Genomic DNA, 144179 nt, shown 5'->3' with positions numbered 1-144179 from the left:
CGGCCCGCAGCCGACTCCCCCCCTCCCCCCCTTGACGGGAGAGGAAGTCCGCCACGACAATCTGCGCCCCCGGCCTGTGGACCACCTTGAAGTTGAAGGGTTGGAGCGCCAGATACCAACGGGTGATCCGCGCGTTGGCATCCTTCATGCGGTGGAGCCACTGGAGGGGCGTGTGGTCCGAACAGAGGGTGAAAGAGCGCCCCAGCAGGTAGTAACGGAGGGCGAGGACCGCCCACTTGATCGCCAGGCACTCTTTCTTGATTGTGCTGTAGCGCCCCTCACGCACTGACAGCTTTTGGCTGATGTATAAGACTGGCCGATCCTCTCCCTCCACCCGCTGGGACAGAACAGCCCCCAGCCCTCTGTCCGACGCATCCGTCTGCAACAAAAAAGGGAGAGAGAAGTCAGGGGAGTGCAAAAGTGGCCCCCCACACAGTGCAGCCTTTACCTCAGAGAAAGCCCGCTGGCACTGCTCCGTCCACTGGACCGGATCTGGCGCCCCCTTTTTAGTGAGGTCAGTCAGCGGGCTGGTGACGTCCGAATAATTAGGTATAAACCTACGATAATAGCCAGCCAGCCCCAGGAACTGCCTCACCCCCTTTTTGGTCTTGGGCCTAGGGCAGGCCGCAATCGCTGCTGTCTTATTAATTTGGGGATGCACCTGCCCGTTACCCAAGTGGAAGCCCAGATACCGTACTTCCACCCGCCCAATCGCACACTTCTTCGGGTTGGCAGTGAGCCCCGCCCGCCTCAGCGACCTAAGGATGGCCCTCAGGTGTTGCAGGTGCCGCTGCCAGTCATTACTATAAATGATGATGTCATCTAAGTAAGCGGCCGCATAGGTGGCGTGGGGCCGAAGAACCCGGTCCATCAGCCGCTGAAACGTAGCGGGCGCCCCAAACAGCCCAAACGGAAGTGTGATGAACTGGTGTAAGCCGAACGGTGTGGAAAAGGCCGTTTTTTCCCGGGATAATGGAGTCAATGGGATCTGCCAATATCCCTTCGTCAAATCCAGTGTCGAGTAAAAGCGAGCCGTGCCGAGTCGATCGAGCAGCTCATCAATACGAGGCATTGGGTACGCGTCGAATTTAGACACCGCGTTGACTTTTCTATAGTCCACGCAGAACCGGACCGAGCCGTCGGCCTTGGGAACCAAGACCACCGGGCTGCTCCAGTCACTGTGGGACTCCTCGACGATGCCCATTTTGAGCATGGCCTGAAGTTCTTCCCGAACCACCTTTTTTTTGTGTCCAGGTAATCTATAAGGACGGCTACGCACTACCACCCCCGGGGGCGTCTCTATGTGGTATTCTATGAGGTTAGTGCGACCGGGCAGGGGCGAGAACACATCCGAAAACTCGGCCTGCAACTGGGCGACCTCCGTGAGTTGGGTCGGGGAGAGGTGGTCTCCACAGGGGACCGGAGAGGTACGAGATGCCAATGTCCCTTTTTGGACCTACGGCCCCAGCTCCGCCTTCTCCGGAACTACCGACACCAACGCCACGGGGACCTTCTCGTTCCAGAGTTTTAGCAGATTGAGGTGGTAGATCTGTAGCACCCCCTCCCTGTCCATTCGCCTAACCTCATAGTCGACGTCCCCGACTCGCCGTGTGACCTCAAAGGGTCCTTGCCACTTTGCGATTAATTTGGAGCTTGATGTGGGCAACAGGACGAGTACCTTATCTCCCGGAGTGAACACTCTAAGGCGCGTGCCCTTGTTGTACAGGCGGGTTTGCCATTCCTGGGCCTGCCGCAAATTCTCCTGAGTTAGGTGGGTGAGCGTGTGGAGTTTTGCGCGCAGATCCATAACGTACTGAATCTCGTTTTTGCTCTGTGAAGGTCCCTCCTCCCAATTTTCCCGCAGTACATCTAAGATGCCGCGCGGCTTACGCCCATATAATAATTCAAACGGGGAGAACCCCGTGGAGGCTTGGGGGACCTCTCGCACTGCAAACAGCAAGGGTTCGAGCCACTTATCCCAGTTACGTGCGTCCTCACGAATTTTTTTATAATATTCTTGAGGGTGCGATTGAACCGTTCAACTAAACCGTCCGTCTGTGGGTGATAAACGCTGGTGCGGATCAGCTTAATACCCAGTAGCCCATACAGTTCGCTCAGTGTTCGTGACATAAACGAGGTGCCCTGGTCAGTCAGAATGTCTTTTGGGATTCCAACCCGGGAGATGACGTGGAAGAGGGCCTCTGCAATACTGCGTGCTGAGATATTGCGAAGAGGCACCGCTTCTGGGTATCGCGTTGCATAGTCCACCAGAACCAATATAAAGCGGTACCCTCGTGTTGACCGATCTAATGGCCCGACGAGATCCATCCCAATTATTTCGAACGGGGTCTCGATTAATGGTAGGGGGCGCAAGGGCGCTTTTGGAATGGCTGCTGGATTTACTAACTGGCATTCGCGGCACGCCGTACACCACTTACGGACGTCGCCGCGAATCCCCGGCCAATAGAATTGGGCCATTATCCGGGCGAGTGTCTTATCCTGCCCGAGGTGTCCAGCCATGGGATTAAAGTGAGCCGCCTGGAATACCAATTCCCGGCGGCTCTTTGGAATTAACAACTGGGTGACCCACTCTTTTGTCTGAGTGTCCTGCGTCACTCGGTATAATCTATCCTTCAAAATGGAAAAATAGGGGAAGGACGAGGTGGCATTCGGCTGGAGCGTTTGACCATCGATTACTCTCACTTGGTCAAACACGTGTCGCAGAGTCTCGTCTCGCGATTGTTCCAGTGGGAAATCCGCGAGGGATTCCCCAATAGAAAGAGGAGGGGCCGGGGGCTCCTCACTCTGTCACGGAGATGATGTAGACGGCTCTGCGACCGCAGCTCCAGCCAAAGCGACACCGAGACCCTCCCCTATCAACCGGCAGGACCCACTCTTTACTAGGCATGCCATCAAACCCCGAAATCCCAGCCAATCAGTCCCCAAGATCAAAGAGTGGGTAACGCGAGGATTAACCGCGGCCTTCACTATTGATTTTTCCCCTCTGAAATGTATGTGGACCGACACCAACGGGTAGCTGTGAATATCCCCGTGCACACACAACACCTTCACCCCTTGTGCTCCCCCCAATGCCTCGTCTTGCACCAGGCTTTGGCGGATCGAGGTCTGATTGCAGCCTGAATCCACCAACGCCTGATATGTAACCCCTTGTACACTTACCGGTATGCGATACGCTCCGGCCCGATCGAGGGCAGCCTCTGGCGCGTCGGGGATCCGCACCACCGCACCCACCTCCATCGCTGCACACTGTTGCTGTAGGTGGCCCGGTTCCCCGCAGCGCCAGCAAACTGGCCCGGGCCTTCCCTCTGCAGCTGTGTTCTGAGGCTCACTCACCTGAGGGGGGGAGAGACAGACACAGAAGGGAGAAACGGGAGGGCACCACGGGTGCGGCGGGCCAGCTGGGGTGGAGCCGGCCCCCGCCTCCGTGGTGGGGGAGTGGGGCAAGGACGGGACATGGGAGGAGGGGGGGAGAAAGAGAGAGAGAAGAGGAGAGAGAAGACGATATCTTGGGTTGTCCTGCCGCCGGAACAGCCGCCAGATGATCCTCCGCCAGTCCTACGGCCTGATCCAGCGACGCCGGGCGGTGGCACTGGACCCACTCCGTGGTTCCGGCTGGTAAGCGGGCGATGAACTGTTCCAGCACCACCTGGTCGATGATTCCCTCGGCGTCGCAATCTTCGGCCCTCAGCCACCGCCAGCAGGCGTCCCGGAGCTGCTGGCCGAACGCGAACGGGCTGCCGACTTCCTCCATCCGCAGTGTGCGGAAGCACTGGCGCTGCTGCTCCGGCGTGCACCCCACGCGCTGGAGGACAGCCCGGCGAAGGTCGGCGTAGGCCAGCCGACGATCGGCGGGGAGCTGTAGTGCGGCCAGCTGCGCCTCTCCCGTCAGGAGGGGGAGGAGGCGCGCCACGCGCTGCTCCATCGGCCACCCCGAGGCTTCGGCGACCTGCTCGAACAACGTGATGAAAGCCTCGGGGTCGTCCTGCGGGCCCATCTTGGTTAAGGTGAGGGGAGACGGGCCCGCAGCCGGGGCGCTGGTGGACCCCGCCGACGCCGGAACGCCTCTCGATCTTCCTGCTGAGCCAGCACCAGGGCTTCGAAGCGGCGCTCCTGCTCCTTCCGGAGCGTGACGAGTGCCTGGTGCTGGCTCTGCTGAGCCGTGGCGAGGGCATGGACCAAGTCCGCGAACGGGGAGGATTCCATGGGGCTGCAGGACTGATGCTCCACCTTCCCGGGTTTCGGCGCCACTGTAGCGGGAATCGCGTGTGGGTGGAGCACAGAGGACGGCAGGACAGAGATCAAGGTTCACAAAAACTCCTTTTTATTTCCGTCTTTTCAGACTTTAACACACTCTAGCTATTTCAGCGTGCACACACATCAGTCGTCTGGATGGGGAGAAAGCCTCCTTCCTCTGCTCTCTCTCTCCTTATATAGGGCATGGTTTACTGGGGAGAACACACACAAAACACAGGTTAATTACACTCAGGTGTAGCGATTCTGCCACTTACCTTCCCCGACTCCGCCCTCCTGTCACAGACCGGCGCTTGACCACGCCCCCGCTGCCACAATTAGATTAGACAGAACTTTATTGATCCCTTTGGGAGGGTTCCTTCAGGGAAATTAAAATTCCAGCAGCATCATTACAAGATAAACAGAGAATAGAAAGTAGAGAAAACTTCTAGATAAATTAAGTATTAACATACTGTATACAAATATAAAAAGTAAAATATGAAAAAAAAGTCTAGCAGGAGAGGTATTGCACATTATATTGCACATTTATATTACACATTGTCCCGTATTGCTTTTTGTCAGGCTAGGCTACTGCTCTTTCCTGTCCTCTGTCCTCCTGTTCCCCCTCCCCCCCCTCCCCCCCCAGAGAGGAGTTGTACAGCATGATGGCGTGAGGGACAAAGGAGTTTTTAAGTCTGTTAGTCCTGCACTTGGGAAGGAGCATACATTGAGATACATTTTAAAAATAATCTGAGTTATAGATGGAAAATACTAATGCTATTTTTTCACATTTGATTATAATTGAAAATGTAGACTTGCTTTATTCTGACAAATATTGCTAGTCTCAAGAAGCTACAGTCTTTGTGTTTTAAAAACCTGTCAGTTTATTTGGACATGATAGCAGGTTTCCATCTTGTTTTGAATTTTGGTAGTGCAGTGAGCCTTTTTGTTTCAATCTGAATTACATTTTGGGGATGAATGAACTGACTAATTATTATCATGATGTATGTGTAGACAAGTTCCAAATGTGGGTGGAGCACAGAAGTACGGCAGGTGGTTGTGTGCTTTTGAGCTATTTTTTTATTCTTGCTTTTCAGCCCAAACACTCAAGACACACAATCATACACACAGACTACTATTAAGTTCTTGGGCCCTGATCTCCCCTCCTCTCACTCCTTTTATAGGGCGCTGTCACTGTAAGAGACACACAAACACACGTTAATTGACAACAGGTGTAGCGATATGGCCACTCTCCTTCCCTGACTCCGCCCTCAATTCACAGACCGACGCTCGGCCACTCCCCCACTGCCACATGCCCACACCGCCCAACTCAGGCCGGGGAGCCGTCTGGCCTGCAGCGAATTCCCCCCCCCTCCCGACGGGACAGGAAGTCCACCACCACCATCTGCGCCCCTGGCCTGTGGACCACCTCAAATTTGAATGGCTAGAGGGCAAGATACCAATGGGTGATCCGCGCGTTGGCATCCTTCATGCGGTGGAGCCACTGGAAGGGCACGTGGTCCGAACAGAGGGTGAAAGGGCGTCCCAGTAGGTAGTACCGGAGGACGAGGACTGCCCACTTGATGGCTAGGCACTCTTTCTCTATCGTGCTGTACCTGCCTTCACACATTGACAGCATCTGGCTAATGCAGAGCACAGGACGCTCCTCCCCCTCCACCTTCTGGGACAGAACAGCCCCCAGCCCTCTGTCCGATGCGTCTGTCTGTAAAATAAAGGGGAGAGAAAAGTCAGGGGAGTGTAAAAGTGGCCCCCACACAGTGCAGCCTTTACCCTAGAGAAAGCCTGTTGGCATTGCTCTGTCCACTAGACCGGATCTGGTGCTCCCTTTTCCGTGAGATCAGTCAGCGGGCTGGTGACGTCCGAATAATTAGGTATGAACCTACGATAGTAGCCAGCCAGCCCCAGGAACTGTCTCACCCCCTTTCTGGTCTTGGGCCTTGGGCAGGCCACAATTGCTGCCGTCTTATTAATTTGGGGATGCACCTGCCCATGGCCTAAGTGGAAACCCAAATGCCATACTTCCACCCGCCCAATTGCACACTTCTTTGCATTAGCTGTGAGACCTGCACACCTCAGCAACTTCAGGATGGCCCTAAGGTGTTTGAGGTGCTGTGGCCAGTCATTGTTATAGATGATAATATCATCGAGATATGCAGCTGTGTACAGACCCGTTGCAACAAGGTAGGCAGACTTGGCAATTGCCTAGGGCCCCAGCCCTCGAAGGGCCCCCGCTGCCGAATGACTGGTTATGTATTCAATAGCAATGACAACTTTTTGAGCGCGGCAGCGCAGCGCCTAATGACTAGTGTTGCTAGATTGGGTGGTTTCAAGAGCATTTTGGCGGGTTTTGAACATATTTTGGGCTGGAAAACGTCAGCAGTATCTGGCAACACTGCTAATGACACTTGTTGAAATACCCTTGTTCCAAGGGGGGCCCCCCTAATGCACAACAGTGCCTCCCTACATGCTTTGGCCGAAAAGTGCAATGACAGTCTGTTGTCAACCCCTCAATGCACATCTCCATCCAGTCAAGTGATTGCAGAGCTCCGCGGCAAAAAAAAAAAAAAAATCAAATATGAAGCTAAATTACCCCTCAGGGAGCCAGAAGAGAAAGAAGAAAAGGGAAGAGGAAGACAGAAAAAAAACAAGACACTGGTAAGTGAGAATGTACACACTCATTAATACCAAGCAGGTCGACAAGCAAATTTGGTAGCTAGCTTACGTTAATGGTAGTTATCTTGAAGTTGTAGACAGTGTTTATAACAGTGATGTAAACGTTGTCATGCACAACAGGCTTACAAACTTGCAAGGACTGGCTAAAAATTCTAATATGTGCCACACAAATAGGTGAAGGACTGTCAACTTCTCCCAGATTAACTTATTGTGTTTATCAAATGTCATAGTCAGAGTTAGTTTCAGCGAGCTGCATGGCTTTCATCAGAAGTAGCTAGTGTGTCGTGAGCATGAATGGAGTAGGACAGGGGATGGCTCACAAGAAAGCTCTTTTTTACATAAATAGGCTACGTTTGTGACCTTGGTCGGATATTAATGCAGTAATTCATCTAAGAAACCCGAACTTTCTGCAAGGAAGCCCTGCTGCGATCAGCACAGCTAATGGCTACGACATGGCAAGTTTGAGAGAACAGTTTTAGACATTTTGCCCATGATTCTAGTTGTGTATTCTTAATTTTTTTTGTGTTTTTCTATACCTTTTGCACTTTTCTGTGTGTGCTGGTTCTTATTAAGATTCTTATTCATGTTTGTAATCATATATTCACCATTTGAAGTTATTTCTACTTGTGTATATATTGTAAATATTTAGTGTTGCATTATTTGCACATTTTATATTACTTTGTCTTATTTTCATATTTGATTTATATATATATGTGTGTGTGTGTGTGTGTGTGTGTGTATTTTGTCTATTCTTGTGTTTAATTGGGTTTGATAATTTATAATAATGTGAAGAGTTCACTTATTAAGTAAAAATCGTACGTAAGAATGATTACAATATGTGTGATGTTTATTTATTAAGTCTTCAGTGGGTAGGCGGCCATAAGGCCTTTCGTTGAGGGGGGTATAATTATGGGCCCCAGATCCCCCTTTGCCTAGGGCCCCCAAATAGCTTGAAATGGGCCTGGCTGCGTAGGTGGTGTGGGGGTGGAGAACCCTGTCCATGAGCTGCTGGAATGTCACGGGAGTCCCAAATAACCCAAAAGGAAGTGTGACAAATTGGTGTAAACCAAATGTTGTGGAAAAGGCCGTTTTCACTTGGGACAGAGGAGTCAAGGAGATCTGCCAATATCCCTTCGTTAAATCCAGTGTTGAATAAAAATGAGCAGTGCCTAATCGATCGAGCAGCTCGTCAATGCGAGGCATTAGGTACACGTCAAATTTAGACACCACGTTGACTTTTCTATAGTCCACACAGAACTGGACCGACTCATCGGTCTTGGGGACCAGGACCACTGGGCTGCTCCAGTCACTGTGGGACTCCTCAATTATGCCCATTTCGAGCATGGTCTCAAGTTCATCCTGGACCACCTTTTTTTTGTGTTCAGGCAAGCGGTAAGGGCGGCTGCGTGCTACCACCCCCGGGGGCATCTCAATGTAGTGTTCTATGAGGTGGGTGCAGCCAGGCAGGGGCGAAAACACGTTGGAAAATTATTTCTGCAACTGGACTACCTCTGTGAGTTGGGCTGAGGAGAGGTAGTCTCCACAAGGGACTGGAGTGGTTGGCGATGTCAATTTTCTTTTTTGAACCTCCAGCCCCAGCTCCGCCTTCTCCGGGACTACTGACACCAACGCCATGGGGACCTCCTCATTCCAATATTTTAATAGATTGAGGTGGTAAATTTGCAATGCCCCACCCCTGTCCGTTCGCCTCACCTCATAGTCGATGTCCCCGACTCACCGTGTGACCTCGAAGGGCCCTTGCCACTTGGCGATCAATTTGGAGCTCGATGTGGGCAATAATATGAGTACTTTGTCTCCCAGTGTGAACTTTCTAAGGTGTGTGCCCCTGTCGTACAGTTGGATTTGACATTCTTGCGCCTGCCGCAAATTCTCCTGGGTTAAGTGCATGAGTTTGGTGTGTAGGTCGAGAATGTATTGAATTTTGTTCTTACTAGATGAAGGTCCCTCCTCCCAATTTTCCTGTAACACATCCAAAATGCCACGTGGCTTACGCCCATATAATAATTCAAATGGTGAAAAACCTGTGGAGGCTTGCGGGACCTCTCGTACTGCAAATAACGGGCTCAAGCCACTTATCCCAATTACGTGCATCCTCGCTTACGAACTTCCGAATTATGTTTTTTTTTTAACTTATTTTTTATTTGACAACTACATATATACAAACATAAACTTAAACACATGGGAGATGTATATTACACTGAACAAAAATATAAACGCAGCGGTCCATATTTTATGAAATACAAATGTTCAGATAGAAATTCATTTTCATTTTTATTTTCTATGTGCCCAAGCCCAGTCCAGACGAGAATGTCGTCGCCCAGCAGTCAGGTCCAATCCTCGATGAGGTCTACGTGCATGGAGGCCAGCTTCTCTGAGTCGGTTTCTCACAGTTTGACTGCTGACCCTGCGATTGTGTCTCCCCATGGTCTCATCTGCGGTCCGTGTTGCAGTCCGGCACCGATCACGCAGGTGGGTCAGACGGATATGCCGGTCTTGTGCTGGAGTGGTGACACGTGGCCTGCGTGCATGTGGCATGTTGTCTGTGGTGCCATGCTGCTGAAATCGTCGTCGGAGGCGGACTATCGTGGAATAGCACCCCCAATTGACGCCCTACAGCTCTGATGGACATTCCAGCCTGCAGCATGCCAATGGCTCGTTCCCGGTTGATTCTGGTCATCTGTGGCATCTTGACATTTGAACATTTTTGTCATTTTAGGGTGGCCTTTTATTGGCCCCACATAAAGGATGGTCATGACATGCATTACTCAGTGAAATTTTTGTCTGCAATGGTCACACCCGACTGGATCATGGATTATCTCAAGTCTGGGCACTGCTCAGAACTTGAGTAGAGGGACATTTTTTTTTTCAAAAAATGTTTACTGGTATGCTATACTATCATTTGATGTGGGCAGAAAAAAAAATCAGTATGGGATGTACAAAATAAATAAAATCTTTAGGTGCTGCGTTTATATTTTTGTTCAGTGTATATACAGTTACACTTGCTTGTAATTCTAGAAATTAAAAATTTCTCTTCCTTTCCCGCTCCCCTGATGTTGAATATATCTTTGTAAATATCAGTCCATATTTAAAAAATATATTACGTTCATTATGTCTTCTTCTTAAATCAAGATAATTAGTTTTCTTTTGTTTCAGACATGTAAAAGCTTTTTACCTTTACCTGACATGTTTCGACGGTGTAACTTCCGTCTTCATCAGAGGGTCACCCAGATGTTGGTGTGTGACGTACCTTTATAATCAGCTGATGTTACGGAGGTGTGACCTCCCTGTCAATATTGACAGGTCGGTCACACCTCCCGCTGTCAGTATTGCCCCCTCAGGACGGCGCTCCAGGTGTGGGAGAGCATGTATGCCCCCTCATCCCTGTTTATTGTTCTTGGGCTACGCTTTCTGATTTCTATTGACTCCTTGATCCAACGGTGGTATCTGTTGTTCTCTTGTCGTATGATCTGAGCATTGTCCCAGTCCATTATATGATTTTCCCTTCTGCAGTGGTCCGTTATTGCTGATTTCAGGTTCTCTTGTATAGCTTTTTCTTTTATTGCTCTTGTTTGTCTCTGTTCTGTTCCTTTTTCCGTGTACTAAAACTCCTTCCTGTCTCCCCAATGTAGGTTTTATTGCATGACAGGCATGGTATTTCATATATGAGATTACATTTATTGTGTTGGTCGATTTTGTCCTTAGGGTGAACTAGTAGCTGTCGTAGTTTGGTGTGTGGTTTCACGGGTGTTTGTATGTTGTGTTTTTTCATGGCTCTTTGGATTTGTTCTGTAACTCCTCTGACATACGGTAGAGTCACTACTGCTTTACTTTCCTGTTTTTGGGTTGTCTGTTTTCTTCCTTTTTTCTGTGTCTTTTCTTTTGTTTTCACTGGTTGTGCGCCTTTGTGTATGGCCCATGGTGGATATTGACATGTGATCAGAGCTTGCCGTATGTGTTGTTCTTCTGTTGCGCGTTCTGTGGGATCAGTTATGATTGCTGCACGTTTGTAGAGTGTTCTGACAACTGACAGTTTGTGTGCGATGGGGTGTTCAGACGTCCAGAGCAGATATTGATCAGTGTGTGTCAGTTTTCTGTAGATTGTTATTTTGATGTCTCCGTCGTCTGTATGATGAATTTTTATGTCCAAAAATGCTATTGATTTTTCTGTTTCCTCTTCATGCGTGAATTTTATGTTGCCGGTGTCGTCTATAGAGTTGAGGTGATCCGTCAATTGTTGGGTGCGTCCGACTTTCACTTTCTCCAGGATGTCATCTACATACCTCCTCCATAATGTGGGCCTGCATTCTTCTGGGGCAGATGTAATAGCCTCTCTTTCAAGGTGTTCTATGAAGAAGCCGCACATTATGGCGGAGAGTGGGTCCCCCATCGCAAACCCCTCCTTCTGCCTGTATATTGTTCCGCGGAACTGGAAGTATGTGGATGTGGCAATGAAATTGAGCAGTTGACTGATGTCTTCTACTGATAACTGTGTGCGTTTCTTGAGAGTCTTGTCTGTCTTGAGGCACTGTCGTACTATTCTCAGTGTAGCTTCCACCGGTGTTTTTGTGAATAGGGAGACAATGTCGTGTGATATTAATATTTCATCCTTTTCCACTTTTATTTTACTGAGTTGTTCTGCTAGTTGTTTGGAATTCTTGCAATGTTGTTCTGTTTGGCCCAGTAGTGGTTTGATTATCTCCGCAAGCGCTTTAGACAGGTTGTAAGTGACTGATCCGATGCTGTCCACAATCGGACGTAACGGTGCTCCTGGTTTATGTATTTTTGGTGTGTCATCGATCCGGGGGGTTATGCTGGCTGTGGGTATTAAATTGTTGTATGTCTGTTTTTCAATTTTGTTGGCTTCCAATAAAGGCTTCAGTAAATCTTTGTTTTTTCTTCTTGTCCTCTGTGGGGTCTTTCTTGAGGATCTCATATGTGGTGGTGTCTGCCAACATACTGTTCATTTGGTTTTCATATGTGCTGTATCCATTATGACTATTGTTCTGCCTTTGTCTGCGGGTAATATCATGATGTTTTTATTCTTGGCCAAACTTCTTATTGCTCTTTCTTCTTGCTTTGATACGTTGCTTGGTGGTAGTTTTGCGGATTTCAGTATTCCTGCTATTTTATTGCGTAATTCTGCTTTATGTCTCTGGTCCTGTATTCTTTCGCATGCCAGCTCCGTTGCTAGGATGCAATCCTCATGTGGGATCTTGTGCGGTGTGACGGCATAATTAAGTCCTCGCGTCAGGATGCTGCGCTCTGCTTCAGTCAGTTTATGAGTTGATATATTGTGCAGAGGCGCATCTTGTCACCAGTCAAGGCAGGCAGCTGCTTGGGGCCCCTGATCCACTAGGTGGCGAAAGAGAGTCGAGATTTGACACTTGCGTTTTGAAACGTCATTGCGCGTATTAACCTGCAAATAGAAAATTGTGCCTGTCGTACATAAACCAGCTATTCTTCTAATTACGACGTCAAGAAGAAAATGAAGAGGAGCTATCCACCCGGGAATGTAAAAAGAAAAAAGAAAAAAAGAAGAGGAGAGAAGAAAGCAAGACAGTGGTAAGTCAGTCGAAATAATAATGAATGATGTAGTGCTATATAATGGTGCTAGTCTAGTTTCACTCGCGTTAGCATGGCCATACTTTTCTTTTGTTGATTTTAATGACTGTACTACATGGCAATTACCTTGCACTGTCAAATGAACAGAAACTTACAGTAACTTAATATAGAAAACGCTGCTCACAAATTGTTTTTATGAAACATTTATGAAAATGCTGACATCTATTTGTAACTTTTTGTAACTTCACTTTTTGTAGCGTGTGAAATAAAAAAACATTACTGTTCACAATTTGTTGTTGATTTATTGAACTGCATGTGTTCGTAACTTCACAATTTGTAACTTGTGAAATAAAAAAAAACTATATTGCTTAGAATTTGTTGATGTTTTATTAAAATAAAGAGTTTGTCCTAGTGAATTTCTGTTGTGTGGGGTGGGATGGATGGAGGGGGGATTCTGCTTGGGGCCCCACCAGACCCTAGAATCGCCTCTGATATTGTGTATCCATTTCTTATTTGTCGTGATGTTGTTCTGCTCCTGTTGTCTTTTCTTGGTGATTAATCTTTCCAGTTTTCCGATGTGCCGAGTCTTCGTTTTTGTGAATTCTTTTTCGTGTATTTCGTGCAGGTGTTCTTGTATCAGTGTGTCCATTTCTTTGGTGAGTGGGAAAAGTTGTTTCCACTGTTTCAATTGTTGTTCTAACTCCGCGCTGATGTTTTTTATTTTGTTCGTTGTGCATCGACCTTTCTTTGATTAGTATCTTTTTCGCTCTGTCCACGGCCTTCTTTGCGTTTTTGGTTGGAATAGGAGTCTTGATGTTTAAACTTGCCGGCGTGATTCCTTCATCTCGGCATCGCAGGTTGAATTTTAAATGATTTCTTTGGCGTGCCCGTTTCTTCGTCAGTTGTTCTAGGCGGTGAAACTCTTTTATGCACTCTTTTCCATAACTTTCGTTTAATAAATATATTACGTTCATTATGTCTTCTTCTTAAATCAAGATAATTAGTTTTCTTTTGTTTCAGACATGTAAAAGCTTTTTACCTTTACCTGACATGTTTCGACAGTGTAACTTCCGTCTTCATCAGAGGGTCACCCGGATGTTGGTGTGTGACGTGCCTTTATAATCAGCTGATCTTACGGAGGTGTGACCTCCCTGTCAATATTGACAGGTCGGTCACACCTCCCTCTGTCAGTGTTGCCCCCTCAGGACGGAAATCAGCAATAACAGACCACTGCAGAAGGGAAAATCATATAATGGACTGGGACAATGCTCAGATCATACAACAAGAGAACAACAGATACCACCGTTGGATCAAGGAGTCAATAGAAATCAGAAAGCGTAGCCCAAGAACAATAAACAGGGATGAGGGGGCATACATGCTCTCCCACACCTGGAGCGCCGTCCTGAGGGGGCAACACTGACAGCGGGAGGTGTGACTGACCTGTCAATATTGACAGGGAGGCCACACCTCCGTAACATCAGCTGATTATAAAGGCACGTCACACACCAACATCCGGGTGACCCTCTGATGAAGACGGAAGTTACACCGTCGAAACATGTCAGGTAAAGGTAAAAAGCTTTTACATGTCTGAAACAAAAGAAAACTAATTATCTTGATCAGCCCATATTCTTGTACCTGTACATCATATTTCCCCTCGACCAAGTCTTGCCTCTATTCCGTTAGCCTTGATCAACATTCTCTTTAGTATGAGTACTTTTCAAGTAAGAAAGAAAATAATAATAATAATAATAATAAATGAAAATTAAAAAAAACAGTGGAAAAAGAAAAGGAAGAAAAAAAACCTTAATATTAAAAAAAAACTGCACAGAGTATGTGCACTTTACAAGTGAAATCAACAGTACAGAGTACACCCACTCTACACGTGGGAAGAAGAAAAAAGAAAACAGTACAAAGCACATGCACTATACAAGCGAGAAAAACAACAGTACAAAGTACAAATCTTTTACAAGTGAGGAGAAAGACACCGAATTATGTTTTTGAGAGTTCGAATGAAACGTTCCACTAAGCCATCAGTTTGTGAGTGATAGACGCTGGTGTGGATAGGCTTAATCCCCAGTAACCCATACATTTCGCGCAGTGTGCTTGACATAATTGTAGTGCCTTGGTCTGTCAGGATTTCTTTTGGAATCCCGACCTGGGAGATAAAGCGGAAGAGCGCTTCCGCAATACTGCATGCTGAGATATTGCGGAGAGGCACTGCTTCCGGATATCACATTGCATAGTCCACCAGAACTACAACCCTGATTCCAAAAAAGTTGGGACAAAGAACAAATTGTAAATAAAAACGGAATGCAATAATTTCCAAATCTCAAAAATTGATATTGTATTCACAATAGAACATAGACAACATATCAAATGTCGAAAGTGAGACATTTTGAAATTTCATGCCAAATATTGGCTCATTTGAAATTTCATGACAGCAACACATCTCAAAAAAGTTGGGACGGGGCAATAAGAGGCTGGAAAAGTTAAAGGTACAAAAAAGGAACAGCTGGAGGACCAAATTGCAACTCATTAGGTCAATTGGCAATAGGTCATTAACATGACTGGGTATAAAAAGAGCATCTTGGAGTGGCAATATGGTGAAGATGGGAAGAGGATCACTGGCAAATAGTGGAGCAATATCAGAAAGGAGATCGACAGTGTAAAATTGCAAAGAGTTTGAACATATCATCATCTACAGTGCATAATATCATCAAAAGAGTCAGAGAATCTGGAAGAATCTCTGTGTGTAAGGGTCAAGGCCGGAAAACCATACTGGGTGCCCGTGATCTTCGGGCCCTTAGACGGCACTGCATCACATACAGGCATGCTTCTGTATTGGAAATCACAAAATGGGCTCAGGAATATTTCCAGAGAACATTATCTGTGAACACAATTCACCGTGCCATCCGCCGTTGCCAGCTAAAACTCTATAGTTCAAAGAAGAACCCATATCCAAACATGATCCAGAAGCGCAGACGTCTTCTCTGGGCCAAGGCTCATTTAAAATGGACTGTGGCAAAGTGGAAAACTGTTCTGTGGTCAGACGAATCAAAATTTGAAGTTCTTTATGGAAATCAGGGACGCCGTGTCATTCGGACTAAAGAGGAGAAGGACGACCCAAGTTGTTATCAGTGCTCAGTTCAGAAGCCTGCATCTCTGATGGTATGGGGTTGCATTAGTGCGTGTGGCATGGGCAGCTTACACATCTGGAAAGACACCATCAATGCTGAAAGGTATATCCAGGTTCTAGAGCAACATATGCTCCCATCCAGACGACGTCTCTTTCAGGGAAGACCTTGCATTTTCCAACATGACAATGCCAAACCACATACTGCATCAATTACAGCATCATGGCTGCGTAGAAGAAGGGTCCGGGTACTGAACTGGCCAGGCTGCAGATCTTTCACCCATAGAAAACATTTGGCACATCATAAAATGGAAGATACGACAAAAAAGACCTAAGACAGTTGAGCAACTAGAATCCTACATTAGACAAGAATGGGTTAACATCCCTATCCCTAAACTTGAGCAACTTGTCTCCTCAGTCCCCAGACGTTTATAGACTGTTGTAAAGAGAAAAGGGGATGTCTCACAGTGGTAAACATGGCCTTGTCCCAACTTTTTTGAGATGTGTTGTTGTCATGAAATTTAAAATCACCTAATTTTTCTCTTTAAATGATACATTTTCTCAGTTTAAACATTTGATATGTCATCTATGTTCTATTCTGAATAAAATATGGAATTTTGAAACTTCCACATCATTGCATTCCGTTTTTATTTACAATTTGTACTTTGTCCCAACTTTTTTGGAATCAGGGTTGTAAAATAAAGCGATATCCCTGTGCTAATCGATCTAATGGCCCAACAAGATCCATCCTAATTCTTTCAAAAGGGGTCTCGATTAAAGGGAGAGGGCACAAAGGCACTTTTAGAGTGGCCGTGGGATTTACTAATTGACATTCGCGGCACGCCTCACACCACCGATGGACATCCCTGCGAATCCCTGGCCAATAGAACCGGGCCATTATTCGGGCTAGTGTTTTATCCTGCCCTAAATGTCCGGCCATGTGATTAAAGTGAGCCGCCTGGAATATGAGTTCCTGATGGATCTTTGGGATTAATAACTGTGTTATCTTTTCGCCAGTTTGAGTGTCCTGCGTCACTCGGTATAACCTATCCTTAAGAATAGAAAAGTAGGGGAAGGCCGGCGTCACATTTGGCTGGAGAATTTGACCATCAATTACTCTCACTTGGTCAAATGCATGCCACAGAGTCCTGTTTCGTGACTGTTCTAATGGGAAATCCCCAAGAGAATCCCCAAAAGAGGGAGGAGGGGCGGGGTGCTCTTCACTCCACGTATCGCCCTGACGCGGTGCTGACGTCGACAGCTCTGTGACAGCTTCTCCCACCAATGCTAGTCCGGGGCCTTTCCCAGATGGATTACTGCAGGACCCACTCCTTACTATGTGTGTCATTAACTCCTTAAAACCCAGCCAATTAGTCCCCAAAATCAGCGAGTGGGTGAGACGAGGGTTAATCGCTGCCTTTACACTATGCTTTTCACCCCGAAATAGAATGTGGACGGTCACTAAAGGGTAGTTGTGAACATCCCCGTGCACACACAACACCTTCACCACTCGTACTCTCCCCAATGCCTCACCTTGCACCAGGCTTTGGTGGATTGAGGTCTGGTTACAGCTGGAATCCACCAAAGCCTGGTATGTATCCCCTTGGACACTTACCAGTATACAATACGCTCCAGCCTGATCGAGGGTGCTTTCTGGTGCGTCGGGGACCCAGACCACCGCGCCCACCTCCATTGTGGAGCACTGATTTTGGAGATGTCCCAGCTCCCTGCAGCGCCAGCATACCGGCCCAGGCTCTCCCTCTGCACCGGTGTTATGGACATCACTCACCTGGGGGGGAGAAGACACAGACAAGCAAGGGGAAAACGGGAGGACACCACGGGTGCGCCAGGCTGGCTGGGAGGGAGCTGGCCCCCGCCTCCGCGGTGGGGGAATGGGGCAAGGACGGGAAACACAGGGAGAGGGAGAGAGAAAGAGGAGAAGAGGAAACACGTCTTCCTGCTGTCGGAACTGCCACCATGTGGTCCTCTGCCAGCTCGATAGCCTGATCCAGCGACGCCGGGCGATGACACTGGACCCATTCTGCCGTTCCTTCCGGAAGTTGCGCCATGAATTGTTCCAGTGTCACCAGATTGATAATTCCCTTGGCGTTGCGGTCGTTTGCCCTCAGCCACCACCGACAGGCGTCCCGGAGTTGTTGCCCGAATGTGAATGGCTGGCCGACCTCCTCCAAGCGCAGTGAGCGGAAGCGCTGCTGCTGTTGCTCTGGGGAGCGGCCGACACGCTGGAGGATGGCTCTTTGGAGGTCCGCATACATGAGCCGGCTGTCGGCAGAGAGTTGCAGCGTGGCAATCTGCGCCTCGCCCATCAGCAGGGGGAGGAGGCATGCTGCATGCTGTTTGACTGGCCAACCCCACACCTCTGCTGCTTGCTCAAAGAGCGCGAGGAAGGCGTCTGGATCGTCATACGGACCCATCTTTGTTAGGATGAGGTGGGGAGGGTCCACTCCGGTGACGGTCGTGGACCCTGCTGATGTGAGCAGGTGCCGGAATGCCTGGCAGTCTTCTTGTTGGGCCAGCAACAAGGCTTCGAACCGTTGTTCTTGCTCCTTTCGGAGGGCCGTCAGCGCTTGATGCTGGTTCTGCTGTGCTGTGGCGAGGGCATGGATAAGGTCCTTGAATGGCGAGGAGTCCATGGGGCTGTTCCCTTCTGCACTCCTGGGTTTCGGCACCACTGTAGACAAGTTCCGGATGTGGGTGGAGCACAGAAGTATTTTCAGCACAAACACTCAAGACACACACTCATACACACAGACTACTATTGAGTTCTCAGACCTTGATCTCCCCTCCTCTCACTCCTTTTATAGGGCGCCATCACTGTAAGAGACACACAAACGCACGTTAATTGACAACAGGTGTAGTGATACGGCCACTCACCTTCCCTGACTCCGCCCTCCATTCAAAGACCGACGCTCGGCCATGCCCCCGCTGCCACAGTATGTTATAGGATTATGTGCACTCACCCTGTATTACATTATCTTGCTATTTGTTTATTTTCTCCCTTTTTTCCAACTATATTTTATCAATTTTTTTACTATAAATTTGCATACCTGATGCATGAGGGTGGCACGGTGGTGTAGTGGTTAGCGCTGTTGCCTCACAGCAAGAAGGTCCGGGTTCGAGCCCCGTGGCCGACGAGGGCCTTTCTGTGTGGAGTTTGCATGTTCTCCCCGTGTCCGCGTGGGTTCCCTCCGGGTGCTCTGGTTTCCCCCACAGTCCAAAGACATGCAGGTTAGGTTAACTGGTGACTCTAAATTGACCGTAGGTGTGAATGAGAGTGTGAATGGTTGTCTGTGTCTATGTGTCAGCCCTGTGATGACCTGGCGACTTCTCCAGGGTGTACCCCGCCTTTCGCCCGTAGTCAGCTGGAATGGGCTCCAGCTTGCCTGCGACCCTATAGAACAGGATAAAGTAGCTAGAGATAATGAGATGAGATGAGACCTGCTGCATGCAGTAATTGAAAAATAGGTTTTTGCCACTGAATTTGGCATTTTAAATTACATGGATGTCTGATGTATAATTTTCTTTGTGTGTGTCTGCAGAGTAAATGGCTTTGAAGATGGCTACTCCTGTGATCCTAAAGATCATATTGACTGATGGCAGCTCTCAGAGGTTGACTCTCTCCCATGGACTCCCTGAATCCATTGATGACCTTACTGTTGAAGTCAAGAAACAGTGTGAACTTCAGGGCAACTTTAGACTTCAATTTATGAATTTCTTGTTTGGAAACGAGTTCCTTAACCTTACCTCAGTGTCAGAAGTGGAAGACAAAGGTACTCTTAGAGTTATTGATATGTCAAGGCCCACCACTATGCAACATGATGAGAGCTCTACTGTGCTTAATCCAATCCTACACCTCCAAGCATTCAGTCCTTGCTCAGCAACTGACTCTTCATCCCTGTCAGGTGAACTTGTGGATACAGATATACTGTCATCAAGCGAGTCTACAAGCTCATGGTCCTCCTGGCCAGCTGTGTTTCATGTACCAAAGTTCTCCTATGATGCACAGTTAAAACTTCAGGGGGCAGGTTTAGCTTACATTCAAAATGGCACTGTACTTATTCCAGATCCCAAGTTGAAGTCAGCCATCCTTGACAGTTTAGTGCAGGAACTTGTGCAGTATAAAGTCTGTGTCAGTGATAAGGAGATGGAACAGGTAGTTCAGAGTCTCATCAAGAAACATCCATGATTAACTGAGAAGGGGTCCTGCACTGGATGTGATGGATGAAAGACCAGTTTAAAATATAAACTGTCTAACTACCACACACATCTGAGAAAACCGGGCTGCCCAGAAGTAACCGTGAACTCCTTAAAAAACAAACCTGCTGGAAAGCACAGTGCAGCCTTTGGTGTCAAAAAGGCAAAGAGAGCAGAAGTGAATTTTTGCCTGACATACCCATCAGCTGAAACTGAGGAGAGTCTGGAAGCCATGCAGAAATCTTTACTCTTAGATGTAAAGAAGAGGAACAACCAAGAAGTTGTGAAGCTCAGGATGGAAAAGACTTTTGCGTACAGAAGAAGTTGTTCGTGACGCACCAATGGTCAAGGATTTCATGGCGAGATGGCCTGCTCTGTTTGAAGTCAGTGAGGTAAGTCTTATCTCATGCTGGGTTTTTCATCTTGAATTTGCTGTTGATAAAAGGAAAGTTTTGCATGCACTGGCAAATTGCTAATATGCCTGATAGTACATCATCTGTCTGTGCTTCATCTCCCTCCTTGACTGTCCTGGTCTGCTTTGACCTTCTCCTTGAATCCGCTGTTCTTGCTTGTTTTTCAGATCAACGCTGAATTCAAGAGAATCACCACTGTTCCACTTCAGTCCAAGTTCCTGTCTCAGCTGGACCTCCACTCTGACAACCTGATAAGGCTGTTCCAAAGGAAAGGAGGACAGCTAGGGATAAGGCTCAAAAAAATCACTGCACAAATAGCTAATGTAAGTGATGCCGGGGTCCCACAGTCCTAGAAATGTTAAATTTACAGCTTTTTTTTTGCGCATTTACTTCACATCTTTGTCCTTCCACTATTGCATATTTTTGTATCAACTTTAACTGTTCCTCTATTTCCTTATTTATCTTCATATATTTGTCTACCTTCTCTTTCTTTCTGTCTCTTTCCCTTCAGTCTTCCTCCCACATGATTTGGAGTACATGGCAAGGCTTGTACAATCGTAGGAAACCTGAGAAAAGAAATGTGCACCCATATGACAGTTTATACCAGTAGATGTCGTTAAATTAAGGCACATGGACTGAATTAAGATGCTAACCTAGAAAATGTCCTTTCAGTGTGATGTAGATGCTGGATGAGAGTGCATCATTAAGGGAGTCTGTGTCTACATGGGCAAAGATCCAGATAACTTTCTACAGGAATATGTGGTATGTGAATTCAGTGCTTACACTTATCTTCCACTCTTCTCTTGTTCTCATTCTAGATCGCTTGTGCTGAAATTATTCATCAATTAAAAGAATATGTATTACCATTTTTATAATCTATTTTTTTCTGTTTCATAACACAAAATCAATAGTGTTTCTGGCTGCTGGTTAAATTAACTTAAAGGTAGAATAAATGGTTCTCAAGAACAATTGTGCAATACACTTTGTCAAATTCAGTAAATATCTCCTCATGGTCTGCCAGCCATGTGATCTGTGTATGCAATGAAAAAATAATTCAGTGTTCATACACAACCATGGTTCTGTAAATGGGCAACAAAGTGGCTCGGACCGAGTCTCACATTATTTCAGCCAGTCAGCAGGTGCATTCAAGGTGGTTTTTTTTCTCATGGAACAGATAATGCTTCCATTTTATTAAATGTTTATATAATGTTCTGCTGTAGCTACTTGTTCTTGTCTCTAAATTTACCTTCCTTCTAACTTTCATTTTACCTAGATCTATAGTGTCACTATTTTATGTTTATCCTTTTCTTGATAGGGCTTGGTGATGAGGTTTGATTTACCTAACTTTGGTTTACCTGCCTTTTGTCTGTTTTGTACAGAGCATAGATCAAAACACCATCAATAAGACCATTGAAGACACCACTGTTGGGATCTATGTTTTTAAAGAACATGCTTCAAGTGATGAAGCAGAGGACAATGGCATTGTTCTTGAAGACATCAAGGTGTTACAAGATCTTGATAATGTAGCATTAGCTGTTGCTATGCTGTTTGGACTGATGTATGCACTGAACCTCAGCTACCCTGCTGACCTCCACTACACTTTTGGGGTAATCCAAAAGATTTGGATGGAACTGGATGGAGGTAAACTTTCCAACAAAGCACTTGCTCTGAAAAACACTCAGTCAACGGCTCAGACTGATTTCTGTTGTGTATCCACTTTTTCATTTCTCAGTGATGAGTTTATGTAGGGTTGATTACTTTTTGTTTGTAAAGCCACTTTGATTTGTCAAAGTTGTTAGCTATGTAAAATGGTGCAATATATATATATATGGCGGCACGGTGGTGTAGTGGTTAGCGCTGTCGCCTCACAGCAAGAAGGTCCTGGGTTCGAGCCCCGGGGCCGGCGAGGGCCTTTCTGTGTGGAGTTTGCATGTTCTCCCCGTGTCCGCGTGGGTTTCCTCCGGGTGCTCCGGTTTCCCCCACAGTCCAAAGACATGCAGGTTAGGTTAACTGGTGACTCTAAATTGACCGTAGGTGTGAATGTGAGTGTGAATGGTTGTCTGTGTCTATGTGTCAGCCCTGTGATGACCTGGCGACTTGTCCAGGGTGTACCCCGCCTTTCGCCCGTAGTCAGCTGGGATAGGCTCCAGCTTGCCTGCGACCCTGTAGAAGGATAAAGCGGCTAGAGATAATGAGATGAGATGAGATATATATATATATATATATATAAAATTATTAAAAGAAGCACTAGGTCTTATTTGCCTCATTCAGTTTGTGGCATGTTTGGTTTACTTCAGTAAAATGCTGTTATTGTGTATTCACTCTTGAGGACGCACTGTTGCAATATTATGAACTAACAGTTCACAATATTTTTTTGAATGTACTGTGAAATTTATACTGTTTATCTGCTGTGACTGAAGTTTCTATGTGCTTCCACTGGTACACTGAAAACAGTACAAAGTTAGATTCTATGTATCATGAATCCATTGCACTTTATGCAGAATTATTTTATTTATTTTTGTCAGTTTACTGTGAAGTTTTTGTGGTTTGAATCTACTGCTAGTAATGTAGTGGTTACAGTGTCCAGTTTTTATGCTGAATTTACTGTATGGCAACTGCAGAGTCCTTCTGTTCAGGTAAAGTGTGTGATCTCTAAAGTTTTAAGGATCAATACAGTCAAAGTTTAATACAGAACTCTGAATCTTTGTTTTTTTTTGTCAGTGCAATCAGTTTTTTATATTTGATCTTTGTATTTGCACACACTTAAATACAAAACTGATGTCTACAATGTATTTGGCTGGCTTTAACAAATCAAGTTAAATTTAGAGACCTAACATGGGTTGTAAGGACATAATAAAATTGCTTTTAAGTTACATAATGCCTTTAAATAATATTAGCATTAACAAATAAAGTTACATTTAAAAATCTGGTATCCTGAACATGATAAAATCACTTTAACATTATCCAATTAATTGGTATTGCAATAGCTTTAAAAAGAAATGTTAAATCAACTTGATTCTGACATGATTTAATTATTTTGGTTTAACAAGTAATAATTCATTGAGAAAAAGAAGGAAATTATGTTATCCACATTCTGATCATGTGGGACCGATGTACACATTAAAATCAAGTAAATCCAAAGGATTTTTTTTCAGTGTGTACATGTGCATGTTCATACTAGCTATAAAGCTTATTTATTTATTGCATGTGTGAATACACGTATAGACATGCAACGTGCCACAATATTCTGTTATATGGTCTAAGCACAGACTAGTGACAGCTCAAAGCAGTGTGTGAATTTATGGCAGAGTGAAGCACCATACTCAAGAGATTACTGGAGCTTTATTTACATAAGATAGATGGGCTTTATCTCGCACTTATTTTGAATTTGCTTTAAAAAACACAACGTGGGATTATTGATGAACACATTTTACACTCACTCATCAGCAGCTCCACTTTTAGGCAGTGCCCAAATACCATATGCATATATACACTTGACATTGAAAATTTTACAGTAAATCACCACTTTAAAAAAAAAAAGCTATTTTTTTACTTAGATCTAGATTTAACATTCTCTCCAATATATTACATGCGAATTAAAATTAAAATGTTACACCTTTCTTGCATTTCTTCTCATTAATCAGCTTGCATGGCCTGAATCTCTTTTCTGTGGATGGTGTTGGAATATTGTTAGCACAGCAGTGGGTTCGAGTCTAATGCGACCTGCGTAGTCCAAGCGCTCAGCCTATAGATTCCTTTCAAAGCAATCTGGCTCAATGGTCCATGCACCCAACAGAATTTCTACTGAAGGAGAGTGTTTCTCAAGTGTGATCTGTTCTCAAGTTGTGTAGCCACTATTAAGTCATTTACATTGCTTGGTTGTTAGCAATGGAACAGGAAAAAAATGCTTTCCCTTAATATTTTTGTTTGTTTTTGCAACCATAGGCTTTGCATGCCGCCATTTTTTCAACAATGTTTTGTATATCCGGCTACATCGTGGTGTCAGGGGCAGTGAGCCATCAACGACTCTATACCATGCTGACCTTTGACACCACCCACAAAATGACAATACGGCTGCACCCTGTAGTGGAACTTAAGTGAGCGGGAATACAAAAAAAAATTATGTATGGGGACGAATACTTCTGCACTTAACACAGACACACAAACCCCTCATATAATAAATAATGCACAAAATATTCTTACATCCTCATTTCCACAGCAGTAAACCTGGATTCACAGTAGTAAATAGAGTTTATAATAAGGTACCAATGTTGTTTATCTCCCTAATTATTGTCCTTGGTAACTTTAACAAAAGCAAACCACAGCCACGAACTTCCCAAATACAAACAGTTTATTAAATAACTGCTAAGGGAGGAGAATATTTTGGATTACCGTTATACGACAGTCAACAATGCTGATCACGCAGTCCCTCATGCTGCACTGAGCCAGAAGCTGAACCCCTGCAAAGCAGCAGGTCCCGACTCCATTGCTCCATCCTCCCTGAAGCACTGTGCTGATCAGCTGTCTCCAGTGTTCAGACATCTTTAACACCTCACTGGAGACATGCCATGTTCCAGCCTGCTTCATCATTATCCCCATCCCCAAAATAAAACCAAGGATCACAGGACTTAATGACTACACATCCATCACCATGACCTCTAGGCTGATGAAGTCATTTGAGCACCTTGTGCTTTCTCATCTTATATACACATCAGTAACCTGCTCCTGGACCCCTTGCAGTTTGCCTTCAGAGCCATCAGGTCTGTAGACGATGCTGTCAACATGGTTCTGCATTTGATCCTCCAGCACCTGGACTCCCCAGGAACCTATGCTAGGATCTTGTTTGTGGATTTTAGTTCTGCCTTCAACACCATCATCCTGGCTCTTCTGCAGGACAAGCTCTCAGCTGGGCATGCCTGACTCCACCTGCAGGTGGATCACCCACTTCCTGTCTGACAGGAAGCAGCATGTGAAGCTGAGGAAACATGTCTCTGACTCCCAGACCATCAGCACTGAATCCCCCCCCATAGGCCGTAAGGTGAACCCCGTTTTCGTTTCATCTCGCTCCGACGTCCCCGAACTACGAAATATTTATTTTAAAACTAAGAATGAGTACTAGAAAGTGTGGCGAAAAAAAAGTTCTCACCTTATAATCCTGTCAATTCCTCGCACCAAGTGATCGCATGGCGAAGTATTTTCCTCTAAAAATGACGTGTCGGGACATCATGTGACCGGTCTGGACCAATCGCGTTGCTGATTTTTGACCACAGATCAGCTGACAGCTTGCGTAATTACAGTCACGTTAGTAGAAAAAGTCTCCAAAACACCCTCCAAAGTGGGTGAAATGTCTTCTAAGTCCTAAATAGTGCTTTAAATACATCACTAAGACAATATTGCATATATGTGGTATATTGAAGTGTTTATATTATTAGAATAAAAATAATTTTTATCACCATTATTATAGTACAAAATATGGTGTAATGGTCTATAACTAGGACCATTCATGTATTCATTCTCTTAGGTTATTAACTATAAAAGTACTGATCAACCATAAAACAATTTGCTTGAAAAACAGACCTACAATGTTACACAGGCAGTAATGGAATAGAGTATTGACTCGTCATTGTGGGCTATACACACCATGGATTAGCCATAAAATGGCATATATAATATATAGGCAATGCGTGTGATTTCAGATCAAGATTTAAGAAATTGTGCAGGAAGGAGAAGAGTCCATAGGAATAATAATACACAATAATAATAATAATAATAATAATAATAATACAACCTATATATAATATTGCAGTTCTATTGCTCAGTTCAGAGGCACAATGGCAGGGATTCAAGTATTCACTACCTATGCAGCGGCACAGTAGAGGTAGGTAAACGCACTAGGCAGCACTATGCACCTGCAGCAGCGGCAACAAAGATGCAAGACTGAGTCATCATACATCACACAACAGAACTATGTGGCAAATTGCAAACTTTAATAGAAAATGTAAACAACAAAACAGTGATATATACACATTACAAATGCAAATTTATATATACACACACAAAAAAAAAAAAAAAAAAAAATATATATATATATATATAAAAGTCCTGTGGCACGGTGCAAAAAGGCAGGGGTCAGCATCCAGGCAATGACCTAGGTGTCAGTGACAGAGAAAGAGAGAGGGGGGGGAAGACACACACACACACACACACACACAGTGCTGTGACTAATTGTCTTCACATTGAACAGTAGCAAGTAGCATTCTATGGTCATGTATGAGAAGTTAGTACATGGCTTACTTGTCCTTCTCTTGTCTAGCAGGCTCATTCAGAAATCTGGTGTACTGCTGGTAGCAGCTCTTGTGGTACTGCACCTCCAGAGCCACACAGTCTTTGTCCTTAATGTGTACCAGAATACTGTGGTCATCTTTAGTCTCAGCAGCAGTCTGCAACTTGCCTTGCCAGACAGAAAGACATGCTTATTACCACATAGGAATTTAAGTTTGCCAGTAGCATATTCACATAAAGGCACACATATGTTACATGCATACAAACATTGAAACATAACATCCATGCATGCAAACACACTTGCAGAGGGAGATAGCACTGTAGATAGTCATCAGTGATAGTGACCCTTTGTGTGTGTGGGGGCAGGGGGGTTGGTGGGTTGATCAGTGATTGTGACCCTTTGTGTGAGTGTGTGTGTGTGTGTGTGTGTGGGGGGGGGGGATGGGTGGGTTTGCTTACCTGCTGTTAAGGTCTCAGCTTTTGAAAGAGCTTCCCTTTGTCGTTTGCCTCCCTTTAAGACGAATTTGAGGTTTTTTTTTTTACATATAATGCACAGGGCAGGAAGGACGGGACCTGAGCTGGACATAAGCAGTGCTGACCTGGATCTAAGACTCTTAGTGCTGCCCGATGTTGAGGGGCCAGCTTCGGGGGGGGGGCAGCTTCAGGGGGTCTTGCGGCATCTTGAGTTTCATCTCCCCCTTCTTTCTCGTGCACCATACGCTTTCCCGCTCGTTCAATAGCAAGTTTGTCCGTAAACCTGCGGTAACATGCAGGGTGGAAGGCAGCATCCTCGGGTATCTTGTCAAACTCATACTGTCCCGGTATGTATTCCACCGTTTGAAGGTAAATTCCTGGGTCACTCCATGCTTCACAGAAGCTATATGCATATAGCACTGCTTACGTCCAAGAAGTTCTCCTTTTTGCCATTATTTCCAAACTTTCCTCTCCTCCACTGCTGCTAGACGAGGCTGTGGCAGCTGCCATGTTGGTCTCTTGTTTACGAAATGGGGCTACGTCGCGGGTGTTTATGGGATACGTCAGCAACCGTGGAACCTGTTCTGTAGCAAAATCTTATTCCGCGGTGCCAAAATATCATTCCGCGCCGATGACATTAGTTCGCTTTTTCAAGCCTTCGTGCGAAAAATTGACAGCATTACAAGGTGAGAACTTTTTGATGACATCATTTCATAATACGTCCATTTTTAAGAATTGGATATTATGTAGTTCGGAGACGTCGGAGCGGAATCTTGTTTCTGAAAGACTTTTCGGGGTTCACCTTACGGCCTACCAAGGCTGCGTCTTCACTCCTCTACTCTTCTCCCTGTACACCAATAGTTACACCTCCAGTCATCAGTCAGTCAAGCTCCTGAAGTTCTCAGATGACATCACCCTCACTGGACTCATCTCTGATGAGGAGTCTGCCTACAGGTGGGAGATTGACCATCTGGTGTCCTGGTGCAAGCAGAACTTGGATCTTAATGCTCTAAAGACATTGGATGAGAGGATTGTGGACTTGAGCAGGAGCTATGCCATACCCCCCATCACCCTGTTCGACTCCCCAGTGACCTCTGTGGAGACTTTCTGCTTCCTGAGCACTATAATCACTCAGGACCTCAAGTGGGAGATGAACATCAGTTCTCTCACCAAGAAAGCACAGCAGAGGATGTTCTTCCTGTTGCAGTTGAAGTTCACTCTGCCAAGGACAATGAGGGTGCACTTTTTAACAATCGCGATCATCGAGTCCATCCTCGTCTCCTCCATCTCTGTCTGCTATGCTGTTGCCACTGCCAGGGACGAGGGCAGACTGCAACGCATCATTCGCTTTGCTGAGAAGGTGATTGGCTGCAACCTTCCATCTCTTCAGGACCTGTAGGAGTCCAGGATCCTGAGGAGAGCAGAAAGGATTGTGGCCGTCCCCTTCCACTCCAGACACAAACTGTTTGAATCACTTCCCACTGGTAGGAGGCTGCAGTCCATTAGAACCAAAACTGCACACCTTAAGGTCAGATTTTTCCCCACTGCAGCTGCCTCATCAATAAGGGCCGAGACCCCACTGACTCTGACTACCCTCCCACCCACTCACACTGCGTCACATTAACACACTTTCCCTCTGGATTGCAGTTTGCGCATTTCATGACAACACACCATCTTTATTCTGTGACCTTTATTGCACATTCCGGCTCACAGTGTAGACTCTACACTGTGAGCCGGAATGTGCAATAAAGGTCACAGAATAAAGATGGTGTGTTGAATAAGCTCTACAGTCTACACTGTAGACTGTAGAGCTTATTCACTGAAATAATTAATTGCACAGACTCTAAAATGTTTATCCATCCATCATTTCTAGCTGCTTATCCTGTGCAGTGTTGCAGGCAAGCTGGAGCCTATCCCAGCTGACTATGGGCGAGAGGCGGGGTTCACCCTGGACAAGTTGCCAGATCATCATAGGGCTGACGCATCGAGATAAACAACCATTCACACCTACAGTCAATTTGGAGCCACCAATTAGCCTAACCTGCATGTCTTTGGACTGTGGAGAAAACCGATGTACACACGGGGAGAGCATGCAAACTCCACACTCGTGTCAGGCTCATGTCAACTGCTGGGCTAGAAACCAGAACCTTCTTGCTGTGAAGCAACAGTGCTAACATCTACACCACCGTGCCAACTCTATAAATGTTTATTTTCTAAATGTATATTTTATAATTCTTCATATTTTTTATTCCATTTATATTTCTTCTTTTATCTCTTTACTTAAATATTTTTTATCTTAATTTTTCATGCATCAAACATCCAAGGAATTTGCTTTGGTGTGAGAACGTACTGGATAATAAACCTGATTCTGATTTAATTTTTCACAGATCAGTAAACGATCCTTCATTAAGATAAACAGTTATGTGAAAGATCACTTCATTTTTTCACATTTCAAACAGTCAGTCACAGTATATCACAAAAAAGCATTCAAAATCTGACATAAAAAAAATTAAAAAATACACTACTGTTCAAAAGTTTGGGGTCACTTTGAAATGTCCTTATTTTTGAAAGAAAAGCACTGTTCTTTTCAATGAAGATCACTTTAAACTAATCAGAAATCCACTCTATACATTGCTAATGTGGTAAATGACTATTCTAGCTGCAAATGTCTGGTTTTTGGTGCAATATCTCCATAGGTGTATAGAGGCCCATTTCCAGCAACTATCACTCCAGTGTTCTAATGGTACAATGTGTTTAGTTTGTTATTTTCGTTGCTTTCAGTTTAGTTTTTATTTCATGGACTCATTTCGATTTCTTTTTAGTTTATTATGGTTTCAATTTTCAAAAATTTTAGTCCTGACACACACTATATCACCATCTTATGGTTGTCAGTGATTGCTACACAGAATTTTGGGACACGACCCCTGCCCAATGAATCAATACGATGCCTTGAAACAATTATTTTTTTGAGCAATCATTACTTTTATTCGTTTTAATTTTTTTGGGGTAAATTATTGCATTTCAATTAATGAAAATTAGCTTGTCTTACCAAACTACCAAATAGATAGTAATAATACCAAATAGATTTAAAATGGGGCGGCACGGTGGTGTAGTGGTTAGCGCTGTTGCCTCACAGCAAGAAGGTCCGGGTTCGAGCCCCGTGGCCGGCGAGGGCCTTTCTGTGCGGAGTTTGCATGTTCTCCCCGTGTCCACGTGGGTTTCCTCCGGGTGCTCCGGTTTCCCCCACAGTCCAAAGACATGCAGGTTAGGTTAACTGGTGGCTCTAAATTGAGTGTAGGTGTGAATGTGAGTGTGAATGGTTGTCTGTGTCTATGTGTCAGCCCTGTGATGACCTGGCGACTTATCCAGGGTGTACCCCGCCTTTTGCCCGTAGTCAGCTGGGATAGGCTCCAGCTTGCCTGCGACCCTGTAGAAGGATAAAGTGGCTAGAGATAATGAGATGAGATGAGATTGTTCTTCAGGAGAACACTTCTCTCTGCCAGGAGATCCCTCACACTGCTCACTGTGATTACTGGAGAATCTTCAGCAGCTGTTACAAACAAACAAACAAACAAACAAACAATAGCAATTCCATGAAAAAGTAGGGGAAAAAATATTAAAAGGGAATAACCCAATATTCTACACCAACTATTGGAAGTTTACTTACAGGGATTGACTGGATCATGTTTTCTGCCTGAAAGACAGATTATGGACAGACCGTTATTAGTGATGATGGAGCTGGTTTTACACACTCTACATATCAGTTTACACAATTAAGCTGTAAATATATACGGGGTATTTCAAAAAATCTGATATAATTTCACAATCTAATAACTTTGCCAATTCTCGTTCAACTGACCTAAAATTTTAACAGCATGTGTGGAAACAGGTCAGAATTTTATGTTTAATGTTTTTTGTTTTTATCTTTTTAGGTATAGAAATGCCATTCACTGGAAAAGAAAAGGTGTTGTGTGTGAGAGTACGATCGAACACAGTCCAACAAGACTGCAGCGTGCATTTATGAGAGAATTCTCTAAAAATACACCAGCTACAATACAGATTCAGACACAGCACAAAAAGTTCAAAGAGGAAGGCTGTCTCTGTGTGTGCGCGCGCACGCGTGCACGCACGTCAGGCAGCACGCATATTGAAAATTTGTGAAATTGTTCATGGAGTCCACATACCTTTGAATTTCTCATTCAGATTTTGAGGAATAAATCTTGTATTGCTCAACATTAAGCCTGTTCAGTTTAATTTGCTGAGACTATGTAGTTTCTGGGATATTTACATCTCAAATAATATCAATTTTTAAAAAAAAACACTGTATAATTTAATATAAATATTAAAATATACAAATTTAAGACACCTCTCAGGGGAATGTTTTCATTGTTTCTGTTGAACTTCATGTTTGAATTTTGCTCACCACACTACTTCTTCATGTAGCGGATTCCAACAATGAGAAGGACAATGAAGGCAGTAATGACGAGGACAGCGATGGGTGCAAAAATGCCAATTCGACCTCGTCCTGATCCTCCACCTGTTAAATCAGAACAGTATTCATCAATAAATGTTTTCACTCTGTAAATCTGGAGTTGTGTAGGAAGGGTTTCTTCAATCTCTCAGGATTTGCCCTTAAACTCTCAGATTGCAGGGCTTGACAAGGGACAGAGGAAAAGGCAAAGGAAAGATCAGTGATAAATGCACTCCGTGTGTGTGTGTGTGTGTGTGTGTGTCAGTTACAGTAACAGAGCAGACAGCCCCCCCACCCCACCTTTCTCCGGCTCATCCCCAAACTTACACACTATCTGCAGGATGCTCCTCCCACTCTCAGCAAACTTGGTCTCCAACATCTTTATGATCACCGCAGCTTCACCATCATCATCACATTGAGTCCACGTTTCATTATTCAGATGAAAAATGATGAAACTCTCATTATAGCTGAACTTCAGGTATGCTCTTGTGATGTTGAAATCACCACAAACAAGCATCCACTGTACAGATCCTGAAAAAACACACACACACACACACACACACACACACACACACACACACACACTTAATACACCTCTGTGTCAGGAATTATTTTAGCTTGGCTTTCAATCTTCCATGCCCTCAGAAAACATTATTTCATGCTGCTTTGCTTGACAACATGGGTGGAAAATGGCTGAAAAGGTCTTTAATCAAATGATTAATCTACAAGGTGAATGTTCTTCATTCAGAGCATCTTGACTTTATTTCACAGCATGTAGTGTGGTTCAGCAAGTAGGCAATCTATCATTTACAAGTATTTTATCAATTTCTGATGAACTCTAGTGAGAAACCAGCATTCATGAACAGTTAAAGTCTCACCTTCAGTGCGATTAAAGGCTTTCAGTACTGCAGACAATAAGAACATAACGTCATCCTGATGGCCATGAACACAGACATGCCTACATTTGCAGGTTTCAATCTTCCTCTTCTCCATCAGGATGTTCGGGGAGTTGCAGAAAAACAGCACCCCGTCCACCAGAACACCACCAGTAAACTCTGGGATAGACCTGTTCATTCTGAGTACGACCGTGCCGTTGTACAGAACGTTCAAACCTGTAAAAATAAAGAGCAAATATCTCAGACTTGTGACAAGCTGCTCTCATTTTCACCATATCATGCAAAGGTTCACAAATCTGAATCCTGATTCCAAGAGAGAACAAGAGTGCTCCGAGAACACAATATCCCCTGCTGGCAACTCTGCCATAACTCTGGTAAAATGGACTGAATTGGACGAATTGCAATATGCATATTACTGACACAACAAAGAATCCTGTCAAGTTTTGTGATGCATACCAGGAATTGTACGAAAGACTGGAGACCAAAGAAAGAGAGAAAGACCTGTACAGACTAGCTAGGCAGAGAAACAGGGAAGCGAGGGATGTACAGCAGGTAAGAGTGATGAAAGATGTAAATGGAAATGTGCTGACAAACAAAGAGAGTGTATTAAAAAGGTGGAAAGAGTACTTTGAGGATTTATTAAATGAGGAGAATCCAAGAGAGAAAAGGTCAGATTCATTGGAGACAGCAAATCAGGAAGCAGAGTTGGTTAGTAAGGATGAGGTGAGGGCAGCCATGAAAAGAATGAAGACTGGGAAAGCAGTCAGACCAGATGGTTTCCCGATTGAGGCTTGGAGATGTTTGGGTGAGACGGCTGTGGAGTTTCTAATGAGATTGTTTAATAAGATCCTAGAGAATGAGAAAATGCCAAATGAATGGAGAAAGAGTGTGCTAGTCCCAATATACAAGAATAAGAGAGATGTACAGAGCTGCAGTAATTACAGAGGAATAAAATTGATGCGCCACACCATGAAGCTATGGGAAAGGGTATTGGACGCGAGACTGAGAAGAGAGGTAGCAATCTGTGAACAGCACTACAGGTTTACGCCAAGGAAGAGCACGTCAGATGCAGTTTTTGTTTTAAGAATTTTTTTTTTTTAAAGATTTTTTTGGGGGGCTTTTTCCACCTTTATTGGATAGGACAGTATAGAGACAGGAAATGAGCAGGAGAGAGACGGGGAGGGATCAGGAAATGACCTCGGGTCAGAATCGAACCCGGGTCCCTGAATTTATGGTATGGCACCTTATCCACCTAAGCCACGATGCCCCTGCTTTAAGTTTGTTCATGGAGAAGTACAGAGAAGGCCAGAGAAAGCTACATTGTGTGTTTGTAGACCTGGAGAAGGCATACGATAGAGTGCCGAGAGATGAGTTATGGTATTGTATGAGTAAGAGTGGAGTGAATGAGAAGTATATTAGAGTGGTGCAAGACATGTATAAGAACAGTGAAACAGCAGTGAGTTGTGCAGTTGGAACAACTGACTGGTTCAAGGTGAAGGTGGGACTCCATCAAGGATCTGCTTTGAGTCCTTTTTTGTTTGCCATAGTGATGGATAGCTTTACAGATGAAGTGAGGCAAGAGTCACCATGGAACATGATGTTTGCGGATGATATTGTGATATGTGGTGAAAGTAGAAAGGAGATTGAGTTGGGCTTGGAGAGATGGAGGTATGCACTGGAACAAAGAGGAATGAAGGTGAGCAGTAGCAAAACAGAATACATGTGCATCAATGAGAATGGGGATGAGAGTGTAGTGAAGATGCAAGGAGCAGACGTAAAGAAAGTTGGTGAATTCAAGTACCTGGGGTCAACTGTGCAGGAAAATGGGGGCTGCGATAGTGAGGTGAGAGAGTGTGCAGGCAAGGTGGAGCAGTTGGAGAAGGATTTCGGGAGTCATTTGTGATAGGAAAGTCCCAGCAAAAGTGAAAGGTAAGATGTATAAGACAGTAGTGCGACCAGCTGTGATGTATGGATTGGAGACCATAACCTTAATGAAGAGACAGGAGCTAAAGTTGGAGGTGGTGGAGTTGAGGATGTTAAGGTTTGCGATGGGAGTGACAAGGTTGGACAGGATAAGGAACGAGCACATCAGAGGGACAGCACATGTGGAAAGCTTGGGAATTAAGCTAAGAGAGATGAGACTGAGATGGTATGGGTGTAATAGTTAAAAAAATTGCTGTTGAAAATGCTAAAATGCTTTAAAAACAGTAAGCAAAAGAATGTTTTAATTCATGAAAAAGTACATGGTTAAGAACAAAACATCACAAGTAATTATAAAGGTTAAAAAAGCTGATTAAGGTGAAATTCATTGTGATCTACTGATCGAGTGATTTGTTATCTGCTACTCTGGTCTTCTAAACTAACAAGCATAGAGTGAGCTACAAGGGATAATCTGTGTTTAAAACATAATTAATTCCTTATGTTATTTCGGAAAAGTGCTGATTAATGTTTTATATTGTTTCCTAAAGTGCCACTTCTTCTAAGTTATTTCTTGAAAGCTAATCCTCAAATCACCTCTGGTGTTCGGTTTTTGATTGCTTACGTCTGAGCTCAGACGGTAGAGGGGAAAACCATAGACATATAAACATAGACGCCGCCTTCTGCGTAGAATCATACATCATCCTCGCCGCCATATTGGATGTGGCAAAGTGGAGATTCTTCAACCATCTCTGGTATAGCATCTAGACAGTAGCCGAGAATAAAGATGCCTCATTCATGTGCTGCGTTTAACTGTACCAACAGGTTTACCGTCCAAACGAGATCACATGGGATTACCTTTCACAGGGGAGACTGGAAAAATACTTTTCATTGTATTTGGTCATTATCATGTAATTTTACGAACAGATTTTTCTGACTTTGTGGCTAATATGAAGTCTCACGCGTAATAGCCACTCGGTGAAACCTGTCTCCAAACAACGAAGTATTTCCTTCGTAACTACGCTGATTGTTGGTAGTTGCTTAGCTAACTTTTCACATACTATGTAGGTTTCCCAAAAATAAAGACATGAAAAAGCAGTGGGAGACAGCTGTGCGACGGGAAGGGTTTTCTGCTACTCCGTCATCCATGCTCTGCAGTGAACACTTCAGAACGGAGGATTTGGACAGAACAGGTCAGACAGTCAGGATCAGAGAGGGAGCTGTTCCTTCAGTCTGCAGTTTCCCAGCTCATCTCCACCGGGGAGGTGTATAGTTATAAGCAGTGAGAATTAGATAATACAGTGCCACACTATGATGAGCGTTTTTGAACGTATGATGAATGTTTTTAACCTTTCTGAATGTGAAGGAATCAGTGATGTATTTTCTTTTGGTATGACGTTAGAACCTGGCCGAACTCAGTTTGGTGGTCATTCAGCTCACTTTATTCAACGAGAGTAGGTCTGTGTGGTGACTCAATAAATAAAACAGTAAATTTTTATTTTCATTCACTATTTCCAGTTTTTCCACTATTTCCATCATTTATCATATTCAGTCTTGTAGGTTGGTTATTTTGGCCTCAGGTTTTGGTAGCTTGCTACGGTATGCTGACTGATTAACTTACCTGAGCTATCTATCGCATATCTGTCGCTAGTTTGCAGTGTACAGGGGCTGGGCGAAGCCCCCAATGGCATTTCAGTTGAAAGGGCTTCAGCTGACAGTGATGCCGCTGGTGTGCTTGTCAGTCTGACTAGCATAATTAGAAAGCGACTTTAAAATGCCACCAAAGGCTACAAAAGTACCCATTAAGCCAAGGACATACACGGTATCAGAAGATTGTATTAATAAATACATAAGACTGTAATAAACATAAACTAGCATGACTGTTGCCTCGCTCCGAGGTTTGTATAGAAAATAAATATAGGCTACTATATTGTAGAAAGGGGCTTTATGAAGTTCAGTCCATTTACTTGCATTGGTTTATGGGGAAGATTTCCCACATCCAATATGGCGGACACTCTGACGTATCCCAGCAACGGGCCACCAGCTCAATGCGGTGTCTATGTTTATATGTCTATGGGGAAAACGGTGTTTTCACTCGTCCATTACAACACTGGACGTGACTGAAGCAACATCGTGTCTGTGTTTCTCATTTATTATTCCCCTTTACAGGTAAGAAAAGTGAACATAATCAGTTTTGTGATGCGTTTCTATGTTTACTGTGTCTTAAGAGATAAGTAGGAAGCAAGATACTGGAGTTTGCAGTAACTTTGAGAGCTAATAAGTTTTGTTTTACTTGAATGTTACACTCGCCGTAGCTTCCTTGCTAGCTGCGTTGTGTGGCGCGACGATGTTGTTTCAGGGGTGAAGTTGTGCCGTTTGTGTGCAATGTTCGACATTTAATGAGAATACTTGATTATAAATGTTTAGCACTGTTATTCTTTTTATCTGTATGGGTAAAAGAGTGATAATAGCTTCCATTTTGCAAGATACAAGTTTGGTTATGACTACTATACATGACAGATGTGGTATATTTTCATTTATATTTAAACTGAAGCAGATAAAAACTTGAGTTTATATTACCATACAGTTGCTGTCCATTTAAATGTACAGTTTGACAATTCTGATTCAAACCATTGTAAAGATATTTTGTGTTTCCAGTACAATACTTTATTTTTTTTCTAACTGAGCAATCTTTTGAGATAACAGTTGTTATAACAGTTGCTGATTTGACAGCAACGTAATGTTGAGAAAATTGTGTATTTGTGAAAAAGTTCATTACAACACTGGACGTGACTGAAGCAACATCGTGTCTGTGTTTCTCATTTATTATTCCCCTTTACAGGGGTGTAACATGGGCACATCCTGAAAAGAGATGCAGAGCATGTGGGAAGGAGAATGTTGAGGATGGAGCTGCCAGGCAAATGAAAACAAGGAAGGCCAAAGAGGAGATACATGGGTGTGGTGAGAGAGGACATGAAAGTGGCAGGTGTGGTAGAGAAGGATGCTGAAGACAGGGAGCAATGGAGACGAAAGATCCGCTGTGGCGACCCCTAATTGGGAGCAGCCAGAAGAAGAAGAAGATAAATGGCATTAACTTTTACTTATCGTGTTGCAGAGCACAGAAAATGTCATTGTGTCTGGTTCGCTAGTTTTATGCATTTTATCTTTTTATGTTGCAATCATTTAATACGTCTATGTTTTGCTTTAATAACGTCACTGATTTTGTTAATATTGCAAAAAGTTCTTTTTTTGTTTTGTTTTTACTTTTTGTCTATAAATAAGAAATTAATATATAGTAACTAACATTTCAGACACAATATGTGACAGTTACAGAAATAAAGCAGATCACATACCTTTCCTTTCCACAGTCTCTCTCCTGGAGAACACATAAATCTTTAACCACCTGATACACTCATTCTCCAGGTAGTACTTCCAGTTTTTTGCCTCATCTCCTCTCGGGTCAATCTCTTTTATGAAGATCTCAGCTTGAGATTTAGCTGCAATCCAGGTTTCAGTTTTCAAATCCAGACTGGCGAATAATTCTCCATCATAATGGAACTGAATGGATCCTCTACAGGTGTCATTAACATCAATCTCACAGCGATACATTCTGTATAGTGTATGATTTCCTGCACACACACACACAAACACACCGAATTACTGCACATTTCATCTAAATTGCTGATATAATAGTATTAGCCTGGTAAAACCTCTAAATGTCTAATATCTGAGTACTGATATTCAGTACAATAGCAGCATGATGTTGCTTTTATATACACAACAGTTCTATAAAGAGAAATTAGTATTGGGTAACTGACATATCACACACACACACACACACACACACACACACACACACACACACACACACACACACACAACATGGCCAAATAATTAGTACATTTTGTTCCATCAACGAAATTGTTTCCCAAAGAAGCCGCAGCTTCAAGGTTGCTTGTTGCCATGGCAACGCACTCTGACTGTCAAAGCTAGACGACGGTTGAATGAAATTGCAGAGAGAACTTTAATGAAGACAGACTGGTGAACAAATCCAAATCAACAGGCAAAATCAGTGGACAAGCAGTGGTTAAGCAATCAGCAAACAGAACAGTGGCGGCAGAGACAAAAGGCAAAATCCAATATACAAACAGTAGTCAAAATCCAGAGCAGCAAAACATACAAAAGGCTTGGTATACACAGACACATGGTACTGAGCAATATTTCCAATGAGTGTGTGTACAATCCATCCATAAATAGCATGTGGTGATGCAGAAGTAATGAGAGTCAGGTGAAAATGTTTACCTAAAACTTTAGCGATTCTGTGTCACATAGTGGCCATGTTGGACGACTGCTGCACATTATAGGAAATGGAGTTTTGAGCATCGGCTGACATGACAGAACCCCCCCCCCCCCCCCCCCCCCACACACACACACACACAGACTCTGGGAGCTATTCTTTTTCTTGGATGACCCCTACAGTAAGAGACAAGCTTGTCAGGGTGGGTGGCGTGAAAGTTCTGGATCAGCAGGGGTCTAAGATGTCCTTTGAGGGAACTCTGCTATGCTCCACTGGGCCATAAACCTCCCATTCTACCAGATACTCAACTGTGCCCCTTCTGTGGTAGGAATTGAGGATGCTGTGGACAGTGTAGGCTGGTTTCCCATCCAAAGTGGGAGGCGAGGGTTAAGTTGCCATACCAGGCCCTCTGGCTGACATGTTTCAAAGAGGATACATGAAACATGGGTGAGGGGCGATACTGCTGGGGGAGGTCGAGCCTGTAACCAACAGCCCAGCGTATCAGTGATCTCTTGAAAGGTCAGATGAACTTTGCAGTGGGCTTTTTTACAGGTTTGGGAGTTTCAAATTTCCTTGGTAGAAAGCCATACTTTGTCTCCAGGTTGGTACTGATGGGTTTCCCCTCTATGACGGTCAGCGAAATACCTATACTTTTGCACTACTAGCTCTAAGTACTGGTGGACACTCTCCCATACCTGCTCACTGCATTTATACCAATCATCAACTGCAGGCACGTTAGTAGGAGAGTCGTCCCAAGGGAACAGTGAAGGTTGATAACCCAGTATGCACTAGAAGGGGGCGAATTGTGTGACTGAGTATCAGAGAGAATTCTGTGTGTATTCAGCCCACGGCAGGAACTGGGCCCAATCTCACTGGTTAGTAGAGCAAAATATTCAGAGGAAAACACCGATTTCTTGAGTCCCCCTTTCCACCTGGCCATTGGACTGAGGGTGGTAGCCTGACATCAGACTCACAGACACTCTCCATTTGTCCAAGAATTTGACCCAGAAACATAATGAGAATTAGGGCCCTCAATCACTGACAATATCCTCTGGGATGCCAAAATACCGGAATATATAATTGAAGAAGTTCAGCTATTTCATAGGCTGTGGGGAGATCAAGTAACAGAAGGAGTTGTAAAGACTTAGAGAATCAATCAATCAATCAATAACGACCAGAATGACAGTGTTATTTTGAGATTTAGGGAGGTTCATGATGAAGTTGATGGCAAGGTGGGACCATGGACATTGGGGCTTGGGTAGCAGCATGAGTTTGCCCACAGGTGGCTACAGGGGTACTTTGGCTTGTGTGCACACAGAAAAATTCTTTGCCTGTGAGCATACTGGGCCACCAATACTCATCTTTGAGTAATTGATACTGTAAGTATGCTGGCTGCCCGGATGGCCTGTGGCAGGAGACGAGTGTGCCCAAGTGATCAACCATCCACGCAGCTATGGAGGGACATACTTGTGACTAAGAGGGCAGCCTTCTGGAGGTCAACGATGGGTAGTTTGACCCACCTCACAGTCTATGTTCCATGTAAGGGAGTTTATGAAGAAAGCAAGTGGTATTATGGGTTAATAATAATCTTTATTTATCGAGGGTAGCATGAAATATCACATGATAATATACATATGGCCCTCACCTAGTTAACCTAACCTGCATGTCTTTGGACTGTGGGGGAAACCGGAGCACCCGGAGGAAACCCACGCGAACACGGGGAGAACATGCAAACTCCACACAGAAAGGCCCTCGCCGGCCACGGGGCTCGAACCCAGGACCTTCTTGCTGTGAGGCGACAGCGCTAACCACTACACCACCGTGCCGGGTTCAGAGTTCATAGCTGGAACTGAAGGAGGAAAAACTCAGGATAATACATCTGCTGTGGTATTTTTAGAGCCAGGTTGGAAAGCAATGGTGATGTGAAGGCGTGTAAAAAACAGGGCCCAGCAAGCTTGCCGGGGATTCAATCTTTTAGCTGTCTTGAGGTATTCCAGGTTTCTGTGGTCAGTAAAGATGGTAAATGGGTGACACCCCCTCCAGCTAGTGTCTCCACTCTTCTCGTGCCAACTTGACAGCTAACAGTTCTCAGTTGCCAATGTCAATTTTGTTCAGTAGGTATTCACTTCTTAAAGAAGAAAGCCAATGGATGAAGTTTGGGCTATTCGCCGAAGCACTGGGATAAGACCCAATTCAGAGGCACCCACTTCGACGATGAAGGGTTTGGTGAGGTCTGGGTTTTTCAAGATGGGCACCATGGTGAAGGCTGCTTTCAGTTTATCAAAAGTGTTATAGGCCTCAGGGTTCCATTTCAGGTGCTTGGGCCCTGTTTTTAAGCAGGGCTGTAAGGGGGGTAGCAATACAGCTGAACCCCCTTATGAATCTTCTCATCTCATTCTCATTATCTCTAGCCACTTTATCCTGTTCTACAGGGTCGCAAGCAAGCTGGAGCCTATCCCAGCTGACTACAGGCAAAAGGCAGGGTACACCCTGGACAAGTCGCCAGGTCATCACAGGGCTGACACAGACAACCATTCACACACACATTCACACCTACGGTCAATTTAGAGTCACCAGTTAACCTAACCTGCATGTCTTTGGACTGTGGGGGAAACTGGAGCACCCGGAGGAAACCCACGTGGACACAGGGAGAACATGCAAACTCCACACAGAAAGGCCCTCGCCGGCCACGGGGCTCGAACCCGGACCTTCTTGCTGTGAGGCGACAGTGCTAACCACTACACCACCGTGCCGCCCTTATGAATCTTCTATTTTAAAAAAAAATTGCAAAACCCAGGAAATGTTGTAGTTCCTTGATGGTAGCAAGCATGGGCCAGGTGGTGACAGCTGAGACCTTGTCTTGGTCCATGGTAATTCTCTGGGCACTGAGCATGTCACTCAGGAAGGAGACTTGGGTTATGTGAAATTCACAGTTCACCTTGACAAACAGGTGGTTGCTTAGTAGTTTGGACAAGACCGCCTTGACATGGGTTTTGTGTCTTTCGATGTCTGGGGAGTAGATGAGAAGGTCATCAATGTAGGCTATGACACACCTCCCGAGCATGTTCCTCAGTACATCATTTATCAGACATTGCAATATGCTGGGCACACAAGATAGTCCATATGGCATGATGCAGTAGTTGCAGTAGCCTGACGTGGTGCTGAATGCAATTTTCTATTCGTCGGCCCTGCATATTCGGATCAAAATCAAATCAAATCAAGTTTATTTGTACAGCGCTTTTAACAATAAACATTGTCGCAAAGCAGCTTTACAGAATTTGAACGACTTAAAACATGAGCTAATTTTATCCCTAATCTATCCCCAATGAGCAAGCCTGTGGCGACGGTGGCAAGGAAAAACTCCCTCAGACGACATGAGGAAGAAACCTCGAGAGGAACCAGACTCAAAAGGGAACCCATCCTCATTTGGGCAACAGACAGCCTGACTATAATATTAACAGTTTTAACAGGTATAACCCTCAACTGTCCTCATGGGGCCGTCCTTCACAAGAGTGGGGCGATAAAACTCCGACCAGACACAGGGCACCAGGATGGATCAAGCAGGTCCGAGGGGCAGAAGAGGCCAGCATCTCAATCCCAGGATCAACATGTAACTCAGAGGGACAGATGGGGGGGGGGGGGGGGGGAGAGAGAGAGAGAGAAAGAAAACACGTTGTTAGGTATGCCCTAAAAATGACAAGTATTAAATCTGTGTGGTAGGCTCGCAGAGACGAGAGTCTTTACATCAGGCATGACGCACAATGGCATGTTAATATGGTAAAAAATATATCATGACCTGCTCTGGCTGGATGCTTGATTGGGTGATGGGAGCACACTCCTCAGCAATGATGAGATGCAGATGGGACCCTTAGGCCTGGCCAAGACAATTCAGTTACATTTCACCGGGTCTGGGACATGCGACAGAATGTCTGACGGCCGATTCCCTGCAGGCTACGATAGCCAGTCGAGGTCCCCACCGTCTCCACCAAAAGATTTCCTGTTGACTCCATGTAACTCAGAGGGACAGATTTGGGGGGGGGGGGGGAGAGAAAGAAAACACAGGTGGTTAGGTATGCCCATTGTCACCTGAATAAGTAGGAGCAGTATACATATTGCACCGAGTACAAGCAGGGACTCCGGCAACTAACTATGACAGCATAACTAAAAGGAGAGAGCCAGAAGGTAACACAGGCATGAGGGAGCCCCGGGACATAAAGCAGCCAGCCACTGCACCGTCAACAAACTCGAGTGAGCAAGCGAGTGGGGACTGACAGCATCCATACATCCCAGTTTACCAAAACACTCTATGTCTGAGGACCCTCCAGATCTACTCCTTTACCTCATAAACACCATTAACAAAAGGCTTGACTAAACAGATATGTTTTCAGCCTAGACTTAAATGCTGAGACTGTGTCTGATTCCCGAACACTACTTGGAAGGCTGTTCCATAACAGTGGGGCTTTGTAAGAAAAGGCTCTGCCCCCTGATGTAGCCTTCACTATACGAGGTACCAGCAGATAGCCTGCACCTTTTGATCTAAGTAGGCGTGGCGGGTCATAGAGGAGCAGAAGTTCACTCAGGTACTGTGGTGCGAGACCATTTAGTGCTTTAAAGGTCAATAGTAGTATTTTATAATCAATACGAAATTTGATTGGGAGCCAATGCAGTGTGGATAAGACAGGCGTGATGTGGTCATATTTTCTAGTTCTAGTAAGGACTCTTGCTGCGGCATTTTGAACTAACTGGAGCTTGTTTATGCACTTATTGGAACATCCAGACAGTAAGGCATTACAATAATCCAACCTGGAGGTAACGAAAGCATGGACTAGTTTTTCTGCATCATGCAATGACATTAAATTTCTTATCTTTGCAATATTTCTGAGATGAAAGAAAGCTATCCGGGTGATGTTATCAATGTGAGTTTCGAATGAAAGACTGGGGTCAATAATCACTCCGAGGTCTTTTACTGCTGCACGTGAAGAAACAGAAAGGCCATCCAGAGTTACTGTGTAATCAGAAAACTTACTTCTAGCTGTATGTGGTCCTAGCACAAGTACTTCAGTCTTGTCAGAGTTAAGCAGAAGGAAATTCATAAGCATCCAGTGTCTAATGTCCTTAACACATTCCTCAATTTTATTAAGCTGGTGTCTCTCATCAGGTTTTGCAGAGATATACAACTGTGTGTCATCAGCATAACAGTGGAAACTAATACAATGTTTATGAATAATATCGCCCAGAGGTAACATATATAGAGAAAAAAGCAGTGGACCCAAGACAGAACCTTGTGGAACACCAAACTTTACCTCGGTACGTCTAGAAATATCACCATTTATATCGACATACTGATAACGATCAGTTAGATAAGACCTGAGCCAGGAGAGGGCCATTCCCTTAACTCCCACAACATTTTCTAGTCTATCCAGAAGAATGGAATGATCAATGGTATCAAATGCTGCACTAAGGTCAAGCAACACAAGTAGCGAGACACAGCCCTGATCAGACGCCAACAGTAGGTCGTTTACTACTTTAACCAGTGCTGTCTCTGTGCTATGATGAGGTCTAAATCCTGACTGATACATTTCATGGATGTTATTCCTATGTAAATATGAGCATAACTGCTGTGCCACAGCTTTTTCAAGGATCTTGGAGATAAAGGGGAGGTTTGATATTGGCCGATAATTGGACAGCTGACAGGGATCAAGGTCAGGTTTTTTAATCAGGGGTTTGATAACTGCTAGTTTAAAGGATTTGGGTACATAGCCAATCATAAGAGAAGAATTTATTATTTTTAGAAGCGGTTCAATTACTCCAGACATTATCTGTTTGAATAGATGTGTCGGTAAGGGATCTAGTACGCAAGTTGAGGCTTTTGATGTAGAGATTAATGAAAGTAATTCAGTTTCTTTTAGGGGAGTAAAACATTCTAACTGATGATCTGATACAGTTATATTGTTAACTACAAGGTCACTTTCATTGTCTAACCTTAAATTAGTAGTTTGAATTTTTTGTCGGATATTCTCAATTTTGTCATTAAAAAAATTCATGAAGTCGTTGCTACTACATACTGCAGGTGTGCATGTGTTGATAGTGGACTTATTCCTGGTTAATTTTGCTACAGTATTAAATAGGAATCTAGGATTATTTTTGTTATCTTCTATTAGGGAGGAGAGATATGTTGATCTCGCAGCACTAAGAGCTTTTCTATACTTCAGGAAGCTCTCCTTCCACGCCAATTTGAACACTACCAATTTTGTTTGACGCCATTTACGTTCCAATTTTCGAGTGGTCTGTTTTAATGTGCGAGTGTCATCATTATACCAGGGTGCTAATTTTTTGTCTCTGACCATTTTCCTTTTTAGAGGAGCTACATTATCTAAAGTATGGCGGAATGTTGACTCTAAGCATTCAGTTGCCTGATCGAGTTCTGCAGGGGCTGACAGTGACCCAATCAAAGTTGACAGCTCTGGGAGATCATTTATAAAGCTCTGTGCAGTAGTTGACGTGAAAGTACGTTTAATACAGTAGCGTGGTGAGGTGCATATATTATTACTCAGACATATTTTGAATGAGATGAGACAATGATCTGAGATAACTTCAGACTGTGGAAGTGTGACTATATTGTCTACGTTTAACCCGAATGTTAGTATTAGATCAAGGGTGTGACCACCATTATGGGTCGGTCCTATGACATTCTGCTTAATCCCGACTGAATCTAAGATGGACACAAACGCTGTTTTTAAAGGGTCTTCTGGGTTATCGAAGTGAATATTAAAATCTCCGACAACTAAAGCTTTGTCTAAGGAAATAACCAGATCTGAGATAAAATCTGCAAATTCAGAAAGAAACTCAGAATATGGCCCCGGGGGCCTGTAAATAATAAGCAATGGAATTAACTGGGTAGACTTATTTTTCGAGGCTACATACATTATATGAGTATGAAGAACTTCAAATGTATTAAATTTATAACCAGGTTTGTGTGTTACACCTAGATAATCGTTATAAATAACCGCGACGCCTCCTCCTCTGCCAGTTAGACGAGGCTGGTGTATATAACTGTATCCAGGAGGACTCGCTTCATTTAATGCTATATATTCATTTGGCTTAATCCATGTTTCTGTTAAACACAGTACATTAAACTCCTGATCAGTAATGAGTTCATTAACCATTAGCGCTTTAGATGTAAGAGATCTAATATTTAATAGCCCCACCTTTAGATCAAAGGTGCTGGCAGCAGCTGTACAGTCAGTATGATCTAATTTTATATTGATTAGGTTACTGGAACAAACTCTCTGAAAATTTCTACCTTTTTGTTGAGCTCGGGGAACAGACACAGTCTCGATGTAGTGGACCCTGAGTGACGACTCTGTGCAGCTAGCAGACAGTCGGTTTAGCCTGTTCGTCTGCTCCCTGGCCTTGGCTCTGGATTGTCAGAAATTAACTAGGCCTGTTCTGAGACTATGACCTATGCTGCAGGAAATGAGAGCAGCACCTTCCCGAGTGGGATGGATACCGTCCCGCCCTAACAGGCCAGCAGTGCCCTCAAAATTAGCCCAATTATCTATAAAGCCCACACTGTTTTCAGAGCACCACCTGGACAGCCAGCAGTTCAGCGACCATAACCTGCTGTAAGCTACATCGCCACGCCGCATTGGGATGGGGCCAGAGCATACTACAGCATCGGACATCGCCTTCGCTAATTTAAACACCTCTACAAAGTTACTCTTAGTAACCTCAGACTGACGAAGGCGTATATCATTAGCTCCTGCATGGATAACTATCTTTGAGAACCTGTGCTTGCCTAGGACCCTAAGATTACCTGCTATGTCCGGCGCCCTGGCTCCCGGTATACACCTGACTAAAGCTGCTGGTGCCCCTAAAGGCTGAGCTAATTTCACGTGCCGTATGATAGAGTCCCCTATAACCAGAGCTCTTTCAGGTTTCTCAGTGGGTGCATCACTAAGGAGAGCAAACCTGTTCGACACGTGACGCGGAGAGGAGTGGTGCTCCCGTGGGCGAGCCTCAGCGGTAGCTTTGGCTCTACGCTTATGCCGCCGAGCCGTCACCCATTCGCCCCGCTGTAAGGGCTCTAATGCCGGAGTTGGGGGATTGCTAACTCCACCTAGGGCGTCCAGACTTTCCCTAACAGAAACTACACTGTTCTCACGCTCACTAACCTGCTCTAAAGCCTGGACACGCGCTTCTAGCACTGAAATCTTCTCCGTCAGAGAGCTAACTAATCTGCACTTATCACAAGTAAAGCTAATAGAGCTATCGCTAGTGACGGAGGAAGAATGACTAAACATCCTGCACTCAGCACACTGAACAGGCTGAAGGTGTGCCATGATGAAAAGATTCACGTACCTTAAATGAAGATCTGTTGATATTAAAGCAGATCAGATGGCCTCCGCTTGTGGACTTTACACAGGAGGAGAAAAAAAGAAAGCTTCCGGTCTCGGCGTTCTTCCGAAAAAAGAAAGAGAAAAAACCGGGAAAAAAAAAAACCGGAAAAAGGAAAGTGAAAGTGAAAAGTACAAAAATGAAAGCGACAGTATAATAAAAATGAAGACGATACTGGAAATTTATTTATAGAAAAAAAAGTTAAAAAAGGATTAGTAATTAACGCCGGCACTCGCGGGAAAAAGGACTCGGCGCGAACAACTCAGGAAACAGGACAGACAGGATCAGGTTAAATGTGCTATAAAGGTCCAGCTTGGTAAAGATTTGAGCTGATCGGAGCTGCTCTAAAGCAGACAGCACAAGGGGCAAGTGGGTACAGGTACTTCACCATGATCTGGTTTAAACCCCAGTAGTCAGTGCATGTTCCAAGACCAGCCCCTTTCTTCTCCACAAAGGGTGGCACAGTGGTGTAGTGGTTAACACTGTTGCCTCACAGCAAGAAGGTTCTGGGTTTGAGCCCAGTGGCTGAAGAGGGTCTTTCTGTGTGGAGTTTGCATGTTCTCCCCATGTCTGTGTGGGTTTCCCCCAGGTGCTCCGGTTTCCCCCACAGTCCAAAGACATGTGGTTAGGTTAACATGGGGCAGCCATGGCCTGAATTTTGGGCTGAAGTGCCCTTGAACAAAGCACTTAACCTCCCAATTGCTCCCCAGGCACTGTAGTATACAGTGCTCAGCGTAAATGAGTACACCCCCTTTGAAAAGTAACATTTTAAACAATATCTCAATGAACACAATTTCCAAAATGTTGACAAGACAGAGTTTAATATAACATCTGTTTAACTTATAACGGGAAAAAGTAAGGTTAATAATATAACTTGGATTACACATTTTTCAGTTTTACTCAAATTAGGGTGGTGCAAAAATGAGTACACCCCACAACAAAAACTACTACATCTAGTACTTTGGATGGCCTCCATGATTTTTAATGACAGCACCAAGTCTTCTAGGCATGGAATGAACAAGTTGGCGACATTTTGCAACATCAATCTTTTTCCAGTCTTCAAACAATGACCTCTTTTAGTGACTGGATGCTGGATGGAGAGTGATGCTCAACTTGTCTCTTCAGAATTCCCCAAAGAAAATAATTTCTTTACACCACAAAGGTGAAGGCTACAAGAAGATCAGCAAAGCTTTACTTATAAGTCAGAATACTGTCGCAAAAGTGGTACAAAAATTTAAGAAAGATGGAACTGCAACCATCTCAGAGAGACGTCCAGGTCATCCATGGAAGTTAACACCTCGACAGGAGTGTCTTCTGATGAGAAGGGTTGAAGAAAATCGGCATGCAAGTTCACTGCAGTTATCTAAAGAAGTAGAAAGCCAAACCGGGGTGACTATTTCCCGTGACACAATACGGCATACACTGCAGAGGAATGGCATGCATGGATGCTGTCCACGAAAAAAGCCTCTCCTAAAGCCCAGGCACAAAAAAGCCTGCCTAGAGTTTGCGAGGGCCCATGCTGACAAAGATGAAGACTACTGGGACTCTATACTCTGGAGTGATAAGACCAAGATAAATTTTTTTGGTACTGATGGCATCAAAACTGTATGGCGTCGCAAAGGTGAGGAATACAAAGAAAAATGCATGGTGCCTACAGTGAAACATGGTGGTGGCAGTGTCCTTATGTGGGGCTGCATGAGTGCTGCTGGTGTCGGGGAGCTGCATTTCACTGATGGAATCATGAATTCACAGATGTATTGCTCTATACTGAAAGAGAAGATGCTACCATCACTCCGTGCCCTTGGTCGTCGTGCACGTTTCCAACATGATAATGATCCTAAACACACATCTAAGGCCACTGTTGGATTTCTGAAGAAGAACAGGGTGAAAGTGATTCAGTGGCCAAGTATGTCTCCTGATCTGAACCCAATCGAACACCTATGGGGAATTCTGAAGAGACAAGTTGAGCATCACTCTCCATCCAGCATCCAGTCACTAAAAGAGGTCATTGTTGAAGAATGGAAAAAGATTGATGTTGCAAGAATGTCGCCAACTTGTTCATTCCATGCCTAGAAGACTTGGTGTTGTCATTAAAAATCATGGAGGCCATCCAAAGTACTAGATGTAGTAGTTTTTGTTGTGGGGTGTACTCATTTTTGCACCAGCCTAATTTGAGTAAAACTGAAATGTGTAATCTAAGTTTTATTACTAACCTTACTTTTTCCCGTTATAAGTTAAACAGATGTTATATTAAACTTTGTCTTGTCAACATTTTGGAAATTGTTTGTGTTCATTGAGATATTGTTTAAAATGTTACTTTTCAAAGGGGGTGTACTCATTTAAATGTATTACATCAGAGCTACAATACTCACTAAACTATAGCAACATCACCACCAAGTTATTCCAGTGATTTTAACAGTTTAGCGATAAACTATTAGACACTTGAATTAATGATTAATGAATTTATGAGACCGATTCCTTTTTATATGAGACTGATTTGATAAGCCTATTGCATACATGTCAACCCCTACGGATTTCCCGTATTCCCTACGGATTTTGGCATTTTAAAAATGGTACAGGCATAGTGGTATTCAACTATGGATTTTTCTACATTTTCATCTTAAAATTATTTTGATTTATTACCATCAAAAAAATCGTCATGAAATACGAAAATGCATGGGAGCTGCCATTTTCTACATTTAGAATTACTCAACCGGTACTTCCGCTAGTACCAACAAGCCATTCCGAATGTCTGAGCATGCGCAATTGTGATTTTCCTGCACACCGAGTGGGAAGTAACAGCACATGTAGCGTAACAATAGACAGGTCAAGAGGTCGGCACCACCGAAGAGAAAACTCAAAACATCTAAAACTGGAGGTCACTTTCTTCCTGAATGGACAGAAACATTCAATGGAATAATTATCGCTTCCAAAATGGGTGCTGAATATGTCAACTGCACAATTTGTTGTAGAGACGTGAAAGTGTTTGCCTCTGGAATTTACAACGTGAGGGAACAGATGAAATCTCAAATGCATGTGAAGAATGCAAACCAGAAAAAGAGACAGCCGTCAATTAATTTCTTCACACAAACGCAATCAGGAACATTGCTGAACAATGTGCCAAGTGAACCCCAAATTATTGGATTATGTGAGAAGAGACACTAAATTTTGTTGAACTGATATAGGGTTAAGAAAACACTGACTGTTGTTTAATTGAGTGTTAACAGTACATATGGATGTACAGAAATAAACCAGTGCGTATATTAGGTAAGATCTGATACATTTTTATTATGCATGAAATATTACTATGGATTTGGTATGGAAATTATGGATTTCTTTACCAGGGAGTACAGATGAGAGCCGTGAGGGGTTGACATGTATGTATTGCACCTACATAGCGAACACGAGAGGTGTGCAAAAAGTATCAGAATTTTGCTAATTGTGTTTTAAAATTAATCCAATTCGAGATCAATATGGAAAATTTATAGATCGATCTTTTAGGCTGTGATTATACAGTGTGATCATGTGGCTTCATGTATTTTAATATTGTTAAATGTTATACCAGACCTGGACATTTTACGGCCTGCGGGCCGCATCCGGCCCTTTGGTTCATTCTGATCGGCCCGCATAAGGTTAATTAGAAATTACAAAATAAATGTATTTTCTAATTTTACCTCATGCATGGACTGAATATGCATTGCTTTTATTTTGAAGTTGTGTTCAACAAAAACGCAATGCGCGCGACATGAACATGACATGAAATCCCACGAAACCTAATCCCGTGATAACTACTTCCGTAATTTGTCCAGACCAACCACAAACTTGTACGTCATCCTTCAAACAGTCCAGCCAGTCACATAGTGTGACGTCACCAGCAGGTGCCGGAGCCCGAGCCGATCTGTAGATCTGATACCTACACCGAATCGATGTTGTTGGGAGCAGATCACAAGAAGACTTTAGCCCCCAAAATGTCTGCAAAAAGAAGAAAGGTAGATGCCGAATGCAGGGCTTTCAACAAAACATGGACTGTATCTTGCTTGATATTTGGAGTAGAAAGACAATATTGTGATGTCTTTATTGTGTTTTGGGGTGAATGTGACTGAAAAAAAAAAGGTACAAGCGTTCACATTTTGTTAACCATTGTTTTGGGAAATTTGATTGAATAAATTACATTTTTTGTAAGGCAACCTCGTTTTTTCCATACTCTTACCAGTCTTAGCAGCTTGTAAAAACAATGTTATTTACTGCTTTATAAAAAGAAATACAATTAATATTATGCAGAATTTAGTTCAGCCTTTTGGTCCGGCCCTCCACAAAACTTTCTGTTTCTCATGTGGCCCCACGGAAAAAATAATTGCCCACCATGGCACCGGGGGTGGATGAGATCCGCCCTGAGTATCTCAAGTCTCTGGATGTTGTGGGGCTGTCTTGGTTGACACGCCTCTGCAACATCGCGTGGCGGTCGGGGACAGTGCCTCTGGAGTGGCAGACTGGGGTGGTGGTCCCTCTTTTTAAGAAAGGGGACCGGAGAGTGTGCTCCAATTATAGGGGAATCACACTTCTCAGCCTCCCAGGGAAAGTTTACTCCAGGGTACTGGAGAGGAGAATTCGACCAATAGTCGAACCTCGGATCCAGGAGGAACAATGCGGTTTTCGTCCTGGTCGTGGAACACTGGACCAGCTCTATACCCTTCATAGGGTGCTCGAGGGTTGTGGCTCGAGGGTTGCTCGAACCATGGCCTCGGACTTGGAGGTGCTGATTCTCATCCCAGCCGCTTCACACTCGACTGCAAACCGCCCCAGTGCATGCTGAAGGTCCTGGTTTGAAGAAGCCAACAGGACAACATCATCCGCAAAAAGCAGAGATGAAATCCTGTGGTTCCCAAACAGGATTCCTTCCGGCCCCTGGCTGCGCCTAGAAATTCTGTCCATAAAAATTATGAACAGAACCAGTGACAAAGGGCAGCCCTGCCGGAGTCCAACATGCACTGGGAACAGGTCTGACTTACTGCCGGCAATGCCGGTTTGCAGTCGAGTGTGAAGCGGCTGGGATGTGCCTTGCCACCGAGGAGCTTGCAAACCACCTCAGTGACTTTGGCTTGGGTAATGGACGAGTCCACCTCTGAGTCATCAGCCTCAGTCTCCTCAGTGGAAGACATGATGGTGGGATTGAGGAGATCCTCAAAGTATTCCTTCCACCGCCCGACAATGTCCCCAGTCGAGGTCAACAGCTCCCCACCCGCACTGTAAACAGTGTTGGCAGAGTACTGCTTCCCCCTCCTGAGGCGCCGGTCGGTTTGCCAGAATTTCTTCGAGGCCGACCGATAGTCCTTCTCCATGGCCTCCCCGAACTCCTCCCAGTTCCGAGTTTTTGCCTCCGCAACTGCCCGAGCTGCAGCACGCCTGGCCTGCCGATACCCGTCAGCTGCCTCAGGAGTCCCGGAGGTCAACATGGCCCAATAGGACTCCTTCTTCAGCTTGACGGCATCCCTTACTTCCGGTGTCCACCACGGGGTTCGGGGATTGCCGCCACGACAGGCACCGGAGACCTTGCGGCCACAGCTCCGAACAGCTGCATCCACAATGGAGGTAGAGAACATGGTCCACTCAGACTCAATGTCCCCCGCCTCCCTCGGAAGCTGGGAAAAGCTCTCCCGGAGGTGGGAGTTAAAGACCTCCCCAACAGAGTGCTCGGCCAGACGTTCCCAGCAGACCCTCACCATACGTTTGGGCCTGCCAGGTCTGTCCAGCTTCCTCCTCCGCCAGCGGATCCAACTCACCACCAGGTGGTGATCAGTTGACAGCTCAGCCCCTCTCTTCACCCGAGTGTCCAAGACATAGGGCCGGAGATCAGATGAAACGACTACAAAGTCGATCATCGACCTCCGACCTAAGGTGTCCTGGTGCCACGTGCACTTATGGACACCCCTATGCTCGAACATGGTGTTCGTTATGGACAAACCGTGACTAGCACAGAAGTCCAATAACAAAACACCACTCGGGTTCAGATCGGGGAGGCCGTTCCTCCCAACCACGCCCCTCCAGGTGTCACTGTCGTCGCCTACGTGAGCATTGAAGTCCCCCAGTAGCACAATGGAGTCCCCAGTCTGAGCACCCCTCAGTACCTCTCCCAGGGACTCCAAGAAGGCCGGATACTCTATACTGCTATTTGGCCCGTAGGCACAAACAACAGCAAGAGCCCTCTCCCCAATCCGAAGGCGCAGAGAGGCGACCCTCTCATTCACTGGGGTAAACTCCAACACATGGCGGCTGAGCTGGGGAGCTATAAGCAAGCCCACACCAGCCCGCCGCCGCTCACCACGGGCGACTCCAGAGAAGTGGAAAGTCCAGCCCCTCTCGAGGAGCTGGGTTCCAGAGCCCAAGCTGTGCGTGGAGGTGAGCCTGACTATCTCTAGCCGGTACCTCTCAACCTCCCGCACAAGCTCAGGCTCCTTCCCCCCCAGCGAAGTGACATTCCATGTCCCAACAGCCAGCCGCTGTGTCCGGGGATCAGGTCGTCGAGGCCCCTGCCTTCGACTGCCACCCAATCCACACTGCACCAAACCCCTACCGCTACCTCTGTGGGTGGTGAACCCACAGGAGGTCGGGCCCACGTCACCTCTTCGGGCTGAGCCCGGCCGGGCCCCATGGGCAAAGGCCCGGCCACCAAGCGCTCGCATACGAGCCCCAACCCCGGGCCTGGCTCCAGGGTGGGGCCCCGGCTGCGTCCTACCGGGCGACGTCACGGTCCTGGATTTTTTCTCCATAGGGGGTTTTTGGTGAACTGCTCTTGGTCTGGCCTGTCACCTAGGACCTGTCTGCCTTGGGAAACCCTAACAGGGGCATAATGCCCCCGACAACATAGCTCCTAGGATCATTCAAGCACACAAACCCCTCCACCACAATAAGGTGGCAGTTCTAGGAGGGGATCTTAAAGAATACATTCAGGAAAATGAAATAAGAAAATGAGTTTATTTATTATGTGGTCTCACAAGGTTCAAAATATTTCTGTGCTGAGTTTATTACTAGAATTTATTAATTCAATTACTGAGATTAAGCAATTTTAGATTTTTTTCAACAACAAGGTTATATCTGTGTTTGGCCACTGTAAAAAAAAAAAAAACCACGCATTCTCGTTGAGCCGAGTTTAGGCTTTAGAGCTCCGTGAGCTGAAATGTCAAAACACTGATGTCCCAGGGCTCAACACTGAATGCAGCCATAAATGAAAATAAGTATAATGAGTTGCATATTAAGAAACTAAAAATTGCAATCATTGGCAAATTATTGTGGTGTAAAATATATATACACAGTACCAGTCAAAAGTTTGGAAACACCTTCAAATTCGATGTTTTTATTTAAAAAAATTTTTTCCCTACATTGTACAACCCCGATTCCAAAAAAGTTGGGACAAAGTACAAACTGTAAATAAAAAAGGAATGCAATAATTTACGAATCTCAAAAACTGATATTGTATTCACAATAGAACATAGACAACATATCAAATGTCGAAAGCAGTGGCGCCAGCAGAAAAAAATTCTGAGGGTGGCTAGTGGGGGCTAGGCAAATTCTTGGGGTGGCATAACCGACCAAAAAAATAAATAAATAAATAAAAAACTATTTATTGATATACTTTATTTATATATTTAAACACTATTATTGCAATCACACTTTAATTATATTAACTTATAACATATTTATATATTATTATAATAGAACTCTTGCAGAGGGAAGGCTGAAATGCCGACAGGCGTAACAGAAGGCAGCATCTTTACTTTGGGAGTACTCCAGCCATTTATGGACAGCGTACCACTCTTTCATGAAGCTCCTTCTCTGGCTGCCTAGAAGGGTCCGAGGGAAGAATTTCAGTTGTGGCTGATTGGGTCCCTCTGCTCTTGACTGGGATATGTCTACAATAAACCACAAAAGAGAGAAAATTACTATTATTTATTTAATGAAAAAGACAGAAAAATAATCTTTACTCAGGAAGAGTAAACACCAATCTACATCTGAAAACAAATAAGTAATGACAAGGTAAAATAATATACTCATCATTACATTACTACTAGCATCAATTTTAAGCTCTTGTGAACAATTTCCATTTGTGCCACTCATAATCAATTTTCAATAGCCTTTTCTAATTTCTACGAATTCCAACTTAGTGCACAGGATACAACCATTTGCCCTCATATTCAAAGCCCTGTGTTGTGGATTCTATTAACATCTGGTTGAAGCATCACAACTAAAATCAATATGACCTAATACAAGGAAGATGTATACATCCAACCCAATTTTTGTTACTAATTTCAGAATAGTTAACTTGTTCAGTGAACAAGTTATTTTGAAACACTTAATGCAGCACAACATCAAGGCCAATGGATTACTGCTGGTGCTATCTTAACAGACACATCCAATTCAGTAGCAGAACGTTACCTGCAGGCCCAGGAATCGTTGATTCATCGTGTGCACCTTCTGTCCCTGTTCTCAGAGAACTTCTCACCCTGGACTCATCCTCACTGCGTACTTCTACATCTGGGTTCTGCTCCTCATGAATATCACTTTTCTCCCCAGTAGTAGTTCCACTCTTGCCGAAAAAATGTGCAATATCTCGTTTTCGTTTCATCCTCTGTACTAGATTGACAGCAATTCAGCAAAGTGGTTAGTTAGCTATGCTAACTTTTCCGCTTAGCATGCTAACTTCAGAGAGCATGCAAACGACTCACACATTCAGTATGCACATGTATAAAGTATATCCATGTATTTCCACTAAAAATTGTACTGCCTAAACACTACAAACACTGTATACCATACATACCTACACAAGTCGTCTTCAGAATTCGTTGAATCGTTGTATTCGTTGTAGTTTTCCTGCTTCCATGCCATCAGTTTCCAAAATGACTTTCCACAGCTCCAAACATCGACGGGAGGGGGGGAGGTGAATGGAGCAACGCTGCTGCATCTACTTTTAGATGGGGCGAAGGGACCCCATTGTGCTCTGTTTCTTATTCTTACTATTGTATATTATTATTGTTTTGGCTTTTGTGTTAAAAAAACTTTTCACATCATTAACTTAGTGTTGTGATTTAAAATATATTTCCTAGCTCTACAGAAATCCAATGCGCCTCCTTGTGGTGGCTAAAAGGGTGGCTCAGAGTAATCTGGGGGTGGCTGCAGCCACCCCTAGCCACCACATGGGGGCGCCCCTGGTCGAAAGTGAGACATTTTGAAATTTCATACCAAATATTGGCTCATTTGAAATTTCATGACAGCAACACATTTCAAAAAAGTTGGGACAGGGGCAATAAGAGGCTGGAAAAGTTAAAGGTACAAAAAAGGAACAGCTGGAGGACCAAATTGCAACTCATTAGGTCAATTGGCAATAGGTCATTAATATGACTGGGTATAAAAAGAGCATCTTGGAGTGGCAGCGGCTCTCAGAAGTAAAGATGGGAAGAGGATCACCAATCCCCCTAATTCTGCGCCGACAAATAGTGGAGCAATATCAGAAAGGAGTTCGACAGTGTAAAATTGCAAAGAGTTTGAACATATCATCTACAGTGCATAATATCATCAAAAGATTCAGAGAATCTGGAAGAATCTCTGTGCGCAAGGGTCAAGGCCGGAAAACCATACTGGGTGCCCGTGATCTTCGGGCCCTTAGACGGCACTGCATAACATACAGGCATGATTCTGTATTGGAAATCACAAAATGGGCTCAGGAATATTTCCAGAGAACATTATCTGTGAACACAATTCACCGTGCCATCCGCCGTTGCCAGCTAAAACTCTATAGTTCAAAGAAGCCGCCGTATCTAAACACGATCCAGAAGCGCAGACGTCTTCTCTGGGCCAAGGCTCATTTAAAATGGACTGTGGCAAAGTGGAAAACTGTTCTGTGGTCAGACGAATCAAAATTTGAAGTTCTTTATGGAAATCAGGGACGCTGTGTCATTCAGACTAAAGAGGAGAAGGACGACCCAAGCTGTTATCAGCGCTCAGTTCAGAAGCCTGCATCTCTGATGGTATGGGGTTGCATTAGTGCGTGTGGCATGGGCAGCTTACACATCTGGAAAGACACCATCAATGCTGAAAGGTATATCCAGGTTCTAGAGCAACATATGCTCCCATCCAGACGACGTCTCTTTCAGTGAAGACCTTGCATTTTCCAATATGACAATGCCAAACCACATACTGCATCAATTACAGAATCATGGCTGCGTAGAAGAAGGGTCCGGGTACTGAACTGGCCAGCCTGCAGTCCATATCTTTCACCCATAGAAAACTTTTGGCGCATCATAAAACGGAAGAAACGACAAAAAAGACCTAAGACAGTTGAGCAACTAGAATCCTACATTAGACAAGAATGGGTTAACATTCCTATCCCCAAACTTGAGCAACTTGTCTCCTCAGTCCCCAGATGTTTACAGACTGTTGTAAAGAGAAAAGGGGATGTCTCACAGTGGTAAACATGGCCTTGTCCCAACTTTTTTGAGATGTGTTGTTGTCATGAAATTTAAAATCACCTAATTTTTCTCTTTAAATGATGCATTTTCTCAGTTTAAACATTTGATATGTCATCTATGTTCTATTCTGAATAAAATATGGAATTTTGAAACTTCCACATCATTGCATTCCGTTTTTATTTACAATTTGTACTTTGTCCCAACTTTTTTGGAATCAGGGTTGTAGAACAATACTGAACTCATCAAAACTATGAAATAACATAGGGAACATAAGGAATTATATGGTAAACAAAAAAAGTGTTAAAAAAACGTTTCATCTTTTAGATTCTTCAAAGTCATCACTATTTACCTTGATAACAGCTTTGCACACTATTGGCATTATCTGAACCAGCTTCATGAGGTAGTCACCTGGAATGCTTCTCAATTAACAGGTGTGTCTTGTCAAAAATGGAATTTCTTGCCTTCTTAATGCATTTGACACCATCAACCAGTGAAGAGTAAATAATAAAAATACAGTAAATAGCCCTGTTCAACAACTGTAGTAATCCATATTATGTCAAGAACCACTCAATTAAGTAAAGAGAAATAACAGCCAGTCATTACTTTAAGACATGAATTGTCTTTTAGTTAATTAAAATAAAGAAAAAACATTGAATTTGAAGGTGTTTCCAAACTTTTGACTAGCACTGTATATATATATATAAATAAATTCAGGACATGCCATTATAGAAAAATAACCAACATCCTTTTCACCATACCACCCTATTGATTAGCATTTTTCTCTGACAGCATGAGACAAAGTGTCTCTTACATAGTTTTCAAATGTTACCATGCGGTCATTTACAATTATTCATTCAGTAAATGAGTTAAAATACAATTACGGCACAGTTAGGGGCTTCAATCAGAGGTTGCATAGTGCACAGAGCACCTCTCTTTACCACTCCGTGTGTTCATTCTCACCTCTAGTATGATTAGAGAGTTCCATTAGTCGATTCAGATGATGTTTGAGGTCCTCATGTTCACGCTGCAGCAATTCTTTTTCACTCTTCCGGTAATCTGGTTTATCAGCATAGATCTTCTTTATCCACTTGGTCTTTGGGATTATCTCTCTGTCAAAGTGTATAAACTGCTCTCCATCCAGCTCAGCAGTTGTAAAACAACCTTCTGGACCGATGGTAGTCTTGTACTGTAATATATGATTAGCTGCAAAAGAGCAAAACACAGTGGTTTAAGTTCTGCTCTGCTCTTTCCAAATTCTTAAATGATTCCTGTGTAACTCGTACAGAATTCAGTGAATGTTTTCCCATGTAAACTTTATTCCATGACCCTGACCGAGTGACTCCTCCACCTCATAGTCCTCCTGATGATGAGGCCTGTGGTAAGGGCCACTTCTACCTTATTCAGCAGACACTGATAGCACACTGGAGAACATCTCAGCAGCTCGCACACTGAGAACAGAACAGGAGCCACTGTGGATTTATTTGGACCCAACGTTCACTGAACCCTTTGGCAGGTATACAATGAAATGTGTGCCAAAACTATTGATGGTTCATTCTTATTAATTCACTCCCAGTGTAAAACCTTATTAGAGCAGGACACCATGCGGTGGTCAGACCCGGGACACAAATTCACTTCCTTCCAGATCCAGGACACTCTGATGTGGCTTTATAACTCACACGGACAAAGCATCCAATAAAACTCTCATGGACCCCACCCACTGTAGAGCTGATTATTACCGCCTGTTACTGAGAACTAGTGATGGGCTGTCTGAAACTGAGGCTCTGAAGCACGTCTCGAGTATAAGGGGGCGTGCCAGATGAAGCCCTGCTTTGAGACGTGTATCGTTCAGAAGAAAATTACATGACTGATGACAAACGAGGCCTCGGTTTGTTTGGTTCAAGTCAGAGTTTCATCCTGAGCCCGCACTTTGTGGGTTGTTTGGTTAGAAAGAATATTGTAGAGAATTTTTAAAAAACTTTGATGAATATTATACAACATTTGCAATTTGTATGATTAAGTAGGAGTGATGGTGTTATCAAATAATATTAGTATACTAATTGTCGTAGTGGTAATACTCACACACACACACACTTTTTTGTAAATTTTTGTCTTTATTTCATTTCTTGCCTTTATTCCAAAATGGAGCCTGCACACGAGGAAATATTCACATATGTGGGAACATTTTGAAATGGTTCCTCCGAATAAGGTTTGTAGCTGTAAATTGTGACTGTCATATTTTATTAGAACAAGATTTTATCATCATGCACAATTATATTCATATTACATATCCATGGTTTAAGGTGAAGTGCTCACTGTGCCAGAAAGAACTAATGTATAACAAGAATATGTCATCAATGCTAAGGCATTATAGAGCTTTTCATGAGAATGATCAGCCTGCCAACAGACCAGGCACAAGTGAAAGTCAGAATCTTTTTTCTGTTTCAGTTGGGTCATCAAAATCAAACTATGTTTAACTGAAAGATATCATCTTTGTGTTATAGATTCCAGAAAAACAATGATAGATGAGGCCTTGGTTAATATGTTTATTAACAACACCCAGCCATAGTCAGTGGTGGAAGACGTGGGCTTTAGGGAGCTCGTGCGCATGCTGGAGCCTACTTATGTTCTTCCTACTTGGAAAATGTGTATTTAGTAAAGTAGTTAATGCATTAGTAAAAAGTAATTAATATAAATATTTAACAATCTATTTCCACATCATTAGGCATTAAAGGCCATGGGAGACGAAAAATATCAAGAAGCCAAGGAAAAAGCCTGAGCAACACTGCAGAATGCAGAGGCAGTCAGCCTCACCTCGGAGATATAGACATCCATGAATATGGAGGCTTACCTTACAGTAACCTGCCACTTTATCGATAACAGTGACAGACTTGGAACAATTTTGCTTGGAGCAGAACATTTTCCAAACAGTCACACAGTAGAAAATATGGCTCTGGCAAAAATAAAACTGATGGAGGAATGGGACATAAAAGAAAAGGTGAAGTGCCTCAATGATGCTACACCAAATACAACACCTTGTTGCAAGGCATTGCCTGCGAGACATGCTGTTTGCATCACGCGCACAATTTAAAGCGAGACGGCCTTTCGATTTCATAAAATCGGTGAAATTTAAATCCCTCTGAAATTTGGTCATTGTAATATGACGAATAAAATTGGAAGCCTGTGATTCGAATTCAGTAGCTTTCAGTCCACTAAACAAAAATAACTGGGTGTCGGAAAATTCTTATGACCTACACTTGAAAAATCTGAAAAGCAGTGTAGCTTTAATAGTGCAAAAGTCATTTGACCATGTCCCAGCCCTTAATGACATTTACGAGTATATACATTAATGTATTTTATATACATTCCTTAGATGACATACGTACCAAAGTCAGAATTTTTTTTTTCCTGGACAAGTACTATGATGAGAGAGAGACTGTGCCAGGTACAGAAACACATGTAGAGGCAGAGTCTAAGGCTACGTTTACATTATGTCGAATCAGCGGATCATCAGATTAATGTTCTTAAAACGATTCGCGTTTACACTAAAACCGTTAGCCGTGCACACAGCAACACCAATACGCGGATACGCTCGGCTCCGCAGGCATCCTGCGCTCCAGATCACTCCGCCCTGAACAGCGAGTGCCCTCTGGAGGGTGCGCACTCCGGCCCTGCGCAGCTCACACAGCGCGCGAGTGAAGTGAACAAGCCACGATTCGGGACTGAGCCGCTGTGTGTGTGATCCCAGCGCACATCACTTACCACTTGCAAGTGGAAGGATGGCAAGCCTAAAGACAATCATAACTACACAATGGGCAGTATTTGCATCAGTATTTGCAGTATTTTCATACTTTTATACTCTTTAATGAAAGGTGATACAAGGCGGAAGTCCGCGCCGTTTTTCAGCAGTCGCGTCACATGACCAACGCCAGCGAATCAGGAAGGTGGATGTCACAGTGATGTTGTCCAATGAGACGCCAGCTAGAGCTCAGCACAGCGTATTCGCGTATTCTGAATGTTTACACAGCACCGGAGCTGACACGATCTGGATTGAATACGTGGACGCTGGCGGATTCCCGTTTCCTGGCTTTTCCAGGGGGATTAATGTAAACGGACAGTGCGTCCGCGAAGAAAACGAGACAGATACGGTCTAATGTAAACGTAGCCTCAAGATAACTTTTTAAGCAGATACATGCTGGAACACATTAAGGACAGAAAACCAGTTGGAGCAGCCCTGACATCTTTAAAGGCAGACATTTCTCCAGTTAACGCCCATGAATATGAGGCTATTAGAGATAGTTTACATGTTCTGGCCCCAATCCACCAGCCTACCGTGGAACCACCCTTTTCTCCTTGGATAGCTGCTTCAAAACGTCATACCTTTGCTAAAAATGCTACAGCACTTTATACTGCATGTGTCAGAGAGAATTAAAAAAAAATAATGTAGCAAAGCAGATGAGTGACAACCTGGTACAATGTAGAAGGGAAACTCTGCCTCCAATGGAGTTACTTAGTGTGATGACAATGGCAACCATGCTGGAGCCGAGGTTTAAAACCACTGGGGTTCCTCAGCCAAAACAAGATGCATGAAGCAGTAAAGTAACTGAAAGTAGTGTGTGCAAATATAATTAAAACTGCTGAATGTGCTAGATCCAGCGAGCCCTTAATCCAGCTGCCAGCCTCCTCTGAAACACTTGGGGGTGCAAACAGCTGTAGTAAGAATTAAAGGCTTCTGTTCATTTGTGTTGTCATATGACTAAAAATATTTTAAAAAAGTAATGTGAAGTATTTTAACCATGCAAGTATTTTATATACATTCCTTAGATGACGTGTGGCATTTGCTGGACAGCACAGTGAATCAGAGCAGAAGAAGCTCAAATGCCTCTGTTGATTCAACAACAGAAGTGGAACGTTACTTGGGAGACACCAACCTTCCAAGAATTGAGGATCCATTTGTATATTGCAGTAAACAAAAACATGTGTACCCCCACCTTGACCAGCTGGAACTTAATTTTTTTTTAAATGTTCACCAGAATCTGAGAGAGAGAGAGAGAATAAAAGTGTAGACACCAAATAAAATACAGGCACATAAAAAAATATTTTAAAATGGAACATTGTACAAATGTATTGTACATGCAAAAAATAATGTAAAGTGGCAGAACATTGATGTGTAGAAATTAACCCATATTGTACATGTCTGTTAGCAGCAGGTCTGGAGTGAAGCTGCCACGCCCCCTCAACACACCTCAGCGCCTTATTCGCTCCTCACACTGATACCTGAACAGAACTCACAGTGAAGTTTAGAAAACTCTACAACTCACCTGCCGATGGTCCAAACGAACCGAACAACAAGAAAATGAAAAACATTTTAGTTGAAGGGAACTCTTGCATCCCCACCGGATTAATACTGTGTGTGATGAAACTGGCCAGGGGGCGGGGCTAAGAAAGTTGGGAAATAATAAGATGGAAGCCACCAAGATTCCTGCCCAGGCGAGCAGCGTCACGTGACTACAACTAGCGCTTCATTTTCTTCCAAATTTTTCCAAATATAAACGTAATGCACAAATAAATAGCCTTAGTGAGGCGAGTGGAAAGTAAAAACGAAAAAAAGAACAAAAAAATGAAACAAAATGAAACCAAGTTTTACTTGTCACACGGCTACAAATTATACACAGTACAATATGCAGTGAAATGTGTAGTCACTTAAATCCACTGACTGTGCATAAACACTAAAATATAGATAATAAAATAAAAAACCCTCGCAAATCTTGATAAAATGATAAAATAATAATAAATTAATAATAAAATAACGAAAAATGAATATATATATATATATATATATATATATATATATATATATATATATATATATGATGTTCAGGACTTTTTCTTGAGGAAATTTTCTCCAGAGGGGGTGGCACGGTGGTGTAGTGGTTAGCACTGTTGCCTCACAGTGAGAATGTCCTGGGTTTGAGCCCAGTGGCTGGTGGGGGCCTTTCTGTGTGGAGTTTGCATGTTCTCTGCATGGGTGTGCTCTGGTTTCCCCCAAAGACATGCAGGTTAGGCTAATGGTGGCTCTAAATTGACCATAGGTGTGAGTGTGAATGGATGTTTGTCTCTATGTATTAGCCCTGCTGGTGACTTGTCCAGGGTGTACCCTGCCTCTCACCCATAGTCAGCTGGGATAGGCTCCAGCTTTCCAGCGACCCTGTACAGGATAAGCGGCTACAGATAATGGATGGATGGATGGATGGATGGATGGATGGATGGATGGATGGATGGACCTGTACATAGCACATTGCCATAATTATCTTTCATCTACACAGCATCTATCTATTACATGGACGTCTGCTTAAATGGGGCGGCACAGTGGTGTAGTGGTTAGCGCTGTCGCCTCACAGCAAGAAGGTCCAGGTTCGAGCCCCGTAGCCAGTGAGGGCCTTTCTCTGCGGAGTTTGCATGTTCTCCCCGTGTCCGCGTGGGTTTCCTCCGGGTGCTCCGGTTTCCCCCACAGTCCAAAGACATGCAGGTTATGTTAACTGGTGACTCTAAATTGACCATAGGTGTGAATGTGAGTGTGAATGGTTGTCTGTGTCTATGTGTCGGCCCTGTGATGACCTGGCGACTTGTCCAGGGTGTACCCCGCCTTTCGCCCGTAGTCAGCTGGGATAGGCTCCAGCTTGCCTGCGACCCTGTAGAACAGGATAAAGCGGCTAGAGATAATGAGATGAGATCTGCTTAAATGCTCCCATCTCATTGTATTAATATTCAACACAGTGCTGTGAGATGTCCATGTAATATATTTCCTCAGACCTGGGACAGCTGTCTCTGAGAACCAGGGAAGTTTTGGAACCAGGAAGTGGCAGGGTCAGTTCCGCCAAATTGCTCTTTCAGGGCCACATCTGTTTGGAGATCGATCGGTTAAATCTGGAGAGGTCCAGCATTTGCCCACTTGAAGTGCTGTGCGAGTTCCTTTTTATAGACCCCTTTCACTGATGTCACCCGGAAACGGAAGTAAACAGACCCTGCGCCATTTTGGAAGACCAACAAACTCGTGATTAGGGGGAAATAACGGCAGCGGTATGTGAACCCACGAGAATAAAGTGGAGTGGCAAACGACTTAAACAAACAAATCTGAGCTGTTTTATTTATGATTTATTGGCCCAACAGTAGACTTGAAAGAAACCTGTGTGAGACTTGGCAAAAAACTGTGGATATAATGGATAAGTCTGTGCATGATCTGTGGACACTTTGAGGTAAGCAAACGCAAGAAATTCAGATTTAAAACATGCTAAATTGGCTCCAAGTTGATAACTGTATGAGGAGCAAGCCTCCCAGACTTCTACAATTTAATAATAATAATAATAATAATAATAATAATAATAATAATAATAATAATTTAGGATGGTTTGGGGCTTAATTGCTCTCCCTCCTATTCTATAAATAAAGCATAGTTGTTGTGTAGGCATATATCATAAATACATATGTATAATTTGGATAAATTAATCTAAATTATGGATACCTTAATAGTAACAAAAAGTATTAATTTTTCAACTGAAAAGATATATTATTAAAAGATATATATCAACAAGATTACCTTGGCCATAACTATGTGTAGGTTATTCTTAATAACAGCTGTAATATCACGAACCAAGCCACTAACAACATAATTGTAAGCCTGTAGCCCTTTGTAGGCTTTCAAGTCATCAGCAGTGTAGGCACTGGGTGTAAACAACAAATAGTTTACAATGTCTGGGTAGCAAACAGATGGCAGAAATGGTGTCCGGTCCTCCTTATGTTTCCATTCTCCCTTGCCGCGAGTCTTATCATATGGGTCAAACCCATCAATCACAGCCAGTTTCTCAACATACTGTGCCCTTTCTGCAGCTGGTAATGTACTCACATAACCAGAATTATCAGCCATCGTGTCACTTTACTCTCACTCGTACTTTGTTTTATATTGTGAGTGCATGTACTTGGTCTTCCAATATGGCGCCTAACAAAATCTCCCGGCGCGGTGACGTCATGCGGTAGCCCTCTATAGCTGACTTATAACCATTTATGAGGTCTGAAATCATAAAGAAGACAAAGAGTGACCTGGATCCTTTGCAGTTTGCTTATAGACCATTTTGAGGAGTTGAGGATGCCACAGTCACTTTAATGAACCTGCTTCTTAAACATCTTGAGGGAAAGGGAACACATGCAAGGCTTTTATTCATTGATTTTTCATCTCCTTTAAATACCATCCAACCCCACATTTTAACAGAGAGGCTTTTAGAACAATTTAATCTAAGTTTTAATCTTGTGGGCTGGATTTTAGATTTCTTAACAAATAGAACACAGAGAGTGAGAGGGAACGGTACTCTGTCTGATCGGGTCTGTTCCTCCCCTGGCTCCCCACAAGGATGCGTTCTGTCACGTCTCCTGTTCATTGTTTACACAAATATGTGTCATAGCAGCAGAGATGGCAGATACATTTTAAAGTACAACCCTGATTCCAAAAAAGTTGGGACAAAGTACAAATTGTAAATAAAAACGGAATGCAATGATGTGGAAGTTTCAAAATTCCAGATTTTATTCAGAATAGAACATAGATGACATATCAAATGTTTAAACTGAGAAAATTTATCATTTAAAGAGAAAAATTAGGTGATTTTAAATTTCATGACAACAACACATCTCAAAAAAGTTGGGACAAGGCCATGTTTACCACTGTGAGACATCCCCTTTTCTCTTTACAACAGTCTGTAAACGTCTGGGGACTGAGGAGACAAGTTGCTCAAGTTTAGGGATAGGAATGTTAACCCATTCTTGTCTAATGTAGGATTCTAGTTGCTCAACTGTCTTAGGTCTTTTTTTGTCGTATCTTCCGTTTTATGATGCGCCAAAAGTTTTCTATGGGTGAAAGATCTGGACTGCAGGCTGGCCAGTTCAGTACCCGGACCCTTCTTCTACACAGCCATGATGCTGTAATTGATGCAGTATGTAGTTTGGCATTGTCATGTTGGAAAATGCAAGGTCTTCCCTGAAAGAGACGTTGTCTGGATGGGAGCATATGTTGCTCTAGAACCTGGATATACCTTTCAGCATTGATGGTGTCTTTCCAGATGTGTAAGCTGCCCATGCCACACGCACTAATGCAACCCCATACCATCAGAGATGCAGGCTTCTGAACTGAGCGCTGATAACAACTTGGGTCGTCCTTCTCCTCTTTAGTCCGAATGACACGGCGTCCCTGATTTCCATAAAGAACTTCAAATTTTGATTCTTCTGACCACAGAACAGTTTTCCACTTTGCCACAGTCCATTTTAAATGAGCCTTGGCCCAGAGAAGATGTCTGCGCTTCTGGATCATGTTTAGATACGGCTTCTTCTTTGAACTATAGAGTTTTAGCTGGCAACGGCGGATGGCACAGTGAATTGTGTTCACAGATAATGTTCTCTGGAAATATTCCTGAGCCCATTTTGTGATTTCCAATACAGAAGCATGCCTGCATGTGATGCAGTGCCGTCTAAGGGCCCGAAGATCACGGGCACCCAGTCTGGTTTTCCGGCCTTGACCCTTGCGCACAGAGATTCTTCCAGATTCTCTGAATCTTTTGATGATATTATGCACTGTAGATGATGATATGTTCAAACTCTTTGCAATTTTACACTGTCGAACTCCTTTCTGATATTGCTCCACTATTTGTGGGCACAGAATTAGGGGGATTGGTGATCCTCTTCCCATCTTCACTTCTGAGAGCTGCTGCCACTCCAAGATGCTCTTTTTATACCCAGTCATGTTAATGACCTATTGCCAATTGACCTAATGAGTTGCAATTTGGTCCTCCAGCTGTTCCTTTTTTGTACCTTTAACTTTTCCAACCTCTTATTGCTCCTGTCCCAACTTTTTTGAGATGTGTTGCTGTCATGAAATTTCAAATGAGCCAATATTTGGCATGAAATTTCAAAATGTCTCACTTTCGACATTTGATATGTTGTCTATGTTCTATTGTGAATACAATATCAGTTTTTGAGATTTGTAAATTATTGCATTCCGTTTTTATTTACAATTTGTACTTTGTCCCAACTTTTTTGGAATCAGGGTTGTATGCAGATGACTCCATCATTGTCAGTCTGCTGAAGGACAATGAAACCTGCCATGGTCCAGTCATTCAGGACTTTGTTCAGTGGTGTGACGAATCCTTTCTGCAGATGAACATATTAAAAACCAAAGACATGTTAATTGATTTTAGGAAACTCCCCCAGGCACAGGAACTTACTTTTATAAAGGGTCAGAAAGTAGAATGTATTGAAACATAAGTATCTTGGCATAGTCATTGATAGTAAAATGACTTTTGAGGCAAACTGTGAAGCTGGATATAAAAAGGGGAGCCAGTGTCTGTTTTACCTCAGGAAACTGTCATCATTTCACATTGACAAAACACTGCTGACCCTGTTTGATCATGCTTTTATTGAATCAGTTTTATCTTTCTGCTTGGCATCTTGGTTTGGAAATCTGTCGTCTAAAAATAAGAGGTGCCTGAACCAAATAGTGAAGTGGTACAGTAAGCTGACGAGAGAGATGCAGTTAAATCCAGAATCACTGTACTCCAGACAGGTACAGAGGATATCTGGATCAATTTTAAAGGACACTTTTCACCCACTACATTGTGAGTTCCAGCCTCTCCCGTCAGGACGTAGATATAAAGTACCACAATGTACCACTGAGTGTTATAAAAACAGTTTTGTTCCTGCTGCCATAAGCCTTTTTAATAAGTCCTAGCTTTATGTGGGGTTTTATGTGTTGATGTTTTTATGTTTTAATGTTGCGTTTTATGTCACATGTTTTTTTAAATAATTTTTTATGTTGTATGTTTATCACGCTGTGTTTTATGTTAGATGTTTTAAGTGTTGTTTGGCATGTGTGGAAGAGAAAGCTGACACTTCACTGCAAAACAAGTTTACCTTCGGGTATGAATAAAGTTACTTGACTTGACTTGTCTTGACTTGAATCCTGATTCACAGCTCCACACATTTTACTGTCAGCAATGATTTTTTAATGTTAACCTCAGCCTTACTATATTTTACATCCATATTTATTTCTATTTTTCTTGTTGCTCCTTTTGCATATCTGTCTGCCAGCACATTTCCCTCCACACCAATATGTGCAGGATATTCACCCCCTTTCATATGAAACCCCTAAATAAGAGCTGGTCCAACCAATTCACTTCATAAATAAAATAATTAGTTGATTAAGATCCACCTGTGTACAATCAAAATGTCACATGATCTGTCACATGATGTCTGTATAAATCAACCTGTTCTGGAAAGACCCTGACTCTGCAACACTACAAAGCAAGCAACATGAAAACCAAAGAGCCTCCAAACAGGTCAGAGACAATGTTGTGGAGAAGTATAGATCAGGGTTGGGTCATAAAAAATACCCCAAACTTTGAATATCCCACGGAGCACCATTAAATCCATTGTAGCAAAATGGAAAGAATATGGCACCACAACAAACCTGACAAGAAAAGGCTGCCCACCAAAACTCACAGACCGGGCAAGGAGGGCATTAATAAGGGAAGAAGATTCTCTGGTCAGATGAGACTAAAATTGAACTTTTTGGCCATCATGGGAAATGCCATGTGTGGCACGAACTCAACACCCTGAGAACACCATTCCTACAGTGAAACATGGTGGCAGCAGCATCATGCTGTGGAGATATTTTTCATCTGCAGGGACAGGAAAGCTGGTCAGGACTGAAGGAAAGATGGATGGCACTAAATACAGGGCAATTCTGGAGGAAAACCTGTTTGAGTCAGCCAGAGGTTTGAGACTGGGACGAAGGTTCACGTTCCAGCAGGACAATGACCCTCAACATACTGCTAAAGCTACACTGGAGTGGTTTAAAGGGAAACATTTAAATGTCTTGGAATGGCCTTATCAAAGCCCAGACCTCAATCCAATTGAGAATCTGTGGCATAACTTGAAGATTGCTGTACACAACGCAACCCATCTAACTTGAAGCAGTTGGAGCAGTTTTGCCTTGAGGAATGGACAAAAATCCCAGTGGCTAGATGTGCTAAGCGAGTAGAGACATACCCCAAGACACTTGCAGCTGTAATTGCAGCAAAAGGTGGCTCTACAAAATATTGACTTGGGGGGTGAATACCTATGCACACTCCACATTTCTGTTTTTCATTCTTAATTATTGTTTGTGTCACAATAAAACAACAATTTGTACCTTTAAAGTGGTCGGCATGTTGTGTAAATTAAATGGTGCTAACCCCCCAAAAATCCATTTTAATTCCAGCTTGTAATGTGACAAAACAGGACAAACATCAAGGGGGATGAATACTTTTGCAATACACTGTACACTGCAAGGACAACAGGAGCTTTGGACACACTGTTTGAGTGTGTGATCTATAAAACACACAAGGACTAGCTTTTCACCTGATGGACATTTATTGTATTTATTCCACATGAATAATGAGACAAGTCTTTTCTTTCATACCGGACTGAAAGAAGTCAGTCTCAGTGATGTGAAAGTAAAGCCACACCCATCCTCTCTACATGAATAATGTAAAAAATATTGGAAATACTTAACAGAATCCATTTTCATAAATTAAAGGTTTCATGGTCACTGTACTGAGACAAGTGTTGTCTTTTACAGAGGGTTGAAATACTGTAATCTGTCTCAGATATCAGTCGGTCGGGTTCAATGCCCGAACTGATAATCTGCATCATTGGTTTTTCTTTGGCTAATCAGACACAAGGTATGCCACCACTCTTGCTGGAGCAGTTGGGGGTTAGGTGCCTTGCTCAAGGGCACTTAAGCCAGTCCTGCTGGTCCAGGGAATTGAACCAGCAACCTTTTGGTCCCAAAGCTGTTTCTCTAACCATTACGTAGGCTTCCCCTACTGTCTCAGATATGTGTTTTCTAAAGTGTTTCTATCAGGAAAAATATCCATATGATCAATTTTCACAACCTAGTAAAAATATTTCAGATGGTCAGCTATACTTCGACTGTAATTGTTGTGTGGGTTTTTTTTAAACAGAGACCTGAAATTGGTTAATTAATGTGCGTAGTGTGGTGTTCAGCTTTATTTTGAAATTTCTGCTCAGAGCAGAAAGATAATGAAAGTAGATCGGCAGCAGATATGCAGTGGTAGTTTTACCGACAGTCTAAAGATCTAACACACTGCCTTCTTTCCAGTGTGTTACCGCCTATAGACAGGACTTTACTCAAGTTTAGTTATGAAATTGTTTATTTTTGTTTATTTTGCCTCTTTGCTGGGAAATGTTGGGACTGTAAGATGGAGCTCGACAGTTCCAGAAGTTCTGCTTTTTCTCCTGTTTTCTGTTCATCCTTCATCAGCAGGTGAGTTTAGAAATGTAAAATATCAACTCATTGAAAGCTGTATATGTGTCAGTAGTGACAGAGTGTAAATTACACAGCTCACTCCGGGGAATAAAGAAGTGTAATAAGGTACTGAAGGTGTTTATCAGGGGCGCCAAAGATTTTCTTTTGAGCTGTTTGACTTTTCAGTGAGGTTTTTCTCTCTGCTCTGAAATTGAGGGTTTCCCCTTAATGTGTTACCAAGGAGGTTGTGTTTTCAGTTTGTGTGTTTGTCTCTAAACAGGATTATGGAAAAAAAACTACCAGTCTGATTTTCATGAAACTTGGTGGAAAGGTGTCGCAGGGGCCAAAGAGGAACCTGTTACATTTCAGAGTGGATCTGAATCACAGGGCAGCTTGATGAATTCAGTTTATTTGTCCCTCATGTTATGACATTTGGCCTTGATGGAGGTCTGAGCTCTCTGAGTGTCCTTCTCATTTCTACTGTCACACTGCCAACACACACACACACACACACACACACACACACACACACACACACACACACACACATGCTCAGTAGCCACTCCACGACTGTTATACTACCATTTTGTGTTAAAAACAAAGTGAGATATTCAGCTCATGGAATAGAGATATAAGGTTCACAGGCTAGCCTCCATAAATGCACTAAGCGTAAGATATGACACAGTGAGGCCACAGTCAGCGCTTACACACAAGCAGCATCAGCACCAGACAGACAGGTTTGTGCACATTTCCGCATTCCATCCATGCAGCCAGTCACCAGCACCTCGACTAAAGAATCCACAGTGTTCCGCTCCATAGACCTGATGTTATCTCAATGAGCTTCACAGAGAGAGAACTATAAGAAGGCAGAATTTTGCCTCAGCTGCCAAATGCATTACATTTAACATTTATAATTGGCAACAGAGGAAAAATATCATGCGGGATAACAAAACGTGTCTGTAATTGATTCTCCACATGTGGACAATTATGAAATAAACGAATTATGATATGCATTGTTGATTATAATTTTCCCTCAGATGAGGAGAGTAATGGGGGCAGTGCTCTGTTTACCCCACAGTAATGCTGACTGTGAGACAGGTTTCTCTCAAGTCAGGGAGATAGACACAGAGCAGAAAGAACCTGAATGCAGACACACTGACCTGCCTACTGCAGTGTAACATCAACAGACACTTGCTGTGACGTGCAACCTCGTGAAGCTTTGGTGCTGAGCGCGAAAAAAAGTTGCCATGGAGTACATTTATTCTGAAGCTTTATTGTTATTAATATTGAATAAAATTTACTGGGATATATAATTGTTAATTATCATTCAAATTTTCTTTGGATCTTATAAGGATTTTATACGGGAAATAAGGATTTTGGAGGTTCATTATACAGGTTTTTTCGACATGTATGAAGCAGTGAAATAAACAGCGCTCCATTTGCTCATGGAACAGCGTTTTTAATGCTGCCCAGTCTCACCAAGGACGGTGTAAAAAGTGACGTGGTCTGAAATGATAATGATCTCCACCCTGTGGTGGGGTAAAAGGACCCTGTAGATAAATGGTTGCTGTCAGGGAAGGGGGGCGGTGCTGCCACATCCTCCACACGCCTACGTGTGTGTATTTATATTTTATGCAGCTTTATACTTCTACTCCATGAGGCTCTATCACAGAGGGAAATATTCCACAACATCTGTCTGACACTTTTAGCCCCTAGTTACTTTTCACATTACATTTTTAATTCACTGGAAAACTCACTGTCACACAGATGTGAATGTTAATGACAGTGACCCCCCCACTGCCTCAGGGTACTTTTACTTTTGATATTTTAAGTAAAAAGGTTGGTGATAAGACTCTCATACGTTTAGTTCAGTAAGGTTTTGAATGCAGGACTTTTACTTATAATGGAGGATTTATATAGTGTGGTATTACTTTTACTCAAGTACAGGATCTGAACACTTCTTCCAGCACTGGTGCAGGCCAGCTGTCAAGAACAAGTTGGTATCAGAAACTGGGAGTCTCTTCTTCAAAGAGAAAGGCTTTATACTTCTTAAATACTGTGATAATTTGATCATTTATAATTAAAGCCTTATGTTATGGTCATTAATAAATCAGTCTAATGAGCATTAAGTGATGGGTGAAGTAGTCCATGCCCCATCCCCATTTACAGCACCCCCTTACAGAAAAAGTCCCAGGAATGGGGCGAGGACGGGACACAGAAGGGAGGGGAGAAAGAGAGAGAGAGAAGAGAAGACGTCGTCGACTGTCCTGCCGCCGGAACAGCCGCCAAATGATCCTCCGCCAGTCCTACTGCCTGATCCAGCGACGCCGGGCGGTGGCACTGAACCCACTCCGCGGTTCCTGCTGGTAAGCGGGCGATGAATTGCTCCAGCACCACCTGATCGATGATTCCCTCGGCGTCCCGATCGTCGGCCCTCAGCCACTGCCAGCAGGCGTCCCGGAGCTGCTGGCCGAACGCGAACGGCCGGCCGACTTCCTCCAATCGCAGCGCGCGGAAGCGCTGGCGCTGTTGTTCTGGTGTGCGCCCCATGCACTGGAGGATGGCCCGGCGGAGGTCCGCGTAGGCCAGCCGGCGGTCGGCAGGGAGCTGTAGCACGGCCAGCTGTGCCTCTCCCGTCAGGAGGGGGAGGATGCGCGCCGCGCGCTGCTCCATCGGCCACCCCGAGGCTTCGGCGACCTGTTCAAACAATGTGAGGAACGCCTCAGGGTCGTCCTGCGGGCCCATCTTGGTCACGGTGAGGGGAGACGGGCCCGCGGCCGGGGCGCTGGTGGACCCCGCCGACGCGAGGAGATGCCGGAACGCCTCGTGATCTTCCTGCTGGGCCAGCACCAGGGCTTCGAAGCGCCGCTCTTGTTCCTTTCGGAGCGTGACGAGCGCCTGGTGCTGGCTTTGCTGAGCCGTGGCGAGGGCGTGGACCAGGTCAGCGAACGGGGAGGATTCCATGGGGCTGCTGGGTTGGTGCTCCACCTTTCCCGGGTTTCGGCACCACTGTGGAATGTCCCTTATGTGTAGGTGGAGCACAGAGGACGGCAGGACAAAGCTTAAGGTACGTAACAGGCTGTATTGTCAAACTTTTCAGTTTAACAATATTTCAGCGACATACACGTTGTGTTCTCGTCCCGGGAAGAGCTCTCCTCTGCTCTCCCTCTGTCTCCTTAAATAGGGCGCGGTTACTGGGAAGACACACAAACACAGGTTAATTACTGTCAGGTGTAGTGATTCTGCCACTCACCTTCCCTGGCTCCGCCCTCCTGTCACAGACCGGCGCTTGACCACGCCCCCGCTGCCACAGGGTATAAATACCTTATAACCTTCGGGTATAAATAAAGTTACTTGACTTGCCTTGACTTGAATCCTGATTCACAGCTCCACATATTTTACTGTCAGCAATGGTTTTTTAATGTTATTCGACAGATACAGTGCCCTCCACAATTATTGGCACCCCTTGTAAAGATTTGTAAAAAGGGTTAGAAAAAAAATCCACCTTTTGGTGAAGCCGCTTCATCTCACACTGAAAACATGAGAAAAAGCCAACCTTTGACTGAAATAAATTTAGTCAAAGAAAAACAAATCCCTCATCAAAAGATTATTATTTTCAACAAAAACTCATGTGCTGGCGGCACGGTGGTGTAGTGGTTAGCGCTGTCGCCTCACAGCAAGAAGGTCCGCGTTCGAGCCCCGTGGCCAGCGAGGGCCTTTCTGTGCAGGGTTTGCATGTTCTCCCTGTGTCCGTGTGGGTTTCCTCCGGGTGCTCCGGTTTCCCCCACAGTCCAAAGACATGCAGGTTAGGTTAACTGGTGACTCTAAATTGACCATAGGTGTGAGTGTGAGTGTGAATGGTTGTCTGTGTCTATGTGTCAGCCCTGTGATGACCTGGCGACTTGTCCAGGGTGTACCCCGCCTTTCGCCCGTAGTCAGCTGGGATAGGCTCCAGCTTGCCTGCGACCCTGTAGAACAGGATAAAGCGGCTAGAGATAATGAGCTGAGATGGGAACTCATGCCAGTATTGGCACCCCTGCATTTAATACTTTCTACAGTCCCCCTTTTACCAGTAAAACAGCACAGAGTCTCTCCTATAACATTTTATAAGGCTGGAGATACAGAGCAGGGCATCTGAGCCCATGCCTCTTTACACAATCTCTCCAGATCATCCAGGGTCCCTGGCCCTCTCTTGTGCTCTCTTCTCTTCAGCTCACCCCATAGGTTTAGACTGGGGTTCAGGTCAAGGGCCTGAGATGGCCAGGGCAGAAGCTTGATTCTGTGCTTAGTGAACCATTTTTGTGTTGATTTGGATATATGCTTCAGATTATTGTCCTGCTGGAAGATCCAATAATGACCCAGTTTTAGTTTCCTGGCAGAGGAGCCAGATCCTGATTTAAAATGTCCTGGTGTTTCAAAGAGTCCATGATGTCATGTACCCTAACAAGGTTTCCAGGGCCTTTGGAGGAAAAACAGCCCCAAACATCGCAGAACCTCCACCATATTTTACAGTTGGGATTGGTTTCTTTTCATTGTAGCCATCCTTCTTTTTACACCAAACTCACCGCAAGTGTTTATTGCCAAAAAGCTCCACTTTTGTTCCATCACACCAGAGAACATGGTTCCAGTCAAAGTTGTAGTAGTGTTTCACAAACTTCAGGTGCTTATGTTTGCAGTTAACTGACAGAAGAGGCTATTTTTTTCTGCCAAATCTTCCAAATAATCTCTTTTTATGGAGGTGGAGTCTGATGGTGGTTTTGGAGACTTGGAAACCCCAAGATTTTACTTTTTTGTTTGTTTGTTTGTTTTATAATTCACCAACAATGATCCTTGGGGATTTTTTTTTTTGCCTCTTACCCTCCTCACTGTATGTGGGGGCAAAATAAACTTGGGTTCCCTTCCAGGCAAATTTGTAACAGTTCCATTTGGTGTCCACTTTTTTTTTTTTTAATTATTATTGCTCTCACAGTAGAAATGGACATTTTCAGGTGTGTAGCTATTTTTATAACCATTCCTTGACTTATGAAGTTCAACACACTTCTCCCTCATTTGGTTTGTGTGTTCTCTTTCCCATGTTTATGGATGACTAAGGGAATTTGGCCTCTGTGTCACCTCATATTTGTTCCCCAGTTCATAAGGAATTCAGGGATTACAGCTTGAAAGTTCCTACACACTCCAATCAACGCAAACATCTCATCTCATTATCTCTACCCGCTTTATCCTTCTACAGGGTCACAGGCAAGCTGGAGCCTATCCCAGCTGACTACGGACGAAAGGCGGGGTAGACAAGTCAACGCAAACGTACAATTTAAATGGAAAACATGCTTCAGTTACATTCTGTTTACTGTCTTTTCCAGGGGTACAATAATAGCGGCACATGTGTTTTTGTTGAAAATAATAATTTCTTGATGAAGGATTTGTTTTTCTCAGAATAAATTTATTTTCATTAAAGGTTGGATTTTTCATACTTTTCAGTGTGAGATGAAGCGACTTCACCAAAAGGTGGATTTTGTCTAAACCCTTTTTTACTAATCGTCATAAGGGGTGCCAATAATTGTGGAGGGGTCTGTGTAAGCCGATGTCCGATTTGCTCTGTTTCTGGGTGCTGTCCAATCGCAGGGCAGAACACACACGCTCCCTTTGGTTTCCATAGTTATACTGGCACCTACTGGTCATACCTGGGAACTGCAATATGAACAGAGTTCCAGTGATGGACATCCACATGGCCGGGATTTCTCCTGCCCAATGCTCTCTCTATGAACATTCTCAGAGGAGGAGGAGGAGTGGACATGACACCTTGACCAGCTGGCACTTCAATTTTTATATGTTCACCAGAATCCTCAGTACCATGTGTGAGAAGGTGTTCTCTAAGGCTGGGGAGGTCATTTCTAAGAAAATGAACCGCCTTGATCCACACACAATGGGAAAAAAAAATCTGTTCCTCAACAAAACTCAATAAAAGTTCTCCTAAATGTTACTCAGTGCACTGCACGGCTGCAGTAACCCTCGCAGTCCCAGATGCGTGTTTAAGTGTCTAAATGGAGTTGCAGAACACAATCTGAATTTGATTAGGCATCAAGATCGACAAGGCTAGAACACAAGAAATAAGGATAAACTCAGGCTCCCTAAAACTCGGAGGAACTGGGCAAATGTTTGTATTTTTAAGCATAACTTTATTTTTACGTACTAGATATTCATAATGGGCGGCACGGTGGTGTAGTGGTTAGTGCTGTCGCCTCACAGCAAGAAGGTCCGGTTTCGAGCCCCGTGGCCGGCGAGGGCCTTTCTGTGCAGAGTTTGCATGTTCTCCCCGTGTCCGCATGGGTTTCCTCCGGGTGCTCCGATTTCCCCCACAGTCCAAAGACATGCAGGTTAGGTTAACTGGTGACTCTAAATTGAGCGTAGGTGTGAATGTGAATGTGAATGGTTGTCTGTGTCTATGTGTCAGCCCTGTGATGACCTGGCGACTTGTCCAGGGTGTACCCCGCCTTTCGCCCATAGTCAGCTGGGATAGGCTCCAGCTTGCCTGCGACCCTGTAGAAGGATAAAGCGGCTAGAGATAATGAGACGAGATGAGATGAGATGAGATGAGATGAGATATTCATAATTATCATAATTTAGTTTTTTAATGTATTTATTGCTCTAAACACTATATTTATTAGTAGTTTTAATTTATGAGGTTCTTTCTGGAAACCATGATAAAGTTTCCTCAATAAATATCATCATCATCATCATCATCATCATCATCCAAGCACTGCTATCCTTCTTTATGTTTATGTACACATTTTTTTATTGTGGAGACACGATTATACTGAGCATAAATTCATACAAGGAGACAAGAGAGAGAGAGAGAGAGAGAGAGAGAGAGAGAGAGAGAGAGAGAGAGAGAGAGAGAATAAAAGTGTAGACACCAAATAACATGTAGGCACATAAAAAAGAAGTTATTTATATAAATACAGGCTCAAAGCCCATCTGTGACAGATAAGGGATCACAGACATATACTGTGTCTTACAAAAGTATTCATCCCCCTTCGTGTTTGTCTTGTTTTGTCAAATTACAAACTGGAATTAAAATGGATTTTTTTTTGGGGGGGGGGGGGGGGGGGGGGTTAATCACCATTTAATTTACACTTTAAAGATGCAAAATTTTTTATTTATTTATTTTTTTTTACTGTGACACAAACAATAATAAAGATTCAAAAAATCCCCCAGAAATCTGGAGTATGCATAGGTATTCACTCCCCCCTCTTCTTCTTCTTCTATATTGTTTTATGGCAGTTGGCAAACAGCTTTTAGGTGCCAGCCTAACCCTAACCCAGATTTTACAGCTTTTACCGGCACCTTCTGGACTGGAGTGTGAACCAGAACGTTTACTAGACTATTGTGCTAAATTCTCCTAACAATTCCTGTATCATTTAAAAACCTAAAAATAGCTCTATATCCCACATTATCTGACCTCAACTGCAACATCTCTCTGATACCTAGTTTCGTTTGATTCCTTTGAAGCGTCTTTTTAAGTGTCTGTCTCTCTTGTTGATATCAAGGACAATCCAACATCACATGCTCCACCGTTTCCTGTAGTCCACAATGTTCACATCAACCATTAACATGCTTATCCATTATGTTAATGTACTGTTCAGATCAGCGTGACCAAACCTCATCCTTGATATAATGCCTTCCTCCTTTCTATTTCTGTTGCTTCCTCTCATTTCTCCTACTTTCTTTTGAATGCTGTAGTAATATCAACCCTTATTTCTCCTATCCCACTCTTCCTGCCATTTCTTTCTTATTTCTGTCTTGATTATACTTTTAACCTCAGCCTTACTATATTTTATATCCATATTTATTTCTATTTTTCTTGTTGCTCCTTTTGCATATCTGTCTGCCAGCACATTTCCCTCCACACCAATATGTGCAGGATATTCACCCCCTTTCATATGAAACCCCTAAATAAGAGCTGGTCCAACCAATTCACTTCATAAATCAAATAATTAGTTGATTTAGATCCACCTGTGTACAATCAAAATGTCACATGATCTGTCACATGATGTCTGTATAAATCAACCTGTTCTGGAAGGACCCTGACTCTGCAACACTACAAAGCAAGCAACATGAAAACCAAGGAGCCTCCAAACAGGTCAGAGACAAAGTTGTGGAGAAGTATAGATCAGGGTTGGGTCATAAAAAATATCCCAAACTTTGAATATCCCACGGAGCACCATTAAATCCATTGTAGCAAAATGGAAAGAATATGGCACCACTACAAACCTGACAAGAGAAGGCCCCGCCCACCAAAACTCACAGACCGGGCAAGAAGGGCATTAATCAGAAATGCAACAAAGACACCAAAGATAACACTGAAGGAGCTGCAAAGATCCACAGCGGAGATGGGAGTATCTGTCCATAGGACCACTTTAAGCTTTACACTCCACAGAGCGGGGCTTTATAGAAGAGTGGCCAGAAAAAATCCATTGCTTAAAGAAAAAAAAAATAAGATAATACATTTGGAGTTTGCCCAACAGCATGTGGCAGACTCCCTAAACACATGGAAGAAGATTCTCTGGTCAGATGAGACTAAAATTGATCTTTTTGGCCATCATGGGAAACGCCATGTGTGGCATGAACTCAACACCCTGAGAACACCATTCCTACAGTGAAACATGGTGGTGGCAGCATCATGCTGTGGAGATATTTTTCATCTGCAGGGACAGGAAAGCTGGTCAGGACTGAAGGAAAGATGGATGGCACTAAATACAGGGCAATTCTGGAGAAAAACCTGTTTGAGTCAGCCAGAGGTTTGAGACTGGGACGAAGGTTCACGTTCCAGCAGGACAATGACCCTCAACATACTGCTAAAGCTACACTGGAGTGGTTTAAAGGGAAACATTTAAATGTCTTGGAATGGCCTAATCAAAGCCCAGACCTCAATCCAATTGAGAATCTGTGGCATAACTTGAAGATTGCTGTACACCAACGCAACCCATCTAACTTGAAGGAGTTGGAGCAGTTTTGCCTTGAGGAATGGACAAAAATCCCAGTGGCTAGATGTGCTAAGCTAATAGAGACACACTCCAAGAGACTTGCAGCTGTAATTGCAGCAAAAGGTGGCTCTACAAAGTATTGAATTGGGGGGGGGGGGTGAATACCTATGCACACTCCACATTTCTGTTTTTTCATCTTAATTATTTTTTGTGTCACAATAAAACAACAATTTGTACCTTTAAAGTGGTAGGCATGTTGTGTAAATTAAATGGTGCTAACCCCCCCAAAATCCATTTTAATTCCAGCTTGTAATGCGACAAAACAGGGCAAACATGAAGGGGGATGAATACTTTTGCAATACACTGTACACTGCAAGGACAACAGGAGCTTTGGACACACTGTTTGAGTGTGTGATCTATAAAACACACAAAGACTAGCTTTTCACCTGATGGACATTTATTGTATTTATTCCACATGAATAATGAGACAAGTCTTTTCTTTCACACCGGACTGAAAGAAGTCGGTCTCAGTGATGTGAATGTAAAGCCACACCCATCCTCTCTACATGAATAATGTAAAAAATATTGGAAATACTTAACAGAATCCATTTTCATAAATTAAAGGTTTCATGTTCACTGTACTGAGACAAGTGATGTCTTTTACAGAGGGTTGAAATACTGTAATCTGTCTCAGATATGTGTTTTCTAAAGTGTTTCTATCAGGAAAAATATCCATATGATCAATTTTCACAACCTAGTAAAAATGTTTCAGATGGTCAGTGATACTTCGATTGCAATTGCTGTGTGGGTTTTTTAAACAGAGACCTGAAATTGGTTAATTAATGTGTGTAGTGTGGTGTTCAGCTTTATTTTGAAACTTCTGTTCAGAGCAGAAAGATAATGAAAGTAGATCGGCAGCAGATATGCAGTGGTAGTTTTACCGACAGTCTAAAGATCTAAACACTTATCTGCCTTCTTTCCAGTGTGTTACCGCCTATAGACAGGACTTTACTCAAGTTTAGCCATGAAATCATTTATTTTTGTTTATTTTGCCTCTTTCCTGGGAAATGTTGGGACTGTAACATGGAGCTCGACAGTTCCTGAAGTTCTGCTTTTTCTCTCGTTTTCTGTTCATCTTTCATCAGCAGGTGAGTTTAGAAGTGTAAAATATCAGCTCATTGAAAGCTGTGTGAGCTCTGTGTGTGTGTCAGTAGTGACAGAGTGTAAACTACACATCTCACTCTGGGGAATAAAGAAGTGTAATAAGGTACTGAAGGTGTTTATCAGGGGTGCCAGAGATTTTCTTTTGAGCTGTTTGACTTTTCAGTGAGGTTTTTCTCTCTGCTCTGAAATTGAGGGTTTCCCCTTAATGTGGTACCAAGGAGGTTGTGTTTTCAGTTTGTTTGTGTGTTTGTCTCTAAACAGGATTATGCAAAAAAAAAAAAAAAACTACCAGTCCGATTTTCATGAAACTTGGTGGAAAGGTGTAGCAGGGGCCAAAGAGGAACCTGTTACATTTCAGAGTGGATCTGAATCACAGGGCAGTTTGATGAATTCAGTTTATTTGTCCCTCATGTTGCGACATTTGGCCTTGGTGAAGGTCTGAGCTCTCTGAGTGTCGTTCTCATTTCTACTGTCACACTGCCAACACACGTACACACACACACACATGCTCAGTAGCCACTCCGCGACTGTTATACTACCATTTTGTGTTAAACACAAAGTGAGATATTCAGCTCATGGAATAGAGATATAAGGTTCACAGGCTAGCCTCCATAAACGCACTAAGCGTAAGATAGCACACAGTGAGGCCACAGTCAGGGCTTACACACAAGCAGCATCAGCATCAGACAGACAGGTTTGTGCACATTTTTGCATTTCATCCATGCAGCCAGTCACCAGCACCTCGACTAAAGAATCCACAGTGTTCCGCTCCATAGACCTGATGTTATCTCAATGAGCTTCACAGAGAGAGAACTAAAAGAAGGCAGAATTTGTGCCTCAGCCGCCAAATGCATTACATTTAACATTTATAATTGGCAAAAGAGGAAAAAGATCATGCGGGATAACAAAACAACGTGTCTGTTGATTGATTCTCCACATGTGGACAATTATGAAATAAAAAACGAATTATGATATGCATTGTTGATTATAATTTTCCCTCAGATGAGGAGAGTAATGGGGGCAGTGCTCTGTTTACCCCACAGTAATGCTGACTGTGAGACAGATTTCTCTCAAGTCAGGGAGATAGACACACAGCAGAAAGAACCTGAATGCAGACACACTGACCTGCCTACTGCAGTGTAACATCAACAGACACTTGTTGTGACTTGCAACCTCGTGAAGCTTTGGTGTAGAGCATGAAAAAAAGTTGCCATGGAGTACAATTCAGAACATTAGAGTGACCCTTTGTGTTTTTGTCAAACATTGGAGTTTTGTATTTATTCTGAAGGTTTATTGTTCTTAATATTGAATAAAAAGTAACTGGGATATATCATTGTTAATTATCATTCAAATTTACTTTTGCGGGGGCGGCATGGTGGTGTAGTGGTTAGCGCTATCGTCTCACAGCAAGACGATCCGGGTTTGAGCCCCGTGGCTGGCGAGGGCCTTCTGTGTGGAGTTTGCATGTTCTGTCCATGTGGGTCTCCTCTGGGTGCTCCGGTTTCCCCCAAAGACATGCAGGTTAGGTTAACTGGTGACTCTAAATTGACCATAGATGTGAATGGTTGTCTGTGTCTATGTGTCAGCCCTGTGATGACCTGGCGACTTGTCCAGGGTGTACCCCGCCTTTTGTCTGTAGTCAGCTGGGATAGGCTCCAGCTTGCCTGCGACCCTGTAGAACAGGATAAAGCGGCTAGAGATGATGATATTTTCTTTTGCATCTTATAAGGATTTTATAAGGGAAATAAGGATTTTGGAGGTTCTTTATACAGGTTTATTCGACATGTATGAAGCGGTGAAATAAACAGCGCTCCATTTGCTCATGGAACAGTGTTTTTAATGCTGCCCAGTGTCACCAAGGACGGTGTAAAAAGCGACGTGGTCTGAAATGATAATGATCTCCACCCTGTGGTGGGGTAAAAGGAACCTGTAGATAAATGGTTGCTGTTGGGGAGGGGGGGCAGTGCTGCCACATCCTCCACACTCCTACGTCATCCATCTGTGCGTGTATTTATATTTTATGCAGCTTTATACTTCTACTCCATGATGCTCTATCACAGAGGCAAATATTCCACAACATCTGTCTGACACTTTTAGCCACTAGTTACTTTTCACCGGGTCCTGAAAATTTTCTCAGGAGGGGCAAATTATCCAATAATGTCATAAGGTGACTCATTCAACACGTACATTATAGGTATCCAGACATTATTGACTCTTTTTTGTTTTCTCTCTGCATATCACAGTTCCATGCCACTTCTGTCCACTAGATGGCAGCACATTACAGAAACCTTTTCCCTGTAGCTATGTGACGTCACAGCCGATCCAGATTGTGACAGACGCCATCTTGTCGGTCAAACGCCATTTTCCGCCTTCTACTTCTACTTCTACCTTTTCTTCTGGAAAACCCTACTATATACAATTCTACTACAATGGCTGCGGCTACAAGCTCTCCCTACCTGTGCACGTTTTTTATGTTTTTTGTGTGTATTTTTGCGTGTTGTTCATCTGTACTTCAATATCCGCTACAACCGTATGGACTTACTGGACATTGGTTTCTAGCAGAAAATGACGGTTTGTAGCGATTTCCATCGCATGCACAACATTCCGGACGAGAAAAAAAAAAACATTCCGGACGAGATAGCGAGACCAGCGGGGTCTCCGTGGATTGTTATTGGAAGCAAAGTGAAGGAGGTGGCGCCGGGAGCGGAAGCAAAAGCGAGGCTGCAGGCAGAGCCAGCCTGTTGACTAAGCTCAGAAAACAGCTACTCAAACCTCCACTGCTAAGCCTCTATCTCTCCAACGCCAGATCCATGGTAAACAAAACGGACGATTTGGAATTACAGCTGGAATTACCTTATTCTATTCTATTCTATTCTATTCTATTCTATTCTATTCTATTCTATTCTATAATCGGCTGGTCAGTGCAGTACTAGTAATACTTAAGTGACTTACCCATCCAATGAGGATTATTTTCTTGTTTACAAGATGCCACATCTGAGTCGCTGACAAATCCTGAATTTCTGTAAAGATAACTGTCCAGAGATTTATAAGCACGCAGTGCTTCACCACTGAACAGCGAGGGAAAGTTAATGAGGTAATTATACACGTCTGGGTATTCTGCTGGCAGTTCAATATCCACTGACACGGTCATGAAAACTCCGTCCGGTAAGCCATAAGGGTCACTAATCTGTAGATCGTTTATTTTAGACATATATCTAGTTATCTGTTCATTAGAAAAATGAGCCGTGTAGTCCGTCAGTTGAAATTGATCCATTCTGTACACGAGTGCAGCAGTATTCAGCGGTGTTCTTTACCGACAAGATGGCATCTGTGTACTTTCCGGTCATGTGACTGCAAGATCTCTATAGGCTGTGGTGTAAAGTTGCAAACAACATTCACAATCGAAGAATAGTTTGGCTCCACAATGACCAATTCCAATTACGCCCTATTCACTATTCACATTATTTCAATATTGTATGATGTGAATTATATCTTTATAAAAGATATGGCCAACAACTAAATAAGAAAGGAAACCATATTTTTAAAAAATAATACATATTTATTTGCCAATCTTGAAAGTACTGTTCGACAGAATGTTCTGTAAATAGATTTTGTACTTCAAACTCCACGACCAGCAAGAATTTTACAGACTGTGCAACTTAAGGACAACAGGAAAGTGCACTTACTGTAACAAAACAGTGTAAATAGTTGGCTAACATAACAATAGCAGTTGAATAAATAGACGAGTGGATCTTTAGATCTTGCAGTTACTGGTATTTACCAAGGATATTACCAAAGTGCTAACTCTCAGATCAAAGTGTGGCAAATATAAAAATGCACATTGAAAACATCAAAAGTGAATGGATTCTGTGACTGTGTGTGTGTGTGTGTGTGTGTGTGTATGTAGTCCTGAAGTCAACCAAACCCAGAAAAACACCACGGTGACTGGAGCCCTCAGTTTTGTCTTTGCCTCGTAGAGCTAACTCGAACACTCCACAAAATTTCACGCATTGGATGAGCCGGTTTAATATGTGCCTGTTCTTGCTCACCTCATCGTTGTGGCAGCGAACTGCTAGCCTGTAGCCCTCATCCAGTTGTGTAGCGATGTTCACTCTCCCAAAAGCTGAAAATTTCAGGCAGCTGCCCATGTGAATCTTTGATGACTCATGTTTTTTTATTTTCTACGACGAATGATGCATGTCTGAAACTCCAGTGACCGTCCAAGCAGTGTTGTCCGTGGAGCCACCTCCAGGGTGGAAAAGTAAGCAGGGGTAGCAGAAAACCGCTGAGGTGTCCTTGCAGCCAGCTCGCCAGGATTTGCGCTGGGACCAAGTTGAAGTAAAACCTCGAGTATATGATTTCCCCCACTTTGTCGAAATTTGTTTTGTGTTTAGATTTGCTCGAGGGGGGTCCAGCTTGTTTTGTTGCCAATTTAGCTCGATTTGATCGCTGACTAAATGGAACTTCTTTTAAGGACTGCACTGAATTGCTTTCCACATCCATCCCACCTCAGAAACTGAGCGGATCGAACGCAACTTTGCCGCGCTTCGCAGTGACGAAAGCACGTTAGGGCAAGCCCCCCCGGAACCCATAGAGATTGTATTGAAGTGTCAGTTAGGAGAAAAAAAATATATTAACATGGGACTCTATTTTCACATTACATTTTTTATTCACTGGAAAATTCATTGTCACACAGATGTGAATGTTTATGACAGTGACCCCCCACTGCCTCAGGGTACTTTTACTTTTGATATTTTAAGTAAAAAGGTTGGTGATAAGACTCTCATACGTTTAGTTCAGTAAGGTTTTGAATGCAGGACTTTTACTTATAATGGAGGATTTATATAGTGTGGTATTACTTTTACTCAAGTACAGGATCTGAACACTTCTTCCAGCACTGGTGCAGGCCAGCTGTCAAGAACAAGTTGGTATCAGAAACTGGGAGTCTCTTCTTCAAAGAGAAAGGCTTTATACTTTTTAAATACTGTGATAATTTGATCATTTATAATTAAAGCTTCATGTCATGGTCATTAATAAATCAGTCTAATGAGCATTAGTGTGATGGGTGAAGTAGTCCATGCCCCATGCCCCACCCCACCCCTCCCCATTTACAGCACCCCCTTACAGAAAAAGTCCCAGCGTCCCTACTCGAGACCCGCTCTTTAATAATACAGGCAGAATCCTGAAGTGGTCTGAGTAATGCCACGGACATAGTTTTTGATCTGTTAAAAAACTTTGCAGTAACGGTGTCCACTTTATCAATATTCTCTAAAAAGATCTGAGGTTTGGTCAGTTGAGCTTTTTATAATGATGAACATTGACAAACTGGAAATATTTCAAATTTTTTTTAAAGTAAGCTAACAGCAATTTCATAGCATGAGAAGTAGATATAATGGTCATTAATGTACAGTTATTAATGTACAGTGAGCTGGTCTTTAATTAGGTTAGATTAGATTAGATGAGATTAGATTAGATGAGATTAGATTAGATTAGATTAGATTAGATTAGATTAGATATAACTTTATTGATCCCTTTGAGAGGGTTCCCTCAGGGAAATTAAAATTCCAGCAGCATCATAACAGGATAAACAGAGAATAGAAAATAGAGAAAACTTCTAGATAAATTAAGTATTAACATATACAAATATAAAAAAAAATAAGATATGAAAAAAAATCTAGCAGAAGGGGTATTGCACATTATATTGCACATTGTCCAGTATTGCTTATTGTCAGGCTAGGCTACTGCTCCTTCCCATCCTCTGTCCTCCTGTTCCCCCTGCTCCCCCCCAGAGAGGAGTTGTACAGTCTGATGGCGTGAGGGACAAATGAGTTTTTAAGTCTGTTCGTCCTGCACTTGGGAAGGAGCATTCTGTCACTGAACAGACTCCTCTGGTTGCTCTCCTCTGGAGAGTCCAGCTTCATGCCGACCACAGAGCCAGCCCGCCTGATCAGTTTGTCCAGCCTGGATGTGTCCTTCTTGGATGTGCTGCCCCCCCAGCACACCACGGTGTAAAACAGGACACTGGCGGCCATGGACTGATAGAACATCCACAGGAGTTTCCTGCAGATGTTAAAGGACCACAGCCTCCTCAGGAAGTATAGCCTGCTCTGTCCCTTCCTGTACAGATGGTTGGTGTTGCAAGTCCAGTCCAGCTTGCTGTCCAGCTACAGCCTGAGGTACTTGTCAGACCCTCCAGAATTTCGCGATGTTGTGATTTGCAACTTCAACGCAAATTCAACCAATCCCTGTGAATTCAGGGCGGTGTTGCAATTATATCCAATCACCGCAACTTTCCCGCAAATTTGACCAATCATTGGCGTCGTCTTGAGGTGACGTCGACAAACTACCTTCCGCCTTACTTCTGTGTATATGTTCAAGAGAAGCAACATGTGCGAGCCAGTGTTTATGTAGGCTTAAATTCTGTTACTGAAAGTGTGTTATGTTTATAGTGAAGGACTGTGTGCACTTTACATTATTTTTTTACTTAATACAAGAAATTAATGGATGCCAACATTTTTGGCAAAATGGTATTTTATTTTCCATTGTTTAGGCAGCTTCAGCATCATACTGTGAGATTCTGTTCAAATTGTTTTTTTCTTCTATGAAGCCTGAGCCATTTATTTTATTAGTTTATTATTATTGTTTAATTTAGTCTTCAGGAGAGACTGCCTGCACACAGTACTAGTATTAATAGTTTTTTTTCTTACATGAAAGCTGAACCATTTATATTATATTTTAAGGTAACTTCATGTTGTGCTGTGAGGTTCTATGCACTTTAACTTTTGAACCAACAGGTGCATTTGGATAAGTAAAGCCTATTTTTCTGCATTTTTGTAGTCCTGGTAATCTTTTATATTGGTAAAGTTGTTTATAGGACCATATCTCAGTGTCTTTGTTTTTTTAATCAATAGTTTTTCAGTAATAACTTAATATTTAACATATCACTCAATTTTAATCACAAAAAGAGAAAATCGCAACAATTTCTCACAACTTTCACTTCCTCCCGCAATGTAATCACAACAAAAACCTAAAAAACACCGCGACTTTCATCGCAATTTTTTGGAAAACCCCCCGTAACAGACATTTTAGCCTGCAACAATCACAAAAAAGGCCCGCAGAATCCTGGGGGGACTGACTTGTAGGAATCCACAGCCTCCACCTCGACTCTCTCGATCAGAATTGGTCGTGACTTTGGTCTGGACCTCCCAAAGTCAATGACCAGCTCCTTGGTCTTCGAGGTGTTGAGCTGCAGATGGTTCCTGTTGCACCAAACTGCAAAGTCCCTCACCAGGCTCCTATACTCCTCCTCTCTGTCATCCCTGATACACCCCACAATGGCTGTGTCATCGACGAACTTCTGAATGTGACACAGCTCCGAGTTGTAGCAGAAGTCCGCGGTGTACAGGGTGAAGAGAAGAGGGGCCAGCACCGTGCCCTGGGGTGCTCTGGTGCTGCTAATGTGTACATTAATGTACATTAATGACTGGAAGTATTTGGTAAAAGAGTAAAAAAAAAGTTGTAACATTACACAGGAAAAAATGGTGTCCTGATACTTTCAAACGCCATGTTTACACTGTTTTGACAGTTTGAATGGCACATTTTATGATGTTCTCTGAACGAAACGCATTTCTTAAACAATCATGCCGGAAGACGTGTCTGTGGTCGTGGAACAGATGTTACTGTGTTCAGAAGAGTCAAATAATTGGTCTGCATCAAGTAAATTAAACAACTAAGGAGATATTGAGTGAACCACTAATTACTCCTGAATTATTCCACAGTGCATCCTGTGATGGAGCTGTTATTAAAAGCACTGTTCCTCCTGCTTTAACATGCCAACAGACTAATAGCACTTTTTATTCCTAACAGGAAGTGACACTCCTATCACACACAGTTTATTGATTTTAGATGACATTTACCATGGAAGCACATTAGGATGACGTGCAGATAGCCCCATAAAGCTGCCCAACATGATTGAAGCGGTGGGCAGAGCTGTCAGCACTCAGACTGTGGCTATTAGAACTTGACCCGCAATGTGGATAATATCTTGGAAAAGCTTTCGGCTTTGCAATGGAAATTAGATCATTTTGGAGACCAAGATGGACATGGACATGCGGTGTAGGCGTGAAAAGAATGCGTCTGCTCGCTAAGACCAAACAAATTCCAATCTTATCTATTTCGGCTCCCTAGCCAGCACTGGCCTTGGTAAGGTAGTCGCTGGGGCAACAATTCCCCTGGAGAACACTGCTGTTAGACTCTCTCTTCAAAATTCCTTCCCCCACTCCCCGCGGTCGCCGCTTTTCACCCCCAAAGTGACAAGCAGGTGCGTGACCAGCGCCCTCATGGCTGCAGGAGCGGACGGCTGCTTGCTTGCACTGGGTTACCTCTACCTCCTCCCCTCCCCCTCTACCCCCCCACCACCCCTGATTCCCTCCTTCCCCCCCTCAAGTCCCGTGTTATGATGTAAAATGTACTTGTGTTTTCTTGTGCTTATGTGCTGAGGTTTTTTAATGTTCCCACACTGTACTCCCGCAGGAGCATAGAGTGGGGGTGTTTTTTTTCTCCTCTCCTTTCCTCATGTTCTCTGTAATTTATTTTTTCCCTGTCTTCCTGTACTGCCCCCCTCTGTAAGGACAGGTTGATGGTCAATTTCACTGGTAAAACAGTGATAATAAAGGGTTCATTCATCATTCATTCATAACGTTGCCACACTCTTGGTGTTTGGATCCTCCAGTCGCTGTTGCAGCTCGATTTGATCTTGCTGTTGATAATAAACACCGGAGCCTGTGTCACTAAACAGATCTGACATTGACTGGGTTCCAACTGTAATCCCTTCATCTACATTGGAATAAATAGATGTTTTATAATTATGCTACAATCAGTAATCCATAATGAAATGCAAAAACATCTTGTTTTTGTTTTGTTTTTGTTGGGGTTTTTTTTAGGGTTTTTTTTTGCTTTTTTTTAAAGCAGAAACTGACATCTCTTATTTACTTCCACACGTGATCTTTGAGAGAGAGAGAGAGAGAGAGAGAGAGAGAGAGAGTTAGGTGGCCTTATTAACTCAGTAGTGTTAGGACTAGGACTGTTTTGGCCTCTAGAGGCCGCTGTTATTTCCTTTTCATGTCGTGTTTATTTTGGCCTCTAGAGGCCGCCACTGTTCCTGTGTTTTGTGTTTGTGTTAATTGCCTAATTATCTTCACCTGTGTCCTTAATTAGTTTGTCTATTTATACCCCTGAGTTCAGTCCTCTTGTCACGGAGTCTTTGTGCTGTTATGTTCATCTCCAGTTTCCTTTGTACTGTGTTTTTTGATCTTCTTAGCTTTTGTATTTTTGCACTTTGCTTTTCTTTTGGATTATACTCTTTGGTTTTTTTTTTGTCTTTTGTTTTGCCCTGTATATAGTGTATATAGTTTAAATAAACCTTTTGATTCTTTTTCTACTTCCGCCTCACGCCTCTGCATTTGAGTCATCCCCCTGGTGGCCTAGTGGGGGTTTGCTGGATTATCACACCAACGAACCAGGTTCGAATCCCAGCAAAACCCTAACAGAAAGACTCCGTCATGACCGACTCAGCAGAGGCTGCTTCAACTGTCTACCCGGCCAACCTTCAGGGAATTATGGCAGCTTTGACACGCTTCGGAGCAACCATGGACGCTCATGGACATACGCTCACCAGCCAACGTGAGGCCCTCGCTCGCCACGAGGAACTGCTTCAGCAAATTGGGAAAACCCTGGCACAGCTGACATCTCTGCCTCCTGCTCCTGATCCAGCTCCCACTCCTGCTCCAGTGCCTCCTGCAATGCTGCCTTCTTCACCTCGCGAACCCAGCCTTCCTGCACCACAGAGGTATGACGGCAAGCACAGTGAGTGCCGAGAGTTCCTCACCCAGTGTCAACTCACCTTTGAGCTTCAGCCTACCACCTACACTACGGATCGCCGCAAGATTGCCTTTGTGATCACCTTATTAGCTGGTAAGGCGCGAGCCTGGGCTACTGCTATCTGGCAAAGACAGGGACCTGAGTGCTTTGATTTCCAGCTGTTTTCTGAAGAGATGCTTCGGGTCTTCGATCAGGCAGACATCAGTACCGACGCAGCCCGAAAGCTCATGTCCATCCGGCAAGGAGGAAGCGTCGCAGATTACGCCATCTCGTTCCGAACACTCGCAGCAGTAAGTGGATGGAACGAGACTGCCCTGGTGTCAGCCTTCCACCATGGTCTGTCTGACCCCATCAAGGACGGTCTGGCCTCTATTGGATGCCCAAGTGACCTCGAAACCCTCATCTCACATGCTATTCGTCTGGACAACAGGATGAGAGAACGCCACCAAGCCTTGAGCCCCCCCAGCCTCCCTACCTCTACCTGGAGACCGTCTACCTCCTTCAGTGACTGTCCAGAACCCATGCAAGTGGGTCGTACTCGCCTCTCCGCATCTGAGAGGGAGCGCAGAAGGAGGGACAAGTGCTGCATCTACTGTGGCAAGCCTGGTCACTTCCGAGCATCATGTCCCGAACTCTTGGGAAAAGGACCGCCCCGTCCAGCCGAGGGAGGGTTGTGACGGGGCCTACCCTCTCTCCCGGACTCCCTGGCCAAGGAATCTACATCCCGGTCTCCATCTCCTGGGGTGAGTCTGTCCACTCTTGTCAAGCTTTGATAGACTCAGGGGCGGCTGGGAACTTTATGGATATTCACTTCGCCCAAAGCATCAATATTCCGACTGCACCTCTTGAAGTCCCACTGTCTGTGTCTGCCCTCGATGGCCAAGCGTTAGGTGATGGAAGAGTCACCCAAGTTACTTCTCCAGTTTTCCTCCAGTCTCAAGGTCACAAGGAAGAAATATCCCTGCACCTGATTCCTTCACCTGAGTTCCCAGTTATTCTAGGCCTTCCTTGGCTTACTCGCCACAACCCTCGCATAGACTGGGTAACAAGCCAGGTTGTGGAATGGGGCCCTGCATGCCATGCCTCTTGTCTGCTCTCTAGCTCTCCTGTGTCTCCTGCCGAGCCCCCTGATCTCACCGAGTTATCTCAAGTTCCCACAGAGTACTGGGATCTCAAGGAGGTATTCAGCAAGAGCAGGGCCGCCGTTCTTCCTCCGCACCGGGCCTACGACTGTGCCATCGACTTGCTCCCTGGGACTACCCCTCCTCGTGGCAGACTGTTTTCCCTCTCTCAGCCAGAACGCAAGGCCATGGAGGAATACCTCAAAGATGCCCTGGTCTCTGGGTTTATTCGACCCTCCACTTCACCTGCTGGAGCCGGCTTCTTCTTTGTCGGCAAGAAGGATGGGGGGCTCCGACCATGTATTGATTACAGGGGCCTGAATAAGATCACTGTGCGCAACCGATATCCCCTTCCGCTGATGTCCACAGCTTTCGACCTGCTCCAAGGCGCCACCGTCTTCACCAAGTTGGACCTACGGAACGCATACCACCTCATCCGTATCCGACAGGGAGACGAGTGGAAGACTGCCTTTAACACCCCGTCTGGGCACTACGAATACCAGGTGATGCCCTTCGGACTCACCAACGCACCAGCTGTTTTTCAGGCCCTAATCAACGACGTCTTAAGGGACATGATTAACCTATACGTTTTTGTCTACCTCGACGACATCCTTATCTTTTCCAAGACCGTGCAGGAGCACCGCCACCATGTCCGCCAGGTTCTCCAGAGGCTGCTACAGAACAATCTGTTCGCCAAGGCCCAGAAATGCGAATTTCATGTTCCCGAGGTCTCCTTTCTGGGATTTATTGTACGGACAGGCCAACTCCAAATGGACCCTGCCAAGACCCTGGCCGTCCGGGATTGGCCTACTCCCAAGTCCGTTAAGGAGGTTCAGCGGTTCTTAGGATTCGCTAACTTCTACCGCAAGTTCATCAGGAACTTCAGTTCTGTGGCAGCACCCATGTCTGACCTCACCAAAGGGACAGGTGGATCTTATGGCTGGTCTCCTCAGGCAGAAAAGGCGTTCAAAGACCTCAAGGACCGCTTCTGCACGGCACCCATTCTGGTTCTCCCGGACACCTCCCAACCATTCATCGTGGAGGTGGACGCCTCGGACAGTGGTGTCGGCGCGGTGCTCTCTCAACGTTCGGAAGGAAAGCTGCACCCCTGCGCTTACTTCTCCCACCGCCTGAGTCCTGCTGAGTCCCGGTACGATGTGGGGGATCGAGAACTGCTAGCGGTCAAACTGGCCCTTGAGGAGTGGAGGCACTGGCTGGAGGGAGCACAACATCCATTCCTGGTTTGGACTGACCACAAGAACCTGGAGTACCTCCAGCAAGCCAAGAGACTGAACCCTCGACAGGCTAGGTGGGCCCTGTTTTTCAGTCGGTTTGACTTCACCCTCTCATACCGCCCCGGCTCCAAGAACACCAAACCTGACGCACTGTCCAGACTGTTCTCTGCCACTAACAGGGAGAATGAAGTCGGGCCTATTATCCCTGTGTCCCGGATTGTGGCCCCTGTCCGCTGGGGTATTGAGGAGGCTGTCCGACGAGCCCAACGCCAGGACCCCGGTCCTGGGACGGGGCCACCAGGCCTCTTGTATGTCCCACATCAAGCCCGGGCCAAGGTTCTCCAGTGGGGTCACTCTTCCCCTCTCACCGCCCACCCGGGAGCTCGGAGGACCCTGGACTTCCTGAAAAGACGCTTCTGGTGGCCTAACATGGAGAAGGAAGTAAGGTCATTTGTCCTGTCCTGTGAGGTTTGCACCAGAACCAAGAACCCACGACAGCGTCCCCAGGGTCTCCTGCATCCTCTGACCATTCCCCGGCGTCCCTGGTCCCACGTGGCAGTCGACTTTATCACGGGTCTCCCTGAGTCACAAGGTAACACGGTCATTTTGGTCTTAGTTGACAGATTCTCCAAGGCCTGCCGCTTCATACCACTGTGCAAACTCCCCTCTGCTCTTGAAACTGCGAAACTTTTGTTTAATCATGTCTTCCGAGTCTTTGGTCTTCCACAGGACATCGTCTCAGACCGAGGGCCCCAGTTCTCCTCCCGAGTGTGGCACGGGTTCTGCAAGGTCATCGGAGCCACTGCCAGCCTCTCCTCTGGGTTTCACCCACAGTCCAATGGTCAGACGGAGAGGCTCAACCAGGACCTGGAAACCACCCTGCGAGGCCTGGCTATGGATAACCCGACATCGTGGAGCACCTGGCTGCCATGGGCGGAGTACGCCCACAACACCCTGCAGTCATCGGCCACCAAGCTGTCGCCATTCCAGTGCCAATTCGGGTTCCAGCCACCTCTGTTCCCGGACCAGGAGGAGGACGCGGGGGTGCCCTCGGTCAACCAATATGTGAGACGGTGTCGCAAGACCTGGAGCAAGGTCAGGAAGACCCTCATACAGACCTCCAGAACCAACCAGACTCAGGCCAACCGCCATAGAAGACCTGCACACGCTTTCCGCCCTGGGCAGCGTGTTTGGCTGTCCACTAAGGACCTTCCACTGCGGGTGGAGAACCGCAAGCTTGCTCCTCGCTACATTGGCCCCTTCAAGGTGGTGCGCAGGGTGAACCCTGTCTCCTACCGGCTCCAGTTGCCCCGGACTCTGAGGATCAACCCCACTTTCCATGTTTCCCTGTTACGGCCCGTACTGACGTCTACGTATGCCCCTGCCCCTAGGAACCCCCCACCCCCCCGCATCTTCCAGGGGCAGACTGTGTTCACTGTGAATCGCCTGCTTGACTCCCGCCGGGTCCGTGGCGGGTTGCAATATCTGGTGGACTGGGAGGGCTATGGTCCTGAGGAGCGCTGCTGGGTTCCTGCTCGGGATGTCCTTGATAAAGAACTATGTCGGGACTTCCATTCGGCCCATCCGGATCGCCCTGGGAACGTCAGGAGACGCTCCTAGAGGGGGGGGTCCTGTTAGGACTAGGACTGTTTTGGCCTCTAGAGGCCGCTGTTATTTCCTTTTCATGTCGTGTTTATTTTGGCCTCTAGAGGCCGCCACTGTTCCTGTGTTTTGTGTTTGTGTTAATTGCCTAATTATCTTCACCTGTGTCCTTAATTAGTTTGTCTATTTATACCCCTGAGTTCAGTCCTCTTGTCACGGAGTCTTTGTGCTGTTATGTTCATCTCCAGTTTCCTTTGTACTGTGTTTTTTGATCTTCTTAGCTTTTGTATTTTTGCACTTTGCTTTTCTTTTGGATTATACTCTTTGGTTTTTTTTTTGTCTTTTGTTTTGCCCTGTATATAGTGTATATAGTTTAAATAAACCTTTTGATTCTTTTTCTACTTCCGCCTCACGCCTCTGCATTTGAGTCATCCCCCTGGTGGCCTAGTGGGGGTTTGCTGGATTATCACACCAACGAACCAGGTTCGAATCCCAGCAAAACCCTAACAAGTAGGTGGGGATTTTGGTGACATCATCCTGAATTTTGCAGAATTTATGTATCTTTATTGTTTTATTTTATCTATGAGTTACAGTCACACACACTCTGCAGTACCAGTACACTGCTGTCAGAGGAATAAATCGCACAGAATTCACTGCTGTTGGTCTGGTGGATGGAGAGCAGTTTGTGTTCTATGACAACAACATCAAGGAGGCGATCCCAAAGACAGAGTGGGCACAGAACATCAGCGCTGATGATCCATATTACTGGAAGAGAGAGACAAAACGTATGCGGAAAGAAGATTACAGACTCACAGTCAGATTGGGTCTCATAATGGAGTGTTTTAATCAGACTCAAGGTGAGAGTGAAACACACTTAGCTTTTATAACTAGTGTACACACACACACACACACACACTCTCAATGGAAGTTTAATAAGCTGGTGAAACAGCTCTGTGTAATAAACCTGTTAAAGTAACACAGAAATACAGTTTCCTTTCTGATACCATCTCAGGATTTATTGTGAAACCACAAACGAGCACAGAACAATACTGATGTGCAAAATAACGTTCTGTATTCTCAGTAGTACACAGTGGTTCTGTAACATCGATTAAACAGCAGCAGATCATTATATCATCAGAGTCACAAACCCTTGGGCTTTGTCTCAAACTGCAGACTCTCACACTGAAGAGCTTCTCTCTACACTTTTAATGTTTTTTTTCTATTTAGGCAAACTACTGAGTGTCCATTATACAGTTTGGGCCACAGATTAAACCAATCCGAATGTGTTTTTACTTTACACACAGAGCTGTGAATCCATGCAGTGTAGAAGGACACAAAACACACATTATTAAATATTCTTTTACTGACAATAACATTGTTCTACTACAAAGGACAAAGTGTAAAAAGAACGAGTAGAAAAATGCAGTGTAGCAGTTTGAATAGAGAGTGTAGAAGGAAAGTCAGCTCATCTGATCTCACCTCATTACGTGTGTGTGTGTGTGTGTGTGTGTGTGTATGTGTGTGTGTGTGCAGGAGTTCATACACTCCAGTGGATGTTTGGCTGTGAGCTTGATGATGACGGCACCCCTACGGTATATGATCAGTTCGGTTATGATGCAGAAGATTTCATGAATCTGGATCTGGAAACTGGAACCTGCACTGCAATGAAACCTCAAGCTGGAGAACTTATAAAGGAATGGGATCCTACAGATGCTAAAGCTAAATACTATAAGAGCTACCTGGACAATAAATGTATTCATTGGTTAAAGAAGTTTGTGTCTTACGGCAGAGAGACTCTGGAGAGGAAAGGTAAAGTGTGTGATCTGCTCTGTTACTGTAACTGCAGCTGTTCAACAAACATACATCTTATACATACATTGTGCATATACAACCCCGATTCCAAAAACGTTGGGACAAAAGTACAAATTGTAAATAAAAATGGAATGCAATTTATAAATCTCAAAAACTGATATTGTATTCACAATAGAACATAGACAACATATCTCATCTCATCTCATTATCTCTAGCCGCTTTATCCTTCTACAGGGTCGCAGGCAAGCTGGAGCCTATCCCAGCTGACTACGGGCGAAGGCGGGGTACACCCTGGACAAGTCGCCAGGTCATCACAGGGATAGACAACATATCAAATGTCAAAAGTGAGACATTTTGAAATTTCATGCCAAATATTGACTCATTTGAAATTTCATGACAGCAACACATCTCAAAGAAGTTGGGACAGGGGCAATAAGAGGCTGGAAAAGTTAAAGATACAAAAAAGGAACAGCTGGAGGACCAAATTGCAACTCATTAGGTCAATTGGCAATAGGTCATTAACATGACTGGGTATAAAAAGAGCATCTTGGAGTGGCAGCGGCTGTCAGAAGTGAAGATGGGAAGAGGATCACCAATCCCCCTAATTCTGCGCCAACAAATAGTGGAGCAATATCAGAAAGGAGTTCGACAGTGTAAAATTGCAAAGAGTTTGAACATATCATCATCTACAGTGCATAATATCAGCAAAAGATTCAGAGAATCTGGAAGAATCTCTGTGCGTAAGGGTCAAGGCCGGAAAACCAGACTGGGTGCCCGTGATCTTCGGGCCCTTAGACGGCACTGCATCACATACAGGCATGCTTCTGTATTGGAAATCACAAAATGGGCTCAGGAATATTTCCAGAGAACATTATCTGTGAACACAATTCACCGTGCCATCCGCCGTTGCCAGCTAAAACTCTATAGTTCAAAGAAGAAGCCGTATCTAAACATGATCCAGAAGTGCAGACGTCTTCTCTGGGCCAAGGCTCATTTAAAATGGACTGTGGCAAAGTGGAAAACTGTTCTGTGGTCAGATGAATCAAAATTTGAAGTTCTTTATGGAAATCAGGGACGCCATGTCATTCGGACTAAAGAGGAAAAGGATGACCCAAGTTGTTATCAGCGCTCAGTTCAGAAGCCTGCATCTCTGATGGTATGGGGTTGCATTAGTGCATGTGGCATGGGCAGCTTAAACATCTGGAAAGACACCATCAATGCTGAAAGGTATATCCAGGTTCTAGAGCAACATATGCTCCCATCCAGATGACGTCTCTTTCAGGGAAGACCTTGCATTTTCCAACATGACAATGCCAAACCACATACTGCATCAATTACAGCATCATGGCTGCGTAGAAGAAGGGTCCGGGTACTGAACTGGCCAGCCTGCAGTCCAGATCTTTCACCCAGAGAAAACATTTGGTGCATCATAAAATGGAAGATACGACAAAAAAGACCTAAGACAGTTGAGCAACTAGAATCCTACATTAGACAAGAATGGGTTAACATTCCTATCCCTAAACTTGAGCAACTTGTCTCCTCAGTCCCCAGACGTTTACAGACTGTTGTAAAGAGAAAAGGGGATGTCTCACAGTGGTAAACATGGCCTTGTCCCAACTTTTTTGAGATGTGTTGTTGTCATGAAATTTAAAATCACCTAATTTTTCTCTTTAAATGATACATTTCCTCAGTTTAAACATTTGATATGTCATCTATGTTCTATTCTGAATAAAATATGGAATTTTGAAACTTCCACATCATTGCATTCCATTTTTATTTACAATTTGTAATTTGTCCCAACTTTTTTGGAATTGGGGTTGTACTAATAACACACTCCTTCACTACAACACACACACACAGATAATGCACTATGGGAGTTTTGTTTACGGCAAAAATAAAAGTAAAATAAAAATCCAAACCCAAATTTCCATTTCTTTTCCTATATGTCTTCAAAAAGATGGTACCGCAATGAAATGATAGAATTCCATTTCCATTTAAATTTTCCATTGAAGCGTTCAACATTAGTGTCAAAATTAACAAGAAATCAAAAATCAAATCAGCCATATTCAAACAGAGCTAACCTGTGAATATTTTAACATTGCATGTTTTTATTGTAAAATGTGCTGTGAGCTATTAAAAATACCTTAGAGATCGACCGCTACATCGCGAGCAGCAGGTTAATGACCACTGGAGTACAGGAGAAATACTGCACTCTTTAATGTTTATACCTCCACCTTAATAGTTCATGCAGCCCGAAAATGTTGTGACAAATAACATTTAACTTACAATTTAAAAAAATATTCATGTCTGTGTGTCTCTGCAGTTCGTCCCGAGGCGTCAGTCTTCCACAAACACTCGCCTTCTCCAGAGGTGGTGTGTCACGCTACAGGTTTCTTCCCCAAAGCCCTGAATATCACCTGGCAGAAGGACAGAGAGGACGTGATTGAGGACGTTGAGCTCAATGAGACGTTACCCAACCAGGATGGAAGCTTCCAGAAGAGGAGCACTCTGAAAGTCCCAGCTGAGGAGCTGCAGAAACACAACTACACCTGCGTGGTTCAGCACAGCAGCTTGGAGAAGGATTTAATCCTAGAAGTAGCAAAAGGTCAGAATAAAACTACAGATTTAGAGGGTAAAAGCTGATTTACTGCTGCAGCAGAGAATAAAGACTCTGTGCTGATTAACAGGTGGAGGATCGACTGGTATCATCACTGGTGTCCTTGTGGCTCTTGTTGCTGTCGCTGTTGTCTTCTGGAAGAAGAGGAACTCTGGTGAGAGGAGGAAGGGGGCAGATGTGAAGTTTTCAGAGACCAGATTTACACTTTCTCATTCTAAGAGGATTTGATGAATATTTTGCATATTTTTAATCTTCATTAATAAATTAGACGAGACAATAAACTGATATGAACTCATTATCTCATGAATCCAAACACAGCACTGAGATTTTATAATAACTGTCTGTCCATCATCTGTGTTTCAGGATTCAAACCTGTTCCCTCCAAACCCTGTAAGTGAACCTTTATGATCCATAAATGATGTTTAAAACCACTACATTATTTATTAGCAGCGTTTAGTTCACTTTGTGACGGATTTGAATGTTTTACAGCCTCTGAAGGAAATTCTTCCTCCAACAACTCTTAAACTGTGTCTGTGTGTCTTCCTGCTGGAGTGAGAGAGTAAGACATGATGATGTTTACAGTGTAATATGGAATAAAAATGTGTGTGTGGAGTGAAAATCCAGCAGAAAAGCCTGAGCTCACATTAAATCTCAGATCAGAGCTGATATTTGTCTCCATTGTCAAGTGCAGTTTAATGTCCAGCTATAAGATTGTGCTGAAATACTTCTCTCCCTGTTGTTCTCCTCTTTCACAGGTGAGGAGGTGCAGCCATGCTTCTGCTTCTTCTGGTTTTAATCACATTTAGCAGAGTGTATAATGCCTTACTGCCACAAACTGGACTGCAGTGTGTAACACAGACATATGATCATTATATCTGTATTTTAACAAGAGATGAAGAAAAATTCTACAAAAACAAAAAGTCCTGTAATAATGTTCTGTAGCTCTTAGACACTTTATCCTGCTCATATTCTTCCTTTTTATTGTGGAATCCTTTGTAAATATTACTCTACTGTAAATATTACTGTAAATATTACTCTACTATCCTGTCTTTTGTAAAAACTGTGAAAAGGATTGAAATTCTAACAGTTGCTGCTGAACACTTAAAGGATATGGGACATGAAACATAAAAGCATGCTATATCAGTTTCTTTCCATTAAAAACATGAATTAATTGCATCAACAAATACAAAATCATCTATTAAATTCAGCAAAATCGTTATATTCGTGATGATTATATGGCATTTCTGCTCGACTTCCGATATGCATTTTTTGCAACCGGAAGAGCCGCTGTCACGTGATCATACGTCACAAAAACTTTCAGGCACAGCACAAGCGGGTAGATGAATGGAGAAGTGGATGACAAGAAAATTGTTTTTATAGTCTTTAAAGTACATTGGACATCATGGTGTATTGTGCTGCTTATGGTTGCAATAATTCCAATGGGAAATGCCCTGGAGTAAGTTTTTTTGTATTCCCCAAGGACCCGAAGCTGAGGAAAGTGTGGGCTCACCTGCGCATGCGCAGTAGGCTTCGCGTATGCGCAGTAGGCTTGGTAGGACAACTTTACAGAACACCTGTTGAAAAAACTTTGCACCTACTGTTTCCCACAAACTGTATTTGGACCATTTCACTGAGGATTTTTCAACATTAATACTCAGGTACTGAGTGATATTAATTCATGAAACATGAAACAGGAAGCATAAGGATGAGGAAAAAAAAAACAGTTCAAATCGGGAAGCCGCGCACACCTGCGCCAGGCTGCACAAATGCACGCAGCTTCCCGACTCAAACCGCCTCTCTCTCATCCTTACACTTCATGCCTCATGCTCCATGAACCAACATCGCTATTTTTTTTTAAATCGGATCTGCGCGATTCAGCCGTGAAAAAGGCGGCATCTGCCGAAAGGCGCGCTGTTTGCATCCCTGCACGGAGACCAGGGGACAGGGCAGGAATATTTTTGTTGATATGAGTGATCCGGTGCGATTTCGCGACCCCCCTGTTGAAGACCTCTGCGCTAAGCGACTGAAAGCCGAAGTAAGGATTAGTATTATAATTTTGGGTGTATCAATTATTGATTATCATAATTCTGACTCGTTTCGCCATTTTGAATGTTTTCATCTCGGACTCTGGAAGCATTGTATCTCTATCAATCTCGAAAAATATCAGCAAAAAAAAAAACTAGCTTGCAACGGACTTTAGCTAGATCTATGATGAACTTTCAATGTATGATACAAAAATAATACTTCTTTCAACAGATCATTAGCCTTTGAGCAGAATTGTTTTTAACTTACCAGGAAGTGTTATCCAGCCGACCGCTTTCAGTTTCATGAGGGCTGAATGAACTGTCACTCTCAGAATCATCTGACCCGTCAGAGTAAAGACAAGATCTATGTTCATGTGAATTTCCAGCTATCGGTTCAAATTGACAGGGTCTAACTTCACATCTCTGTGAAACATCGGGAATATCACTGTCGATGGTGTCCATTTCGGTAACCTGTTTACATTAGATTCCCAAGCGTTGGCTCCTTGGAAAGTTTTTGTGACATCACGGGTCTCGTGACGACCTAGGTCATTAACGAATCCTTGTTTTACGCTGATGTATAAAAAAACTTGAATAATGTGATGATTTTCACATTTTTGACACCCTGCAGTGATTTAGATGGCATTTCTTATGTCCTTTATACATAATTATGCCCAGGTAAAAATCCATGTCCCATATCCTTTAACTACCTCTGTCACTAATGTCATAAATGTTACGTTGTCAGTCCATGAATAAATCTTTATTTTTGTGTTAGGGGTGTTTGTATGGTTGTTATTTGGTTTGAGGATTTTATTTCTGCTGGTTTTGATTTTGTCAGGATTCTCCTTCCTGCTCTCCTCCATATCCAGCACAACAGGACAATCTGATTTTGATTTGATGTGTTTATTTCGAACATATCAAAAGAAAACAAAACAAAAAAGCAAACGGACATTCAACCACAGACATAAAAAGCACATAAGGACCTGGTCCATGCCCTCACCACGGCCCAACAGAGCCAGCACCAGGCACTGATCACCCTCTGGAAGGAGCAAGAACAACGCTTCGAAACCCTGGTGCTGGCACAACAGGAAGATCGCCAAGCGTTCCGGCACCTGCTCGCATCGGCGGGGGCCCTGATCACCACCGCCGCGGACCCTCCCCACCTCACCCTAATGAAGATGGGTCCGCAGGATGACCCCGAGGCCTTCCTCGCTCTTTTTAAGCAGGCAGCCGAGGCATGGGGTTGGCCGGTGGAACAGCGTGCGGCGCACCTCCTCCCCCAGCACTGCCCCCCCTCCCCAACAGCAACCATTTATCTACAGGTTCCTTTTACCCCACCACAGGGTGGAGATCATTATCATTTCAGACCACGTCGCTTTTTACACCGTCCTTGGTGACACTGGGCAGCATTAAAAACACTGTTCCATGAGCAAATGGAGCGCTGTTTATTTCACTGCTTCATACATGTCGAATAAATCTGTATAAAGAACCTCCAAAATCCTTATTTCCCTTATAAAATCCTTATAAGATGCAAAAGAAAATATCATCATTATGGGAGGACTCCATGTGGCCGTTCCCTTCTGCACTTTTCCCGGGTTTCGGCACCGCTGTTGTATTGGACCAGGTGGGTGGAGCACAGAAGCACGGCAGGCCAGAACTGAGTTCTCAATGCACTATTTATTTTAGACAATATGTGGGGCTTTTCAGCTCATTCACTCATTTCCCAGTCACGCACACACACACCAGTGTTCTGGTTGGGGAGAGCTTCTCTGCTCTCCTCTCCTTTTAAAGGGCGCGGTCACTGGGGAAGACACACAAACACAGGTTAATCCCCATCAGGTGCAATGATTCCACCACTTACCTTCCCTGACTCCGCCCTCCATTCACAGACCACCGCTTGGCCACGCCCCCGCTGCCACACTCTATATTACTTCTCCAGTTTCCAAAATGCATTATTTTTGTTTTAGTTAAGTTAAGGATAATTTGTTTCCATCGAACCATAATTTTAATTTATTCGATTCTGTCATGATGTCTTGTATTAGTTTTTGTAAATCGATATCAGAGCAAAACAGATTTGTTGCATGAACAAATAAAATGGTTTTTAATACTTTTGATACCTGGCATAAATCATTAATATAAAAAATAAATAATTTAAGTCCCAGCACTGACCCCTGGGGGACACCACAAATAATGTCCAAACATTCTGAACAATAACCCCCAGCTGCACAAATTGTTTTCTGTCTGTTAGATAACTCCTTGCCCATTGTAAAACCGTACCCCTGATGCCATACCATTCTAGTTTATTGAGTAAAATATCATGACTTATTGTATCAAATGCTTTTTAAGTCCACAAATACTCCAAATACATGCTGTTTCTTATCTATAGGACTTATTTCCTCAACCGAATCTATTAGTGCCAGTGAAGTTGATCTGTTTGCCCTGAATCCATACTGATTGTTTGTGAGTAGTTTGTGTTTATCGGTGAATTTATCCAGATGGCTACTGAAAAGCTTTTCAAGAATTTTGGAGAATTGTGGAAGTAAAGAGACAGGTCTGTAATTTGTGAAGTGGTGTGTGTTTCCAGATTTATACAGAGGTATAACTTTTGCTATTTTCATTTTGTTTGGGAATGTACCGGTCCTGAATGATAAGTTACAAATGTAAGTTAACGGTTTTGAAAACCCAACCGAACTATACTGACCTCCACAGATGCAACACTTCACTCTTTCCCCAGACCTGCATATTCATGTTTCCTTCCACATCTAGCACATTGCTGTTTACCAGGAGACAGTGGGGCTCGTCCACAGGGGCAGGTGGAGCACAAACCTGATTCACAGCTCCACACATTTTGCTGTCACCAAAGACTTTTTTAATGTTATTTGACAGATACAGTGCCCTCCACAATTATTGGCACCCCTTTTAAAGATGAGTAAAAAGGGTTAGAAAAGGATGAACCTTTTGGTGAAGTCGCTTCATCTCACACTGCAAACATGAGAAAAACCCAACCTTTAATTTAAATAAACTTATTCAGAGAAAAAGAAATTATTGGCACCCTTGAAATATATACCATATATTATCATATATTACTATTCCAGCAATAACCAAGTGTCTGGGATAGTGAACAGGACCATCTGTGCTGAGTACAGACTAGATGTCCTCAAGTCCCAATGGGACATACCACCAAAAGTGATTGAGAAGAACAGAGCTAAGATCTTGTGGGGCTTCAAATTCCAGACTGACAAGCAGGTGCTAATGAACCAGACACAGTGGTGGTAGACAAGGAGCAGAAGAGTATAATTGTGATAGATGTGGCAAGTAACATCAGGCAGAAGGAGTACGAGAAGGTCGAGAAGTACCAGGGACTGAAAGAACAACTGGAACAGATGTACAATAGAAGGTAAAGTCCAAAGTGGTCCCGGTGGTGATGGGAGCGTTAGGGGCTGTGACCCCCAAACTGGGAGAGAGAGGGGCTCCAGCAGATTCCAGATAGAATATCTGAGGACTCTGTCCAGAAGCGTGCAGTCTGAGGAACAGCTAAGATTCTGTGCAGATCCCTCAAACTCCCTGGACTCTGGTAGAGGACCAGAGCTTGAAGAAGACACACACCACCCCACCGACCAGGGGAGTGAGAGGAACATTTTTTGTTTCAATATTAAAAATTGACTTATTGTGTAATTGACATTTCACAGTATCACAAACCCTCTAGTTAGTCAAGGTTGGTTTAGATAAAAGAGGGGAGCTGAGTTTTAAATGTATAGCAGATTACCTCCTGCAATATTACAGATGAGGTTTACAGAATAATTTAATACTTTACTTTTAGCCAAAAATAGACGCAATTCAAACTTCAACTTGATTAGTTCACATTACAAAAAGCCTAATGTTACATGAAAAGCCAACTTCGTCCTCAGAGACTGATAAGCGTTACGCTGTCAGAGCGCGTGCATGAAATAATCTTGTATGTTTTCTGCCACGACAAAGAATCACATCTCAGAATTTGCTGAAATATCACAGTAGCTCTGGTTAGAGCTGCTAATGATGTTACTGTTCTAAACTTAATTAACATTAATTCCCAGTGATAACTTCTGACCTTTGACCTTATCTGTTTGACTGGATATCTGACTAGATGTAAGAAACTAAATATAATAAATCTGTATTTAAATGGCATTTTGGTCTCATTTCTTTATATAAAAACATAAGTATTGTCCCACAATCTGTTTATGGATGTTTTTCACAGGTATTGTTGCTCATTTCTGTTTTTAAATATACTGTAGAGAGTTTGTAATATTAAAGTTACAATATTATTTGTGAAAGCCTTAAAATTAAGCCAGCAGCAAAAAGAAGATATATCAACATTTTACAACTGTATCAAATAATAAGGTAAAACATACCATATTCATTATTCTGATGGATTTTATATGGAACTGTCAATTCCATTACATCTGTTCAGTATTTACAGGAGGTTTTTATTCCCAAGGTGAATTGTTTGTTGTGTGTCAAGGAGCTAACTTACAGCAACAACAACAACAACAACAACAACACTTGCTCTATAGTGAGGCGTTACCGTGCCGTCCATGAGACCAAGGAGAACAGTGCAGGACCCAGCCAAGGTAAGTGAATTGAATTGAATGCCTTTATTGTTATTGCACAGTTGTACAATGAAATTTCAGTGCAACTCCTCAAGTGGTACATTCAATATAAAAACAAAAGCCTAATATAAAAGTGTAATATAAAATATAAAATATATATTTCAAAAATACAATTTAAAAATATTAAATTAAAGAAATTATAAAAATATAAAAACAGCACACATTTTAAATGTAAAAAAGGCCAATATAAAATAAGTGTAATATAAATATAAAACGGCACACATCATATGCAGCAGACAGTGACATAAAACAACAAGTTAATAAAGTGATGGGCAAGTGCATTGCACAGTCCAGAAAATATTGCACAGAATATTGCACATAATTCAACTAAGAGTTGAATTGTTTTATGGCATTTGGATAAAAACTGTTCATGAGTCTGGAGGTGCGGGCCTGTACGGATCTATAGCCCCTTCCAGAAGGCAGCAGCATAAGCAGGCTGTTTCCTGGGTGAGAACAGTCCTTGATGATGTTTTCTGCATGGCACAAGCATCTGGTGTTATATGTCCGTCAGTAAGGGCAGCTGTGTCCGTGTAATGTCCTGTGCCGACTTCCTGACTCTCTCCAGAACCTTTTTGTCAGCCATGGTGCAACTCTTAAACCACACCAAGATGTCATGTGTGATGATGCTTTCCACAGAACATTTGTAAAAGGACAACAGCAGTTTCTGGGATAGGTTGACTTTCCTCAGTGACCTCAAAAAGTACAGTCTCTGCTGTGCTTTTTTCACAAGAGTAGTGGTGTTAATAGTCCATGTGAGGTCCTGAGAGATACCGTATGTGTTCCCAAGAATCTGAAGCCGCTGACCCTCTCCAAAATGTCCCCTTTGATGTAGAGAGGGGCAGGTTCCTCCCTCTTCCTCCAAAAATCTATCACCAACTCTTTTGTTTTAGAGGAGTTGAGTACCAGGTTGTTGTCAGAACACCAAGCAGTGAGTTTCTGGACTTCATCCCTGTAGGCAGTCTCATTGTTATTATGTATCAGTCCTACCACAGTAGTGTCATCCGCGAACTTAATAATGATGTTGCAGTTGTGGACAGGTGTACAGTCATGGGTGTATAGGGTGTATAGCAAAGGACTCAGTACACAGCCCTGGGGGGCACCAGTACTGAGGGCCAGGACTGAGGAGCGGTGTAACCCCAGCCTAACTGACTGTGGATGGTCTGTAAGAAAGTCCTTAATCCATCTGCAGATGTGATGGCTGACACCTAGACTGTAAAGTTTGGACATCATTCAGCAGGGCATGATAGTATTAAAAGCAGAACTAAAGTCCACGAACAACATTCATACATATGAGCTGGGTCGTTCCACATGCGTCAACACACTGTGGAGGGCTGTACTGATGGCATCTCCTGTCGATCTGTTGGCTCTGTATGCAAATTGATGCTGATCCAAACTGGGAGGGAGAGAGGCTTTGATGTATTTTAGCACCAGCCTTTCAAAGCATTTCATAACTGTCGAGGTAAGAGCCACAGGTCTGTAGTCAGAGAGGCTACTGACAGATGGTTTCTTAGGGATGGGCACAATGATGGCAGATTTGAAGCATTTGGGGACAGTACAGGATGACAGAGAGAGGATGAAGATTGAAGTGAATACCTCAGTCAGCTGGTCCGTGCAGCCCTTCAGTACTCTTTGTGGGATACTGTCTGGATTGGCAGCCTTCCTGGGGTTCACACCATGGAGCACTCTCCTGACCTCCTCCATGCTCACTGTGAGTGCCAGGCACTGGCGGCTCGTTCATAGGGGCGATTTGGGCGACGCACTCCCAAACAGGGAAGGAGATTTTTTTTTTTAATCTACTCCTACTACCAACAGTAATGTCATTGTCCAATCAGGCTAAGGTCGCGCCTGGTGTAGCCACGCCCTTTTGGGGCGATTTCTGTCAGGTTCAGATTTGCCCCAAAATCTCCCATTGACACTAATGGTACGTACGTTTTTTTCGAAAATCATGCTCCCAATGCATTTTCTATTAGGTTTTATGTGCTCGCACAAGCAGCGTGCTTACATCATACGCCTGTTGCGCCGCGCAAGTGTTGCCAGATTGGTTTTAAGTGCATTTTGGCGGGTTTTGAACATAATTTTGGGCTGGAAAACGCAACTTGCGCGGGAAATGTGTGAACATTCTATGAAGATGGCGGCGAGTGTTGAGTGCAACAATACGATAGCGTCTCTGAAAGAAGTTCCCTTTAGTCGTCGTACCAATGAGGAGAAAACGGCAATCAAACAGCTAGGACCTCCTAGACCGAATTTAAACATCAAGCAAGTGTCTACGAAGGGGGAGAAGACCTACTCAAGAGGTTTTAACAAGAACTGGTGCCACCAGAAAACTTGGCTAGCTGGCTGTGATGTAGTCAGTGCTCTTTTTTGCTACCCTTGCGTTCTCTTCCACCCTGGAAGTAGCACAGCAGACGGTACAGTGATATCTGATATTTGAATTTACTAGGCAAAAGTTGTTTTTGTGTGTGCGTGTGTGTGTGTGTGTGTTTTACCAATGGCAGTTTAACATTGCCATGTTTTTGTTTTACCAATGGCAGTTTAACATTGCCATGCTTGGAATATTTCGGTAGCCTCAAGTTCTCTCTGACTTGGTGTAAATTAAGCATATTTTCAGTTTTTATATATTGTACAGTATATGTGTTCATTGGGGGGGCGGCACGGTGGTGTAGTGGTTAGCGCTGTCGCCTCACAGCAAGAAGGTCCTGGGTTCTAGCCCCGGGGCCGGCGAGGGCCTTTCTGTGTGGAGTTTGCATGTTCTCCCCGTGTCCGCGTGGGTTTCCTCCGGGTGCTCCGGTTTCCCCCACAGTCCAAAGACATGCAGGTTAGGTTAACTGGTGACTCTAAATTGACCGTAGGTGTGAATGTGAGTGTGAATGGTTGTCTGTGTCTATGTGTCAGCCCTGTGATGACCTGGCGACTTGTCCAGGGTGTACCCCGCCTTTCGCCCGTAGTCAGCTGGGATAGGCTCCAGCTTGCCTGCGACCCTGTAGAAGGATAAAGCGGCTAGAGATAATGAGATGAGATGAGATGTGTTCATTGGAGCCAGCAGCACCTTACCTTTTTTCCAGCTTGTTAAGCCAAGTTGCACTGACTACAAAACCTTGTGTAACCTTGTGTATATATAGCTAAATAACTAAAGCCTTTTGTGTTCATTGACATGCTTGTAATACTTTAAATTTCCTTTTAAGGCATGGGTTTCTGGAGGAATTCTTGGGAAAAAAACTGCAGAATTTATTTAGAATTATTTGTTGTTAAAATGGTGCAATTCCATACAAAAAACACATAATTAAGCTGCACATGTTTGTTTGATGGTTATGCTTTTCATCTTTTTCAAAACTTAAATAAACACTTGTTTTGGATTTATATCCTGCCACTTTAATTGCATTCTTTAGAATTGAAGAAATTAGAATATGTTTATAATTAAGAATTTGTGTCTACTTATTATAGAATACTGGAATAATATGAGAAAATAAATGAGTAATGTAATATTAATTGATTGTGATGCCAAATGTTTTGCTTTGAAGGCTTCACAATGAATCTGCCTTAGTTTTAGCCTGGCAAGCCAGACTAAATGTGAACATTTGCCACTCGTAGGCAAAAATATTTTTGGCGCTAGGCGGGTGGGTCTAGTTTACTAGGCTACCTTAGTTTGCCACCTTTAACTTGTTCAGTGTTGCCACCTAGTGGAGAGAAGAGATGTTGTCTGTATTGATATCTGAATTTACCAGGCAAAAACAAGTTCGGCCAATTGATTTGCTACCTAGGTCAATTTACTTCAGTCCTGTGGACATTTACGGTCCGTGTAGACATAACAGGGGAAAATTGCCCCCCCTGAAAAAAAATTCAGGAGCCGCCACTGGTGCCAGGTCACTCGCGGGTGCTAACAGTGTGGACCCAGTCTCTGCCTCAGTCACCTCAAAACATGCAAAGAAATGGTTGAGCTCCTCAGCGAGGTTCCTGCTGGTACTGGTGTTTGAATCTTTGGAGCCCTTAAAGTTTGTGAGGTGCTGGATTCCCTGCCAGACGCACCAGAGGTCCCCCACGCTAAAGTGTCTCTCGATTTTCCTCCTGTAGGCTGCTTTTGCTTCTTTGATACCTCTTTTTAGGTTGGATCTGGCAACACTGTACACTTCCATGTTGCCAGACCTAAAGGCTGTGCCACGGTCCCTCAGCAGCTGGTTGACATCTCTGGTCATCCACGGTTTGTTTTGATAACATCGTATTCATTTCTCAACAGTGACAACAGTGAGATAATCATAAAGCATAATGTCATTCTACTGGAACCATGCATAAGGTACAGTGGTGCTTGAAAGTTTGTGAACCCTTTAGAATTTTCTATATTTCTGCATAAATATGACCTAAAACATCATCAGATTTTCACACAAGTCCTAAAAGTAGATAAAAAGAACCCAGTTAAACAAATGAGGCTAAAATATTATACTCTGTCATTTATTTATTGAGGAAAATGATCCAATATTACATATCTGTGAGTGGCAAAAGTATGTGAACCTCTAGGATTAGCAGTTAATTTGAAGGTGAAATTAGAGTCAAGTGTTTTCAATCAATGAGATGACAATCAGGTGTGAGTGGGCACCCTGTTTTATTTAAAGAACATGGATCTATCAAAGTCTGATCTTCACAGCACATGTTTGTGGAAGTGTATCATGGCATGAACAAAGGAGATTTCTGAGGACCTCAGAAAAAGCGTTGTTGATGCTCATCAGGCTGGAAAAGGTGACAAAACCATCTCTAAAGAGTTTGAACTCCACCAATTCACAGTCAGACAGATTGTGTACAAATGGAGGAAATTCAAGACCATTGTTATCCTCCCAGGAGTGGTCAACCAACAAAGATTACTCCCAAGAGCAAGGTATGTAATTGTCGGTGCGGTCACAAAGGACCCCAGGGTAACTTCTAAGCAACTGAAGGCCTCTCACACATTGGCTAATGTTAATGTTCATGAGTCCACCATCAGGAGAACACTGAACAACAATGGTCTGCATGGCAGGGTTGCAAGGAGAAAGCTACTGCTCTCCCAAAAGAACATTGCTGCTTGTCTGCAGTTTGCTAAAGATCACGTGGACAAGCCATAAGGCTATTGGAAAAAAGTTTTGTGGATGGATGAGACTAAAATAAAACTTTTTGGTTTGAATGAGAAGTGTTATGGTTGGAGAAAGGAAAACACTGCATTCCAGCATAAGAACCTTATCCCATCTGTGAAACATGGTGGTGGTAGTATCATGGTTTGGGCCTGTTTTGCTGCATCTGGGCCAGGACGGCTTGCCATCATTGATGGAACAATGAATTCTGAATTATACCAGTGAATTCTAAAGGAAAATGTCAGGACATCTGTCCATGAACCGAATCTCAAGAGAAGGTGGGTCATGCAGCAAGACAAGGACCTTAAGCATACAAGTCGTTCTACCAAAGAATGGTTAAAGAGGAATAAAGTTAATGTTTTGGAATGGCCAAGTCAAAGTCCTGACCTTAATCCAATCGAAATGTTGTGGAAGGACCTGAAGCGAGCAGTTCATGTGAGGAAACCCTCCAACATCCCAGAGTTGAAGCTGTTCTGTACGGAGGAATGGGCTAAAATTCCTCCAAGCCGGTGTGCAGGACTGATCAACAGTTACCCCAAACGTTTAGTTGCAGTTATTGCTGCACAAGGGGGTCACACCAGATACTGAAAGCAAAGATTCACATACTTTTGCCACTCACATTATGTAATATTGGATCATTTTGCTCAATAAATAAATGACCAATTGTAATATTTTTGTCTCATTTGTTTAATTGGGTTCTCTTTATCTACTTTTAGGACTTGTGTGAAAATCTGATGATGTTTTAGGTCATCTCATCTCATCTCATTATCTCTAGCCGCTTTATCCTGTTCTACAGGGTCGCAGGCAAGCTGGAGCCTATCCCAGCTGACTACGGGCAAAAGGCGGGGTACACCCTGGACAAGTCGCCAGGTCATCACAGGGCTGACACATAGACACAGACAACCATTCACACTCACACCTACAGTCAATTTAGAGTCACCAGTTAACTTAACCTGCATGTCTTTGGACTGTGGGGGAAACCGGAGCACCCGGAGGAAACCCACGTGGACACGGGGAGAACATGCAAACTCCACACAGAAAGGCCCTTGCCGGCCACGGGGCTCGAACCCGGACCTTCTTGCTGTGATGCGACAGCGCTAACCACTACACCACTGTGCCGCCCTGTTTTAGGTCATATTTATGCACAAATATAGAAAATTCTAAAGGGTTCACAAACTTTCAAGCACCATTGTATATAGTGTGTATCTCCTTCTCACCCCCGGCAGGGGGGTGGTATCCATGTCATCCTCAAGCTCGGGTCCTCTACCAGAGGCCTGGGAGTTTGAGGGTTCTGCGCAGTATCTTCGATGTTCCTAGGACTGCGCTCTTCTGGACTGAGGCTTCAGATGTTGTTCCTGGGATTTGCTGGAGCCACTCTCCCAGTTTGGGGGTTACTGCCCCAAGTGCCCCCACTACCACGGGGACCACGCAACCCTTGACCTTCCACATCCGTTCCAGCTGCTCTTTCAACCCTTGATACTTCTTAAGTTTCTCATGTTCCTTCTTCCTGATGTTGGCATCAGCTGGGATCGCCACATCTATCACCACCACCCTCTTCTGCTCTTTGTCCACCACCACTATGTCCGGTTGGTTAGCCAGGATCTGTTTGTCAGTCTGGAAGCTGAAGTCCCACAGAACCTTGGCCCTGTTGTTCTCAGCCACCTTCTGTGGTATGGCCCATTGGGACTTGGGTACTTCTATTCCATACTGGTTGCAGATGTTCCTGTATACTATCCCAGCCACTTGGTTGTGCCTCTCCATGTACGCTGATCCAGCTAGCATCTTACACCCTGCTACTATGTGCTGGACTGTTTCAGGGGCTTCTTTGCACAGTCTGCATCTTGGGTCTGATCTACTCTGGTAGATCCTGGCCTCTATGGCTCTTGTGCTTATGGCCTGTTCTTGTGCTGCCATGATTAGTGCCTCTGTGCTGTCTGTCAGTCCTGCATTATCCAGCCACTGGTAGGATTTCTTGATATCAGCCACTTCCTCTATCTGACGGTGGTACATGCCATGTAGGGGTTTGTCTCTCCAGGTTGTCTCTTCCTCCTCCTCCTCCTCTGCACTCTCATCAGGGTTCTGCTGCCTGAGACATTCACTTAGCAGTTCATCCTTTGGGGCCATCTTTCTGATGTATTCTCGGATTTTCGATGTTTCATCCTGGACCGTGGTCTTGATGCTCACTAGCCCTCGGCCTCCCTCTTTCCGCTTAGTGTATAGTCTCAGGGTGCTGGACTTGGGGTGGAACCCTCCATGCATGTTGAGGAGCTTTCTAGTCTTGATATCTGTGGCTTCTATCTCCTCCTTTGGCCAGTTTATGATACCAGCGGGGTATCTGATGACTGGTAGTGCATACATGTTGATGGCTCGGACCTTGTTCTTACCATTCAGCTGACTTTTCAGGACCTGCCTTACTCTCTGGAGGTATTTGGCTGTGGTTGACTTCCTTGTGGCTTCTTCATGGTTTCCATTAGCCTGTGGGATGCCAAGGTACTTGTAGCTGTCTTGGATATCACCTATGTTGCCCTCTGGTAGGTCAATCCCCTCAGTCCGGATCATCTTGCCTCTCTTTGAGACCATCCGGCCACACTTGTCCAATCCGAATGACATCCCTATGTCATCGCTGTAGATCCGGGTGGTGTGGATCAGTGAGTCTATTTCTCGCTCGTTCCTGGCATACAGCTTGATGTCATCCATGTAGAGCAGGTGGCTGATTGATGCCCCACTACAGAATCGGTACCCGTAGCCGCTCTTCGTGATGATCTGACTGAGGGGGTTCAGGCCTATGCAGAACAGCAGTGGTGATAGCGCAGTGGTAATAGCAGTGATAGTGGTGATAGTGTGTATATATAACCTGGAGAGACAAACCCCTACATGGCATGTACCACCGTCAGATAGAGGAAGTGGCTGATATCAAGAAATCCTACCAGTGGCTGGATAATGCAGGACTGACAGACAGCACAGAGGCACTAATCATGGCAGCACAAGAACAGGCCATAAGCACAAGAGCCATAGAGGCCAGGATCTACCAGAGTAGATCAGACCCAAGATGCAGACTGTGCAAAGAAGCCCCTGAAACAGTCCAGCACATAGTAGCAGGGTGTAAGATGCTAGCTGGATCAGCGTACATGTAGAGGCACAACCAAGTGGCTGGGATAGTATACAGGAACATCTGCAACCAGTATGGAATAGAAGTACCCAAGTCCCAATGGGCCATACCACAGAAGGTGGCTGAGAACAACAGGGCCAAGATTCTGTGGGACTTCAGCTTCCAGACTGACAAACAGATCCTGGCTCACCATCCGGACATAGTGGTGGTGGACAAAGAGCAGAAGAGGGTGGTGGTGATAGATGTGGTGATCCCAGCTGACGCCAACATCAGGAAGAAGGAACATGAGAAACTTAAGAAGTATCAAGGGTTGAAAGAGCAGCTGGAACGGATGTGGAAGGTCAAGGGTTGCGTGGTCCCCGTGGTAGTGGGGGCACTTGGGGCAGTAACCCCCAAACTGGGAGAGTGGCTCCAGCAAATCCCAGGAACAACATCTGAAGCCTCAGTCCAGAAGAGCGCAGTCCTAGGAACATCGAAGATACTGCGCAGAACCCTCAAACTCCCAGGCCTCTGGTAGAGGACCCGAGCTTGAGGATGACATGGATACCATCCCCCCGCCGGGGGTGAGAAGGAGATTTTTATATATATATATATACACACAAGATATATAGTATATAGATTATATAGGATGTAGTACATGTTATACATTTCTGAATCAGAAGACCCTTTGCAGTACTGGGCAAAACAGAAGGATGTATCCCCACATTTATGTCTCCTTGCTTTGAAATGTTTGTGTCCCAGCCTCTTCTGTTTCATGTGAATGTGTGTGTGTGTGTGTGTGTGTTAAAGATGGGTGAAATTGTTTCAAAAGAAAGAAAGAAATTCATCTTAGCTCTAACACTGTGGAACACATTTTATTCATTAATAAAAATCAGTCAGATATTTGAGTCCCATAGGCGTATCAGTTCCATCAGTTCTTCTGTCCAGTCCCACAAGCACATTGTTTCCTACTTCTCACCAAGCATCACTGTAACTGTAGTAATACCATTATTATGATCTATTATGTTGCTCAATTCTTTCATATAAGACTCATCTCATCTCATCTCATTATCTGTAGCCGCTTTATCCTCTTCTACAGGGTCGCAGGCAAGCTGGAGCCTATCCCAGCTGACTACGGGCGAAAGGCGGGGTACACCCTGGACAAGTCGCCAGGTCATCACAGGGCTGACACATAGACACAGACAACCATTCACACTCACATTCACACCTACGGTCAATTTAGAGTCACCAATTAACCTAACCTGCATGTCTTTGGACTGTGGGGGAAACCGGAGCACCCGGAGGAAACCCACGCGGACATGGGGAGAACATGCAAACTCCGCACAGAAAGGACCTCGCTGGCCACGGGGCTCGAACCCGGACCTTCTTGCTGTGAGGCGACAGCGCTAACCACTACACCACCGTGCCGCCCTCATATAAGACTAAACATGGAAATATATGAAATATACTAATTCTATATACTAAAATATATTGTATATACACTAGTTGAATGTCTAAGTTCTATTCAGATGTGTAGAATATATTTATAAATGTATCTTTCTTTAACACTGGATTGATGAACTGCTGTCCACCAGCCTCTGGACTGTCTGCGTGATTGGATGATTGATCATTTGACCAGCAGGTGGCTCTAGTGAGCAAGTGAAGCCTCGAGAAATGAACCGATTCTCAACACAACTGGCTGGAAAACTTCAGTGTTTCATGAAGATTTATCTGATCATCACTAACTATATGATTGTGTTTGGAGTCGCGGATAACTGCAGTGGAAACTGTAAAGCTAATGATCCTCATCACAAACAAGGAGTTCTCAAAATGCGGTGTCTCGGGTTGCAGTCACGTGATGACAGTCCAGTATCTGTGTGCGCATGCGCGCGTCCAACATGGGAGGAGGTGGGGTCTGATTGGTCTGGGGTTATTTTTGGACTTCATTCCTGCGCGCGCTCAAATCTGCCTGCACGCTCACGCAACCTGACACAGCGTTACAAATGTGCCACAAAACCAGCCAATCACAAACTTGGAGAAAGTCATTCTGATTGGCTGTTTCTTATCCAATCACATAGCTACAGCCGTAATGGCGGTTGGCGTTGAGAGATAATACACATACAAACTAACTAAATATATCAACAGCCAAATTTGGTGTAAATTTTTTTTTTTACAATGTACTGGTGCCAGGTTAGCTTTGCGTGCTAACCCAAACAGGTTGACGGTCAAGGTACGGTAGCTGCAGACATCCCAACTATTCCGTAGGTTCCCGAGAGAGAGAGAGCACAGGCATCCTGATTGGACCAATCAGTGTTGTGTGTGGGCGGGCTTTAGGTCTTCTCTCCCGGACCGAGACTCCATCAGTTCAGTGTCTCCAGGAGAGTCATGGCGGAGTCGCTGTTCACGGAGGAGGCGACCAGAGTGCGAATTTCCCCACCATAATTGGGGGGTACCATCATGGTCCACTATCATATCAATCGCCCCCCAGTCCTGTCCCGTCTCGTCTATGGAAGTCGGTGTCAGTAACTCAACACAATAACTCTGAACAATAATTTTTAATGTCATTAAGAAGCATGACAAACCATACAGTACTACCACAGAAGAAAAACAGCAGTACAACCTGATAACCTTCTTTGTCAGAACAAACTGGGTATCAACACTACAAATGAGTCACATACAGTATATGCACACATGCAGAACAGTCCTGCTGAATGTCTTGCTCTCTTTTGTCCTGCTGTGCCTCTCCTGTCTGCTGGGAACCCATTTTCTTTATTCACGTGAACAGTGTATAAAACCTAACTGCACCTACACTTGTACTGTAATTGTCTGTAGATATTAGTGCTAATATTTACTACTCACTCTTTTAGCACCAAAAAAATGCCTGATGTCTGGCCCTTTTCTTTTCCTCATGTTTGGCCTACTGTCTCTGTGAATAAAATCAAACAGGGTACTCATATGAAACTATGAATATCTTAAAAATAATACAAAAGGAATGTAAGTAAAAACAATAGAAAACATCCATGTACTATTTTGCCTAGGCTAGCCTACTACCTGGATCTTTTTATGTTGCTCCCAGTCCCCAGAGGTTCTGACTGTAATTTTACATAGGCTTAGCTAGGCCTACATCAGAACTTCTTGTGCCTAATCACACACACATGATGGGCCTATGTGCCAAATGAATTTCAGAAGGGCACAATTTATTCATGATAAAATGAGAATGGAAACATATGGAGTTCTTCTCCTTTGAAATGAGAATCGTTTCTATACCACACTGTAATAAGTTTGATTTAAATAGGGACTTAGCTTATCTTGCTAACTAACATTGGTAACTAACGTTAACGTCCGTCCACTATAGCCTTCTGGCCTCAGTGGGTAAGTAATTCAACGTATAAAGATGTGACATGAGCTGAAAGAACAAATCACTTTAATAAATGAAAGTTGTAAAATAACACATTTTCAACAGGCTAAAAGTTGGTTAGCAACTAACATTACCAATGCACGTCTTCTGCTGCAAACCACAGACTGTATAAATTGCTGCAAACCCATGGACTGTATCTGATGAATCAACTGAATACGGTGTGGACTAGAAGCTACTGCTTCTAGCGCAGGGCTTTTCAAAGTGTGGGGCGCGTCTCCCCTAGGGGGCGCCAGAGTTCTTGGGGGGGGGCGCAACATGAAGAAAAATAAACCAGAATAAGTTACTATAGAGATCTTGCAGTCACGTGACCGGAAAGTACACAACCCCCATCTTGTCGGTCAAAAACACCACTGAATACTGCTGCACTCGTGTACAGAATGGATCAATTTCAACCGACGGACTACACGGCTCATTTTTCTAATGAACAGATAACTAGATATATGTCTAAAATAAACGATCTACAGATTTGTGACCCTTATGGCTTTCCGGACGGAGTTTTCACAACCGGATTTTGAACTGCCAGCGGAATACCCGGACGTGTATGATTACCTCATTAACTTTCCCTCGCTGTTCAGTGGTGAAGCACTGCGTGCTTATAAATCTCTGGACAGTTATCTCTACAGAAATTCAGGATTTGTCAGCGACTCAGATGTGGCATCTTGTAAACAAGAAAATAATCCTCATTGGATGGGTAAGTCACTTAAGTATTGAGTATAGCACTGACCAGCCGATTATAGAATAGAATAAGGTAATTCCAAATCGTCCGTCTTGTTTACATGGATCTGGCGTTGGAGAGGTAGAGGCTTGGCAGTGGAGGTTTGAGTAGCTGTTTTCTGAGCTTAGTCAACAGGCCGGCTCTGCCTGTAGCCTCGCTTTTGCTTCTGCTCCCAGCGCCGCCTTCTTCGCTTTGCTTCCAATAACAATCCACGGAGACCCCGCTGGTCTCGCTGTCTCGTCCGGAATGTTATTATTATTTTTTTTCTCGTCCGGAATGTTGTGCATGCGATGGAAATCGCTACAAACCGTCATTTTCTGCTGGAAACCAATGTCCAGTAAGTCCATACGGTTGTAGTGGATATTGAAGTCCGGTACAGACGAACAACACGCAAAAATACACACAAAAAACATAAAAAACGTGCACATGTAGGGAGAGCTTGTAGCCACAGCCGTTGTAGTAGAATTGTATATAGTAGGGTTTTCCAGAAGAAAAGGTAGAAGTAAAAGCAGAAGTAGAACCAGAAGTAGAAGTAGAAGGCGGAATATGGCGTTTGACCGACACGATGGCGTCTGTCACAATCTGGATCGGCTGTGACGTCACATGCAAGTGCTCCATTGCGGACATTTAGCGAACTTCAGCTAGCCTTTTCCAGAGACAAAATGGATCGATTTTTGGCACCTAAAGCTGCAGTGAGTGAGGAGACAGAGTCTAGGCCAAGTAAAAAAAGAAGGAAGTATGACCACGATTATTTAAAGTTTGGATTTTCATGGACTGGATCTGAAGATACTCCACTGCCACAGTGTGCTGCCTGCCAAGAGGTGCTAGCTAGCGATGCTATGAGATGTTTAAAATGTGTAAAACAAGATGTTTAAAAAAAGCACAGATGTTTAAAATGTGTAAAAAAAAAAAGACGTTCTCGAAAAGCACAGATATGTAAAAAAAAGATGTTTTAATAAAGCTCATATGTTTTAAATGTGTAAAAAAAAAGATGTTCTCAAAAAGCACAGATGTTTAAAATGTGTAAAAGAAAAAATAAAAATGTGTAAAACAACCTTTTTTTAAATACGAATGGAACATTAAGTATAGCAACAACAAAAATTGGGGGGGGGGGGGGGGGGGGCGCTGTTGTTTATTTGCTCTCTGCGGGGGGGGGGGGGGGGGGGGGGGCTGACTCTCCCACACTTTGAGAACCCCTGCTCAAGCGCATTCTAGCGCTGCGGTGACTAAAAATGGTACGGTCCACAATAGGGGTGTCTATCTGAAATCGATTTACATTAAAATGTTCCTACAATAAGAATGCCGAATGGGAGTTGGTTTGAATTATATATTCCTTTTCACAATATCAGAAAAAATATCGGACCCCCCCAAAACTTATATTTTTGTCTCTTTGGGGGGTACTGGGTCTTCATTGGGGGGTATAGTACCCCCCAGTACCCCCCGTAATTCGAACTATGGAGGCGACTGTATTACTTTATGGGGCACAGCGTTTACACACAACATCAGCATTAGTGACTGATACAAAGAGCAGGTTTTATTGCCAGAGCCTCAACAAATCTGTTATTTTCTTAGAAACAAGTCCAAAATAAAGAAATGTATCTATTTACACCTGAATTTATTATTACACTGGATGATAAACTGAGAGACTTAATACAAGGTCTATAGTAAAAAGAAATGTGCAGAATCCTGAAGCTCTTGCAATTTTACAATCCCATATTTTGTAACTGTGGGTTTATAAAAGGTCGAATCCCTTCAACCTCAGAGCATCAGAAACATCTGTTTCATATTTAGTAAACAGTAACTGATATATAACATTATGTACACACATTACTCTGTCTGACAGAAGAATAGAGAACATGTGGATCCACATTTTCATCACGTCTCTCGCTCCTCTTGGTTTTCTTCTTTGAGAACTGTAGCGCAGCGTAATGCAACGAGTCCGAGTCCGGATCCTGCAGAGACACAGAGGACACACAGAGATCTCATCTCATCTCATTATCTCTAGCCGCTTTATCCTGTTCTACAGGGTTGCAGGCAAGCTGGAGCCTATCCCAGCTGACTACGGGCGAAAGGCGGGGTACACCCTGGACAAGTCGCCAGGTCATCACAGGACTGACACATAGACACAGACAACCATTCACACTCACATTCACACCTACGGTCAATTTAGAGTCACCAGTTAACCTAACCTGCATGTCTTTGGACTGTGGGGGAAAACGGAGCACCCGGAGGAAACCCACGCGGTGAACATGCAAACTCTCCACAGAAAGGCCCTCACCGGCCACGGGGCTCGAACCCAGACCTTCTTGCTGTGAGGCGACAGTGCTAACCACTACACCACCGTGCCACCCCGCACACAGAGATGATCAGATATAAATAATAAATCAGGTGAACCTCACATATTTCCTCGAGATGTGTCGAGATCATAAAACACTCATGGTGGAGAAACTTGAGAGCCTCATTCTCTGAGAACCTTGAGGATTTTCTCCTCGACTTTAGCATGTGTGCTTTCATTGTTCCTGAGAATAAACCTGATGGAACAAAACACCTGAAGATCAAACTATTCAGATTAAAATGCTCTACTCATGAAGGCTGGCTAGAAACAGGCCTTTGCACAGTGGTGGAAATCAAAACCAAGGAAAATCATTAAAGTTATCTGTTAATTGTTATTACTATTAATATTTATTATTAATATTATATTGGTTGATCTTTATATTTATCATTCTGTTATTACAGTTATAATTATTAGCCTGCGTGTCTCCTGTGGATTTAATCCAAACCTCAGTAAGTAAAAAAACATATAAATAATATGTTACCTATAAATAATATCAGCTCCAGCCGAATGTTCTGTCAGTGAAATTTTCAAGAATAAAATATTTGTGATTTATAAAGAGATATGTAAAAATATACTTGTATTTAAATAATGATAATAATAATGAGGAGTTTCTGGAAATTTAATTTTACAAGTAAAATGTTTGAGAAACTCTGTTTTAAAGAATGAGCACATTTTCATGAAGCATGAACTGATTCTATTATTGACAAAATATCACTAAGTTCTATTTAACTATATATTTTCTGCTGAATTTTACTTTTTGTTTTCAGCTGCACTCAAACATTTTGATTTAAAACAAAAATGTTTCTAAAATATCCTCAAATGGTAAAAATGAAATGTGACGTGTCCTGCAACAAGAGAGCAGTGAAATATTTTGAGCCTCTCAGTTTCCAGGTCTGAGTTGAAGACAGCAGCGTCGAGTTCAAGCAGAAACAACAAGAACAAGAGGAGCAGACTGCCTCGGCTACAGAAACCACACATTACAACCTGAGAGCTCAAACTCAATCTGCTCAGAAGTTATCAAAGAGATACAGTTTTAAATCATCATTATTTAATCTTCAATAAAACCCTTTGTCTTTTTTTAGTTTAATTTACAGTATATGTGTATACTCTATACGTGTTATACACTATATATTTTAAGAAAATAATAAAATAACGTAAATAAAATATTTTTATTGAGAGGATAAAAAATTTCCACCAGCTCAAAAAAAACCAAACGTGTTGATTTCTGTTTCAGTTTAAATCAAGGTTAATAAATCAGATCAGTGTATTGATTAGTTTTAATGATTGTAGTGTCACATTTACCTCGTTATCTTCTGCTCCAGCACCTAAAGCAACACAAAGCAAAGATTATTATTATTATTATTATTATTATTATTTATTTATTTATTTTTTTATTGGAGTAATATTTTACCTCTGTGTGTTTCTCTGTGCTTCAGTATGATGAAGATCAGGACACTGAGAAGAATCACAATCACTGCACCGAACACCACATTCAGTATGAAGAACACAGGAGAAGAGACTGAACCTTGGAGAAAAACATTACAGAAAACATTTAGATCCTGAAACCTGCATCATATTTTAATTGAAAAATGTACAGAAGCCTTTTGGAGAACAAAAACAACAAACCTTTCGCTCTGTCCGGGTTCTCAGGAAGTGTTTTATTTCTGTCTGAAAAATGAAACATTATTTTTACAACCTCAACCATCTGAATCAACTTTTACTATAATGATTTACTTTATAAATTTACCTTTCACTTGTAAAAAGGTCGAGTTCCTAAAGTTCACTTGGTCCAGATATATGAAGCTGCAGTAATACAGTCCTGTATCAGAGACATTTACTGCGGTGATGGTGAGAGACGTGTTCTTGCTGTGAACAGACATCACTATTCGCTCACTTTCAGGAAAGAAAATACAATTCTTTGATGGACTCGACCCAAAAAAATGCTTACAGCCAAGAAGATGTCGAACTGAATCATTTATATGTTTATACCAGTAGATGTAACCTGTATCACTCAGCTCATGTTGGCACCAAACAGTGGCGTTATCTCCAGCTTCCACCTCCACAGTTAAAGAGCACAGAGTCTCTGAGAGCAAACCTGCAACCCAGAAAACACACAACCTCATTCACACAACTTTAATACAGTCAGGATAGATGAGCTTATATCAGTGTTTCTAACTGGATCTGATCATCTGAGTTTCATTTTTAATTGAATGAATTTAAAAAGTCTATAAATTCTCAGGAACAAAATCACAAATTACAAAGCTGGACAGAAAAAAAAAACTTTTCCCCCTGAATAATTAAATTTTTTCAGTTACAGAACAATGTAATGAATACAAATGTAATTATAGTTTATAGTGTCAGATTCTACTGTCAGAGCTATAATGTGCTGGACTGTATGAAGTTCTTCTACTTTCTTCCAATTTAAAAAAATTTTTTCATTTAAGCAATAAATGAGATTATTAACACTCACCCATGAGACAGAGGGACACATGCAGAATTTCAAACCCAATCATTGTTGAACTATCAGACGAGAAACAAAGAAGAAACGGTCTGTGGGGCAAAACTAATGCAGGGTTTATTTGTGTGTGTGTGTGGGTGGAGTGTGTTGATACAGCCTACGCTTTGTTATTCAAATACATTACCAAGTTTATAAGTGCAGTGATGTACAGTTTAGTCTGGATTTATTTTCATGGCTGAACATATTTGAAGAAAAGTCCTAGTTTGAGTCCACGAGTATATTTTGATATGATAACATTTGTAAGTTCATTAGGTGCCAATGAATCTCTATTCCAGCTCAGAATAATGAATTGGTTTGCAGTGCTGTGCTCACTCTGATGGATTATCGGGGAAAAGCCTTTATGCTCATTGTTTATAGCAGTACCTTACAGTGACCTCTTTAATTTAATTCAACAAGCTAAATTAATGAATTATACAATTTAATACGTCTGATTCAGTTAATCAGAAGCATCTGAATGTGATGTGTGTCAAAATGCAGCCAAACCATTTTTATGTTAATAAATACAGTACATTAGTCTCATTTTTTAATCCAGATTTTCACCTGTTTATATAATTATCAGTAAAATGAACTGCTCTGTGGATGATGTACAGTAATTAAACTTCAAACATAATTTTAGCAAGATGATTATGCTCATAATCTTCTTTCAGTGTGTGTGTGTGTGTGTGTGTGTGTGTGTGTGGGTGGGTGTGTGGGTGGGTGAATAGTGGAAAGAAGGCATGAGAAAGAAGCAGCTGGTGGTCAGAATGCTAAAATGCAGGTGAGAGTGTCAAACGTCTTTGCAGTTCAAATGCAAAAGTCATGCGTGCAGATGTGCAGAGTGTCAGTTCTGTGGTTGGAAAATGTTCAAACTGTGAAAAGGGCAGTTGCTGCATGTGTTTGATCCTCACTGAGCCTCGTGGTTGAGATGGCTGGCCTTCTTTGTGCAACTCTGCCTACAAGAAAGTTGAAACTTGACTTATTTTAAATTGTTTCATTAATGAAATTAAATAATTAATTAGAATATTCTGTTGATGCCCTAATAATGTGTGTATGGTGGGAAAATATTCAGATCCCCTTCACTTTTTGCACTTTATTTTGTTATATATTTCACTTAAAATGTGCTGGATGTTTTTCATTAATCTACACATAATAACCAATAATGACAAAGCAAAAAGATTGTGACAGTTCGTAGGAGGGGGATGAGCACAGAAAGACAGCAGGCCGACGGCAGGCCAGAATAACGTTCAATAACTTGTTTATTTTTGCTCTTTTCAGATGCAAACTTCACTCTCCCAGCCATGCATGCACGCACACACACAAGTCGTCTGGTTGGGGAGAGAGCTCACTTCCTCTGCTCTCTCTCTTTATATAGGGCGCGGTCACTGGGAAGACACACAAACAGGTTAATTGACATCAGGTGTAGTGATTCTGCCACTTACCTTCCCTGACTCCGCCCTCTGGTCACAGACCGGCGTTTGACCACCCCCCCGCTGCCACATACCCCCACCGCCCGACTCAGGCCGGGCAGCTGTCCGGCCTGCAGCCGAGTCCCCCCCCGACGGGAGAGAAAGTCCTCCACAACCATCTGTGCCCCCGGTCTGTGGATCACCTTGAAGTTAAAGGGTGGAGTGCCAGATACCAACGGGTGATCCACGCGTTGGCATCCTTCATGCGGTGGAGCCACTGGAGGGGCACGTGGTCCGAACAGAGGGTGAAAGGGCGTCCCAGCAGGCAGTAGCGGAGGGTGAGGACCGCCCATTTGATCGCGAGGCACTCCTTTTCGATGGTGCTGTAGCGCCCCTCGCGTACCGACAGCTTTCTGTTGATGTACAGCACTGGACGGTCCTCCCCCTCCACCTCCTGGGAAAAAACGGCCCCCAGCCCTCTGTCCAATGCATCTGTCTGTAACATAAAAGGGAGAGAAAAGTCAGGGGAGTGTAACAGTGGCCCCCCGCACAGTGCAGCCTTCACCTCAGAGAAAGCCCGCTGGCATTGCTTTGTCCACTGGACAGGATCTGGTGCCCCCTTTTTAGTGAGATCAGTCAGCAGGCTGGTGACATCCGAATAATTAGGTATAAACATACGATAGTAGCCAGCCAGCCCCAGGAACTGTCTCACCCCTTTTTTGGTCTTGGGCCTCGGGCAGGCCGCAATTGCTGCTGTCTTGTTAATTTGGGGACGCACCTGCCCGTTGCCCAAGTGGAAGCCCAGATACCATACTTCCACCCACCCAATCGCACACTTCTTCGGGTTGGCTGTGAGACCCGCTTGCCTCAGCGACCTAAGGATGGCCCTCAGGTGTTGTAGGTGCCGTGGCCAGTCATTACTATAAATGATGTCGCAGTGTTTCCCCTAGAAAATGTTTAAAGGTGCGGTGGCAAGACCTGCGCTCAGACGTCCCACCCCAGTACGAGGATACGGGAGCATTCTGAGAAATTTTTTTGACAAAACACACTCTAAAATGGTGACCCTTTGTAAGGGAATAAATGAATAAACCTAGTCTTGAAAGAACAAGCATAACCTGCAGAGCAAGGCAGTTTAGAAAACAGTCAGGGAAACTAAATTCCCCCCACACCTAACCCCTTCAATAAAAGGCCTCTTTGGAGAGCCAGTTTTTGGTGTCTGCTTATGCTGGCTACATAAGCGACAGAACATTCCTGTTGGTAAAGACCAGTCTTTGTTGTGTTAATTAGCAATAACAAAAACTAAGACTATGAGTGGCAGAATTGGTTGATATTAAAGTAGCCACAGAATACTTGCTATGGTCTGTGTGGTAAAGCCAAGGTTTGTATCTGGGCTTGTCAACCCATGTAGGGTCCCAGCCCATGGCCCTGTGTTTGCCCTTCTTTTGGCTACTCTCCTCTCTCTCTTCCCTCTCTTCACATTCTCTTTCCTGTTCTGCCAGTCTGTTTTGCTCTCCTGCTTGATTACTGCTACCTGCCTAAAATGTTCATATTTTCAAAACATTTACATGGACATTTTGAAATTAACGTGGTTTTGATCATTTCTGATCTGATATGGCATTTCGCAGATGATCACACACACCCACTGAGGTTCGGAAAAAGGGCTGTGTTTAAAAACTTGCATCGGTGTTGTACTTTCTGCAACAGTGTATGCTCGAATTAGGGATGGACATCACATAACCAATAGCCTAGATTAATCGATAATTGACCATTAAGAATTTCGTTAAGAAGAATGACGTTCATGTTCATTGACAAAAATGAATAGCCTATAGCAGAGGTGGGACAAAGTCACTAATGTGCAAGTCACAAGTAAGTCTCAAGTCCTACCACTCAAGTCCGAGTCAAGTCACAAGTCAAGGCACTTTTGACCAAGTCAAGTCCAAGTCCAAGTCCTACCCAAGCCAAGTCGAGTCCAAGTCCAAGTATCATTTTTTTCCAAGTCCCTAACAAGTCACCATTTATTCTACAGGCAATCAACACATTTTTTTATCACAAATGTATTACCTCTCCACACTGCAGTGTTATGTCCTCCTTTTCCAGTCACCTTGGATAAAAATGTCTGCTAAATGTAATGTAATGTCAATGATTCATAGAGTCAGCATAAGTAACTACAGTACACCCATTCTTTTCCATTTTAAAATGTTTTAGAGCTTGTGCCTCAAGACAATCAAAGAATCTCAGAGGAGACAATGATTAGTTAGTTAACGTTAGTAAAGCATCCTAAATTTTCAGTGAGTTTAGTTTGAGTGAGTCAGTGTACATCTGAGGCTAAGGGTGTGAGAATGAGTGAAAGTATGACCATTTCCTTAAATTTTTTATTGGAAAATTAGTGAGAAATTAAAACAAAATTCTAAACAAAACTAGTACTGGTACTGTGTAACAAAAATCATTTTCTTTTCATTTCATTCATGTCATTTTTCACATAAAAATGCTTTTCATGTGCATTTTAAGACATGAATCTCAAAGTCCAAGCTAACAGATGATCTGTGTACTTTTAGAATCAAAGAATGGTTTTCCTTCTGAAGTTAGGCACTGTCCCAACATACAACATGACATGCCTTTAACACAATACAACGTGACTTGAGTACGTTTGTGTGTGTGAGAGAGACCAACTAACTGACAAAAAATTCCGGAAATATCTGTTCTCCACTACTGAGAGAGGGATGTTGCATCCAATGACCAAATCTGTTAGTATTGAATTTGTGATGGCTTTTTGTTGTGGGTGGGGAGCATTGTACTGTCTATCTTTTGCAGTAAGGAATCCAGAAATGGACGGCTGCTCTGTCTCACTTGGGATGATCTTGTTCTTCAGATATTCTGCAAATCTAAACAAGAAAAAAAATATGTAAAATTAGTAGGCCTACTTGTTTTCTGTTTTTAATCATGTAGACATTAACATGTTTTTATCATTTTCAATATCAAAGTCTGAGTTCATTTAATCTGAACATATTTGTTTATACACAGTATAATGTTTAATACAAGCCAGCCAGGATGTTCCCAGTTTAGCTAGACCACAATGCATTCACTAAACACTCGCTAAAATACCGGTAGCCTCAGTAAACACAGAACGTTGTGACGATGTAGCCAGAATCAGAGTCCTCTAGGGCTCTGGCCAGAATGTGAGAATGAAGCCCTGGCAACATTCTAGAGAGCCGTATAATAAAGTAGAATAAACAGTTGTTGTGAATTTCAGAATGTTCAGCGGAATCCTCCAGATCCAAGTTGCGTGCTTTTGGCGAATTTGGTTTCTCGCCAGAGACTAATAAATGCACTGGTAAAGCCACGCTATGTAGAGGCATTGTGTGCCCTGTCGTTTGGGTAAGACTGTGGGATAATGCTTCGCGTCGGAGTAGGCTACTCCAATCTGTCGGGATGTACTGCGCTATAAAACGTCAGCTGAGCTTAGGGCTGTGCCGATAGACGATGCCATCGTCCATCGACGATGGTGGTCATCCATCACGATGGAGAGCCACCATTGTGATACCACGCCCCCTCCTGTCATAAACATGCATATACGGTATCATCTGGGCCTATTTAACCTAAAAACTCAGTTTTTTGTTAGTTTAGTTAGTTAGTTTTGTTTAATATATAAATATATTATATAACATATATATAAATACATAATTATATAAATCATTATAAAGTAATATCCTATTACCGCTTGTTCACGTAGGCTATGGTGCAGGGACGTGCATGTGAACATAACGTGGTTACACAAATACAGTATGCTACTAATAATACATTTCGACTTCATTTTTTAGCCTACACTATACTTTTAATGTAAAATTTGTCATGTTGTTCAAACAAATAGCCACTATTAACGACTTCAGTCGGGAAATATTGCACCTTATCAAACGGCAGTGAAGCACAGACTTCGGCAGAAGTCAAATAACTTTAATCTGGTAAACAGGCCCACTTTCAGACTCAAAATGGTCCACTCTAAGCCATAATGTCAAACCAAATGGAAGAATGAAGGTGATTCTGATAAATGTAAAGACAGTAAAAAAAAAAAAACAATATTAAATCATGATTTTAAAAGCTGGTGCAATAATTCAAACACTAATAAATTGGAAAAATTAGCGCGTTCAAGTGCGCACTAAAGGCCGAAACGCATCTTCAATTGATATTGTGTAAATAAACAATGAGTAATAGCTTAAGTGTAGTTTCTTCTCATAGTTTGAATACTAGTCTTTCATTGTTAGAGCAGATTAATATCTTGCCGTGATCAGTGAGTGCTCGGGGAGGTTCATTTCCACCTGCGCTTTGCGCAGCTCATTTCTCCGAAGCCAGCTGTGCGCAAACGCAGTGTTGACTGCTCGACAAACTCCAGACGCTCGGTCTGTACTGGCCCTCTGTTGCGCAAGCGAGTTGGTTATGGCCAGGTTCAAATTGTGCCCAAAACAACTTAACCACGGCCATTTCAATTGCCTGATGGCTGTGATAATATTCGCCCCGTTGTTGCAGGCGATCTTTTTCTCCTCTATTTTCCATTCGGCAAGTGTCTCGCGCAATGCGTCTTCTAAATTGTCCGCTGAATGTGTCTCTGGCATGAAACTCGTCTGCAGGCATTTGGACTGCATTGCCCACTCTCGGTCCACATAATGTACGGTAGCTGACATATAGGGCATCATGTTGCAGCTGGACCACATATCCGTTATCAAGGCCAAATATCCCACATCACCTAGCGCTTTTTTTTCCTTTACGTGCCAAAGCCTCGGATGAGTATCTAATACTTTTTTAATAATAATAATAATAATAATAATAATAATAATAATAATAATAATAATATTTAATAACGTGGTATTAAAATCCCCCCCCCCCCCCCGCTATCATCGTCCATCACGATGTTTGCACTGTAAACATCGTCGATGCCAATTAAGGGGACATCGCACAGCCCTAGCTGAGCTATTTTACATAGCCCAAATGGCCCATTATTCACATTGCCTACATGACACCAGAGAGAGGAAGAGAATAGAATTGAATGTCTCTGACACGTAATCCCAGCACTAATAACACACATCGCACAGCGTCCACGACTTGGTGCAGTACGTAGCAAACAGTTAAACGCCTGGTTTAACTTGCATTGCTAGTCATCTCGTCTCGGTGGTTTAAATGCCTTTCATGACAAGCACTGACTTTCCCACTGCAAAGAGCGAACTTCTGTTTTACATACTTAGTTTGCAGCCTGGGTAACTGTTTATTTGATTCACGTTTTATCCTTTGCTGTCCAGTTCTTATCATAAGTCTGTGTCGTTCTGACCAGAGCCTTTATAACAATCTTGTAAACGTTCTCTGCTCTGACCAAATCACCACCTTCTGGCTATGCCTTCCCAATGGGTGTTAACTGGTAGCCTAGCCCACATAATCTAACACTAGACTGAACACAAAAGCAATCCAATAAAAAAAAATCTACTTCACTATTTTATATTCAGCAAAGCAAAACAAATCCTTGACAGCGTTAATACATTAACACATTCCACTTCTAGCCACCAACTAGCCTGTACAGATTCTTGCTAGCTGTAGCCTAGCTTTGTTACTTACTTGTCCTTATGCAGCCTCAGGTGACGAGCGAAGTTTGATGTGGTTGACTGGCTGTCCGAAATTGTGGCTCCACATGTTCTGCACGTAGCAATGCGTTTGCCATCTGTATTGGAGTATTCTTTAAATCCAAAGGAAATTACGCGGGGAATCATGTTTTTATCCGTCCGTTCATCATTCAGCGTCATCAATGTTCAGCGTCCTCGTTGCCCATCACGGTTTGGTTTTTCATTTGAACCAGTTGAAGTACTTGAGTGACACCTAGTGCTAGTGGATTGAGCTGCCGTAGCCTAGGACAAGGAGCTACACCGCATTCAAATAATAACGAGTGTACTTGGATTCAAAATCGGGGGGGGGGAGAATATTTATACCTGATACGCCAAGTCATTGCAAGCTAAAACTGTCAAGTCCAAGTCAAGTCTCGAGTCAACAGCGTGCAAGTCCGAGTCGAGTTGCAAGTCATTCCTCATCCAGGGATTTCAAGTCTCAAGTCATCAAAATGGTGACTCGAGTCTGACTCGAGTCCAAGTCACATGACTCGAGTCCACATGTCTGGCCTATAGGTTGTTGCGTTGTGCGTAGTGCAAGTCTTCAAGCAATGAATTTCGCTGTCTGTCACGGACAAACATTTGGCTGTACCCTGGCTTCAGTTACCTACGAGCTTCCATAGCGTAGGTCAATCGCTTAAAAATCAACATGAAGCAGCATGGCGAAGTGTGGCATGGGACCATTTTTAAATGTCCAAGTTTACTGTCATCACTATAATGGAGCGTATAAATACAATTCATCCACAACAAAAATGATGTAGCCTACCATTTGAACAGCGCGCACCGGAGCCTTGTAAAATGACGGTGGCGGTTCATCTCAATTCCAACTATCAACTCAGTGTTAGACTACAGACAAGAAGGAGCTGGAACATCTCATAGTAAAACTAAGATAGTTAAATACAAACGTTATGGCTTTGGTTCTAAAAACACACCGAAGAGGGTCTGAAGTTTTGATATTTAGTGTATAGGCTATCAGATAGAACCTGTGGTTTGTATCCAAGGACGGCTTGCAAACCGCAAGATCTATAGTAAAACTAAAATATCTAAAAATAATTGATTACAAAGACGTGTTTTTATTATGAAAATAAATCGAAGAGGTTCTGAAATATTGATCTTAAGAGTATTTAGGCTTATCTGTAAATGGGATGATGGCGTCATCCATTCACCTATATAGCCTATTAAAACACCGACGCGGGCCGCTATGGGATACAATACGGCTGACGCTGGCCGCCATGGAATCTAATGGGATAAATTATAGCAATAATTATGATTACTTTAATATAAAGATGTTAATTAATATTCGATTATTCATTGTTAATTCTCCTGACAATTGGCGAAGAAAACATAATCGAATGCCCATCCCTAGCTTGAATGACTTTTATTTTGCACAAATGAATCTTACCTGCCCAGTTTCTTCATCTGTCGCCTTTCTTGTTTTGGTGAAATACTTCAACAAGCTCAGCTGCAATTGAAAGATATCGCGTTAGTTAGTTTACCTCAGGTTGGCTTGGCTACACTGCTCCAGGCGGAACGTTGTCCAATCAGAGCCCACGGCGACCCGTGGAAACCAATCAAGTAACTACTAGCTCGGCCAGTGGAACTGCGCCCCAAAGGCCCCAAACGCAAAGACTGGGCAAGCAACGGATAATGTAGTCGAATACATATAGCTCCTAGGGGTATTCCTGAAGGTGCGGCGGCAAAAATCAAGGTGTGGCGGCCCGCTGCAGCCAATTGTACATAGCGGAAACACAGTGTCGTCAAGATACGCAGCCACATAGGTGGCGTGGGGGCGGAGGACCCTATCCATCAGCTGCTGGAACGTAGCAGGCGCCCCAAACAACCCAAAAGGAAGTGTGACAAACTGGTGTAAGCCGAACGGTGTGGAAAAGGCCATTTTTTCTCAGGATAATGGAGTCAAGGGGATCTGCCAATAACCCTTTGTCAAATCCAGTGTCGAGTAAAAGCGAGCCATGCCTAGTCGATCGAGCAACTCATCAATACGAGGCATTGGGTACGCATCGAATTTAGACACCGCGTTGACTTTTCGATAGTCTACACAGAACCGGACCGACCCGTCGGCCTTGGGTACCAAGAACACCGGGCTGCTCCAGTCACTGTGGGACTCCTCGACGATACCCATTTCGAGCAAGGCCTCGAGTTCTTCCCTAACCACTTTTTTCTTGTGTTCGGGTAGCCTGTAAGGGCAGCTATGCACTACCACCCTCGAGGGCGTCTCAATGTGGTGCTCTATGAGGTTGGTGCGGCCGGGCAGGGGCGAGAACACGTCTGAAAACTCAGTCTGCAACTGGGCAACCTCCGCAAGTTGGGTCGGGGAGAGGTGGTCTCCACAGGGGACCGGAGAGGTACGCGATGCCAATGCTCCCTTTTGAACCTCCATCCCCAGCTCCGCCTTCTCCAGAACCACCGACACCAATGCCACATGGACCTCCTCATTCCAGAGTTTGAGCAGATTGAGGTGGTAAATCTGTAGCGCCCCACCCCTGTCCATTCGCCTCACCTCATAGTCGACGTCCCCTACTCGCCGTGTGACCTCAAAGGGTTCTTGCCACTTTGCGATCAATTTGGAGCTCGATGTGGGCAACAGTACGAGTACTTTATCTCCCGGTGCGAACTCCCTAAGGCACGTACCCCTGTCGTACAGGCGAGTTTGCCGTTCTTGGGCCTGCCGCAAATTCTCCTGGGTTAGGTGTGTGAATGTGTGGAATTTTGCACGCAGGTCAATAATGTATTGAATTTTGTTTTTACTTGGTGAAGGTCCCTCCTCCCAATTTTCTCGCAGCACATCTAGAATGCCGCACGGCTTATGCCCATATAATAATTCGAACGGGGAGAACCCCGTGGAGGCTTGGGGAACCTCTTGCACTGCAAACGACAAGGGTTCGAGCCATTTATCCCAATTCCGTGCGTCCTCACTTACGAATTTTTTAATTATATTCTTGAGGGTGCGATTGAACTGTTCAACTAAACCGTCCATTTGTGGGTGATAAACGCTGGTGCGGATCGGCTTAATACCTAATAATCCATACAGTTCATTCAGTGTACGTGACATAAACGAGGTGCCTTGGTCAGTCAGAATCTCTTTCGGGATTCCAACTCGGGAGATGACGTGGAAGAGCGCTTCCGCAATACTGCATGCTGAGATATTGCAAAGAGGCACTGCTTCCGGGTATCGCGTTGCATAGTCCACCAGAACTAAAATAAAGTGGTACCCTCATGTTGACCGATCTAATGGCCCGACGAGATCCATCCCAATTCTTTCGAACGGGGTCTCGATTAATGGGAGAGGGCGCAAAGGCGCTTTTGGAATGGCCACTGGATTTACTAACTGGCATTCGCGGCACGCCGTACACCACCTATGGACATCGCCGTGAATCCCTGGCCAATAGAACCGGACCATTAGTCGGGCTAGTGTTTTATCCTGCCCTAAGTATCCAGCCATGGGATTAAAGTGAGCTCCCTGGAATACCAATTCCCGGCAGCTTTTTGGAATAAAAAGCTGTGTGACTTGCTCTTTAGTCTGAGTGTCCTGCATCACTCGGTATAACCTATCCTTCATAATAGAAAAATAGGGGAAGGATGGGGTGGCGTTTGGCTGGAGCGTTTGACCATCGATTACTCTCACTTGGTCAAACACATGTCACAGAGTCTCGTCTCGCATCTGCTCTAACAGGAAATCCTCAAGGGATTCCCCAAGAGAGGGAGGAGGAGCCGCAGGCTCCTCACTCTGACGTGGAGATGACGTAGACGGCTCTGTGACAGCTGCTCCCACCAATGCGACACCGGGACCTCCCCCTGCTAAACTACGGCAGGACCCACTCTTCACTAAATGACTCATTAACTCCCCGAATCCTGGCCAATCAGTCCCCAAAATTATCGAGTGGGTGAGGCGAGGATTAACCGCCACCTTTACTCTAAATTTTTCCCCTCGGAAAAAAATGTGGACTGACACTAAAGGGTAGCTGTGAACATCCCCGTGCACACACAACACCTTCACCCCCTGTGCTCCCCCCAATGCCTCGTCTTGCACCAGGCTTTGGTGAATTGAGGTCCGATTACAGCCAGAGTGCACCAATGCGTGATATGTATCCCCTTGGATACTCACCAGTATGCGATACGCTCTGGCCCGATTGAGGGCGGCTCCTGGCACGTCGGGGATCCGAACCACCGTGCCCACTTCCATTGCCGAGCACTGCTGTTGGAGGTGGCCCGGCTCCCCATAGCGCCAGCAAACCGGCCCGGGCTTCCTCTCTGCACCGGCGATCTGGGGCTCACTCACCTGAGGGGAGGAAGAGACAGACACAGAAGGGAAAAATGGGAGGGCACCGCGGGTGCAACGGGCCGACTGGGGTGGGGCCGGCCCCTGCTTCCGCGGTGGAGGAACGGGGCAAGGACGAGACACAGGAGGAGAGAGGGGGAGAGAGAGAGAGGAGAGGAGAGAAGAGGATGTCTGCTGTTCTGCCGTCAGAACAGCCGCCAAATGGTCCTCCGCCAACTCGATGGCCTGATCCAGCGATGCCAGGCGGTGGCGCTGGACCCACTCCGCGGTTCCCTCTGGTAGGCGGGCTATGAACTGCTCCAGCACCACCTGATCGATGATTCCCTCGGCGTCACGGTTGTCGGCCCTCAACCACCGCCAGCAGGCATCCCGGAGCTGTTGGCCAAACGCAAACAGCCGGCCGACTTCCTCCAGGCGCACAGCGTGGAAGCGTTGTCACTGTTGTTCGAGGGTGTGCCCCACCCGCTGGAGGACAGCCCGGCGAAGGTCCGCGTAGGCCAGCCGGCGGTTGGCGGGGAGCTGTAGCGTGGCCAGCTGTGCCTCGCCTGTTAGCAGGGGGAGGAGGCGCACCATGCGCTGTTCCACCGGCCAGCCCGAGGCCTCTGCTGCCTGCTCGAAGAGCGTGAGGAAGGCCTTGGGGTCGTCATGCGGGCCCATCTTAGTTAGGGTGAGGGAAGAAGGGCCCGCGGCAGTGGAGATGGTGGACCCTGCCGACACGAGGAGGTGCCGGAATGCCTGTCGATCTTCCTGTTGCGCCAGCACCAGGGCCTCAAACTGGTGCTCTTGCTCCTTCCGGAGGGTGACTAGCGCCTGGTGCTGGCTCTGCTGGGCTGTGGCGAGGGAGTGGACCAGGTCTGCGAAGGGGGAGGACTGCATGGGGCTGTTCTTTTCCTGTGCTCGGTCCTGGGTTTCAGCACCACTGTGGCAGTTCGTAGGAGGGGGAGGAGCACAGAAAGACAGCAGGCCAGAATAACATTCAATAACTTGTTTATTTTTGCTCTTTTAAGATGCAAACTTCACTCTCCCAGCCATGCACGCACGCACGCACGCACTCACACACACAAGTCATCTGGTTGGGGAGAGAGCTCACTTCCTCTGCTCTCGCTCTCTTTATATAGGCCGCGGTCACTGGGAATACACACAATCAGGTTAATTGACATCAGGTGTAGTGATTCTGCCACTTACCTTCCCTGACTCCACCCTCCGGTCACAGACCGGCGCTTGACCATGCCTCCACTGCCACAAAGATGTTTTAGATGTTTTTGCAAATTTATTACAAATCAAACACTGAAACCTCTGATTTAGATAAGTGCAGTATTCAGACTCACTCCAACTTCTCAGGATAATCAGATAATGAAAGCACACTGTTTGCTTTGTTTATCTTGAGATCTAAATAAGTTTTTAGAATTTGGCTAGAGTTTATCTTATTGGATGTGATTTGGGAAAGCACACACCTGTACCTACAATTCACAGTGCATGTCAGACAAAAAAAAGAAAAAAAACCCTATGAAGTCCAAAGAACTCTCCATAGACCCCTATGAACAATTCGTGTCATGAGACAGACTTGAGCAAGGGTATAAATCCATTTCTGGTTTCAGAAGAGGCTTATGAATGTCCTTGAATGTCAAGCCAAAGCCCAGGCTTGAACCCGAGAGAACAGAAGCTCCCAACCTTTTATACCTCACAGCTCATGTGATCATCCACAAAATCTTCTGCAGCCCACCACAGGATTTAAACTCTATGCACATATGCACATATGGAAGCGAGGGAGAGGTCGAGTGCTGGTCTGTGAATGGAGAGCGAAGCCAGGGAAGGTCTCATCTCATCTCATTATCTCTAGCCACTTTATCCTGTTCTACAGGGTCGCAGGCAAGCTGGAGCCTATCCCAGCTGACTATGGGCGAAAGGCGGGGTACACCCTGGACAAGTCGCCAGGTCATCACAGGGCTGACACATAGACACAGACAACTATTCACACTCACATTCACACCTACGGTCAATTTAGAGTCACCAATTAACCTAACCTGCATATCTTTGGACTGTGAGGGAAACCGGAGCACCCGGAGGAAACCCACATGGACACGGGGAGAACATGCAAACTCCACACAGAAAGGCCCTCGCTGGCCATGGGGCTCAAGCCCGGACCTTCTTGCTGTGAGGCGACAGCGCTAACCACTACACCACCGTGCCGCCTGCCAAATCTAACATGCGGATTGAAAAGAGAAAGACCATACCGGATCAGTTGGGGCCCGGGTTAACAACGACCGCTTCCGGTTCTGTTGGTCAACAGGGTGCCGGTGGAAACTATGCTACTGTTGCACCAAAACAGAGGAGGAAAAAGAAAGGGGGAGGCATGTTGGGAGAGAGCATGAAAGATGGAAGGGAAGGAGCTTAGAATTGAGGGTAGGAACACTGAATGTGGGAACACTGACTGGTAGAGCGAGAGAGTTAGCAGGTATGGTGGAAAGAAGGAAGTTGGACATTTTGTGTGTGCAGGAGACGAGGTGGAAGGGAAGCAAGTCCAAGAACATTGGAGGTGGATGCAAGTTGTTTTATTATGGAGTCAATGGAAAGAGAAATGGTGTTGGTATTGTTTTGAGGGGAAAGTTGGTCAAAGGTGTGATTGATGTGAAGAGTGTGCCAGATAGTGATAGGCATGAAGTTGGAGATTCAAGGAGTGGTAATGAATGTTGTGTGTGCATACGCCCCACAGGTTGGATGTGAAAATGAAGCGAAAGAGTCTTTCTGGGAAAAGTTGGATGAAGTGGTAGAAAGTATACTGAGGGAGGAGCATGTGCTGATAGGAGCAGATTTCAACAGACATGTTGGCGAGGGAAACAGAGGAGATGAGGACATGATGGGCAGATATGGTGTAAGAGAGAGAAATGTGGAAGGGCAAATGGTGGTTGATTTTTCAAAGAGGATGAATTTGGCAATAGTCAATACATACTTTGAGAAGAAAGAGTAGCACAGGGTGACATTTAAGAGTGGAGGAAGATCTCCACAGGTGGACTACATACTCTGCAGAAGGGGTAACCTGAAGGAGATTGGAGACTGTAAAGTGATGGCAGGGGAGAGTGTAGCGAGACAACATCGAGTGGTCGTGTGAAGGATGAGATTGAAAGTGAAAAAGAGGAACGGTGAAATAGTGGAGCCGAAGATTGAGTGGTGGAAACTAAAAGAGGTTGAACATCAGAAGGAGTTTAGGGAAGAAATGAGATGAGCATTGAGTGGTAATGGAAGTCTGCCAGAAGATTGGGATACTACTGCTATACTAGTAAGAGAGACAGCAAGGAAGGTGCTAGGGTGGTCATCAGGAAGGAGAAAGGAAAACAAGGAGACATGGTGGTGGAACAAAGAAGTGCAGGAAATTATAAAAGAGAAGAGGCTAGCAAAGAAGAATTGGGACGATCAGAGAGATGAGGAAAGCAGGCGGTTATACAGAGAGACAAGACAGAAGGCAAAAAGAGCAGTAGCGAAGGCAAAAGCAGATGCATACCAGGAGTTGTACAAAAGACTGGAGACCAAAAAAGGAGAGAAAGATCTGTACAGACTAGCTAGGCAGAGAAACAGGGAAGCGAGGGATGTACAGCAGGTAAGAGTGATGAAAGATGTAAATGGAAATGTGCTGACAAACAAAGAGAGTGTATTAAGAAGGTGGAAAGAGTACTTTGAGGATTTATTAAATGAGGAGAATCCAAGAGAGAAAAGGTCAGATTCATTGGAGACAGCAAATCAGGAAGCAGAGTTGGTTAGTAAGGATGAGGTGAGGGCAGCCATGAAAAGAACGAAGACTGGGAAAGTAGTCAGATGGTATCCTGATTGAGGCTTGGAGATGTTTGGGTGAGACAACTGTGGAGTTCCTAACAAGATTGTTCAATAAGATCCTAGAGAATGAGAAAATGCCGAATGAATGGCAAAAGATTGTGCTAATCCCAAAATACAAGAATAAGGGAGATGTACAGAGCTGCAGTAATTACAGAGGGATACAATTGATGAGCCACACCATGAAGTTATGGGAAAGGGTATTGGAGACGAGATTGAGAAGAGAGGTAGCAATCTGTGAACAGCAGTACGAGTTTATGCCAAGGAAGAGCACGTCAGATGCAATTTTTGCTTTAAGAATGTTAATGGAGAAGTACAGGGAAGGCCAGAGAAAGTAACACTGTGTGCTTGTAGACCTGAAGAAGGCATACGATAGAGTGCTGAGAGATGAGTTATGGTATTGTATGAGAAAGTGTGGAGTGAATGAGAAGTATATTAGAGTGGTGCAAGACATGTATGAGAACAGTGAAACAATGGGAACCTGCCCAAAGGGATCAATAAAGTTCTTTCTAATCTAATCTAATCTAATCTAATCTAATCTAATCTAATCTAATCTAATCTAATCTAATCTAATCTAATCTAATCTAATCTAATCTAACAGTGAGGTGTGCAGTTGGAATGACTGAATGGTTCAAGGTGAAGGTGGGACTTCATCAAGGATCTGCTTTGAATCCTTTCTTGTTTGCCATAGTGATGGATAGCTTGATGGATGAAGTGAGGCAAGAGTCACCATGGAACATGATGTTTGTGGATGATATTGTGATATGTGGTGAAAGTAGAAAGGAGGTTGAGTTGGGTTTGGAGAGATGGAGGTACGCATTGGAACGAAGAGGAATGAAGGTGAACAGTAGCAAAACAGAATACATGTGCATCAGTGAGAATGGGGATGAGAGTGTAGTGAAGATGCAAGGAGTAGACGTAAAGAAAGTTGGTGAATTCAAGTACCTGGGGTCAACTGTGCAGGAAAATGGGGGCTGCGATAGTGAGGTGAGAAATAGAGTGCAGGCAGGGTGGAGCAGCTGGAGAAGGATTTCGGGAATCATTTGTGATAGGAAAGTCCCAGAAAAAGTGAAAGGTAAGATGTATAAGACAGTAGTGAGACCAGCTGTGATGTATGGATTGGAGACCATACCCTTAATGAAGAGACAGGAGGCGAAGTTGGAGGTGGTGGAGTTGAGGATGTTAAGGTTTGCGATGGGAGTGACAAGGTTGGACAGGATAAGGAATGAGCACATCAGAGGGACAGCACATGTGGAGAGCTTGGGAATTAAGCTAAGAGAGATGAGACTGAGATGGTATGGGCACATCCTGAGAAGAGATGCAGAGCATGTTGGAAGGAGAATGTTGAGGATGGAGCTGCCAGGCACACGAAAATGAGGAAGGCCAAAGAGGAGATACATAGATGTGGTGAGAGAGGACATGAAAGTGGCAGGTGTGGTAGAGAAGGACGTGGAAGACAGGGAGCAATGGAGATGAAAGAGCCGCTGCGGCAACCCGTAATTGGGAGCAGCCAAAAGAAGAAGAAGAAATGTGTCAGGTACGAGGTAGGAGGACGTATGTGCAGAAGTGATGTTTATTTACAGTGAACAAATATACACACAGGCAATCCAAAACACCAGGCTAGATCGAAAATGTGAAAACAGGCAAAAGGGTGGGGCAAGGTGCAAACAGCACATCAGAGGTTAAGTGAGAACGAGAACGAGGCACAGGAATCAGGAAATCAGAAACACGGGTAGAAAGGCTTGGTAATGTGTACTGACATATCGTAATACTTAGCACAGATCATGCATCAGCACAGTCCTTAAATAGGCACACGTAGCTCCTTAATTAAGTTCAGGTGTGTGTTGTTAACAGCACGTGTGCTGGAGTCCGCTCGATGCACACGCAGCTCGAGGCATGCCTTCAGGTGCATGTGCCACAGCGCGCAGGACTCTCTTTCTCTTGTCCCTCCCCTTCCTCCTGCTCCCAACCCGTCTCTAAACCACAGAGGCAGAGGTTGACTCCCCCACAGCCAGCTCCCAGAGCCTGTGGGTGCCCTCTCCCTCTCTCCCCTTATGCTCCTATGTCTTTATCCTGGGTGTGCGATCCCCGAGCCAACAATGCAGAGGTGAGACCTGGGCCAGTGTGCTGGTGCTGGGGAGAGCCTGGGCGCTTCCAGGACAAGTGCCACATAATGGATATGAGACAGTCGTCCGGATCCCCATTGCACTGGAGACCACCCTGATCGAGCCAGAACGTACCGCATATTGATGAGTGTCCAAGGAGGTACATATCATGTGTTGGTCGATTCAGACTGCTTCAGACCTCCATCCACCAAAGCTGGGTTCAAGGCAAGGCTTTGGGTACAGCATGTGTGCACATGGTGAAGGTATGGTGTGTGCAGGGGATATTCATGAATACCCACTGGGGTCAGTCAAAATCTAATTTCGAGGGACAAGTTCTCATGTTGAGGTGGCAGTTAGCCCACACCTCACCCACCCACTAATTGTGAGAACAGATTGGTTGGGGTTTAAGAACCTAATGGAGTGTGTAGTGGTGGGTGGGCCCTGCAGTAGCGTGTCACAAGGCCCCATTCAAAAGAATTGGGACGGACCTCGTCGGGCTGTTAGATCGGTCTGCACAAGGGCATCGCTTTATTTTAGTCCTGGTGGGCTATGCAATGTGATACCCAGAAGCAGTGCCACTGTGTAACATTTCTGCACGCAGTGTAGCAGAGGCACTGTTTAAAATTATCTCCTTAGTTGGGATTTCAAAAGAAATCCTGACTGATCAGGGCACTACATTTATGTCATGCACTCATCATGACCTCTACAAGTTACTAGGGATTAAATCAATCAGCACAAGTAATTATCACCCACAGACAGATGGCTTGGTCAAGCGATTTAACCCTCAAAAACTTAATTCGTATGTTTGTGAGCGAAGACACATGTAACTGGGATAAATGGCTCGAGCCCCTGTTGTTCACAGTATGAGAGGTCCCACAAGCTTCCACTGGGTTTTCCCTGTTTGAATTATTGTATGGGCACAAATCTTCCGGCATTCTAGTTGTCATACAGAAAAATTGGAAAGAGCAACTTTCTAATAATAAAAACCTGTGTGCAAAACTCCATGCACTCAGCCATTTAACTCAGGAGAATTTACAGCAGGCATAAGAATGTCAATCCCGGCTGTACAACAGGGGTGTGTGCCTTCGAGAATTCACATCAGGAGATAAAGTGCTTGTGTTATTACCCACATCAAGCTCTAAATTTCTCGCCAAGTGGCAAGGGCCTTTTGAGGACAAATGGCGAGTTGGGGATGTTGACTATGAGGTGAAGTGAATGGACAGAGGCAGGGCATGGCAGATATACCACCTCAATCTGCTTAAGTTATGGAACATGGGGGTCCCTATGGAGTTGGCATCTGTAGTTCTGGAGAGGGCAGAACTGGGGCTGGAGGTAAAAACAAAAGTAACCACTCAATCTACCCCGGTCCCCTGTGGAGACTTCCTCTCACCGTCCCAACTTGCAGAGGTTGCCAAGTTGCAAGCAGAGTTTTCTGACATGCCTCTTCCCAGTCACACCCACCTCATAGAGCACCATACTGAGATGCCCCCAGGGGTGGTAGTGTGAAGCCACCCATTCCACTTACCTGAACACAAGAAAGCTGTAGGTCAGAATTAACTCAAGGCCACGATCAAAATGGATATAATCAATAAGTCACACAGCGACTGGAGCAGCCTGGTGGTCTTGTTCCCCAAGACAGATGGGTCGGTCTGGTTCCGTGTGGACAATAAAAAAGTCAACACGGTGTCTAAATTTGATATGTATCTGATGTCTCACATTGGCAAGTTGCTCGATTGGTTAGGTGCGGCTTGTTTTTACTCAACACTGGATTTAACCAAGGGATATTGGCAGATCCCCTTGGCTCCCCTATCCTGAGAAAAAATGGCCTTTTCCATCCCATTTGGTTTACACCAGTTTGTCACCCTTCCATCTGGGTTATTCTGAGCCCCTGTGATATTCCAGCGGCTCATGGACAAAATACTCCAGCCACATGCCACCTATGCCATGGCCTACCTGGACAACATTATTATCTACAGTAATGATTGGGCACGGCACATAAAACACCTTAGGGCTGTCCTAAAGTCATTGAGGTGCATGGGGCTCACAGGTAACCCAAAGAAGTATGCGACTGGGTGGGTGGAAGTACAGTATCTGGGCTTCCACTTGGGTCATGGGAAGGTACATCCCTAAATTGACAAGATAGCAGCAATTGTGACCTGCCAAAGGCCCGAGACCAAAAAGGGGGTGAAACAGTTCCTGGGGCTGGCTGTTATTGTTGTTTCATACCTAACTATTTGGTCTTTACGAACCCACTGACTGAGCTCACTAAAAAGGGAGCACCAGATCTAGTCCAGTGGATGGAGCCGTGCCAACAGTACTTCACCCTGGATAAAAGCTGCACAGTGTGTGGGGCCACTATTACACTCCCCTGACTTCACTCTCCCTTTTGTTTTACAGACTGACATCTTGGACAGAGGGCTGGGGCCATGGGGTGGAGGAGAAAGAGGAGCGCCTGGTGCTGTGCATAAGCCGCAAGCTCTTGGTGCGAGAGACTAAGTACAGCACCAGTGAAAAAGAGTGTCTGACCATCAAGTAGGTGGACCTCACTCTCCAGTACTATCTACTGGGGCACCTTTTCACCCTCTGCTCAGATCATGCCCTGTTCCAGTGGCTCCACTGCATGAAGGATGCCAACACATGGATCATTTGTTGGTATCTTGCTCTACAGCTCTTTAAGTTTGAGGTGGTCCACAGGCCGGGGGCACAGATGGTGGTGGTGGATTACCTTTCATGCCAGGGGAGGAGTCAGCTGCAGGCAAGACAGCTCCCTGGCCTGAGACAGGTGGTGGGGGAGTCAGGGGGTGGTCAAGCGCTGGTTTGTGAGTGGAAAGCATAGCCAGGAAAAGTGAGTGGCAAAATGATTGCACCTGTGATTAATGTGTGCTGTGCTGTACTGTATGTGTGTGTGTGTGTGTGTTCCCAGTGACAGTGAGCTAATAAAAGGGTGGAGAGGAGGAAAAAAGAAGTCTCCAACCAGTGTGTTGGCTGTGTGTGTAGAGGGTTGGAAATCTCCCTGACCAAGCACTGAAAAGTGCTTTTTTTTCTGTAAATAAAAGAAAGTGATACACAAACCCACCTGTTCACATGTTTCAGCATTCTCCGCGATCAGGAATTTATTACAGCATACAAAAAAAAAAAATTACAAATGTAACTTGCCTAAATGAAAGGGATCTGTGTATGTGTGAGTGTCTAATTCAATGAGCACAGTTAAAAACACACAGTATTATGACATCATCATCATCATGCAATGAATGATGGTGACGTTCATGTATAATTAGTAGCACTGGAAGTAACATCCTTCCATGTGTTCTTTGTGGATTGTTTATGCTATTTTTCTAGCAGTACTGTCCTCCTCTAGCATGCAAGTGCCTTCAAAGGTAACAGTAAGTAGTAGTACCCTCTGGGTTCTCAGGACTATTTTACACTTATACAGACAGCTTGGCAAACAACAACCTCAGCATTTAGGTGGAGACTCATGTCCTGAAAGACCAGACATAACCTGATTATCAATACTGCAGTCCTCAGAGAGGATACGACCCAGATATTTGAATAAAGAAAATAGAGAAATCGCCTCCGTTTCCTCCTTCAGAACAACTCAAACCCCATGTCTTTACTCTGTGGTGAAGAGTTTGGCACACACTTGGAACCTCTTCTTATTAAAGCAGTTCAGCCTTCTGCAATTCCACTGCTGTCTTATGGAGTTCCTTATGGAGAAAATGTTGAACAGGTGCCAGCACACATCCCTACTTTACTCCTTTGCTGATGGGGTCTGACTCTTGGCCTCTAATAGGGACATGAACCATCATCCCATCATGGAATGACCAAATGCTATTGATAGATTTAAATGGGACA

General features: G+C 44.0%; 2 protein-coding genes and 2 long non-coding RNA genes across 14 annotated transcripts; 2 read left to right on the top strand and 2 right to left on the bottom strand.

The window, feature by feature from the left end:
- Positions 1-19224: 19224 nt before the first annotated feature.
- Positions 19225-22162, top strand: LOC132872890 (uncharacterized). The gene is made up of 4 exons (XR_009651504.1): positions 19225-20268; positions 20457-20612; positions 20962-21051; positions 21669-22162. It is a non-coding gene; the product is annotated as an uncharacterized LOC132872890 (long non-coding RNA).
- Positions 22163-26327: 4165 nt separating this feature from the next.
- Positions 26328-62906, bottom strand: LOC132872884 (uncharacterized). 3 transcript variants are annotated; one of them, XR_009651503.1, is made up of 11 exons: positions 62802-62906; positions 58444-58686; positions 37683-37958; positions 32395-32628; positions 31844-32047; positions 31469-31582; positions 30713-30739; positions 30570-30595; positions 27031-28456; positions 26584-26740; positions 26328-26437 (listed from the first exon to the last, which is right to left on the bottom strand). XR_009651503.1 is itself a non-coding variant. In XM_060908002.1 (9 exons), exons 2-7 carry the CDS (start codon positions 62431-62433, stop codon positions 31473-31475), a joined length of 1089 nt encoding a protein of 362 aa, XP_060763985.1. In that variant the 5' UTR covers positions 62434-62516; positions 62802-62889; the 3' UTR covers positions 30280-30595; positions 30713-30739; positions 31469-31472. The 3 variants fall into 3 exon arrangements, 2 of the variants coding, with proteins under 2 accessions (XP_060763985.1, XP_060763984.1); XM_060908002.1 differs by lacking the exons at positions 26328-26437; positions 26584-26740; positions 27031-28456 and adding an exon at positions 62412-62516 and having other exon boundaries at positions 30280-30595; positions 62802-62889; XM_060908001.1 differs by lacking the exons at positions 26328-26437; positions 26584-26740; positions 27031-28456 and having other exon boundaries at positions 30281-30595.
- Positions 62907-70607: 7701 nt separating this feature from the next.
- On the top strand, positions 70608-102034 carry LOC132872877 (popy class I histocompatibility antigen, alpha chain E-like). Of its 8 annotated transcripts, XM_060907991.1 has the most exons (9): positions 80520-80957; positions 95398-95667; positions 96344-96619; positions 96838-96966; positions 98946-99227; positions 99310-99393; positions 99603-99629; positions 99729-99798; positions 99995-102034. In XM_060907991.1, the coding sequence occupies exons 1-8, from the start codon at positions 80834-80836 to the stop codon at positions 99761-99763; spliced, it is 1227 nt and encodes a 408-aa protein (XP_060763974.1). In that variant the 5' UTR covers positions 80520-80833; the 3' UTR covers positions 99764-99798; positions 99995-102034. The 8 variants fall into 8 exon arrangements, with proteins under 8 accessions (XP_060763975.1, XP_060763972.1, XP_060763971.1 ...); XM_060907992.1 differs by lacking the exons at positions 80520-80957; positions 99729-99798 and adding an exon at positions 70608-70846 and having other exon boundaries at positions 95404-95667; XM_060907989.1 differs by lacking the exons at positions 80520-80957; positions 99729-99798 and adding an exon at positions 70608-70846.
- A 17698-nt stretch (positions 102035-119732) lies between these two features.
- LOC132872872 (uncharacterized) lies at positions 119733-123122 on the bottom strand. Of its 2 annotated transcripts, XR_009651502.1 has the most exons (7): positions 123026-123122; positions 122504-122650; positions 122303-122421; positions 122182-122223; positions 121967-122080; positions 121858-121880; positions 119733-120172 (listed from the first exon to the last, which is right to left on the bottom strand). It is a non-coding gene; the product is annotated as an uncharacterized LOC132872872 (long non-coding RNA). The 2 variants fall into 2 exon arrangements; XR_009651501.1 differs by lacking the exon at positions 119733-120172 and having other exon boundaries at positions 121216-121880.
- Between the last annotated feature and the right edge of the window lie 21057 nt (positions 123123-144179).

The sequence above is a fragment of the Neoarius graeffei genome, chromosome 24 (genome assembly GCF_027579695.1).
Source record: "Neoarius graeffei isolate fNeoGra1 chromosome 24, fNeoGra1.pri, whole genome shotgun sequence".
NCBI classification, from domain to species: domain Eukaryota; kingdom Metazoa; phylum Chordata; class Actinopteri; order Siluriformes; family Ariidae; genus Neoarius; species Neoarius graeffei.
The sequence above is the reverse complement of the archived record's forward strand: the minus strand, read 5'-3'. Positions and strand labels throughout refer to the sequence as shown.

What these genes read in the sequence shown, in the direction of transcription:
- LOC132872877 (XM_060907989.1), top strand. Translation starts at nt 70,723, where the DNA reads ATGAAATTGTTTATTTTTGTTTATTTTGCCTCTTTGCTGGGAAATGTT. An exon ending in AGAGACTCTGGAGAGGAAAG is followed by an intron (nt 96,620 to 96,837) that starts GTAAAGTGTGTG and finishes CATTATCTCTAG; the next exon opens with CCGCTTTATCCTTCTACAGG. An exon ending in AATCCTAGAAGTAGCAAAAG is followed by an intron (nt 99,228 to 99,309) that starts GTCAGAATAAAA and finishes GCTGATTAACAG; the next exon opens with GTGGAGGATCGACTGGTATC.
- LOC132872884 (XM_060908001.1), bottom strand. Translation starts at nt 62,871, where the DNA reads ATGCAAGAGTTCCCTTCAACTAAAATGTTTTTCATTTTCTTGTTGTTC. An exon ending in AGCCTTTAATCGCACTGAAG is followed by an intron (nt 32,048 to 32,394) that starts GTGAGACTTTAA and finishes GTGTTTTTTCAG; the next exon opens with GATCTGTACAGTGGATGCTT. An exon ending in GAGCATCCTGCAGATAGTGT is followed by an intron (nt 31,583 to 31,843) that starts GTAAGTTTGGGG and finishes CTGATTTAACAG; the next exon opens with GTGGAGGATCAGGACGAGGT.